Raw genomic sequence first — 125,698 nt, forward strand, 5'->3', positions numbered from 1 at the left:
ACTATTAATTATTTCCCTCTCTTCTATGCATCTTTATGTAACTTAGGGGTTTTCCTGTCGTTTATTTGGGTACATTCTTTCCTTTTCCTGTTTGTTCTAATTTAATTTAGTGACCTGCTGTGACCTATGGCTAATGACCAATCTTTGTGTGCCCTATGTTGTTGGCCCACTTTTCTACCCCATTGAAGTCAAACTCTGACACCCTCTCATCCCCCTCAAACACATTCACACTCGTGTACATACAGACACACACAGCTGATTACAGCTTGGTGTGGCCGTCGCTTTCCATAACCTGAGGATCACTGGGCAGTTGGCCTTTTCTGATTCCTTTCATTGTCTCTTCCTGTAGCGTGTCTGAATTTTTAGCATCGTCAACTTGCAGCTCCAGCCAAAAAGACCATTCGACCTGATGCCTGTATATTCTGTACAGATTTACAAAGACTGCCCGGGTGCATGTATACTGTTTTTGAATCTCGTCTCATAGCATGCGGTTGCATTCTCTCCGACTGGACTCTGAACTGCAGCTGTGCAAGGGGGGATGTACTAGGGACAGTTTTGAGCCTGTTTTTGTCACTGTCCTTTCAGTATCAGTGTCCTTACAATGAAATCTTCCATTGGCTCTGAGTGTGAGCCCGCAGTGTCAGTGTTCAACAAATTCCATGTCCCAGTCTCTGTGACAAGCCTTCAGTGCTAGCAGTGAGACCCTACCATTATATATACGCATATTGCCTGTGTTAAAACCCTGTTGCCTCTTTGAAAAAATTTTCGCTATTGTTTTACACCTGCACTCACACTGATTGCCCCGAGAGGCTTGACTATGAGGAAATAAGGTGTTTATGAAGAGTCGGGGAAAGGATATTGATCGTTGACTTTGATTTGTGCTCATTGTCACGAATGGCAAATAGTTTCCTATGGCACATGTAGGCATATTTATCGAGGATCAAGATGTAGGAGATGCTTTTGTTGTAATAACAGATTCAGACATTGGTGCTGAGCCTTGGAATGTACATCCACTAGAAGACCAATCTGAACTGGTCCGTAGATGTAGGGCAACTTTCATGTGGCCGTGGGTATATTAAAGTACACAAGTGTAAAATGCTGTATCATAACCAGAAGGTGGAGCCTGTGAGCCTGTACAGCTTGCATCTGAAGCAGCCTGTTCCCCGTGTATCAGTGTTTCTGGCAAGAACTAGTGCTGTAATTAAAGTCAGCGGCAACAATTTTACATTCACAGAAGCCGAGTAAACAAGATTCAAGTCAACCCTTTGTTTTTCAATCACAACTTCAAGATCACTGCGAAATTAAATGAGATGTCTCAAACTGTATTTATCACAGCTGGAGATCAAAGAAAATGACCTGTGGATTTAAAATTTTATGCCTTAAAATCCCTTATCCATGCAAAACAAAACTGAAGTTATTTCCACTGGCCAGCATTTTTTTCCATAGGAACACTTTCTGACAGATTCCAAACTGCTACATAATGTTCCCTCAGTGTAGCTATGCTGCTGTTGCTGATGGTACCGGGAAATGTTACACATTTGACAGGTTGCTGTACATTTGGTACTCGTAGGGAAACAGATGAGTCAAGTTTCAGAATGATTTCAGGTATTTTATTTATTTGATGGATGTAAAATGTTTTGTTGCTGAGGGAACATGGCATTCACTTATGAAAAGGTCATTCTTGAGAACTGTGTTTTAATTATCAGTATTCATAATTTTTTTAATCATTCAGAATTCAGTCATTGTAGATTTAAAAAAAAAATGTTGCTAGCATATTAAGGGCAAAGTATACATCAGCTTTATGAAACAAAAACAAATTGGGATGGCAGGTATGCCATCCCGCCAAGTTACGCCTTGGCGGGGGCATGCCCCATACCTATACAGCACCGAGAGTTTGGCACTTTTCAGGGTTCCCCACAGAAATAACCACAACAGCCACAGACACTCAGCCCTTAAAAACATTAAATTCTGCACATTCTGACCCCATTTCAACAGACAGATTTCATAAACAACTTCACATGTCCACATAATAAAGCCCCAGACTAAGGGGATTTTGCATTTTCTCCTTCTTCTTCTTCTCTTTCTTCTTCTTCTCTTTCTTCTTCTTCTTCTTCTTCTTTTCTCATTCTTCTTCTTCTCACTCTTATTTTTCCTGCCGCCTATCCCACTAACAACATGTCTCCCCATTGGACATTTTACCGACACCAGCCAAATCCTCACCCTCACGACCCAATCAAAAACTCGCATACACACGCAAAATACCCATACCTTTTTACTCTGAAACATTTCCTACTTAAACAGCTAATCTGCCTGTGGCCTAGGGGGTATGGTTACAATCTTAGAAACATGGGGTTGTAGATTCAAACCCAGCTAGAGACATGTTTTTTTTTAACCTGCTTTTACCCTCACTAATAATTGTCTACTACTTCTCAATTATTGCTTTTACACCATATCTATCGGCCGTTCACCGAACGTATACACTGCATTATGACGTACCGTCTGCACGTTCCGTTATTAACCGGCTACAATATTGCAAAGCCATATGGATTCAACGGGAGCTCTTCTGTGCTTACTGGCCTGTGTTCTTCTTTAAAACCACGGACAGATTTGCTAATGATATTTCATGCATTGCATAGCTATGTCATGGTGCTGCACTAACAAAGTCACACGCTGGTAAACCTCCGGTTGAAGGATGAATCCCGCCTCGCCCTCAAGACGTTTTCTTACGCTTTTATATTTTCTTTACCAAAACTCATTCACCACCACTCATATGCATTTCATGACGGCAAATGTATTCCTTTTATTAAAACGTTACAGCAGTTCACCACTCTGCCATTTCTACTAACTATATTTCTTCACTTGACTACCGTACAAAACCTTCTTATCAGCAAATTCCACGTTTCTACGTTCATGCTACCTCGCCCTGTTCTCTATCTAGCCACATACAAACAATTACTACGTATTTACATTCTGCAACTCCCCATTAAAACATTACATTTAAATCACGACTCACTGATAAGTATAACTACTAGTACTGAACATGAGAAAAGCACAGTAGTGCAATAGATTTCACACATTACTTAACCCTCCACTTTAACAGCTAATGTTTTATACCGACTGTTACATCTCATAAAAAACACGTTTTCAACGTACAAAAATGCCAAGTTACTCAAAAGTATTGATATCAAAATGACGCCAAGTTACGGTACTACAAACAATATAGGCTATCTTGCTTCACCGAAATGACATAAGATGTATTTCAAAGCAATGCTACCCAATATTTCCTCAGTTCTTTCAAGTCACTTGGCCCTGTGTTTTGTAATCTTACCATTTTACAATGTCATGCAAACTTTGTGTCAGATCAAAGAGTCAAATATTTCGAATTGCCTCATGGAACACATTGAAATTAATGTACAAAACTTCTGCTGAGTAACTACAGGAAGCATATTTCTCCAGAAAACATGTTTATACTTGCTTCTGAACTGAATTTGAGTACATGTGCAAGTTATTGTATATTTGCTACGTACACTAAATACTGCATGTAAAATACATATTGTACATACATACATAGACAACTTCTTTATCCCCATGGGGACATTTCCCTCGCAGCATGTTACATTCACATTTACGAACACACACTTATACCAAGAAACATTATGTCATTCACGCAACAGAAAGGCTGGGCAGCAAAATACATACATACCAATACAAATTGGACATATACACGCCTATTCAATCAATCTTGACTGTGAGAGAGCCATCCACACATATGTTTGGCCTGTCCATGTAGTGCATGCTTATACACACAGGGCCAAGTGACTTGAAAGAATTAAGGAAATATTGGGTAGCATTGCTTTGAAATACATCTTATGTCATTTCGGTGAGGCAAGATAGCCTATATTGTTTGTAGTACCGTAACTTGGCGTCATTTTGATATCAATACTTTTGAGTAACTTGGCATTTTTGTACGTTGAAAACGTGTTTTTTATGAGATTTGAGTACACGCCACGGCAGTTTTATGTGGTGATTATTGCAAACAGGACTTGTAGCTTCTGTCTGCATTGGAATGGAAACGGTCAGATGGGTGTGTAACTGCAATTAATTCCAGGGAACTACGCTTTCCAGAAGAGGGTAGAGGGTTTCCTTGGTAAACCAGCGACATGTACTTACGTGTGTGATTGTTTGCAGGTGATGACAGATGTTGTTCCCAAGACTGTAACCATACCCACTAGGCCAGAGGCAGATTAGCTGTTTAAGTAGGAAATGTTTCAGAGTAAAAAGGTATGGGTATTTTGCGTGTGTATGCGTGTTTTTGATTGGGTCGTGAGGGTGAGGATTTGGCTGGTGTCGGTAAAATGTCCAATGGGGAGACATGTTGTTAGTGGGATAGGCGGCAGGAAAAATAAGAATGAGAAGAAGAAGAATGAGAAGAAGAAGAATAAGAAGAAGAAGAAAGAGAAGAAGAAGAAGGAGAAAACGCAAAATCCCCTTAGTTTGGGGCTTTATTATGTGGACATGTGAAGTTGTTTATGAAATCTGTCTGTTGAAATGGGGTCAGAATGTACAGAATTTAATGTTTTTAAGGGCTGAGTGTCTGTGGCTGTTGTGATTATTTCTGTGGGGAACCCTGAAAAGTGCCAAACTCTCGGTGCTGTATAGGTATGGGGCATGCCCCCGCCAAGGCGTAACTTGGCGGGATGGCATACCTGCCATCCCAATATTCTCAGCTGTTATTAAAGGATATTTTTATGTTTTAGTTTCATATAGAAATGTTGTATCCTTTTTATACATAACCTCCCATTTTCCTGGCACCATAACTTTGGGACATATTAATGTTATTAAAATTAAAGTACTCATATTTTCTTACTTTGTGGCATATCCTTGGCATGCAATAACTGCAAGGTCTGTGACCCATAGACATTACCAGGTACTGAGTATCTTCTCTGTTGATGCTCTGCCAGGCCTGTACTGCAGACATCTTCAGATCCTGCTGGTTCTGGGTGCTAGTTGCCTTAAGTTCTCTTCAGTATATGAAATGCATGTTTAATTGGATTAAAATCGGGTGAAATATTCCACTTTTTGGCTTTGAAAAACTCCTTTGTTGCTGTTGCATTATGTTTGGGATCATTGTCCTGCTGCAGGATGAAGTGCTGTCCAATAATTTTGGAGGCATTTGGTTGAACTTGAACCGATAATATGCTTCTGTACACTTCAGAATGAATTCTGCTGCTGCTATTACATCATCAATGAAGACAAATGTGCCAGTACTTTTAGCAGCCATACGTGCCCAAACCATGCTTTGGATCTTGGCCAGCTCCTTTTGGCCTCAATATTGTGTGCTTGCCATGACTTTGATACAAGTAAATCTTAGTCTCATCTGTCCACAAGACCTTTTTCCAGAACTCTGACAGAACTCTGCAGGCTCATTTAGGTACTTCTTATCAAACGTTGAGGAATAATTCAGTTATACACAGAGACTTCACTCAAGGTTAAGCTTTAATACATGATATCATATAGAGAAATATAGAGTCTACAATTGTCTGAGAATACAGTTTATTCAGCACGCTTTATACCTCCAAGACAGGCAGAGAAAATTGCTGTCCTTAAAAAAGATAAGAAACAACAATAAATCTTTCTCTAAGCGAACTAATTAAAAATGGGAGGTTACATATTTGGCAACATGCTCAGACTATACCTCTAGTAACTTGTAATAATTGCGGAAGTCGTCTGCGATCTTAATCCTGTGCGCATCTGCCATGTCCGTAATTTGTAAAGTAAAAATTCCACCGCAAATTACCATATTTTGCCAAACATAGAGGTCATGTGATAATATTAGTCCCGTGCGAATTGGCATCTCGGTGATTTGGGGTCGTATTTTACTGTTACGCAGAGCAGAGCCATGACATTTTCAATCATATCCGGGGGGATAATGTCAGTAAATTGGAGTAAAATACAGATGAATGCGCCACACGAAACACAGACGTGGGGGGGGGGGGGATTTCTCAATCACACGAGGTCCCCAGGTAATACTAGTCCCAAGCAAATAGGGCTTAAGGCACTAAACGTAAAGATATACACTTGTATTATATATATTATACTTGTATAATATTTCATCTTTCTAATTTTCCACAAACGAAAAGCCGTTCTGTCAAATTCACTGTTGTTTAACAATGTAGCTCAACTGAAAATTCTATTCTATTGCAGTGACATTGCATTGGAAATGCCAGAGATTGCGCAGCCAGTTAGATAGGGGATGATTAGGTGAGGAAATATGAGCTAAGTTTGACAATGAGAATGAGAATGACAGGACTTTCAGGGAATATCTTAGATAAGAGAACAAGATGTTTACTAATCATTCCATTGCGTTCCAATGATTTATTTAGAATTTTATGTCAAGAAATCATACAAATATTACATTAAAATAGTTTTCTAATATCTACATCATGATGTTTTATTTATTTTTAAATGATACACTTTAGTATGGTATTGATACTATAATAGTATCTATGTGGGTGCAACATAGACAGAACATTTTTCTTTCTTTAGAATCTTTTATTCAGTAAACATACCATTGCATTTGTGCCAATCCACTTCCCCCAAAAGTCAAATCCAACCGGGATGAAAATACCAATGCTCTAAAGTATGAAAACCAAACTTGCTTGCACCTACAGTAAGTTGACTTTTGTCAAAATATGAACTGGGAATTGAATTGAAAATAAGGACAAATTCAAACAAACTCAGTAATGAAGACACTAGCTCCTCATGCCAATGGTGATTCATAGACACAAAAACCTAGAGCATGACTTAACCATTAAAAAAACCTTTAAAGCAGTATCACCATGTATGACACTGGCCTCATTATTTACAAAGACAATGACAGAAAAAAGTAATATCACATAATGCAAATACACTGGGAAATGCTATGAGGAAAGGAGGTATATCCAGGGCATAGAAATATTTTAAAAGGTACTTTAATGAAAAGTCCTTTTGCAAAGCAATTAAATTACATTTGTACCCTTTACAAAATCACATTTTATAAAGTCATACTGAACAAGACACCTTGTAAATAAATGTTTGCAAATGTTTTCAAAACCTTACACAGTAATACCATGTCACATGCAGGTGTGACACCCCTGAGAGGGAAATGCAGCAGTTCCAGGAGTCAACCGTTGTTTGCCGCATGGAGAGCGAGAGAGCGTACCCACACCAACACAAAATGAAATATACAAACACCTTCACCCTTCCCCTTCATGCGTTCCAGGCGAAAACAACAAACTAAAATGAAGACTAAATAAAGTAAAACCCAGCGACAGCTTTTCAGCTCATCACTAGTCTCAGCTGGCCAACTTTTCAGCTGACCAGTTTCTTTCTCCGTCTACTGGTGCTCTGACAAACGAAACTGTCAGGAGTGGGTACGGGATGGACCCAAAAGCAGAGTAAAAACAGAGGGTCCAAAAATGGGGAAAACAAGACTTTAGTTAACAGAGAACAGGGAACAAAGGGACTCGCAGGGCGAAACTTACAAACAAACGAAAATCTTCAAAAATTCACAAGAAAAAACAAAAAACACAAAAACCCAAAAACGAGGGAAAACAGGGCAGGCAGGGCACAGGCAGACAAGCAACAGGTGAACAGGAATCAGGCAGGAACAGGTACAAACAGGTAGCTAGCTAGCAAGCAAACAAAACAAACCAAACCAAAGCACAGCAAAAGATTCCTGCGCCTGAGTCGGGGAGAGGGAGACTTAAATAGAAAGACGCAGACGAGACACAGGAGGGCACGATGAACAATCAAGCCACAGAGAGGGAGGGGAACACGAGACAAGACGCAACTAATAATTAGGTAACGCGAACCAATAAAACAATTAACAGGACACAAAACCGAGGTGCCGCCATCTGGCGGCCCAACAGAGAAACAACACAGGGGGAAGACACAGAACCCTGACAGAAACTCAAAAACTGGCATACAGAAAAAAACTCCCCAGAATAATTACATATTCATTTAGCAGACACTCTTATCCTGAGTGACTTACACGCCAGAAGAAACATAAGTGTATTCACCTTATTCATATGAGCAATAGTGTAAACAACATCACTAAGTGGCTATGTCATGGCTAGCTAACAGAGAAGCAGCAGACATCTGAGAGAGTCATCGTTATTGTGATGCGTAAGTCCACAAGATACCACGATCGGTAATCTGCTTTAACATAGAAAATTGTACATCTTTCAAAAACATACCATTTTCTCATGCTGACATTACATTAGATTGTGATGCTGTTTTCCACCCCTGCAGGGTACAAGTACTCATAGGGGAAGTCTTTGAAGGCAGACCTCTTCTTGATCGCCTCTCCAATTTTATTCAGGTTCCTTTGGAAGTTTAAGATGGGCTCTCTCATGTGTTTTTCAGAGGCAACGTCCTCAGGGTACTGTCCAAGTCGCACCTGTGGGGAAAGTGATCAGGACTGAGGGCCAGAGCTTGAAAGGGGAAGGCTTGTCTATATCCAAAATCTCAAAACCCATACAAAAGCTATTTGAGGGCCACAGTAGTGACAGGGGGATGCCATGTTTTTGTCTTGGTGTTTGCTTGAGTTCATGATCCCACTTAGCACAAGAACCCCAAGACATGTAGATGCAAAATAACTCCATAACATCAAAGATCAAACACCATATTTCACTGTAGGCATGACATCTGTTTCAAGATGAACACCAAACCACTGATGTGTGTGGCCACAATTCTCAATTTCGGTATATATAGCTATAACAACCCTCTCTAAGTCCCAATGATAAAAATAATTTCCAGTCATTTGTATTATTTCTGAGGGAAAATATGGTTTTGCCTTCCAAAATACTTACAAAGTCATTTGGACCCTGGCTGAGGAAATGAAGCACATTCATAGCCTCCAGTGTTGTGTCAATGTCTGGGAGAGTGTCCATTATGTCTTTCTCAGTCACCGCCTTGTCCTTGGGTGCAGGCTTCCTCATTGTCGTTGGTCCATTTGGCATCCATGCATAGATATCATACTGTTTAATGACAAGGGTAAGCAATAAATCTTCTCGCTGGCTTGAGAATTGCACAGCGATTGTGCTGCTGCAATTCTTGCAGTGATCTCAGGCCCTATATTCTAAATGTTGACAGAACACATGTATTAAGGACACATTTTCAGTGGTCTATCTGGACAAAATCAATTTAATCAATACACATTGCAAATTAATTGCAAAAGTAGATCTGTCACAAAGGACATTTGTGTAAAAATAAAGCTGAAATCCACCTTGTACTGTGAAATGTATATGAAAATTTCTAGTGCTCATGACAAAATCTGTATTACAATCCGCATAATTACAAGGAGAGAGGTACAGCATTTAATGGCATTTAAAAGCATTACAACAGACAATAAACCTATCATCTGATCTACACAGTCTTTCTCTTTGGGCCATCTATGAATGTTTCTGAATGAAGGGTACTGTACCTGCCCATGGCTCACAGCGGCATGTTGGGCTGAGCAGGTGAACATTATCATGGTGATGTATTTAATGGCTTCTTCTCTTGTCTTCAGGCTTGAGGGGCAATCTAATGATCAACACACATCCAAAGTAAAAAAAAAAATCGCGTTTACCATTGAATTTAAACAGGTTGCCATTTGTTAGTGTGGACAGAGCTTTTAAGTTATTATGAATGAGGTTACCTGACTTCTGCAGAAATCCATAGCTGTATATGGAAAACACCATGTCTTGCAGCTCTAGGTCATTGCATATCTCTTCATCATCTTTGTAACATTCAGTCACCACTTCACGAACAAACCTGGATATGTTAAATAAGTAATTAAATTAAATAAACAAGTTAGCATTCATGGTAACTGGAATTGTGAAAAGATTACCACAGAAAAGGCATGCACCCTTCATGCAATAGTTATTTACTCTTGTATTGACCTCCAGATGGCCATGGCGTCATCTCTGTAGTGAAAGTTCTTCAAATGTTCAATGTCACGGTGCTTCACATTATCAGGCAGGCAGAGGCTCTCGTAGGTAATCTCCTGAGTTGCCCTCGTTAAGACCTCCCAAAGTCCACCGCTCCCAATGCCTGTGTACTGTGTGGGTGAAAATATGTAATAAAGTATTGTTTTCTGGGTAGCAAAAAATTTTAACACATGAAAAAACTGTAAGCAGTACTCACACAAGGGGACACAATTGGTTCAATAAAGTCACCATAATAGTCCCATATTAACACTAGAGAGGGCCACCCTTTCTTACTACCTTAACGCCACCAAGCCTGACACCCAGTGGCATCAGGCTCATCCAGCATTACAGCATCGATTTCAGCATCCACAACCGCCTAATTTCATAAAGACTGTGAAAGAGTATGTTGCAAATATTCTTGAAATAAGGGACATTACATTACATTACATTACTGTATCAATTTATCCTTTTTTATTTCCAATTTATATTGGTTTTGTTATACAGGGAAGGGAAATTGCTCCAAGACGTAATACAGGCACATTGAGAAAAGCACAAAAATGTGCAAAACAAGCTAAACACAAAATGGAGAATGTAATTAAAGAAATACAAAATGCAAAATTTAAAAAAGTAATTCAAGTCATAAAAAATGGCACATTTCTCCCTTCCCTTGCTCCTGCAATTTTGGTTGAGTTTTTACATATGTACTGTCTCTCTCCTCTTACTTATCAATTATGCAGGAAATGCACAGCTCTGGTTGTTTGTGTGAGCAGGGACCACAAACAAATTGGTTGCACTTCATGCAGTGGTTTTTAGCACTATACTGACTGCATTTACTGTCCTAACTCAGCATTTTCTTCCCAGGAATTATAGGTTTGCAAATTGCAAGGTGATGCTGCAACCGTGGCTGCTTTGAATTAATGTAATTTTCATGCAGCTCGAATGCCAGGTTCATGATGAAGTCATTCATCCGTGATTCCAGTGGTTCTTCTGGTCCCATTCGCTTGCATGTTTTTGCCATCCTGTAGTCTATTCAGAGTCAATCCGAAGTTGCTGTTTCAGTGAAAAACTGAAAGTGTGTCGGAGGTGTTATCTCCACAAAGTTATAAACCCATCATTTCTATGACTGTAATGCCCACAACTATTGATTCCCACACTGAAGTCAATAATCAGAGAAAATAATCTTCATCAAAGGATTGCTGTGAACTAATTTTGTGTGATTATATATAGCGAAATTAGTTTCGATGACCCAGCAATTCATATCACAGCGTTGGCCATTCAGTTGCTGAATAGTGTACCAGAGGAGAGAGCAACCCATTCACACCTGGGTATCAGGACCTGTTACCTATTGTCTGGCAGGGGGGTTTTGTGAGGAAAATGGCACAAAAATGCCTGTATTTCTTTAATGAGAATTTTTTAGAATTCTAACAACAGTTATTTTAAACCCAGCTATTTGGAAAAAGTCACGGAAGGTGGAGAGTATTGCATTCGTGGGGTGGGAATAATTAAAGTCCAAATGCCCAATGGTGTTCTTGTGTTAAGCAATAATTGAGAAACGGCAAAGAAATGTTATCTTGGGTATTCAATGATAAAAGTTTATACTGACCTTTATGAAGAATCCATCTTTATTGATGAGGGTGTTTCTAGCAGTAATGTTGATAGGTAAAGTGTACCGACCAGTTGCACGAAGAATCTGTTAACATATAAATGCATCAGTTATACTGTTGTTAGAGCAAAATACACAAAACAATATGCAAATACACTGCATAAAATGTATCAGTTAACAAATAAAATGTGTATGCAACCTAAAGAAGACTCTTGAACACTCAACAGACCCAGCTGACACAATGGGCCTCATTCACCAACAGTTCTTAAGAAGAATTTTCTTCTTAAAACCCACTTACTCAGTTTTCACGAAGATTCTGACATTCACCAATGTTTTCTTATTTGGGATTTGTTCTTAGGTTATTTGTTCTAAGAACAGAATCTACGCACACTCAAGAGCGCACGTACGCACATTTGAGTGCTGACACGTTTGTGCAAAATAATTGGTTATTGTGTTTTCTTCAATTCTACAGTTGTATAATATTATAGGATTTAAATTACAATAATATTTCTATCATTTATAATAATTTTTAATAATTATTTTCATTATTTTACAAAGCATTAAGGTGCCAGGTTCCGCCTCAGAGGGTGGTTGCCTCAGTGGAAGTTCATCTGTAAATAAATTATAAAAATCAAACCTTTTTGATTTTATGCAATGTTTGGTCTATACTACAAAAGCAAATGTTTAAATTTTGAATACAAACTAAGCACTTAGGTAACACTTTTTAAACACATGGACATGCTGAAGAAGAGAACTTATTCAGGGTCGTCACTAAGGGGGTGACACCAAAATGACTGGCAATACATTTTTTGTGCAGTGTTTTGTGCAGCGACGGGTTTACTCCGATGCAATTTACTGCCGGTTGATTTAATTAGCGGTATTAATATGACAAGAAGCGCTTTGTCGTTTTAATGCATAACACGCAATTCCTTGTGCCCATGCCCACCAGCATTTTTTTATTTTTGTCTCATAGATTTGACATCAACCCATTTTTTTTTACTTCATCAGTTGTGCGCCCTTCTCCAGATACAGCGTTCACTGAACGAGTAATAGCATCCCATGCATCTTTTTTTGTGTTTTTTTTATATCCACTACTGATGCTACTAAATATGACAGATTGTTTGCTGTTCACTTCCCACAGCAGTATCTCCACTTCAGAACTACAAACGTTTTTCTTACATTTGGAGTCCGGTGCTCCACCGTCTTTAGATTTTTGTTTGGGCATTATTGACTTCTTTCGCTCTCAACTTTTCTTTTCGATTTCTGTGTGTGCACACAGCCCTGCAGTCTCATGCCCTTTTATGGAGATTGGCGGGGCGTTTACCTATGCTAATTAGGAACAACTGGCATGCGCTTTACATTTAGGAGGACAATGGGATTCATCATTTTATGAACACATGTGCAAACAATTCTGCGGTTTAAGAACACGCCGTGAATCTGACATAGACTTTTCTTAAGATCTTTCTTAAGAACAAATTTACGAAAAAACTTAGGAAGATATTGGCGAATGAGGCCCAATGTTCTCAGAAGTGAGAAAATCTAACATAATATTACAGCTTTCCAGTACAAGAGCAGTAGAAGAGCATTAACCTTGAGACAATTGTCCACTTGGTTTTTTACTGGCGCCATAGTGGCTCAAAAAGCCACTTCAGAATTACACCTACTCATGTCTCTTGCCCTGTCCAATGACATCGGCAGGAAAACATGTCTTCAGTCACATATGATAGATGAATGTGCATTGGTCCTGATAAATACATTTCATAAATAAACTTAATTAACACAAAATAAAACAAATTAAATTAGAACTTTCCCAGTCTTTGTGGTGAGCGTAGTGATGGTGAGGAAAGTAGCCATAATGACATTTCAGGTTTGTGTTTCTCCAATGATCAAAATTACATAAGCACTTTCATGGCATATACTGTAGCTAGCTCTCTGTCACCATATCTCACTCCCATTTGTGTAGATAGTTACACATTTATTGTTTGTGGTAGATTAATTACCAATGTGAAATATTATAAATGATTTATAATGTTTTTCAAAATTGAATAATAAATTATAAGTAATTACAGAGGCTGTGTTTTTATGCACTTAATCTCACAGGTGACCTTTGCCATGGCAGAACAAGTATAAAGTTAGGGCAAGATTTCGTTCCAAGTTGCCCAAACTGGCAAACTAACAAAACTGCAACACTGAACCATGTTTCTTTAAAGTTAGCAATATTTATAAGTTAACAAGCTATTTAACTAGCGATGTAAAAAACAATGGCGGGAGTTTCTATTTCAGAGACCATTTTGAATGGCAATGTTAATCTAAATTATATCAACTTGACTATGCCTTTTTTATTCATTCACAAGTTATATGATTGACAGCTTGTTGCTTGATAACATTAGCTCACTTTCTACTTTTTTCTGTTTATGGAAGATAAAAAAAGGCAAATGTATAATACAGATTATACAGTAGCTAGCATTTTGTTGCACACAACTGTGTGGTTACACAAATTCCATGACAAAGCAGCTGCTGCAGGAACAGCCTTTAGTCCATTATCCAATGCTATCCAATGCTATCCAATACCATGTGCCTGACTTGCCATTTTACAAGCCCATTCTTTGCCTTCATTGGACTGTAAAAAAATGATCAATGATCTCCCTTGGTCTGCTGAAGGATCAGGACAATTATCAGAGTTTGAAGATTTAGCCCTGCTCTTAGTCCCCTTTAAGATATAACAAACAAAATCTAAAAGCACCTACAAGACCTCATGACCATGAAATGGGGTTTCTGTGTATTGCATACCCTTGATAGTGGATGTCCATCAGCCAAACGGTAGCTAGAAATTAAGAATATTTCCCCCATCAGATGTGTCCTGAGAAGATGAGAAACCAACTCATGGATGTAGAAGTCAGAGTTCCGGACCCAGATCTTGGCTAAGAGCCAGGCTTCTGGCTTGTCTTGAGGGGTGAAAACTGGATTATCCTCCCCAGGCTTCTGATTCAACTATGAGAAAAAAAATATTTATTTCTTTTTGTCAAATATAATTACTTGTATAGATTGCTCAATGAACAGAACAAACAATTTTGGCACAGCCTAGTACAACATGCAAGAATTAACAAAGAGCTCATGGAAATACAATTTTGTTGAAGGTATTACTGGAAATGCATTGATTGTCCCAACTCCCCAATGTTTGAATTAATTTGTTTGAAATACAGTAATTCTCATGCCATGACACGGAAGATTTACCTGTATGGCAATAGGCTTTAACTCCTCACCAGTCTGTTGTAGCAGCACAATGGGTGCAGCCACGAACGTACTGACTGTACCTGCTATGCCATCCAGTAGCTCATAGTCCACCACATAGATGCTTCCATTCTGGTAGAAAAGGATAAAGCATAAATCTGTTCAGTGTTTTGTAGAGAGGTGATGAAGATGATGGAACTCAAAATCACAAACTCTGGTTCAGGAACTCATCTCCCATCAGAGACATATGTGAAATATACAGACGGGTGACAAATTAACATCTTAGTAAGGTGCTGGGCCACCACAAGCCACCAGAACAGCTTTAATGCACCGTGGCATAGATTCTAATAGTTTCTGGAACTAGATCTGATGACTGTGAGGACCATAGAATATGATTGACATCATTTTCGTACTCATGCCCTGTGGATGGAGCATTGTCATCCTGGAGTAGACCACTCCCATCAGAATAGAAATGTTTCATCATAGAATACAGGTGATATCTCAGAATAACTTTGTACAAGTGGACCAAAACCGAAACCATGGCAGGGAAATGCCCCCTACAGCATAACAAAGCCACTGGACTCCCTCACAGTAGGGGTCAAGCATTCAGGCCTGCACCATTCTCTTGGTGTACACCACACATGCACTTTTTCTTACCCTATCTAGTGATCTTTCCCATAGACCTATATGAAGATGTCACTTCAGTCACTGTTCCTATTGAAACAAGAGCCAGTTGAGCAGTCTTTGGGACAGATGCTCCTGCCATCCGTGCCCCAGTAATGAACCCTCATCAGAGTCACTTAGATCAAGGTCAACTGGGCCTGCTCGTCCCCTTTATACATGTCACAGATCATGATAGGATGTTAATTGCTTAATTGTATCAGGCAGTACACCTGTACAGAAGCATCTGCATTTGTTATGTTTCTCCATTCATTTATCCAGGTTTTTCCTTTAATTTGTTACCCATCTGTACAAAATTTAGCAAGTAGTGCTAAGCCCATTAATCAGATAAAATAACTTTATGATAGTCCAGTGTAGCATTAAATTGGTACGTCCTCCAGGAAAGCCTAGCCAGTAGTTGAGAAATCTTTTACTGAAATAGTTTTTCAGGACAATCCAAGCACTGAAGATAGTTACAACTATAACAATGTGGCTGTTACTTAATGTTATTGTACATAGATAACTCAAATTCAGACTAAACTTTGTTGCCTGTTTTACAAACAAAATATGTTACTGTCAATAACATTTGCTGCCAGATACTTTGAGGGCCAGAATTTTTTAAGAGGTTATAAAACAAAACAGTTTATTAAAATGATAATTAATACATTTTATTGGCAGATGCTTTTATCCAAAGTGATGTACAGTCATGCCAAATATTTTTCTTTATTCGTTGATGTATAAACCTGAAATCATTTGAAAAGAGTTTGCATCAATAAATTCTGTTTAATACACATACTAATATTTGGAGCAATTGGCTATTTACAACACACTTTGCTGATGACATTTTTATAAAGTATTACCCAGCTACGCCATATCAACTCACTTGGATGTTTTCCTTGAAATCAGGGTACACCTTTTCCAAAGTCTCCGTTGGAATTTTCTGCTGATCTTCCGCGTACCGCTTGATCATTATTGGGTTACAACCATTGAGGAACAGGCTGCCAAAAAAGGCATCTTCCTTCCAGTGTCGTGAGATATATTCTAAGATAGAGAAATGTGTTACCAAAATGGAACATTACTACATGCTCCCCAGATTCAGACTTATTAAGAATGTCATAGAGTATACATTACGGCTTCTCGTTCCTTTTATCTGAAGAGATTCACTCAGATGTGATTATGACTAAGATATATTGTAACTCTGAAAATGTGTCAAGATTGAACGAGATCCAATTCTTTAACTATACAATTTCAGTATTACAACAGACATGCAAATAAATTATGACTATCTTGAGAAACATTCTTTGTTGATTATTAAATAAGTGTCAAAATATTTGTCAAATATGTGATTTAAAACTTGACAGGCTGAGTACTGAATAGTATGATTTGATTTAAATTTTTATAATTCAAGCACTGAAAAGAAATTCCAATAAATGCTCAAGAATTGCATGGTTTTTATGTAAAACTTGAGTAAGTTTATCATCTCAGAGCTGAAGTACACTAACCTGCTTTTTTGCTTGGAAACCAAAACACATTTCTGATGTCATCAATTTTCTTCCACTTGCGGCAAAAGTTCCAAAGTCTTCGGAAAATATTCTGTGCCTTACTTCAAAAGATACATGTACATTACAATACAAAAGACTGCAATTGTGATCAAAAACAGACAGTCTTGAGACTGCAATTGTAATGATTGATTAGCCATATTCAAATTCCTCTTAATTGTATGAACTGTAATTTTGTGGGACAATTTGTCTAACAAATGTGATCATTTTTGGTTATTAATTCATACTCAAGGGTAGTGTGTTTTTAAACAACTTCATCTTATTTAATCTGGTCAGTACTCAGTCATATATATATATATATATATATATATTTACAAATGATAAAAGAAAACAAATGATACCAGCATTTTTATGTCAGTACATTTTGGAAAATATCTGAATTTAAACACATTTAGGGAAATGAATGGGATTAGATTCAAGCATACTCACTTAAGCTCATCTTGAATTAAGAGGCATTTTAAGGATTATCAGAGTTTATAGTCATTGAAAATGTTGTGTTTGATCAGAATTTCATTGCTGTAGAAATATGAGTAGGTCTGCTGTTCAGCAAAGAGGAGAAAAAGATTGGATTTCCACTTACGTCTTCACAACATTGTAAATCAATGTGACTATCTTGCGAGTCTCAAACCACTGCTCTTTTGGCAAATCAAAGAAGTTCTCTCCTTTCACGAAACCTGGGAGGCCAGGTTTGTGAGTGAAACTGTAGAAAAATGTTTAAAACATGAAATGTTAATTAAAAACTGAATTGAATCGAATACACTTGACAATATTGACACAATACCTCTTCTTAGTCCAGAAAACAATATCAGCTAGGTCTATCAGTAAACCTATGCCTTAGCCATGCCCTGAAGATCTCGAGTATAATAATATTTTCCAAAAATTGACGAAACTGAACGATAATGTTTTGCTGAGTACAATGTCTTTTACTGCTACCACAGAGTGAATACGTAAGGCGGCGATGATGAGAAAATTGTTTTGGTTACACTGGGCTATAAAACACTATTGCAAAATTAAAATAGACATGTTATAAATTGTTAGAAAGCTTATACTGTCACCTACTGGATAAAATCATATATGTGGTTGCTATGATGGAAAACAAATTTTAGTGGTGAAAGAAAATTTTTATGAATGCCAAGTTGCAGATGAGACTGCAGAGAGGGGGTGCTTGGTAAATGGCTAACAGGCGCGACAATGGTGGTACTTAGAAACTCTGTCTTTGGCATAGTTGTCTTGTATCGTCTACTAAAACTCATAGTTTCATTGCAGGAACACTGAAATTCTGAGTTGAACAATCTCAGGACACAGACGTTATGGCCTCTAGGGGGATTGCACGAAGGAGCTACACATGTTTCGAAGTTACACGTGAATTCTAAGCAGGTATTCAGACGCGCCTTGTGCACATGCTTAACTTAGACATTGGGAGTCACTTCCTTGCACCCATTAAAAAATCTGCTTTGGTGTCCATGAGTGAACAAAAATACTGTCACTCCTGCATTTCTAGTTTCTCTGACTCCTATAAACACTGGTGAGAATTTAATTATTAAATCTATGAACTTCAAACACTCGTAAAATCATAAATGAGTTTTTACACAATTGTGGTGAAATATCCCCATTAGCCATCACCTAATGTGTGATGAGTGGGACCTCACCTCACCCACTACCAATGTGTAGCACCCACCTGGGTAATGCACAGCACCCATTTTGCACCAGAACACTCACCACACATTAGCTAAGTTGGAGAGGGAGATAAAATTTATTTAGCCAGTTAAATCAGGGGATGATTAGGTGGCAAGTTTGAGAGAGCCAGGTTGGGAATTTAGCCAGGACACCAGGGAACCCCCTACTCTTTGAGACAGGTGTCATGGGGTCTTTAATGACCACAGTGAGTCAGGACCTCAGTTTAACATCTCATTTGGAAGATGGCATCTCCAACATCACAGTGTCCCCCTCATTGCACTGGGGCCCCTGTTGGCCCACCAACACTACTTCCAGCAGCAACTTGGTTTTCCCAGGTGGTCTCCCATCCAAGTACTAACTAAGCACACACTTGCTTAGCTTCAGCCATTCGGCAGAAGCAGTGTGCATGATGGTATGGCTGCTGACCGTATGGTCATGACTGTTGTGAGCCAGTCCGCATCCCTTTAAGGCAGCCACCTCTTCCTACCCCCGCCCCCCAATCCTCAATCCTTTCAGTCAGGATCCTCCCTCAACTTCAAAAACTATCTCAGGTGTCGCTCAAGTGTTGCCCCCTGTGGTCACTGTTATTAACTTTTAGCCAGTTTATGTATGTGGACGATCCCCAGAACCCATCCCCACTATTATCAGAAACAGGAAAGTGTATTATCCATCCAAAACAGTGTTACAGCCATACCGCTCCACCTCCCTCCCTATTTGTTTGCCTAGAATGAATCTCAACTCAGATTTTTCCATCCTGGTACTTCTTGATCAGTGCAGCATTTTACACTGTTCACCATGACACCCTTCTTGACAGGCTGGGAATTTGGTGGGCCTCTTGGGTTCTGTGCTATGTTGGTTTCTGACATACGTTTTTAGTGAGTACTCCTCAAAAAGAGTTGGTATCTCATGTGGTGTACCTCAAGGGTCAAGCCTCGGCCCTTTACTTTTTAGTCTTTACATGCTTCCATTTGCAAACACAATATCAATTTTCACTTCTATGCAGACAACACCTAATTATATATATGAGCCATACCAGATGAACTTCAGCCAGTAGACTCCCATCTAAATTGTATTTCTGCAATCAATTTGGATGGGGCATAAATTTCTCCAACTGAACAAGGATAACAGATTTTGGTCATCTGTGGCAAAAAATGTTAACCTTAAAATGCTATCTCTAAACATTAAGCCCCAGGCAAGAAACCTCAGTGTAGACTGCAACCAAAATTTTCAGCAACACATAAATAACATAACTAAAACTGCATTCTGTCATTTTAATACAGCAAAACTCTGACCTCTTGTTTCTCCTCATGACACTAAACTGAAAAAACTTAAACATGCTTTTATAAAAATAAAAAAACTTTTACAAAGGCTTTATAGACCTTAGGCATTCTTTTACAATACACTGCGCTCTGGCCTTCCAAGAAAGGTAATAGCATAACTGCAGGATGTTAAAAATGCAGCTTATAACTGAAACTAAAAAGAGAGAGAATATCACACCAGTTTTTAGGTCCCTTCATTGGCTGCCAGTTAAATTCAGAAATGATAAATTCTAAATCTGCTCCTTGTTTTCACATCTGTCAATTGTTTATCCCCTGAGTACATCGGTGATATGCTGTCAAAAACAAAATCAAAAACATATGAAGATGCTGCTTTCAGCTCCTATAGGCCCAGGCTCTGTAACAGTCCCCCAGTGGACTTCAGAACAGCCACATCAGTTGAGGTTTTCAAATGTATGCTAAAAAACACACATTTTCAGTTTGACCAATACATATAACCTAGTGTGATCTTAATTAGTCTCCATTTTATACTGATGCTATGCGTGTGTCTCTGTGTGTGCATGTCCGCATGACCTCAGTATATTTGTTTTTATATCTGTATTTAACTCTGTATTTAATTATTCTATTCTAATTTCTTTTCCTGTTTTGCTTTTTGACATTGCTATGCACATCGAACTCCATACGCTGAATGAAATGCGCTCGATAAATAGTTTCATTGATTGATAGTGCAGGTATCCAGAAGACTGGGGACAATAGTTCATCTGAAAGGCAGGTCCATGAATGTTTGTGTTAGAGGAAAACCAAATTCTCAATATCTAACAGCAAAGAAAATACAAAGAGGGAGTTGGACTCAACCACTGGTCTTGTGGCAATTTGAGAAGGTCCTTTTGCTACTATAGAGAAGAGAAGAACCAAATGCATGATGCTGATGTTGATGATGATGATCTCTACAATTCTGCTCAAACACATTTCCATCATTGAAAGTTTATAAAATGAATTGCCAATGGTTAGAAAATCCATTCTGTAACCACAGTTGTATTCTGTTCATTATTTTTAAAAATCTGCTGCATTGGCCTCTATATATATAAAAATACAAAAAGAAATTAAGATTATGAATCTTTAATACTTACTGCAACTGCTCAGGAAAAATACTGATGATGCCCCTACAAAGCAAAGAATACATTCTGTCATAATACTGTTTCTGACGTTATATAAGATTGAGATGACTGAAAGCCAAACATTGGAGTGTATCTGCCTCTGGAGGAAAGGGGAACTTTAGCAGATGGAAATGCAGTCATACTGACATCAGTAATTTGATAGTACATTTCATTTCTCACACACATCCAGGAATGTTTGTACTTACAGGAAAAAACTGAGAATCAAGGGTTTGCCGGTGGAACGTTCTTGAGAAGCTTCTTCAGTGACTTCCGGGTTTACCCAAAACATAGAAAGATTACATACTTTCCCATCAAGATTAACCCTTTGTGAAATGCAAGAAAAAATATGCAAATTGCTCTAGTGTCCAGCATTATTTTAGTGCCATTCACATAAAAGTCCTACGCTCTTAAGTGATTGTTGCGATGAGGTGTTTCTGTCATATCTGAATAGCTGAAATGAATAAAAAATATTCCTGAAAGCCATGTATATCATTGATATATTAGAAATTTACAACTTTCAATAGCATCTAAGACGTATTATTGGCACTGTAAACTCCAGCCTTCCTATCTTACAAAATACATTCGCTTCATGGACTTCCTGGTTACAGGGTGGGTAACCCTGCTCAAAGAGTAAAAAGACTGCCATGTATTTTCTCCCCCCATGCACTAACCAGCTGATTACAATAATTAAGTCTCCGATCATGCTGAAGAGTTATGCTAATTAGAGTCAGCTGGTTTAGTGCATGGTGGTGGAGCAAATACATGGTCAGTCTTTTTACTCTTTGAAGCCGGGTTACCCACCTCTGCTGGTTAAATAGGGGCTAAATACATTTTCTATAAGGAGGTTATCTTCACCACCCAGCAGTAGTCAGTTATAAAGTAAACAGTGACTTTCGGATAAATTTGAAATAAGTTCCTGAGTTTGAATTGGAATTTAGACAAGAATTTATAATGAAATGAAATATATTTAAATGAAACACATGAAATTCCAGTGCCCATGCATTTACTTTATCGGTATGATAATTTTGATTGATAAATCAATGACTGTGCATGGATTATTTAAATGACATGAAAAAACATTTTGTTTTTTTTCCCAGTTAAAACTACTTCTAAAAGAAAGTATTTGTAACTACTTTTTCAAAAGAATTATTTGAAATTGTATTTGCTCTGTTTGTAGTGCAGTTATGGAAGCTGGTGGTGGCATATTTGTCCAAATAAATGAGGTTTTTGTGTTCTGCAATGAATATCATTTCTTTGAATGTCACTAAATTTGTTATGTTCCTGCCGTCATTTCACTTTTTAGTTGGTTATCTGTTTTTCTCCAGCATGATCTTTGTTTCAGTTTGTAGTATGGGCGTGGTTTCCTCTAACTCTATCTCCCCTGAGCTGATCACTCACACCTGTTCTGGTTGCATTCTCACACTCTGTTCAATTATCTCTCATTTTGTAGTAGTGTTTCTGTATAAAACTCATTCACCCTATTCCCCACATGATGTAATCCACTTTCTCACATTATTTGTGGTTTCATCACGTCTCATTCAAAATCAGGGGAGAAAATTCAAACGGGAATTTATGAATTGTGCATATATTTTATAAATCCAGTATATAATATCTGCAATAAAGCAGGAAAATCCTGCCGATATATTTAGGATGAAAATTGGTTTTCATTAATAGCTTAATTGTACAGTTGAAATTATAAATGTGAGTGCAGTTCTTTAGGCTGCACAGGCCATTTCCAAGTAAATCAGTTTGTGTGTAAGTGTACTGGCTGCTTTTGTGAAATGCAAGAAAAATTATGCAAATTGCTCTAGTGTCCAGCATTATTTTAGTGCCTTCAAAATAAAGTCTTTACCTGTAAATTCTTGTGTCCTCATGATGACTTCCGTAGAAAAATCTTGAAGAGAAAAAATAGTAGAAAATAAGTCACTTATCTCTAATGATGATGTGACTACTGACTAAATAGTTGCAGGATGAATTCTGAAGCATACAGAATCATTATCTGCTCAGATCCAACTGAATACCTAAAAACTCACTGGTCGGTGCTTCACATACAAACATACTGCTAAAGCAACCAAAGGGGTTTTCAGGACCAAAAAGTGGAATGCTCTTGACCGGCTAAGTCAATCACCCATCCTGAATGGTAAAGGTGATGTTATTTTAATAACATAAAGGTGATGTTATTTTGTCCCCTAAAATGGGGGGACTACGTATAAAAAGGGCTGTCATTCCTACAGGGTTCACCCAATATATGCAAATACCCTCAAAGTAAGTTTTACAGTCTTCACTTTAATCTCAAATTCATGGTTTAAGTTCAAATCCAGTGTGCTGGTGTACAGACCCAAAACAACAAAAATCTTTTCACTGTCCAAACATTTACCATCACAATGCATTATGTGTAATTTGGTATCTTTGACAGTGAAAATCCCTGGTTTTCTGGCAGCCCATTCAGCATAAATGTCAAAACAGCACAGCTTCCTCAGTAATTGTCCAATCTCCATGTATGATACATTTGAAGCTCTGCTTTTCAGCTTGCATATGCTATAAAAAACCTCAAAATAAACTTTCCTGCACTTAAGCCTGGTTTTCTGGCTCCTGTCACATATCCTCACAGGTGACGCCAGCATGTAGCCTAATAATCAGTCTCATAATAATTGTACAAACTATAAATTAGCCATTCAAATTAATAATTAAATTATTAAAATCACACATTATAGTCAATCTTAACCAAACCATAATATCATTCAGCTAATACTAAATTAATATAAATGATTTAGCAAAGGGGGTGAAGGTATTGATTAAGTTCTTTGGATTAGCAGCGGCTGACTCAATTCAACATAAGAGTAATATAAATACAGACGACCGTGTACATATAATAAAGTGTATTCAGCAAAGCACCGAAAAGGGCAAAGCACAATTCACTACTATGATGTGATAAACTATGTGAGTGCACGTGTGGGTAGGTGTTCTGTGTGCGTCTGTGTAGGTCGGTGTTGTGTGTGCCTGCAAGTATGTGAGTGAGGAATGTTGGACATTCTCCTAGGTGGGGGCTGTGTACAGCGGACACGTGTTGGGGTGGAGTATGAATGGAGGGATTTTTGAATGTAGACAAAGCTAGAGAAAAACAATGGCGCACGAAGCATACCAAACAGATAAGTTATAAAGGATATATGGATATGGGTGTATGTTTATAGAGATCAACATGCCGTGTTAGCACCGGTTAGTAGATCACATGCAAGATATGTTCTGTGCGTGACATATTATAACTAACGCAGCGCGGTGGATGGCTTATTAGAGCCAACCGAACAAACAGAATGTTTATGTCAACCATTAAACACAATAACCGTCACAGTTACATACATCCAATTATAAATGTGGCTACATTCAGTCCGTCGCTAATTATACTAAGCCCAGAGTTACAGCCTTACTTGAGTGTCCTTTGCTTTAAGTTGGTTGTTTAAAATGTTTCCTGATTTCCAGTGCGAAGTCCGAGGAGGTTGTGGTAGAATGGGGAAGCTGGTCGCTCATTTCTGTTCCAAAACAGGCAACCGGATCCTCTGCTAGTGGCTTGCTTCTTGGGACTCGCTCTGCAGGATGCGTCGGTCGTGCGCGGTTCTCCTAGTTCTTCGACCACCTCTAAAAATAGCGCTTCGTAGCGCCTCGTTCCGCCAACAGCCACCGAGGTTATTCGGACATGGCTCCGCTGCAGGCCTTGCGAACTGTTCCTGGGGTGTTGACTCACGCGGGAGATTGACGGGAGATGGGTGGCGAGTCCAGGGAGAGAACAATGGAAGCGAGAGCGGAAGAATGTGGAGAAGAGAAGAGAACGACAGCGGAACAACGCCAACCTCCGTTTTTATTGAAGGCAGCGCGTTTCCGAATTTACAGTAAGCCAATACTGTTACAGGAAAGCTGTAGTAGGGGGCGTGGTTACGTGAGTCACTCTGAGGTAGACATATGGGCTTTGTAGTTCACTGTCTTTTGTAGACCATGGTGCCTACAATATCATTGACACAACATCAACATTTCCTGTTTATTGTTGTGGTGTTGTGGTTTATATATGGTAGTAAGAAGTAAGAAGTGAAGCATGTGTACACACTTTATCTAGAATCTTGCGATTTTTGAGTATAGATTTCCATCTCTCCAGAGGGGACACATCATAGTCATCGCAGTCCTACAACAACAAGTGTATCGATGGTAAGATTATCAATGGTAAAAGAAACAAACAACCTATAAGAATAAGGGCTCTTCATTGGAATAGAACTATTCACTGCTACCCCTAAGGGTAAAATGTCATTTAAGAGCAATAAAGGCCAAATTGGTGCACATCAGAATGTAGAAGCACCTAAAAAAAAAATTAAAAAAAACTGCATTGATATGATGGTGTAATAGCATGGTGTATGGAGGTTAGTGACATAACTGGGCATCAGGGAACCTGTAAAATATTTAGCAATTTAGTATGCTAGAGAAAGATTGTACAGATTACAAGACCACTTACAAAACATATCTTGAAAAGGTCTGTTTGTTCATCTCCAAGGACGATTGGAAGGCCACGGAGAACAACTGTGCGCTTCGCCTTGATGTCTGTGTTCTGAAAAATAATTACAATAGAGAATAGCACCCCCAGAGGGTCAGATTATCACCGAAATCATTAAGTGGACAATGCAGTTACAGTATTATCTTCCCTACATTCAATTAACTACAGTAAAATGTAATGGTTACCTGGGATGTGATTTGGTCGAGAAACTTCTGTCCAATGGTTCCACCCTTTGAATGGAAAATTTCCAGGAAACGAGGGGTGTGTCTATCAAGGGCAGTGAAGAATTCTTGTTTCAGATTTTTGCTTGTGATACGATTGAACTCTGCGAGAACCTAAGAAAAGGAAATAAAAAAGACAAGTCAATATAATTTTAGATAGCATGTTTGTCCTATATTGAGTGGCCATGTTGGGACTTTTCTAACAAGTGTTATTATAAATCTGTAATTCTTAGCCCACATTTTTACATTGAAGCCGATTCTGTTAACATGTTAAGTTAAATAACACGACAAATTTTCATGAAAAAAAGGCATCTGAACATGTTCTCTAAAACTCACTAGATAAAAGGTGATGCAATTCTGACTTACCTGACTCTCTGTGAAGAGTGCTGGCCACCTTCCTAATGTCTCCTTCACGGGAGGCTCCGAGTGTACCAACTCCTTTCTTCTCAAGGCAAAAGTAGTGTCCATGTTGTTGGATATCAAAGTAGCACTTGGGTGGTGTTTTTTCAACTCCTCCACAAGCTCCTTCCGTTTAGACTCAGTGCTGATCTCATCTTCCCCAATGGGAAAATTGGGTAGAAAATTGATTTCAAATCGTTTAGGTCTGTTGACGCTCCTCAAGATCTCTTGACTCCCCCTTTTCCCTGTATGTATGGCCACATCTGTGCATCCAGCTCTGCGCAGTGTGGTGCGGTAATTACCCATTTTAAACTTGAGGCTATTTTTCCAGCCGTTCAATCCATTAGAAGAGCCTGGTTCAGTAAGGCATGGGTGCTTTTTGAACAGGGTAGATGCAAAATCACTGAACTCTTCATCATGGGGATATGCTTTGAAGCTATACATCGTTTCAGCAAGTTTCTCTAGAATCTTGTGCTTCATGTCGTGGGGCACTTGTAGATGTGTCTCATCTCTCGTGTATATTAGGTTGCCTTGACGTAATCTGTACTCAACATCCACGGCAAAGTTAGGAATTTCAAAGGTGGCTGGCCATGGAGACTGGCGAGAAAGAGGTGATTGTTCTCCAGATGACGTAGAGAGAATCTCTGCGTCAGCTGTGCTTAGTGTAGGTGTTGCTGCCAGGGAGATTATCTTTAAAGTCGGCATCTCAGGCAAGTCGGAAATGTCAGTGAGGTTGACAAGGGCATTGTTAAAATCGGGGTCCTCGTACTGAAGGGTAAACTTGTGCGGAATCCCCAGCTTGTCCTCAAGTTGTTGTACCAGTGCGTCCAATGAATGTGGTTTCCCAGGGATTTTCATTTTCCAGATGTCGTTTTCATTTACAATTACCCTTAGGATAGTGGTGTCCATTGTGCTCTGTGTATCTAAAGAAAGGATCAGAAGAGTTACCTTATGGCACTTGACACTACAATCTGCATATCCCATTTAACACAAGATGTAATGTCTAAGAGTAACAAATGTCCTTCCCCTAATTCTGTAGGCCGCCAGAGGGAATGGGTCATCCAGATCAGAGGGCTTGGTGACTGACATTGTTGCCACGTGACTGCAAAGTTCATAAGAACGCAGATGTTCTATGTACCAAGATGTCTGGACTTTGCATACAAACAAAATGTCACTGTTAATTACAATGATTTTATCTATTTGCCTAAAATCAGGTAGACATGAACAAGTGCCAACAGACAAAACCATGTCTGGACTGTATTTGATGCCATCAATGCACACAAGGATGTAACAAGAGCAGTGTTCTGGACAGAATATCTCTGTTTCAGATGCTGCTGAACACTCTCAGAAAATGAAGAAACCAAACTAGTCGTTGCCTTGTTAATTTCGATGGATGGCTTAAAAAATGAGGAGGAGTCCACATGATATGCCATCATTCTTTGATGCCGTTCAGCCAGAGTTAGTGGCACATTTTTAAAGCTTATTGTGTCACGAAACACTTGCTTGAAAAACTTGTGCTTTCCTTCAAAGTGCATTGTCCACACATCTCTGAGCGGCCTATACCTCCTTATTAGCTGTGAATGGTGCTCAATGTAGTGGTGCTTGGGGCATAATTTGAAATGAGGAAATACTTGTAAAAGTAAACTCCTGTGCTCAGAGATCTTAGCAGCAAGAAAATCAAGAGAATCTTCTGTGAATCTGACGGACACGGCCAGTTCTAGGATGTCTTTCAAAAGCATTAAAATTTCCCATGTTTGATCATTCTCTGGAATTTCAAACCCAATCATGAGAGGGAGAAGTCAAATTAGTGCCAAGTTTTCGTGAGCATTACCGCCAATGGTACCTCTGGAGGCAAATGTAGCAGGGATCATCTGGGGTTTCTCAGTTTTTTCAGTGAATTTGTAAGCAAACCGTTTGATGGTTTTGTTCAAGGACTCAAGGGAGATGTACTTTCTGGAGATCAAATCACTAAGGCACAAGGACATTTCAATGGGGATGACACCCTCCAAGAGGTCATGCATTATGCCAGGCGGAAAACCACTGACTGTGTGGAAATGTTCCAACTCATCACTTCAGACACAGCTAGCTTTCACCCCATATTCTTTCACCAATGTTGGATCTTTTAAAACTTCAGGAACTTGCCTGTCATGATGCTGCTTAGTTCTGGGTTCAAATTCTCCTGGCCGTACTTCTTTGTGCTGGATGTCCTTCCTTGCTCCCATGCAGAACCGGCAAGGATGCTCCACGTTTCTTGGAATCCTGCCATGGAATGAGCACCGAGGTTGTCAGCTAACACATATAGCACAGTTCCTTTAACACTTTCTCCCAACTGCTCAACAAAGACACCATGTTTCTCAAGTGTCACCAAGTCTTTAACAAGTGGGTGAAACACTTTTGCGTAGCCATGTTGCTTGACTGCACTAGCCCTGCAAAAAACTGCTAGCTGAATAGATTGAAGAGAAGACCGATGTTTTGATGTAAGATTGGCAAGAACCCAATACACACTGCACAATTTGTGCTTCTTTTTTGAGGCGCCCAGAGGGTTGGAAATCTCAAAATCATCAATGTAAAGGCCAAGTAGAATCCTGAATTTCTCGGTCATCAAAAAATCATTCTCTCGGTAGTGAGTGCCATCCCTGTAAGTGTTAAATCCAGAAGCAATGACATCAGATGTGAGGACCTTCTCAAGAACATCTGCTCTGTTTAAAATTTGCTGCAACATTTTCAGAATAGGCACATACGTCATCGAGTTTGAGTCCTTGTCCAGCTTGTATTCAATTGGCATTACTATGGAAAAATATTTTTGAAAGTATGATGCTCTTTTACTGATTGTAGAGAGAGACTCACCAGCATCAGCCAATTTCAAGAACAGGTTATTCTCTGTGAAGGCAGTCACAATGTCTCTAACAACAGACTAATTGTCACTGACAATTCATTTAGAATACGACTAATATCTACAAGAAAAAGGGGCTTTGACAGAAGAAATATTTGATTTATTTGTTGGATTACCTCCTGTACTGCTGAGTCAGAGATATGTAGAATGGCCCGCATTTTAAGAAAAATTGAGGCTAAATTATGCTCAAGTTGATTCCGCAAACTATCCAAATTTTCTATTTGGTCCTTTTCCTCATTTTCGTCTACGGTTAAATCTGTAGGATCTGTAGAATGGTGGGAAACCTTGTCTTGTGGCACATCTAAATTATGTGGTTCAATGTGCACAGCAATGTCTGGCATCAACTGCCTCTGGCTGAGAAGCCTGTGTTCTTTATATTTATGAGCATTAAATGTTGAGTAGACCTGGCTCTCAAAATTGCAGTCTTTGTATGGGCACTTAACTCTTTCGTGGTTTTTTGGATGCTGACGCAAATGGGAGAAAAATACTGATTCTGTGCAGAGTTCTTTAAAATGACAATGAGGACAATCAAATGTGACAGGGATTTGATCGGCTCCTCTTGTCTGTCCAGCATCCACTTGACTGGAGTGACTTCTTGTTAAATGCACCTTAAGAGCATTAAATGACTTGAAGGAACACAGACAGTCTGTATGAAGGCATGGAATTGGAGTCGTTCTGGCGTAGCTTCCATGTTTTAAGCAGTAATGCTTAAATAGTTGAGCTCTCTTTCCAGAAGAAAAAACACAGTACTTACACTTCCACAGCATTCCAGTTTCACGCTCCAAAGATCCAAATCTACAAATGAATTTACACAAAAAAGCCACATTATCATCAGTCGTTCATGAGATGCATTTACTTGTTAAATCATAGCAATCCTAACCCCACTTTCCTATTTTGTGAAATTCTTAATCTTCATCACCCTATTGTTCTGTAAATATTTGAGTGATTATATGTGTAAATTAGTTTCACTAGACTAGAGGATTGGCCCGCTCACTTTATCAATGGAAGAAATGGCACGGCCATTCAAGTGCTGAATAGCACTCTGGAGAGGAAAGAAATTTGCACCTGGTACCAATGCCAAGTAGTGAAGTGCTATGGACAATTGTTTTCTTGAAACACTGCTAAAACTGTCTATTTACTTTCCAGGGCGATTTTTTTTATTCTAAAAACACAGGTCTTTAAAACCTAAATATTTAGGAAAAGTCACGGAGGGACAAAACCACTGCATTTATGTGTTCGAGAAATTTAAATAAAAAATCTCAACACCAATTGCCGTTGGCCTTTGTATTAACAGCCCTGATCACACAGCGCTTTTTGCAGGTTGCAAAAAAATTTTATAAAAATTTTTATAAAAACTAAGTCTATGCCTATTGGCTCATTGACAGTATTTACTCAGTGGGTTTTTAAAAATTTTCCTGCCAGTCCTTTTTTAGTTCACACCATGCTGCACAAGAAGCCATCAAACATTAATTTCAAAAGAGGTAAGCCCAGAACAATATACAATGCAAAACAGCTCAGACCTGGTCAGGTAATATTATTTATTTATTTTATTTATTTGGTTATTCCCCTCACTTAACTTAATATCAACTTTTGGGTGTTCAAAATTTGTCATCATCTTTCTTAGACACACACGCACACACGCACACACACACACATAATGTGCATAACTTAAGTTAACTACTTGGGAACATTCATTTTTATGTTGATTGTGTGTGTACATAGATCTAATCTACATGTCAATGTTAATATCTTGTGCCTGTATTAACTGTATTTCATTGGCGTCAGAAGCGGTATTCACCTTTCAGGGAGTTAGACATTACTCTCTGTTCCTATTGGTGGAAAACCTGGTGCCACATGATTCCAACCTCTTGACTACCTCATTATTTGACTTTGCACTTAGTGTTTATATTATTCACCCTCCCACCCCCTGAATTTTACCACAGCTGTTTAAATCATAAGATGTGCAAATGACCATTAATATTGATTTGAAATTGGTGATTATGTCCTAGTGGACTGAAGATAGGGTGGGGTTCCAGTTTTGCATATTTGCTTTCGCAATCCGACCAGGTGCTTAAAAACATTTAATAAATGATTGTATTGCTTGGCCCAGCTCTTGTTGTAAGTATTTGTATTAATCCAGTGTCTTTATTTCAAAATTGTCTTCAATGTGTATAGCTTCAGCTAATTGGTTGTGATTTTAGTGTTAATCTTCTATGGCCTACCAGGTTGTTATTGCTTCCTAACAATGTAAAAAACCATAAATTTGGTTTTGACACATCCAATGTTTTGGTTATTTGGTTATGTGTCTGATGGATTTTAACCCCATACCCATTGTTTAATTTCAAATCCAATGCACTGGAGTATAGAGTCAAAACAACGGAAGTTATGTCACTATCCAAATACTTATGCACTACACTGTATATATATCTTTGTTGCCATACAAGGAAAAGAAAACAGAATATAAAATGAAACAATAAAGACATGAACTCAGCATACTCCATACCCTAGGAACATGTTAAATTAGTATCAAATTTACACTTCTTCTCCAAGCATTTACAGTGTCCTTTCGTTATAGTATCACAATGTGTGGAGCAGTAAGTTGAATGCAGCTCTGTATAGTGCTGCTGGCAATGGTATTAGAAAATGAATACTGAAAATTTGAACATCAGAAAAACGTCTTGTTCATTGCAATACATGTCTAATAATTTATATATTAACAGCAATATAAGTTTTGTCATTTTGAATGGGTCAAAACACAATATGTGCTCATAATAATATGGTCCTTTTCAATACTCGGATCAGATGATACAAGTATCTAGTCTTTTCATTCTACATTGAAAAGCTCAGGCGCTAAATGAAGGCCATGGTGCATGTCCTACCTCGTGAAACAGTTTCTGAAACTGAAAAAAGATCCGTTTTATAGAACCCCTGATTGATCTTAAATTATTTTTCGCTGATAGGCGTTGAAGAGAGTGCAATTCGATTTAGTTTCACTGGCGCTATAATAACATTATCCAGGATCTCCCTGCCAACACATTTCTTGGGGCATTTCACTATGATTCTAAGGGGTAATTTGACGACGCTCCCTCCTAAACCCCTTTTCATTTGATCCTGTCTCCAGCAGCGCCCGCGCCTGCGCCGCTGCCTCAGCCGCACTAAGCTTCACCAGACCCGGCTCCATCCTCTAGACTCAGCGCCTTCCGAGCCACCAGCCATCCATCTACCCGTATGCTAACACCCAGGGGGTAGTGTGAGAGAATCACAGTCTGGAACCGTGAGGAAGTTCAGAACTAGAGCGCCGGACAGAGACTATATTATTATTTCTGTTGCAACAGCCTCGAGACTGGAGACTGCATTGCAGCCATGGAAAGAAAGGTAGGAGTTTTGCGGCGACATCGCATTCTTAGCGTCTACAGCCTTTTCCCCGTAAATATAATTTTCGTCTGTAATGCAAATTCTTCTGTCCACCATTAGAAGTCCATGCTGCGCTGCCCAGCCCAGCCCACCTTGGCATCGTTAGGCTGACTGCCAACCAGAATAGTAGGAAGGGGAGTTTTGCACCCGGGTCTAGTTTATTCGTGCAGTAGGCGAAAGAACGAATGATAAGTTACATTTCGGGTAAATTATTGCACTTGCAAATTTAGAGCATACATTTAAAATTTAACTCGATAAAAAAAGTAAAAAATTGAATATTCAATGTTTAACGGTTATGATAACTATTGGAATATTTTATAACTCATACGGGTTTTATTGGGGTTTGCTGCATAAGTACACATTTTACTGTAACGTTACTGCCATGACCCACCTCTTTCCTCTTAACCCTCAGACGCCCCCTTCTCCCCTCCCTCTCTCCGCCCTCCCTGTCTTCTGTGTAACGCTGCAGACACGGGGGGCTTGTTAACCTTGACTAGTGAGAAACAGACACTTGAAGAGTAATGGGAGGAATATACTGTAGACAGCATCTCACTGCCCCAGGCCCTTCTGACTCTCCCCACCACCCCCACCCTCCACCCCACACCACCACTAGGAACGAAACTAACGAATGACTGAGTCTGCATTTCTCATATGTTCATTTCTATTCCCCAAAATACATCTATTAATCTGGACATTTTCTTTGTTGCTGTAACATTATGCTGTTTTAAATTCTGCCTCCCTTTTTCATTACACTGCACAGATTCAAGATTTAGTTTTTATTACTCATTCTCCACACAAGCTGACAGAACTATTACTGTCTGTACAGTGAGTCTTATCATTTTGATAAATTGTCGTATTGTTTGTGTGTGTGTGTGTGTGTGTGTGCGTGAGAGAGACATGCATGTCTTTTGATTAATGGGAGATTAAATTATTTTGGTCTTGCAAAGGCTGCTACATAAATCAGTGTGTAAAATGGAAAAATAATAAACTAGACTGATGGCACCGGCTAAAATGAGCAGCGCACACAGAATGCACAAAGCAAGTTCTGTCAGGAAACTCTGAATTGCAGCCGACCAGTCGGTTGGCCCCATTAACGGCATACTCACGCGTTTCCACAATCATCCAATTGCATGCATGCAACACTCTTCTCTTACCCATCCAATCACAGGCACACATCACCAATGGAGCGCCTTTTTAAACCAACAAGCTGCTTTGCATGCTTCACGGCTGCTGCTCAGGTTTGTGCTCACCCTCAACCACCCCAGCACCCCCTATTGTTTGGATCTGCTTCTAGGCACTGGGGTTTTTTTCTGGTTTTCTTCCTGTTTAGTAGGGGAGATGTATAGTACTCCCTGTTAGATAGGGTTGCGGTCACTGATGCGTGCACTAGTACCTGAAGTAGATCCATTCATCGACAAACCAAAAAAATGTATTTACATATTAATTCATGTTAATATTTTAATATGTTACTGAAGTATATTTTTGTTTTGAGAAGAAGAATAAAGTATGTGGTTTAGTTTTAAATGTTGCAGGTGTGGTTTACGTAAAGTGGTCTGCTTGTTTAATTAGAATGCATTTGCTGTTGTTACTTGTGTTCATAACGCACAATTTAATTAATTATTTTGTTTATTCTATTTCTTATCTAAATATCAGAACCTGAATAAGAGGCAATATCTGTGTTAGCTCAGACATTTCCTGTGCAATTCTGACTTCACACAAATTTGATTGGTAATTCTCTGTAGTCTTTTTTACTCAGAACTGGCTTAGCTAACATAACGTCCTGTTTCTCAAGGAGGTGAGAGTTTCTGAGATTGGTCAGAACATAAAAATGATTTTGCAAATACATATTTGAGTTTTAATGCTCACATATGGGTTTTATGCCAATATATGCATTAAAATTCCATTAATTACCGTTACTGCTTTTTCTCTAAGGCTGTGGACAGACAGCCAATTATGGAAGTTACTTTTAAAAGATGGACTTACGAGAAATACATTTACAGATGTACAAATATACAGTGTAAGATAAATGTCTGGACATTTCTCGCAATTACAAATTTCAACGTAGATAATATAGACCTGCTTGATGTATATAGCCATCTATACACAGAAATGTGGAAATACAATAATGTTTTAGTTGAAATTTGTTTCCACGGCTGATACTTTATTGTGAATCGAAAGTAAAAAGACAGGCATTAGTTGTCAACTCGAAATGCAGTAGACCTCAACAGACATCACAAAAGAATCACTGGCATCAGTATACCACAATACTTGAACAGGGATCCACACCATGATATGCAAAAACAAGGCAAATATGCTACAATCTGCATGTATTTGGTCTGTGGGAGGAAACCAGAGTACCTGAAACCCATACAATAACAGGGAGAATGTGCTAACTTCACTCAGAAATCCCACAAAGGATTCAAACCAGGAATCTTCTTGCTGTGAGGTGACAGAGCTATCCACTGCACCACAGTTCAGAAGAGTAACAGTAACAAGAAAGTAGTCTTTCATAATTCAGACCTACTTTAATTACATTACAAATTACAGTATAGTATAATTACGAATTATACTACTTTGCAAAAAAGTGACTGAACAGGCTACTTACCTGATTGTGACAATGAGAGATCTCTCCAATAGTGTGGAAATATGGATATGTTGGTTTTTATGTGAAATTATGAACTTTCCTTTCAACAATTTTTCAAAGATCAATGTTGAAAATTATCCAAATATGGTAAAGTTAGCGTAGCCTTGTGTGGCTGGGAAACTTTGGCAGTCAAATAGGCCTATTACTGTATTAAGATTTACAGCAAAAATATATTTGCTGTAAATTTCATCTGCCATGAAATTTGGACCAGGATGCTTTGCAGATCTACAGATACGTTCTGTATGCAGTAAGGATTTGTTCATTATATTGTAATATTGCCGTGAAATCTACAAAAATCATTACCAAAGACACAGTACCAAAGACCTTACATTATTTACTAATCTGTGGTACTCTATACAAAAACCATTTCCTACTGAAGTAATTAGTGATTGGCCCTCCACAACAGCACCCAGTGGTAACAGGGCTTTGTGAAGGCTTACAGATGGAGTGCAGCACTGTGGTGTTTACAGAAGCAGGGATGTCTGGAATGCACAGCAGCCTTGCCTTCTGCACAGACGCGTAACTGCTTGTATAAGGGTACACTTATTTGCACAATGGCTTGGCTCTGTAAGCCTGTTGATTGAACTTGACATTGGCAAATAAATGTCAGTTCCACTGCAACTCAGTATGTTTGCATTTAAGTGTTGTGATTATTTAAACATGCATGTAGTACTCATGATAGTCATTTCAAGAGTTTTCAGTTTCGGTGGACTTTTAGCTGTGTTTTAAATCTTATGTAAGAATCTCAGGCAGCCATTTAGAAAAGTTTAAAATGGTTCTCTAAATATAGAAAAAACTATCTCTCAGATTATGTAATAATGAGAGAAACAGCTGAAAGGATAGCGAATAGAAACAACTATGTTGCAGAGGTTTGTAATCTAAAGTGCTAAGTTTCCATTCAGACAAAAGAAAAACATTAAATTTCCATGCAATAACACTCCTGGAATGTGTTGGCTACTGCAATGTCATATATACAGAGACAAAATATACAACATTCATGAGGTTTAGTTAGATGATTACTTACTAAACATTTTAGTAACTTTTTTGTTATGAAAGCTTTATTTGCCTCTTACTTCTGTGGGACATTTTATAGTAAACATTGGATCCTGTGTAGTAAACATTGTCCATGTTTATTGATAGTCTAACATAGGCTTGTATGTATTCTGAAATTAAATTAGAAAATAATGTAAAATCTCCCTTTTATGTCTATTCCAGCACATATATATTCCTTTATAGTTATATAAATTCCAGCGCATATATATTCCTTATAGTCCTTTATATATATATGTTGTCTGTGCCATTTAAGCTCAGCTCAAGGTTAGCATCAACAAATTCAAACTGCACTCACATTTTAAACTTACTAGCATAGGGTAGGCAGTGCCATTACAGTCTGGGTCAATATTATTATTATAATAATAATAATAATAATAATAATAATAATAATTATTATTATTAATCATTATATTGCAGACCAGAACCTATCATTGCAAGTACATTAGTTTGCATACATGTCGGGGAGTCAAACATTTGTAATGGCACTGCTCTAGGTTCTGTTTTCATTCAGCAGAGGCCAATGGCACTGCCTACCCTATGCTATTAAGTGCAAAAGGTATGTGCAGTTTGAATTTGTTGCTGCTAACCTTGAGCTCAGTTTAATGGCCAAGGGACAGATTAGTCAGAAAGGGATATATAGGATTCCTCACTGTAGGTTTTGTTAGACTGTTCTCCTTCTGGGAAGATTACTGGCCAAGGCTGAAGGGCTCACCTGATCTCAGTTCTTAGCAGATAGCTAAGGCATCATTAGTGTGCCAGTAGGCCTGTACAATTCACCTCTGAGTAGTAATTCCTGCAGTGTCCCTGCCTGAGGGGGCGGGGTGGGGCGGGGGAGGGGGGGGGGTGTGGGACATGTACATACACCACAGGGCCTGGCACGTTTCACCTCCCCGGGGGCCAAATCTACTAATTTCTTTGGACGTCTGCCCGAGACCTCAGGGCTCTCCGTGTCCATGTGTTGACTCTGCAGGAGTTCTGCAGGAGTTCTGGCAGTAGAGAGGCGGTGTGCTGGCAGCAGAGATACAGGACACAGGAGCTCTATTCATGACTAGCTAGCCAGCACCCAGCACCATGACAAGCTACCCCACACCAAGGAAGAGAGTACAAGCAAGCTAGCAGTATGATGCATGCACAGACACACATCACGCTATCCCCATAAAATTGACAAAGATCATCTTTTCTCACACTTTTTTCCACTTTTGTTTTGCCTTCTTTGTTTCATGCCTTGATTCTTGATTTTCCATTTTTAATGACAATTTTTGATATGCCATTGGTACCCTTTGTCCTTGTTCTCATATGGTTTATGTCTGATTGTTTGACAACTTAGGTGTATGTTTTTCTTGTTCTTTCATTGATTTTTCCGTATGAATAGAAATAAAAATGCACATTTGAACATATAAATGCAAACAAAAAATGTATACATGTTGCAAGTAAACATGAATAGAATCTGTAGCCAGAATGTTTATCTGAGAATGCTTATGCTACTGATGGAAAAATATTGGTTTTATGATCCCTTGTTGGAAAATGATCTTATCAAGAGATCTTATAACAATCATGCATTTTAACAGATCATGATTTGATGGCTGACAACAATATCAATGCAACCTTATTATGAAGATCCCAGTTGTATTTGGGTAATTTCTATAAATCTGTAAGTCTGTCATTTACAGATGATGAGGAGGATGAGGCGATATTAGTAAAACGTCTCTTCGCACTTCTTGTGCTGGCCTTTCCCTTTGCGTTGCTAAGCCCTCTGGTGCACAGTTTCACTGTGGGCTGTCAGGATAGGACCATGGCTCTGTTGCATTAGTATTAAAAAACCTGATTTGCTCCCCGTCAAACCTTGAAAGCTGTGGTGAGTAGTAGTTCTTTTACTGCTGGCTTTAAGCTCTATCGCATGTGCCAGATGCGTGTGAAGCGCAAAGACACTATTCTCCCTCCATCCCTCCCTCCCTCCCTCCCTCCCTCCCACCACTCCACTGTATGGAACATCTTTTATCAAACCCCCCTGGGCAGAGACATGACAGATAACCTCTCTGAACAGCAGTGAGAGGACCTCCAAAGGGCAAGTCAGGTCAGACAGGAAGAGGAAGAGGAAATGGGAGGATTTTCCAGAATACCAACCAGTACGAAGTTAAAGTAGTGAAAAAGGGAAAAATGTGTTAAGGAATACTAACGTCAAAGAAAGTACTAAGACGCATGACAGTATATGTATACTGCCAATTACAACAGTGGGAATACTGCTGTAATTATGTTTATACTGATGGAAGTCACTTGCGTGCATTGCTATGGTCAGAATTCACTTATGGTGTACATCACTGCATTGCAAATCTGCATGCAGTATCTAAAAGCATCCATGTCCTTTGATGTTTTTGTTTCTATTAATAATAGTTTAGGTATAATAATGTATCTATAAAATGTTAAAAATAAGAAAGCTCCTCGGCAATTGCTGTGGCAACACACAGAATAACCTGCTTGCCCTTGTAATGTTTAAATATTTATTGATTACAACTATGAAAAATAAGTGACAGTTTACTTGCAGACACTTCATGATATAAAAACAACTCACAGAGACTCCTAGCATATTTAATTACACCATTTGTTTCTTTTATTTGCTGTGTACCTGTATAATTGTTTATGAAAGAAAAAACGAAAAACAAAAGGTAATTAATTGTGCTGAAAAGTGAGAATGAGCAAATTGTATGATCAAACATGACTGCAATATTTAACACTTTTGTACTTGCCCATCAGCCTCAGCATTGTGGTAATTTTTTAAAATCTGTTAAAAGAATGTCAAATCTGCAATGAATTAGATTTGATGAATAAATGGTAGTTCTATCATTTATTTTTTTCATGAGTGATGCTTTCGTATGAGTAATATAATAGTTTACTGTGTGCTAATGAGCAGCAGAGAGTTTGCAATGGGTGAATGCGGCGTCACAAGTTATAGACAAATAGAGGTTCATGGCATGTACGTTTTGTGTGGCTGAATTCTTTCATTATGTGTCTGAGTCAATGAGCATCACCGGCGGTTGGAAAATACATTAGATGGAGAGGCTGAGAGCTGGCTGAACTTTTATTCTTTCTCTTGTCATAGGGCCAGTTACATAACAATCCGCAATGATGTAATCTCCTCAATTGAGTAAGTATGAGATCTCAAAAGGCCATCTGGTGTGTGGGTGAATCAGTGGGGTTGCTTTTCTCAAAGGCTGAAGTAAGGTGATACACAGAGATGCTCACATTAAACAGACCAGCGCTATAGCAGTTCAGAGATATGTTTCTGGATTGCTCTTATGCATGGCTGGTGTTCTTTTTGAACAGACTGATACGGAATCTTCTGGTCTCAATGCATTTCTCAATGCATTTCTGAAGTCAGTCTTGGAGTGGCATGGTGAGGGATGTATAGTATGATAGTGATGGTTATTCATTTGTTATTGCCAATACGTTTATGGTCAGTAGGACTGACACTCCTTTTTAAGAGTTCTAGAAATTAATATAAAATTTGGTTTTATTACATGGTATACAAGGTTCTTTGGCTCCCTTGGGGAACCCTATTTGGTTCTTTATTGAACCCTGTATGGTAGGTGTGAAAAGTGAGACCTTCCAGATTGAATAATTTTGCCAGAGAAATAACTCTTGAACTAGATAAGGTTCCCTCCTGGAGAGGCAGATGAGTCTTTAGGATCCATTTCTTCTGAGAATGTGTTACAGATATTCACATCAGACACATCGGATTGGAATGTTTTGCCTTCAATGGTACAGAGATAGAACTTGCTGTTTGGTGGTCTAATGGCAAAAACGAAAGGACTCACTTTGTTCTGGTGACTTCCTATGTCTCAGCGATTTTTTGTAAGAACTCAGTTTGAATGGAGGTTTTTGGCAGAGACGTTTTTTTTTTTTTTTTACACAGCTTTGCTCAAACAGAACATGAGATAAATGCGTTTCCATAACTCATAGAAATGACACATCATCTAATACCTTGCTTTAACCTCTATGATAATAAGCAGAAAAGGGAATGTCATTAAAATTCATTAGGCTCTAGCACTGTGTACATTGAATGTGAAAATTAGAACCGTTGGGAAAGTAGTGCCAAGAGGGTGAAGAGAGAGTTTTATAGACTATACTCTTCACTTAGCCTTATGAACTATATTTTTATCAAAGCTTGTTTGGAACTAGTTACATGGGTGCACAGAGACAGGTATAATTACATCTCATTGTTAAGTGCCAGTCTAGTGTGGCTTCAGAAAGAAAAGTGAATACAGAATTAGGTTTTCTGAATGCATTTCTGCCCTTTAAATGTAATATTTTAATTTGTTTATATGTGTTTTCAACAGACTTTCTGTTGGTTTCAGAAATGTAGGGGAGTTTTGGTATCGAAAGTGTAGTGGATGATTCTGGCATTTCTGTATGGAGCATCGGTATGAAAGGCAGCTGACGAAGGAGAGTTTAAGCCTGTTTACGTGAAGCCTGCAGAATACTCATAACTCAGCGAGGAAGTGCCAGTGTAGCTGTAGTGTTCCTGTCGCACCCTGAAGCAGGAATTGCCTGTCGTGGTTCAGCCGTTGTGGCAAAGGGGCCAGGAGATGGGGGCAAGCCTGAGCCTAATAGCTCCTAATGTACTGTGCTGCTGCTGCTGCTGCTACTGTAGAATAAGCACTGAAGCAAACATTTTCAGGAATTGCTCATGTTAACGGAAAATATTTTTAAATGGAAAGACTTCAGAAAACATCCTTCAAAACTTTTTGAGTGATAGATTTATTGCCTATATCTACATATGAAGATCATTTTGTGGGATATCGTAAAAAAAATTATAGATTGAAAATATATTGTGTCAAGTCTGTTAAAATGTGGCTAATAGTCTATTTGAAGGGAAGAGGCAGTAGTCTTTTTTTTTTGGCTGAGTGCATTTCATTTCATTTTTATCTTGCAGAAAATTAAATTGTCCTGTGTTCACAGTGGTGTGTCTTTTAGGAAATTGCTGGCCTTCTCTGCACTTCTGCCTGTACGAGCCAGGCCTCAGTGTTCAGAAGCAGACTGTCTGCGCTCATAGCGACTGACCTATTTAAAGGCTAATGCCCAGTATCAAGCTGTGGGCCTCAAGCAGCTCCCAGGAGTTTGTCCTTCAGCCAGTAATTCATTTTCACTGTGATGTGGGTGGCCCGTCCACTCCAGACAGCAAGAAAATGCCTGCATGGACCAAGCAGGTTATATGGTGACTATGGTGAAATGATTTCAATAAATAACCTCACAGTGGGCAACAGATCACTTGTGTAATAACCGTAAGGACAGTTTTTGATGTATTATAGTTTAGCACATGTTCATGTTAGATAAACTGTTCAGTTTAGATAAATTGATCGTGCTCAGATTTTACCTCCTAAGCAGATTCAGTGTTCTTACAAAGTGCTTATGTAACCTGCAGTATGTCTCACAGATTTGCTCTGCTTGAGCTCGCTGTCACATCTTTGTCTTTCTGCACTGTGTATTTGTTGAAGATTTGTCAAGCTGATGAGGCTGCTCTGGCCATAGAAGGACACCCAAACAAAGCACTTCCAGTTGCATATGCCAGCTTTGTTCCTGCACTGTGTGTGCAATTAACAACAAAATAACACGTACCGGCATCTGTCTGTACTCTCTCTCTCTCTCTCTCTCTCTCTCTCTCTCTCTCTCTCTCTCTCTGTCTCTCTCTATGTCTGTCAGGATTAGTCACATTTAAGATCTCATCCACTTCTGCCTCCATTTACTATGAAGTAGGACTAAAAATATCCCATCTGTGGTAGTAATCACCTGTGTTGCCAAAAACATGATTGATTTCCCCCCACCCCCTGTCACTTCAGGGCACCATAATGTTTGGGACAAATGGCTTCATCGGAATTTTTCGATTACTCAGTTTTCTGATAAGGCAGGCTTATGATTGCCTTTGGAATGTATTATTGCTGTTTGTCAACAGGAGGATAAGAGTTGTGCCAATGAAAGTCAAGGAAGCCATTACGAAGCTGAGAAATAAGAAAGAAACAGTCAGACATAGACTTAGACTTAGAAAAATCAATCTTTTGGAACATCATTAGGAAGAAAGTGAACACCGATGAGCTCAGTAATCACAAAGGGCCTGGTAGCCCAAGGAAGACCTATACAGTTAATAACCGAAGAATTCTTACAAGAATAAAGAAAAAACCCCAAACACCTGTCTGACAGATCAGGTACAGGAGTCAGACGTGGCTGTGTCAGTGACTAGTGTCTGCAGAAGACTTCGCAAATAGAAATACAGAGGCTACACTGCAAGATGCAAACCACTAGTTTCCTGCAAAAAAACAGGATGGTCAGGTTATAGCTTTTTAAGAAGCACCTAAAAGAGCCTAGAGAGTTCTGGAAATGGTCTTGTGGACAGATAAGGCCAAGAGTCACTTGGTTCAGAGTGATGGGGGGAAAAGCACCCCTCTCATCTGTGAAACATGGTGGAGGGGATGTTATGGTTTAGGCATGTATGGCTACTGAGAGCAGCAGAATTAATTCTGAAGTGTACAGAAGCATCTTATCTGATGAAGTTGAATGCCTCCAAACTCATTGGACAGTCCTTCATCCTACAGCAAGACAATCATAATAAACATACTGCTAAAGCATAAAGAAGTTTTTCAAAAACAAAAACCTGAAATTCTTGACTGGCCAAGTCATTCAACTGATATAAATCCAACTGAATATGTGTTTCATATGCTGAAGATTAAACTTAAGGCAACTAACCCCCCAAAACAGCAAGAGCTGAAGATGCAGTACAGGCCTGGCAGAGCATTACCAGAAAAGATATTCAGTGCCTGGTGATGTCTGTGGTCACTTTAAGCAGTAATTGTATGCAAAGAATATGCCACAACGTACTAAACATGTTTATTTACATTACTTTAATATGTCCCAAGCATTATCATACCCTGAAATGGAGGGCTATGCACAAAAAGTGCTGTTATTTCTATATTGTGAAACCAAATATATAAAAATACTGTTAAATAAAAGCTGAGAATGTGCACTTTAACCACATGTGAAATCTAAAATTGCGGAGTACTGAGCCAAATCAAGAAAAAAATCTGTCTTTGTCCCAAACATTACTGAGGTCACTGTAAATGCTGTGGGCATCATACTTCTCTGTATTTGAATGTGCCCATTCCTAATGCAAAAGCAGTCACCAATACAATAATGAAAACATGAATAACTGATAGCTTTTGCCTCCAACTAGATAATCATTAGTTTCTGTAAATATTTTGTAAGAATATGAGGTAATTCAGCTGCAGTCTGCACTGTCTTTGTCCTATATGAAAACAGTATGATAGATTGATCTCTAACAGTGTGTTGACACATAGGTATGACTGTCAGCACTGGTCCCATTGGCAGCAGCATCTGTGGTGCAATCCACCTGAGCTGTGGAGCTTGCTTTAGACAGTGAGGATTAGATTCATGCTCCCATTTTCACGTCTGTTGGCAAAGCACTGACTTTAAAAAAATTCTGGTGAGCATGCAGTAGCTAACAGTACCTCCTTTCAGGGACAGGGAGCTCAGCTTGAGGGAAGGCTGCTCGCTGATAGACCCAATTAGGTGCCAGGAACAACAAAATATAAAAACAAGTTTCCCAAGAAATCGAATTTAAGAAACGGACTTGTCGGAGAAAATATTGTCATTCCTGTAACAAAGAAAATCTTAGTGTAAGTCCATTCTAGCCTTCACCCAAGCTGTAGTCAGGTAGGGCACACTGTCAGCTTAGCTGCCTTACCTGGAATGTGAAATCATCACCGTCAGATTCGGATGCTCACTGTCCTTTACCACTGCTGCCGAACACGCCCCCCAGTTCTGGCGTTATAAAGTGACCATTGCAGGAATAGTGTCAGCACCCTACCAGAAAAAACGCGAATCCTTTCTCTCTAGCACGCCCGCCCTCCGTGTGTCCCCCTGTCCCCTCGTCCCCTGATGACTGAATGCAGCTGAAAGATTATGGGCTGATTGGTGAAACAGTGAATGGCTGGGAGGCTCTGGGGTTTTGTTCAGTGGTCCGCTTGGGCCTCCTGACTGCAGATGGGCAGACCAGGCATTAATGTCAGCGCTCTCTCTTTTTTTTTTTAAAGGAACACGCTTGAGCGCTTCCGTGTATTTACATTGACGGCCTTTCTGTGGGTCTGCACTTTGTGGTCACAAATGTCACGGAAAATCAATGCCCCGGCTGTCAAAAAGGGAAAAGAGCACGAGGCGATTTTAGGTCATGCTGTTTGGATTCCACTTGGCGACAAAGCCATTTAGGTGAGATGTAATTAGTTTAAGAATCAACTTTGAAAAATGCATAAATTGAACGTGCAGGGGAGAAGACAAGTAAGTGCTGAAAACAGTAATCTGGACCTGATCTTGTGGTTTTGTTTGCAATAGCATCTGAAATGGTAAATAGGAGCCAGCTTAGTTAATCAATAACTGACAATCAGTTGAATTGAGTGTGGCTCACCCCACTGTACTGTAAATCATATTGCAGTAGCCGGCTTATTTTTTCAGTTTAATTCAGTCATCAATATCCATGTTGGCCAACATAAGTCTCCAACATATGATAAAGCACATTTAATGAAACTTATTAATTTTCAAACCTATATGTACTGTATAAACAAGTGCAGTGGCATTCAGTCAATAATATCTGAGGCAATAATACACACAAAGGATTGGGGTTTCATGTAGTTTTTGGTGACATTATACAAAGTAAATTAATTATTTCTGGCAAGTGAAATGTATTTAAAAAAATACTATTTAGACACTATACAGAAACTAAATTACTAAATGTGATGCAACACTAGACACAGGTACAGATTTTATCTCTCACAAATTGCAAAATAACAAATATAACAATTCATAGTATCATTTGCAAGTTTAATTTGCCTATATAGATTTCAAATAAATCCTGATTCGTAGGGTAGTTAACAATCTGTGGGACAGTAACTATGGGGCTACAATTGAAATCAACAGATGCATTGTTTCACTTTGTCCTGACAAGTAGGAATTTGTCAAATTTGGGGTATGACAGCTCTGTATCCAGCTAAAGCCTCCATTCATAATTCCTTGTTACAGGCTACCCCTCTGAAAAATAATCAGTTACATTAACCATGTAATGCTTAGAATTTTGATGGTTGAATGGAGTTTCTATTGGATTTAGTGGCCAAATTAGAAATATAATAGAAGCTAATGCAGTCCATTGACTTACATGCATTTTATAACTCAAAAACTACATATTTCCTTGTTATGACATCTGGGACTGTATCTTTGAAAGACATGCAATACTGAACATTTTGACACTTAAGTGGAGTTTTTACTGTATTCAGTGACTGAGATATAAAGAAAATGGATGACATGCAGGTAGGTTAATTGAAGACTCTAAATTGCCCATAGGTATGTATAGGAGTGTGTGTGAGTCAATGGTGGGTGAATGGTGTGTGTGCCCTGCGATAGATTGGCGACCCGTCCAGGGTATATTCCTGCCTCTCGCCCAATGCACACTGGGATAGGTTCCAGCACCCCCCACAACCCTGCCCAGGATAAGCAGGTATAGATAATAGATGGATGGATGGATGGACTAGGTTATCTAAGGCTTTTTCTTAAAAAGCTGAGCTATGTTTTCAAAAGCAGAGCTAAGCACCATGACATTATTTTCAAAAGGTTCATTTTTATGCTTTTTTTGAAGGAAAATACCTCTTATAAAAACAGACAAATTAATCCTGCTTTTGAAAATCAAGCAATATTTTGTTACATTACATTTATTTGGCAGACGCTTTTATCCAAAGCGATGTACATAAAGTGCATTTCATGGTCATAGACAACTGCTTAACACAGGTTCAGAAAGGTACAATACTTATTTTGTACAGCTATTTCTAGCCAAGAACACAGTTTAGTTCACACAGTGAACACTATTCAAACCTAACCTCTGCAAAGCCAACTAGGCAGAAGAATAAGCTACAGTATCAGGACAAATACAAATTACCAAAAAGTGCTGGGATGGGGCAACATGTAACAAGTGTCATGAAAAAAAAGGGGGGGGGGGGGAGATTTAGAGTGAAATATACAGCGTGGTGGTGGTTAGTCTAGGTATAGTCTGAAGAGATGAGTCTTCAGGCCACGGCGGAAGATGGGTAGTGAGGGGGAGGTTCGGAGAGGGACGGGGATTTTGTGAACTGTACTTGTTAAGTGCACCCAGTATTGATATCCTCTTTCTTAGGATATCAATGTTTCTTAGGAACATTGCTTATGTGTGCCATGGCCAATAGCACATGGACCTTGGATTTCTTTCTGGTGTAGCCTATAAAATAAATTCCAAACTTATATGTCTTAACAACTGTTGTTTATACTGTAGGGAAATTAAGATGCTTACTTTATATTTTCAAATATTTATAATAATATATTTATATTTAAAAAATGAACACCACATATTTCTATTTTATTACATGCTCAGGGCATTCAAACTAGGGAACTCCAAATGACATCAGAACTAACTAGTTGTTTGTATATATAAGGACAATGGCTAAAAAATTCCCTTCGATATTTGTGGAGGTGAGAGAGAGAAACAAATGCAAGGTGGTGATCCCAATGTCATGTGCAATAAGTAAAAACTAGGTGTCTAATCGCTTGACACCTAACCTACTTTTCCAGGTGTGTGAAGGCCACTGTCACCCTTTGGTAGTCTTCATTCAGCCGTAGACAAGTCAGAATCACAGAAATTGCTCACTATCTCAATATACAGATGACAAAAATCAGTCAAATGATACAAACCCGATGTTTGTCTGTTGAACCCAGTTCTGTTTGGATTGGGATTTCTCTAGGCTGCAATGGAAAGCCATGATATAACACAACAGAGCTCAGTCAATATATATATCTTAGTCAGCCTGTTTGTGACGGCCTTATGCATACATATCTGAAATTCAGGATAACACATTTCCCCTGCTTCCCTTGCAGTGATCACACGGCTTTAGGCCGTACGGTTGTCCACAAATGGGAAATGAAAGAAACTGGTTGCTATAGCTACAGCAAACAGGAAATGCCTTGTAGGTTCTCCCCTGAAACATTCCTGTCTCAAAAGCTGGAAAGCTGGCGGGAAACTTAACTCATTGTGAGGCTGCTGCCACCTCAACAATGCCCCCTTTCACAAGTGGAGGGATAAACTTAGGGATCGTCCAAGAAGCGCAATCATAAAAGCTCTGGTTAAAGATACTTTGCTCGCATATTCTGAGGAGCACAAGTTGTATTCCAGAAGTGTCTTATGTCCTTAAACTTTCTGGAATATGGAATGTAATTAATTATCCTTTGTTTGAGGTTTAAACTACATAAACTACCCATAGCCCTCATATTGAATATCCTATGTAACTCTTAGACATTAAAATATTGTTTCTCATCAACCTTTTTATAAAGAGCGAAAAATCAGTCCGAAATATAATCATTTTAGATGATGTAAATTGAAGAATTACATTGGAATTTTTGCTAAGCTGTACACCACATGAATATGGAATGTTTGCACAATGTTAATTTCAATACATATTTAATCTTGGTTTACGGTATACTGTGCTTCAGTGTACTGTTCATCCATCCATCCATTGTCTATTCCGGCTTATCCTGGTCAGAGTGTTCAGGTGTGAAAAAAGTATTCAAGTGTTTTACTTCACTGTTCACGTGTTTTGCAGTGTTTGGTACTCAGTCTTTCTCGCTCCTCCTGCACAATGTGTATAAGACTCTTGCAGTGTCTCAGCACCCTGCTTTGCGGGACTGTACCCTCTGAGGAACACTTTGCCTTGTTTGCCACTATGATGAAATTGCCCGTAGAGCTGAGTCGGCTGTGTCAGTAACTGAGAGAGATTTGTTAGCGGCTATCTGAGTAAATAAACGAGAGGGGCCTCATGTACTAGAAGGGAGTTCAGGGTTTAGTTCTGTATGCCTTTTCCTGCACAATCCCCCCCCCCTCCCCTTCCCAACTGCGTATGTTTCCTGTTAGGCTTCTCACAATAGAGAGCAAGCAAAGAATCACTGTCTGAATGGCAGCTCTCATCAGACTCCAGTTTGGAGGTGCAGATTGATAATTAATCTTTTTCTTTTTCTCCTTATCTATTTCTCACTTTCTCCCATCACCTCTCTCTCTCCCATTCCCCACTTCTCATGTCTCTCTCTCTCTCTCTCTCTCTCTCTCTGCCTGGATCACTGCACAGCACACAGCAGGTTGAGAAATGAGTGTCGTAGTTCAGCCATTTTAGCCAACTTTTGACTGCTTACACTGAGAGGTCTATTCAATGATCTCACTCAGTTCGCTAAATTGCCTCAGGTCTCACTCTATAGTTTTCATTCCCAGTACCCGTTCCTGCTCTTAAAGTAGCCATTTTCTTTGCCGTTGATTTATTTTTTAAATTAATTTTTAAAATGGGAAATTTATGGCACTTTATCAATAGCTATATTGATAGATGTATTGAGATGTATTACTTTTAATAATTTATTGTAATCAGCACTTTGTTGTTATTGATCTACTGCTATTAAAAAAGAAACTAGCAGTTCCTGGGCATCTATGGTACAGTACATTAGTATGCGTGTGCTTTTTTGCATCACCTCGCTCATGAATCTCATTACAATAGACCCTGAGAGGGCCACACTGTACAGTATATAAAGCTAATCTGATATTTCTGTTATTACTGGGTCACAATATGCAGGCAAAATGAATATATGAGTTGGTGTCCTTTCAATGTTAAAGATGCTGGTGGAGTCCAAGCTGTACAAGGCTCTGTGCAGATGTGGTTCACAGACATTTGTATATGTGCTACTTGCAGAGAGTATACACCAGGATAAAATGACCACCCCAGAAGCTAGTATTTTAATTAGTCCTGGACCCATTTAATGGCAAGACACTCCTTTCGAGTATCGTTGTTCTCTTGGCAACAGTTTCCTGCTGAGGTACAGGACGGGGTGTTCTTCTCCTCTTAGCTCTTGTGAAACGACTGCACCTGGCCCCACTTCCGAAGCATCCGTCTGAAGTACCGTCTCCTTTGTGAAGTCCAGGGTCATCAGGACAATTCCCCCTTTAGGTCATTGAAGGCTCCTTCCACCTCAATGGTCCACATCACAAAGTTTGGCTGCAAGTACTCTGTGAGCTCTGTAAAGGAATGCTAGGGAGGCAAAGAATAACTTGTAAAGATGAATGTGAATATAACTTGACCCAGAATGGATCACATAACAGAATGTCAGTTCTTTAGGAGATACGTAATATTGATTTTTGCATCCTGTCAATGAAAGCCAAACACAATTTTTTTAAAAGGCTGATTTGTTTAAAACATTTTGGTTAAAAACATTTCTAATTTAGGTGGTATGATACAGGCCAGGGGGTCTCCACTGTCATTCTGGAGAACCTGTGTATTGTCTGGCTTTCATCACAACTTCAATTTCAATTGCTATGACAACACTGAAAAGCAATGTAACCTTTGAAGCCTCAGTGTATGTTAGTGCATGTTTAGACCAAATCTGTCTCTATGATGCAATGACTGTAACAGAAATATGGGTACCTTTCAGTTGAGGAATTGTTCATCACAACAGCCAAAAGCACTTTAACACAATTAAGTAATGCTGAACAGTTCATCATCTGATGAAAACTACTTATCCATGACTGCAGTCTCTTCTCTCCCGCTAACCTTAAACACACAATCACCTGTATTCAGGGGTGCTTATCTGGCTTTGCTCTGTACTTTCGCCCACACATCTCCCCTCTGTGTGTGTGTGTGTGTGTGTGTGAGAGAGAGAGAATCATCCTGGTTGAGAAGAGGGAAGAGGGTGTGGGAAGGAGGGTGAGAGGGAAAGAGACAGAGGGGGAGGGATGGATATACAGGGAGGAAGAGTGAGTGAGGGAGAGTAAATATCTTACATATCTCCTAAAGAATTGACATGAGGAAATGTTATGTGATCCATTTTGGATCAAATTATATTCACATTCATATGTACAAGTTATTGTATGAGTATGCAAATACGGTGGAAAAGGAAGTTGCTTAACAAAGAAAGTGCTTGTAGGAAACCTCTTGGGAAATTTCTTTACTTCTGGCACCACACATCTACTCTCCTATCAGTGTGCAGCTACCACATGACCACTGCAAACTTCCAAATGCAAAGGCCCAGAGGCTAATTTTCTGCCTATTATATATACTTTTTAAATAATTCCATATTGAATCCTCAAAAAAACGAACAAATAAAAAACACAGTTTTATCTCTCAGCAATCTTTTCTTACCTAAAAAAAGAACATGACGTATGTGACATCAAAACCAAACTGCTAATGATGATTACCATTTAAGATAACTCCTGCGAGCACTGTGCAAATGTACAGTACAGGCTGAGTGACAACACAAATAAACAGTTCTGTTATGTCACAACTGGCCTGCTCTGTCCAGTCCTTGGCTGTTTCGGTGTTAGATTGAAATCCAAACTGTATTATATTATATGCATTTTTTGCGTGACTTTGAAGCTAGAAATCAGATTGCAGCTGTATACTTGCTGTGTACTTTGACCAGATTGTGAAATGTGATCATGAATGCCTGGGGCTGTGTGCTGTTGGTGGCACAACCCGCATGTTTAGAGAAATGCTATTTACTCATGACAGCTGTTGTAGGCGTCTGTACTATTTGTAAAACATAAAATTTAACTGCCAACAGGAATAATACTGTCAAAGGTTGATGCATGACAGTTTGGTGGGTTATGTGTTTTTACACTCTTGGGCTGTAGGCCTATGTGCTAGTTAATTTCATGGGAACTCTTTGACGCTACTGTAGGTGCCAACCAATGTAACAAATGCAACACTGTGAGATTACGCATGTGAACACAACAGTGTGGGTTCCCTTTGAATGTTAAGTGCTTTAGTGCTTTGCTTTGGAATGTGATCCTGCACTCTGTGCAGGGGAGACATGTGGCAGTCCTCTGGGCTACTAAGCAGCCAAATATTGGTTGTCAGCTCAATGTTTGGTAGCCATATACAAATACCAGGGTTCGAGAATATGTCTATAAAATAAAGATGGCTGCAGTATAGGCCTGACAGAGCACCACCAGAGTAGATACCTAGCATCTGGAGATGTCTATAGGTCACAGACTTCAGGCAGTCATTGAATACAGATGATTTGCAAGCAAGTACTAAATATGATAGCTTTATGTCAGATTATGTTAATTTGTGCAATTACTTTTAGTCCCCTGAAATGGGGGAACTATGTAGCTATAAGAAGAGCTACAATTCCTATGTGGATCACCTGATGTAAATACCCTCAAATTGATGCTGATAAGCTGCACTTTAACCATATATTTATTGTTTCAGTTCAAAAATGATGTGCTGGAGTACAGAACCTAGACAACAAAAATTGTGTCACTGTCCAAATACATATGGACGTCACTGTGTGTGTGTGTTTGAGACAAAGCCATGTTTTTTTCTTGATTTGGCTCCGTCGTCCATAATTTTAGATTTGCAATCAAACAATTCATGTATGGTTAAATTGCAGATTCTGTGCGGCTTTTACTAAAGGGTATTTTAATACATGCTGGTTTCACCATGTGGAAATAACAGCACTTTTTATATATAGGGCCCCCATTGTTAATGTTTAGGACAAATTAATTCACAGATGTTTCTGATTCGCCAGGTGTGTTCAATTGCTTCTTTACTGCAAGTACAAGAGAGCTTTCAGTATCTTGTCTTGGTTATAGGCTTTTGATTGGCTTTGGAGTCTTTTGACCAGAGTTGTGCCAATGAAAGTCATTATGAAATATGAAAAAATCAGTCAAAGACTTTGGCCAAACCTTAGGCTTACCAAAATCAACTGGTTGGAACATTTTAAAAAAGAAAGAGTGCACTGGTGAGGTCAGTAACTGCAAAGGGCCTGGTAGGCCAAGGAAGACCTCTTCAGTTGATGACCAAATAATTCTCACCATAATGAAGAAAATCCCCCAAACACCTGTTGTATTCATTCTGCTGCTGCTGCTGCTGCTATCAGTAGTTACATCATCTGTGAGGCCAAGTGAGCCAGTACATGCCCAAATGGCCACCATATTTTACAGATGAGGGGGAATGGTTTGGATATTGTGCAGTTCCTTTTGTCCAAAACACTTCACTCTTGTCGTCACTCTGTTACTAGTGAATCTTGGTCTCATCTGTCCACAAGACCTTTTTCCAGAACTCTGAGGCTCTTTTAGGTGCTTCTTAGCAAACTGTAACCTGGCCATCCTATTTTTCAATCTAACTAGGGGTTTGTATCTTGTATTGTAGTTTTCTGTAGTTCTGTTCATTAAGTCTTCTGCAGACAGTCGTCAGTGAGTCAGGTGTTTATATTTTAAGGTAAATGTTTTTCAGTCATAAACCGTAGAGTTATTCCTTAGCTTACCTGGCCCTTTGCAATTACTGAGCTCACCAGTGCTCTCTTTCTTCTTAATATTCTTAGGCTTACCCAAATATGGTTTATTTTGGTAAGCCTAAGGTTTGGCCTATGTCTCTGACTTGTCTTTTTATATTTCTCAATACATCAAGAGAACGGTGCAAGTCTGAATGCTTGACCCCAACAGTGAGGGATCCGATGGCTCTATTATGCTGTGGGGGGCATTTTCCTGTCATGGTTTGAGTCCACTTGTCCCCTTAGAGGGAAGGGTCACTGCAAATCAATATAAAGTTATCACCTTTATCCTATGATGAATCATTTATATCCTGGTGGGAGTGGTCTCTTTCAGGATAACAATGCTCCCATCCACAGGGCATGAATGTTTAGATGAGTATGAAAATTATTAGAGCCCGACCGATGCCAGATTTTTGGGACCGATGCCAATCCAGATTTTGGAGAGTCCTAGCCCACCGATTACCGATGTTTTGACCGATATTTTGTCAAAAAGTGCAACGTTTTCAAATCAATTTGAAAAACTTATATTTTATCAAAGTTTCTATATTTGGGAACATTTAACTTATAAGCAAACAAATAAATAAAAATAAACACACAAAGAACTTTTTGACAGATAAAAAAATGTAAAAGATGATATTAAATTAAATATATATATTAACTCCATCTTCAAGTGGTGTGAATTCAAAATAACTCCACACGTTGCTTTTACTCCTTTCTTTTCCAGCCATCTATAAAAAAATTAATTTAAAAAAATCAGTTTTCCAGTTTCAAACATGTATTTTTATGAATATTATTATTATTGTTGTTGTTATTAATTTGTTATGATTATTTCTTAGTATATATTCTCAGTAAATGAATTATATTTTCTTATTTTATTCCTACTACATGATCTCAAAGAGTAAGACTTTATCTAACGAGTTTCCCTGTCAATAAGAATTCGGTGGTGAAAAAAACTACAATGCGCTCTGACGCGTGACTAGATGACACACACTCACTTGCAATGACGCATTAGCTGTTGACATAGCCTCATTATTTATTATTATTTATTCTCAGCAAGTTAAATGAATTATATTTTCTTATTTTATTCCTACTACATGATCTCAAAGAGTAAGACTTTATCTAGCGGAGCTAATGAGTGAATCAAGTGTAACGTTAGATGAAACTAAATTGACTGGATGAAATACCTAACGTGAGGCTTGTCCATAAGAATTCGGTGGTGAAAAAAACTGCAATGCGCTTTCGTGCAGGTTACCCGCGCTAAGTGTTGGTTGATTCACTTCTCCAACAGCAATCCTTCTCTCGTTATCACGACAAAGCTAGATAACATGGCTTAAAATGATCCACGTTAGAAGTGTTTTATCTGCGTTTTTACAGTCTGGTTAGCTTGCTACGATGACGCGTGACTAGATGACACACTCGCTTGCAATAACGCGTTGGCTATTGACACAGCATCATATAGTAGCTAATATCATTATCTCAAATAAAAAAACAAATGTGTGATGCATTCAATCATCATTTTATTTTGGTTGGTTGTTTATTTGAGAATACAGCGATGTCCTCTGGAAATGTAGATCCTACGCTGCTTATGTGCTCACTGCCACTTCATAAAGGCTTGCTAGCCAGCTAGCTTGTTAAAGTGAACCAAATATGTTAGCTAGTTCGCTCGCTTGATAATGAGGACTGATAAACGTAGTGGTCGTATAAACGCATTTAATTAAAAACTTTCACTAAATATACATACCTTTATTGCGGCAATCGAATCTGTGCAGACAAGTCTTGCAGTGGAGAATACTGGAAGAGGCACGAGTGACAAACGTCTTACTACAGAAGTAGCGCGTCAGCTGCTGCAATTCACACTTGTATTAGAGCTCCCTCTACTGGATAATTCTAGTAAATAGCAATTACAACGTTCGAACAGACAAGTACAGATAAATAATCAATGTTTTTTTGTTTTGTTTATTATACTTATTTAAAAATCGGGACACATCGGCTCCATAACTGCCGATCCCGATGTCGCCAAAAAAGTCAAATAATGGCCGATATAACGGCCAAACCAATATATCGGCCGGGCTCTAAAAATTATGTGAATCATATACTATGGCCTTTGTAGTCACCAGATCTCAACCCAGTTGAACACTTGTGGGAGATTTTGTCTGTGCTGTCCACCAACATCGTCAAAACACTAAATAAGGGAGTATGTTTTGGAAGAATGGTGTTCCATCCCTCTAGTAGAATCTATGCCAATGCACATTGAAGCTGTTAAGGTGGCTTGTGGTGGCCCAGCACCTTACTATAACACTTCATGTTGGTTTTTTCTTTAATTTGTCACCCATCTCTGTATTTTTATGTGTGGCAAAGGGATGTGCAATAAAATGACAACCAAAAATTAGGAAATAAACAAAATACTTTAACTTTTATTTTGAAAGCCAGATAGGGGTTTCTTGGTTTCTTGGTTTCAGAGTTCAGAAAAGAATACACAAAAACAGCTCTTCCAGGAAGCCTTCCTGTATTGGAAATTCCCTCTTAAAACTAGCCAGCTAATGTCATTCCCAATACAGAAAAGGCACAAAGCAAATACGTGGTCAAAAACACAAATACAGATTCCAGCTGTAATCAGTTCCTCATCTAAAAAAATAAATCCGTACAGAAGTACATTAGACCACAATAAAACAGCACAATATGGGCACACAGGCACAAGAACATTCATCTGCTGCTGTTACTATGCAGCTGTTTAAAATGTCAGATTGTGTAAATGATTGATGCTATTTAACTAATTAAGAGTGGAAGTTGGTCAATAATCCAGAAACAAATTTGGCCCTTCTTGCCTACCCCTGTCTTAAAGGGTATCCCACCTCAATGCTGCCCTCTGTGGATTCAAGGGCTCTATTACAGTGAAATACGCATTTTGCATGACAGTAATTTTTTATTGACATTTTGCACTCTAAATTACTTTTTATTCAAATTTTGAAAAAACGAAAAAAATATCTATACCTCTTTTCCATTTTCATTTAATTTTTTTTTCTTTTTTGTTCATTTGAAAACAAATGATATGCATTTTTCAAATGTACATTAACATACACATGAATGCATGCGAGCACTCACACACATGCATGTTACATATTATATTTTACATTAATTTTCACTCATTCATTTTATTCAAAGTCTGTATTTGTACTCAACAAACTACAATGTGTCCATGGATGAACGTGTGTTGTAGTGTCACTCAACGATGCCAGACAAGTGCTTTTGTCAGGTCTAATGTAGTGTAATGTAATCTATTGATCTGGGGCCACTACGCTCATGTGTTTATAGACCACAGTATTTGTCTTACTTCACACGTTATTTTACGGTTTAAGGAAATGTGGTTTAAGGTTTAAGGAAAGCAGGAAATGCTGTGGTACTGGGACATTTAAATGGCCTCCCTTTCTCTCTGTATCATGCTTTAATGGAATCAAGGAGACACCCAGTGCAGTGCTGTGAAAGAGGAGTCTTCAGTGAGGCTTGGGCATGAGCAGACTGCCTGTGAATACAATGAATATGAATATAATATTTATGCTTTTGTTAGCATTGCTAATGTGGTGAAAGCCCCTGCCTCATGCTATAATGTCTGCTCACAGTGTTTGGTTGTATAACCTACCTCCTTTTGCTCTTATTTAAAGCTACGTTTTCTTGTGGCTAGGATATATTAATGAATTGGTTTTCTTTCCAATGCTAGAGCGGATGCGGTCCTGCCATGAAAAGGAAAGTGTTTTATTGGGGCTGTTTTAACTGTCACTGCTGAGTGCAACAGAATGTGAAAAGGAACTGAACCCTGTACCAGACTGAGCAGGTGAAACCTTGTTGGTAAGCTGCACTGACCAGCGTGTACAGAGGTCTGCCACTATCCAGTTCATATCCTTCTGGCAATCCATGACAGAAGCTTTAATCCTAATCTAAGACAAATGGTGCCGCATGGCTAATCTTGTTGCTGTGTATTAGGGACAGGTTGCCCGTGCAGAGTAACTAACATTGTTCAGCAATATAATCTTTTTTAACTGCTTGAGAGAACAGATTGTTGTCTCTAGCAATTAGACATAATAACATAATTAGCATAAGAAAATGGCTAATTGATAAGCAAATCACAAGAAAGTAATTAGATGCAAGGCACTGAAAAGGGTGTATTCCACAAAATACGCACAAATGCACACTCAGACACACACACACACACAGACACTTACAAACACGCATGCATACTCACACACACAGTACCTGCACAGACCCAGGACCCCCTCCTGCTGGGCAGGAATGCATACCCAAGGCCCAGGCTCTGCTTTCCCCACGGGGTTCAGGACTGATTACTCTTCCCTTTGACCACTTGTCCCTTTGAAGTCCCGCTTTCCCCCCTTTACTCCCACTGAATGGGACATTACCATTTGGTATAGTTGGTTTTGTACAGTGAGGGAGACAGGGGGGTCCGACAGGGGGGACTCCGACAATGTGTATGCTCCTCCTTATTGCAAGAGCCCTTTTTCTGGCTATTGTCTCCCATGTGGAGTTGAGACTGTGAGATGGGGCTTGTTCCTTTTTACCCTCTGAATGATTGTTGAGGCACTGAATGTTAATCTTCATTTGGCAGTTGTCAGTTGGTTAAAATGGATCCCAGTGAAGTGTTTAAAAAGCTGAAGTGAAAATCCTTCTGATTGCAGTTTATTCTCAGTTTCTCCCATGTTCACTAAGAGGTCATCTCAATGCCGAAAATGGATATGAATTGATTGTCAGATTTTTTTTAAATCCTATCCATTTTATCCATTTCAGGCAGGAAAACAGAGCCCTGTTATAAGGGTTTCAAATCAGTACACACTGATCACCCATTTGAAAATAACATTGTCATACAGTGCAACACACACAAAACACAAATGTTTATACAAAATAGTATGATATATAGTATGATATCACATAATAATAATAATAACTTTATACAGCACCGTTCATACAGAGTATGTAGCTCAAAGTGCTTTGACAGATCAACACAGTCATACAATATCAGAATAAAACCATACCACCAAATCACAACGAACCATATCACAACAATGAATACAACAAAAAATAAAAAATAAAATGAATAAATAAATAAAATAAAATAAATAAATAATATAAAGGAGTAGAAAAGGGTATCGTTAATTGTGTGCCAGGTTAAAAAGATTCAATAGCTAAAGTAACATTCATTATATTATCTCATATGTTTTTTTTATTATTTTACATAACATATGACAATATATTGCACAGCATTGTCCTACATTCAATACTGTGTAAATGATAAAATATAAAAAAAATATTAAAAACTTCACAAAAATGGCCATAAAGCTTCCTAAGAGAATATTTTAAAACTTTTTATGACTTATTATGTATATTTACTCTGATTTTCTTTTGAAACTCACAAATATTTTCTTTGTAACTACCTTCTTGCAGAAGCTAACAGTGATATTTGGTAAAACTTATTATTCATATATATTTCAGAGTTAAATACAATTAACTTTGATCAGTAATCAGGACACAATAGTATGTCTGTTGGAGTTGGGGAATAAACAGGTCTGCTCTGCTCATGCCTGTGTTCTACCCTGTGGGGCTAGTGCTCTTTCTGTCCTTCAAATCCAGCATTGTGTTGAAAATAATTTGGGCAAAAAGACAAAATTAAATGGACTTCATTGTAACCCTAACCATTAAATTTGGAATTGTCTTGTGCATATTTATTATTGTTTCCTGATTAACAATTTTTGCATTTTTTGTAAAGATAACCAAAAAGCAGCATATTCCTTTCATACAATTAATTGTGTCTATGAATAAAAATAATTTAACTTGAAACTTGAAATCTCCAAATTCCAAAACTCAAATATGGCTGCAGAGCATATACATACAGGTCAGGTAAAGTTCAAAGGATGAGTATGGGCTATTGGGCATGAGGAGTGTCAGGAGACACGAGTTGTATGTCGTGTTGAAGGCTTTAGTTTTATTTCCTGGGCCAGAAAGTACAGAATGTGAAAGCGACTCAGACTAAACAAAATTAGACTCCACTGCCTTCATGGTGACAGTGTACTGTGCATATCATGTAGAGATATAGGGTGATGTCACTGATGAAGTACTGCCTGCCTCACACACCAGCTCAGATGACTTTTAAGAGTATGTACAGTCTCCTATGGGATTCACATTCGAGAAAGGACAAATACAGGCTTGATATCCTTACAGTCTATATGCCTGAAAGGAGATACTTAGGACCATGATTTCTCTTCCCCTGTTTAAGCTGGGATCTTGATTGAGGTCATCCAGCACAATAGGGGGTAATGGAATGTGCAGCATCCAGACTTTATTCCCTACTTGTACTTGCTGAAGGCTGATTGTAAGAAGTGTGTGTTCATTATCACATTTCATTTTTTCATATGATGGTGCTGTGGGAATTTAATTGGAATTCAGCAAGTTTGTGATTTCATAGCTGTGAATTATCCCTCAGTTCGACAGATTATTAGAAATTAGGCAAGAAGAAGCCTTCATTCTTAAAAAATACATTTTTCAGAAAGGAGGCTTTACAAGATGTAGTTCTGCCCATATGCACTACAACATTCTGAAATGGAGATATGCATATAAAAATGTTTGGTGCTGGCTGGAGGCATATCTGTTCAAAATTGATAAAATATTCTTCTTGCATGTTATGGTTCCATGTATGTTGGAAGTTGTGTTATAAATAGAAATGAGCTGTAGGTTCACATTAATTTATTTAAACAAGTGGCAAATGAAGTGCAACTTGGAGCAATATACCATGTTCACGTAAGCATTAAAATTTGTATAAGGGTGTAGACTATTATAAGGATTTAGGGGTAATGTTAGGAACGTCACATCTGTAGACAGCATCATTTTTTGACAAGACTGCAGTGTAGTCCAGATCTGCCTTTCTGAATTCACACCCATCCCATTAAAAAAGGTTATGGACATGTGGATTACTACTGAAGACCTCTGGTGGTGACTGAGTGGGCATGCTGACAAATGCCAAATGTCATTGTTTCTCCAAAGTTGATATTTCCATGTCTCACCAGCAGGCGGCACCATTTTGCCAGAAATGCGTCTAGTTCTAGGGGGATATTTCACAAAGAAGGGTTACTGTGTTAGCTGGATAACTGCACTGCATAAAACTCGGAACAGCTCTTTTTACCTCGGTCCATGTTCCTGATTTTGGGAGGGTTCCGGGTTTTACTCTGTGCTGTTATCCAGCTGACTCAGGTATCCTGCTTTGTGAAAAAGGCCCTGAGCTGTAAGGGTAATGAGACCAGCTCTGAATAGTCTGTTACCAGTCATTGGGGATATACAGCTTTGAGATGACACACGTGAACACATCAGTGGAGCTGCTCTTTGAATGGCATCATCATTTCCATCAACAAGATGAAAGAGATTTTAATCAGGTTGTCTGGTATTAGCATGAAGGCAAAGCGCTTTCCGTGATTAAATGTTCAGTGGTGATTAATAGGCACATTGGATAGCTAACTAATCACAGTGATTTAAGAGGCAAGAGTCTGCCTTCAGCGCTTTGCTTTGGAATGTGATCATGCCACCCTGTGCAGGGGAGAACAGAATCCATGTGCGGTCCTGTGGATTACCAAGCAGCCAGATCTGGTTGCCAGCCCAGTTTGCTAGCCATTTAACCAAATAATGCCTTGAGGTCTGTTAGCGCAATGGTATTCGGTGTGATATCGTCTCCATTCACACAAATCTGGGATAAAAAAAGAAAGTACTTCAAATGTAGGACGGAGTGTAGCACTGTGGGTAAGGAACTGGGCTTGTAACCGAAAGGTCGCAGGTTCGATTCCCGGGTAAGGACACTGCCGTTGTACCCTTGAGCAAGGTACTTTACCTGCATTGCTTCAGTATATATCCAGCTGTATAAATGGATACAATGTAAAACGCTATGTAAAAAGTTGTGTAAGTCGCTCTGGATAAGAGCGTCTGCTAAATGCCTCTAATGTAAATGTAATGTAAATGGAACTCTACAGCAGAATACCAACATTGGTTTTTCTTGTGGCTAGGTCTGCCACTATCCACTTGATATCATTCTGGCAATTCATTCAAATGGTTAATCTTGTTGCTGTGTATTAGGGACAGGTTGCCTGTACAGTGTAGCTAACATTATTCAGTAATATGATCTTTTTTGAGCTGCCTGAATGAACAGAATATTCTCTCAAGCAATTAAACTTAATTGGATAACTAGCATAAAACAATGGCTAATTGATAAGCAAATTAAGCAATGCTCTGAAAATGTGTTGTCCCTAAAAGCACACACACACACACACACACACACACACACAAAATATAATACACAATTCCCCTGTCTGTAATACACAGTGCCATATGGAAAAGGTGCGTACAAATGAAATAAATGTAATGTGTCATGTAGAAAAAGTATAGTATGAATATATGGTATTAATCTCACATACAATATGTACATTAAATCTATAGAAGGTTTAACATATGTGTGTTGGACCTAGAATTAGGGTCATTGAGTTTTATATGTGCACAGTAAAATGTGTCCAGTGTTAATTCAACACTTAACAGACAGTGTACTAGGATGCTTGTGTGGGAAACTGCTCCAGGATAATTTGCAAGCCTTAAACATTGAAATGAATGTGACATAGACCGTTCTGGTTTCTTTCAAAGCAGATACATTCCAAATAAAATTATAGCAGCAAGCTATGAATCAAAAAAACACCATAGACATTTCTGCATTTCCATAGTGTAAACCAGGGGTGGCCAACCCTGGTCCTGGGGAGCCGCAGGGTCTGCTGGTTGTACTTGCTGAAGGCTGATTGTAAGAAGTGTGTGTTCATTATCACATTTCATTTTTTAATATGATGGTGGTGTGGGAAAGTAAATGTAGAGTTCAGAACGTTTGTGATTGCATAGCTGCGAATTATCCCTCGGTTCAATGGATCATTGGAAATAAGGCAAGTAGAAGACATAATAAAAATATTGAATTCACATGCAGAACTACAAGATGTAGTTCTGCACGTTTGCTCTGTAATATTCTGAAATGGAGATCTGCATAAACATAAACATGATGCCGGTGTTGGCTAGAGACATATCTGTTCAAAATATTCTTTGTGCATGTTTCTGTAATAGTATGGTGTCAACTGTCTTAAAGACAGAAATGAGCTATAGGTTCGCGTGAATTTGTCATTTAATCCAGAGGCACATGTAGTGCAACTTGCAGCAATATACCATGTTCACATAAACATTGAAGTTAGTGTAAGGGTGTAGATTAGGATAAGGATTTAATGGTAAGTTTGGGAATGTCACATTCGTGCACAGATCATTTTTGACAAAACTGCCTTATTGGACAGTTCTGCCTGTCTGTAGTCACACCCATCCCTTTAAAAATGTCAGTGTACATGTAGATGTCTACTGGCGACCTCTGGTGGTGCCTGAGTGCACGTCCCAACTAGGATCACATCTCTCAAGTTGATGTTTCCATGTCTCACCAGCAGGTGGCACAGTTTAGCCAGAAATACATCTACTAGTTGTGAGCCATAAGGGTAACAACACCGGCTCTGATTTGTCTCCTACCGCTAATTGGGTGAGTCATGAGGGCAGAGATCAGAACTGCATCAATACTTCAATTCATAGCATGAACTTTTTTTGTTTAAAGCAAACAAGTAGAACCTGTTATCCAAATCAGCATTATCCTTTCTTGGAAACAGACTTTCATTAGTCAGTTACATTAGTCAGTTCCATTATTAATTAATTATTTACAGATGTACAAGACTATAAATCTACTGAAGGCTTGGGTGCAGCTTTTTGCTGTCATAGAAATTAATTAGTGGTGAATTAGGTGGGAATATTTTCACCTAATCTGTTGCGCTGCATTGGGCCTTCTCTGCTAGCACAGAACGACCTTGCGTTATCATGGGCAGTCACAACACCATGATACTCCCCCTCTCAGACCACTGAGTAGTCTCAGTGCTCTTGCAGGGTAATATCTCAAAGGCCACAAAACTCTGGGATTTCCCAACCATCCTCTAATGCCAGTGAGTGGGCAGAACATTCTGAGTGTGCCCGCATGCGTCACACCCAGCCTTGCATAAATCGCACATGCTCATTTGCCTAGTATTGTTGACAAAGCTCTGCTACTTTGACTCCTGCCATGCCCATGTGTGTTTTATTGTGACTTTTCTGTGCTGTTTAAAAGTGTGTGTGTACATAGAATGGGATAGTTTTGTGTGAAAAATGTAACATTTTGAATAGGAAATCTCTGTTCTTTCACAAATCACTCCGGAAATGCTTAATGTCATAATTATCCCACGACGGAAAGCTCCAAACTTTCCCATATTGGAAGGCTTGGCAGAGGTACAACAAACAGTCCCAATGCACCACTTAATAATGTAGGGATTTGTCTAGTGATGTCTCTGGGTGAGTGAGTAAAGTCCAACACATAAGAACATGCGGGTATGTTCGCAGTTCACTCATCCTAAATCTACCACCCATTTAACAAGTTCTGCATTACAACAACCAATATAATTATAACTGTTGTTTTTATTGATTGAAAGTCAGCCATTGTAGATAATACTATAGAATTACAAAATAATTTTAAATAGTATAATTGCTGGCGTCTTGCAACTACAGGGCAAGCAAAGAAAAAAAACATACACATTCTTCATTAGGGTTTGGAGGAGAATGTCACATGAGTCATATTTAAATTGAAATTCTTTTCACGTGGGAGTTTAAACAGTATTCTGTATCTCTATTGCCTGTACCAGGAAAACAATTTTTGTGACATGACCAAGCATACACGTTTTGCATACATGAATGCAATAACATTGACATGAGTAATATCTATATTATCCACTGATGTACATTAGAGACCCAGCAGAACAAAATTAAGTATTTTGGATTTTTACATAATACAAGTTCCTTGGATGACAAAAACTTTTTGCAGTGAACATGTTCTCAAAAAATATTTTATTCAATTTTTATTGAATGCCCCTTGTAGTGTAGGTTTCAGCATAGTATAATATAGGTTCTTGATATTAATGCCAGGGATTCATGTCACCTACAGAGGACAAAAATGAATGGCCAACTCTTAGGCGGATATATTCTCAGACTTTACATGACCTTCTAAACCGTCTAAACAGGCATGCATTGTTTTAGGACCCGTTTTTATCTAGTGGAGTTTATTGAGAACTCGGACGTGGCTCGCTCTCCATGAATAGACTTCGCGTGGGGCAATTTATGGGGAGAGAGTGTATCCATTCAGCAAGTTAGGGGGCAGACCCTAACGCCACTTGTGCTAAGATCACTGTCTCGTTGAGGGTCAGACGGTCCTCCTGAACAAAGCCTGTATGCTTATAAGGACGTCTCTGCTGCTGCTGCATCAATGAAACCCAGTCGTCACTCAACTGTAGGCCCGACTGTGCAAGTGGGGATACTGCTAGATTCTGTGTGCAAGTTGCCCCCCTCCCTGCCCTCACACGCACACGCACACACACACACACACACACACACATACACCCCCTCTCCTCCCTTGTACAGTGGCCGTACAAAAAATCCCCAGCTGAACGCTTAACACTGCCCTGGTCGTCAAACACTCTGACCCGTTAAATTGAGTTTCTGGGAGTGTGTCCGTCTGTTGCTGTTAATTCTCCTCCTTAAGATCGTCGCTGGCAGTCAGCGGCAACGCGCTCAGCCAGAAACAAGGAGATGGCCCACATCCACGTGCCAGTCAAGAGGCCGTCATGTTTGATCTAGCATCACTTTCGAGCCCTTTGTCTTTCAAATCAATGCGCCCATTAATATTTCAGCTTCCAATTCAGTATGAGGGGGGATATGTTTTACCTTTCTTTATCCTTCTCTTCTGAATGGGGTCAGGCTGTGTGATTCGGGGGGATGGGTGGGGGGGGTGTTGTGGGCAATGATCAGTGCAGATCCAGACCAGAACCATACAACTGATTAGTCAACCTAATCCCACTGTGAGACATCCTCTGGCTCTCAGTCACTCTGGTGCAGCACAGTTGGAAAGTACTAGAAAATGAATGGTGAAGCAGCACTCAGATTAGGTAGTGAGTAAACTGTGAATTATGCCCCTTAGCCATAGTAGAATTGCTTCTGGCCTTGATGGATTAGTTCTGACGGCACTACCCCAGAAATGTAAATAGAGGAAGTGGAGGGTATCACAAAGAGGGTCCCCGTCCAGTCTCCCACCAGGAACCTCCGCACTCTCCCCCGCCCCCCTTGCCCGCATGTCAAGAGGGGAGGGGTGTGAAAAACCCTCCAGGAGTTGAAAGGAGTTAATCCTGTGTTTAGAAACACAGGATACTGCTCATTTAGGGAATGTAGTGTTGCCCCAAAAAGGAAGCCTGGCTAATATGTAACATTCTCACAGGGTGAGAATTTCTCGCAACATTTTCACAATGTTGCCACAATGTCGTGTTGATGCGGAAAGTAAATATGGGAAGCAAATGAAGGTGAAATCAGAGGATACTAAGCATTTATAAGGCAATACTGTTTTACTGTTGTTATTTATATTTATTTGTAAATAACAGTATCTGCATGCCATTGACATTATTTGTCTCTTCTTTTATTTCATGTGTATGCGATGAAATTGCTTGGTAAAGTGGACATCCTGCTTTAGGCAATTAATGATGATCTACTGTTATTGCTTCCTTTTGAACTCCCTTTTGAAATGTGAAATGAATTTTATTTGTGTATCAATTTTTTTAATCTGCTTCAAACTCTGATTTTTATTGTTTTCTCAGGTTATTAGTTCTGTGGTTTCCAAATGCCTAGAATTTTCTACAATTTAAATTATTTGGCGGCAGTCGCAGAACGTAAAGATTTTCATAATAATCCCAAGTGATTAAAAACGCATGGCCCCTTTAAGTCATAGTACCCCTTTTTGAGAATGAACAGCCTCTGTTGGACTGGCTTGTAGCCCCAGTGCATTTCCCAGTGCTGACTGCCAAAGAGAATGGATAACTATAAAGCAAACTTCTCCAGCCGACGCACAAATAGCAGGGAGTAGCAGCCAGTCAGACCGCTTGCCCTTATCAACCAATGGAATGCAACAGCTGCGTGGGGGGCCTCCAGGGTGGGCCGGCCAGAACCCCCCTGTCAGACCCCCGCCCTCCCCTCCACGGGGCTTGTGAAAGGCAGCTCAACTAAAAAGTGTGAGAGCCAGAGAGAGGGACTTGGCTGCGCTGCACATGAAAACCGGAGAAGGAGAGAGAGAGGGAGAGAGAGAGAGGGCAAGAGAGAGACAGAGAGAGAGGGAGAGAGAGGGGGGAACCGAAAGAGAGGGAGAGTAAGGGACAGTGCTCTGAAAGGCAGACATAAAGAGAAGGAAAGTGGAATAGGGGAGGGGAGTTGAAAGCAGGGTGAGGGGAAGAAAGACTGGGAAAAGAGAGAAAACAAAAGAAAGAGCCAGACGGAGAAGGGGGGGAAGGGGGCTTTTGAATGGCTACGGAGGAGACAGCCGGGGGAGCCCGCAAGGCTACCAAGAGCAAACTGTTTGAGTTCCTGGTCCATGGAGTGGTGAGTGCCATAGATGCTGACGGTTGACGGGGGAGCTGGGCTCTCGTGTTTGTGTGTGCGTCTGCGATGTGTGTGCGTGTGTGTGCCTGCGTGTGAGAGAGAGAGCGAGCGCGAGCGCCGCGACAGCCTGCGTGTGCGAGATAGCTGGGAACGCTGCGTGAAGGTTATTTCCAGCCCCCTGAATCCCACACCGTTTCTTTTTAAAGAAGGGAGCGACGGCTGAGGGGAGGGGAGGGGAGGGGAGGGAGCGAGCAGAGGGCACGTTTGGGAGGTGGGATTTTTGTAATAACAAATAAAAGCGGGGGGGGGGGGGGGGGGGAGAGCGAAGAAAGGGTCGGCTGCAGCCGGCTCCTTGGCTGTCTAAACAGACCGGAGTGTGTGCTGGGAACCATATGTAGAGTGGATAGTCAGACCAGCCCTGCATTGTGTACCTGGAGAACAGCCTGTGAAAGGAAGCAGTGCCTTTGTAGCTTTGTAGTGGTCCTCATTTGTAAGTAAAGTGCTGGTATTTCGCAGCTGGGATGACGATCTGTGCCGTCCTGTCAATGCCCGGACACAGCGTAGTGAAGTTAAAGCACGGCGCAGGGGGCGGGGGCTCTGGAACCATAGAAGTAGAAATGACTAGAATGGCTCTACCCCATTGAAAGCAACTGTCAGACATATGCAGGGGCAGCACAATATTGAAGTAATTCAGGTTCTGTGTTAAAGGAAAATGTCAGACAAAAACACTTTGACATTGTTAGAATTTTCATATTGGTGATGTAAAACGCACCCCTGGTCCTATTTTCCTGTTTTGTGTTGTATTTAACTTTTCCACAGCTAAACTCGAGCTCTGTAGATGAAGTGACATCATGCAGTGATATTGCCACCATAGGCACAGTTTCAACCCCTTAGGGACAACAGGTCAGGAGTTTTGCTTTGAGTCCCTGCTAATCAACCTTTTGCAATACTCCTACTGAGAGAAATCAATCATTTATCCGGAAGACATACCAATTTCTGCCATGCTAGCAGCCTCAATAGCCCAGAATGCAACAGTGTGGCTTCGCAGGGGATTGGGGGCATTCCTTCTCCCACTTTAGCTATAACTTTTGTCTCTTGGTTTGCTCCCTGTCACAAACAGGAGTGGACGGGAGGCACCAGCTAAAGTCAATCAAGCTGGCTTTGTATGCCATGCCCCTTCTCTCAACGGGAGGAGGTGAAAGTAGTTCTGGGTAATGTCGGAAACTATCACATGTGAGTGAATCTAGAATAAGCCTGACAGGATAGCAGTGAAAAATAGCCAATAGCGATGAAGTATATTACACAAATCAGATAATAAATCCTGCAATGAACTGTGCATCGCTGCTACACATTTGCTAACAATGTAAGTGTTCTAGCCTGGAATTTGCCTTTAAATTTATACATGTGTGCAAAAAAGCCAGTCCCTTTGAACGTTTAATTAGATAGCCTTTTTTTCATAATGGTTCCTGACAAATCGAACAGAACTTTCCACAGATTAAGTAGTTTAGCATCTACAAATGCGAGGACATGCACACGTCCGGCACGGGTTTCACAGTACGTTTGGAATGAAATAGGACGGGGCTTGCATATGGCTGCTGTGAAGGGTTTCCTTATTAATGTTACCACTCACTGAATGAAAACAATGAATATATACTGTAGGTCTGTGGTCAAGGAGCATCCATTCACTCCGAATCCATTCATTCTGAAGCCTAATGTTCGCTCTCACACACCCTTGCGTGATAGATTGTAAATTCTCATCAGACTGCGCTGGCTTTATCTGCTCAGCACTCCAGAGCTTCTTCTTATCCAAGGTGTTAGCCTGATAACACAGTTTCCCACATTCCGGAGCGGAGGAGATTTTCTCCAAAGGGCTTTAGAACTTCCCTACGGGGAGCCTGGCCCTTCGCTAGATGAGTAAACCGTGCGTGTCTGAAATTGCACTGCGCTCACAGGGACGCGTGTCAGTCACTCACGGTGTTCAAAGTCCATCGAAAGCGACAAGGGCTGCGTGCAGATTTCCTGTCTAAAGTCTACAGTGAGAATTTCCACTCGCCGAGGCATGACCGTCAAACCCGGAGCAGTCGGGCGATGTTGGATAAACAGCATATCGGGCGTTGCGTATTCGCCGTGCCAAGATATCCGGCCGAGGCGAAGTGCTACTTACACAGCACAGTGGGTCTATTAGAAATGATGAGTGCGGGTGATTGATGGGCGGAACGATCGCGCCGCCCCGACGCACCAATTAACCTTGACGGGGCTCTCGTTACTTCCAGCCCCGCGTTTCTCCCCACTAGTTATTTTGGCTCCGACCTCCCTCTCTCCGGCGAGCCCTTGGCCGGCGCCGCTCGGCGGGCTATTCGGCGCGGCGTCCGCCGAGAACCCGCCGTCGTCTGAGTCCCCGATTTGCATTTCAATTAAGTAGCGGGGGGGGGGGGGGGGGGGGGACCTTTCCATGCCGTGATGCCCTACGCAGGTTGTGGAAGGATGGTTTGTTTGGAACGGGGTGGAGATGTCCCCTCGCGGGATGTCCCGCCTGGCTGTAAATCTTCGGACGGGGAGAGGTGCTCTCTTGCCTCTGCCTAATGGCTCCTGTCCTCTTTTATTGCAAATAAGATGCCAACAACGGGTGGGGTAAGCATCCGTTAATGGATTGCTCAGTGTTGTTTTTTATTGCAGTGTAATGAAGGAGATAAATAAAGGTGACCCCTGACCTCTTCTGGTCCTGAATGGGACAAAGACATTCTCTTGCAGAATACCTGTAAACCAGAGCTAAGTCTCTTAATGTTTGGCTATCCGTTAAGTAAAAATATAAAAGCAGACTTGTTATTTGTATGGTGTATATTGGAGCCAGCTGTAAATACCTCACACAGAACAGAGGGGCACGAGTGTGGATGGTGTAAAAATGTGAATGCGCAAGACCAAGGTTATGGCAGATACTGTATGTTTTCGTTAAGCCAAGGTGAGACATCGATTCACTCAGAAACTGGTAAAGGTGACCGCTAATAGACTGAGCAAAAAAAATAAGGAGACCCCACATCTAAGTTCACCTACAATCTCAATAGTGGAATACCACCTTAAATGTTTTGGAGATGCAAGAGAAATGGTGTCTGTTGATTAAGCATTCTGTCCTCCCCTGGTGACTTGTGGGGAAACAAAACTGCCTTCAGCCAATTAAATGACTGTAAATTCTAAAATACTAACTTCAATATCTCTGTCAGCCAGCAATGCCTCACAGCCTGATTGAGTCCACTGTCAAGACCCAGACATATTATGTATTAAACCTTGGGATTCACCTATGTATGAGTGAATGTGGCTGAGAGAATATGTCTCTCTGTGTGAAGGAAAGCATAAATACACTGTCTGTTCAGGGAGGTTTCAGAATTGTTGGCAAACAGAGAACACACGCTGGGCTGGAGTGGGTGGGTGGGTGGAGGGGGATTATTTCGGTGTCTCATTGGGACTTTATGACTGGGACTGGGCAATGGAAGTTCCCGGTCTTGCTCGGCCTCCTTTTTGAACCTCATCTTCTGTAACCTTGTGCGAGAGCGAGGTCCGTGCGGCGCTGGGAGACGGATAGCCTCTCTCACCCGGAGCCTGCCGCGACCACATGTTCCGAGCTGGGACCTGCCGTCCTCCCGGGCCAGAGATCGGCCCCGCTGCCAGGCACCCTGGGGCCTGGCCTACTTCTGCGGGGTCGCGGGGTCGCGTCGCGGTAGGTTAGCGGCGTGACATGTTGACGGTGTCCGGCTGCACTTCCTCAGTGTCACCACGACTTTGCCAGGGTTTGTACTTTGTAGTTTGTTGTTTCTCCCCTCCCCCCTCCCCCCTCCCCCCAAAAATCTATTCCCTGTTCGTGTTCCAAGTGATGCATAATGTTCCTGCAATTTTATCAGCAGTACTCCAGCAGTATATTGTCAGATTTTTTAAAGTATGTTTTCATTTCAATGTTAACTGACAGCATGTAGTATGGATTCACTAGGTTCTGTTTGCTTTACATGACTGAAAATGAATGGCCCCTCAATGTTTGCAAAATACAGTAAAAGACTGCATAGAGTTGTTCCCTGAAAGGTTATCACCACTTATTTAACACTTGGAACAAGAACTTTATTTTTTCTGTAGAAAAATCTGATATGTATGTGTCCGATATAGATGTGATAATGAATAAAACGATGAAATGTATAATAGGCGCCAATAGGCACTACAAACACACTAGGTCCACAGTCCATGTTGTACAAGGTTTACTTATGAATGTTTTGAAGTCCAACCCTTTTTATGGGTCCTGTTTTCTCATACAACCTGAGTAGTGTTTTGAGTCCCGTCACAAGCCACACAGAAGAACCATTATGCGTGTTAGTTTTATAAAACTGGTGTTTTAATGAAAAAACAAAAAAGCCGTGGTTCTCTGTGGTTTTCTTAAGAGTCATGAAGCATGGCTCTCTTTCCAGTGTGTGGCGTGCAGATGTCGCAAAGCAATAACAGATCAGCAGCAGCTCCTCATCCAACTCCCCCGGCTCTGGGGACACAGAGACGCCACTAACCGCGGCGGCGAAGACGAGCGGCGTTCTCGCCGAGGCGACAGGAGCGCTGACGCGGAGCCCTGATATCGCGTTGGGGGGGCGGGGGGGCGACTCGCAGACTTCGAGGCTGTAATGATGTGCGAGTCCGCGGCTGGGTGCCGCGTAGTGGCAGAGCGTCTCTCTAATCGCCCGCCGTTTAGGAGGGCTGTGGGTGGCAGCCCCCGCCGAGCTCTCGCTGCATGTAAACGTCTGGGTGCCGAGATCACAGAGGTCCCTTGTCAGCCAGCAGACAGATGCAGAGTGGCGGAGTCAGATGCGGGCCACCCACATATGTTTGTGTAGCCCGCATGAGGTGGGAGGGGCGTGGCAGAGGAGTGACACGTGCGAGTGCGCCCGGGCGATTTCCCACGAGCCACTGGGTTTTACAGGGAAATCTACGCAATCCACCCCACCATTTTGTTCCAGGGCGCTGATTTATTTCTTCAGTAATGACCAGCTAAAAATGGCTGAGAGTGTGGATCAGAAAAAGTTCCATGTTTGTTTTAAATAGGGCCTCTACATGCTTAGTGGGCTGGAGTTTTTCTTTTATTTTATTGAATTTTTTTGTCTGTTTGGCTTTTGTACTACCATTATTTTAAGTATTTACATGGTACTATTACGTATCATCGTCTATTGCCCTGTTACTCTAATCATGACCCTTGAGGTCCAAGAATTGCTGGTTTTCCACCCTCTCCGGAGTCAGGTGTGAATACAGTCTGGCCAATCGGTGGCACTAATTGTTCAGTTAACCACCTGGGGGATAAGAAAACCAGGGATGGATTTGGATTTGAAGTCCAGATTTGAGAATCTATGGTCAATAGCAGTGATTTTACCTCCTGGTCCTGCAGGGTCTGCTGGTTTTTGTTTTCACCTCAATATCAGCAACCAATTCAGACCATAAAAACCAGGTGCGGTGAGTGAACTGTGCAATTGGCTGCTTTAATTGATTTATTAAGTGTTGAATAACAGCAAAACAGCAAACTGTGCAGCCTGCCAGGTCCAGGAATGAGGAGCACTGGTCTATAGTGAAATTTAGATCCTGGAGCTCAACACTGTGCTGATTTTTGGTGTGTTCCCACACTTAAGTGCCTGATTTATGGAATTTATTGGCTAAAGATTCCACTTGCCTTGTTTCCAAAGCCTAAATTGACTGCTGATTGAAAGGAAACCTCAGAAACATGGAGGTACTGCAGTGCACTTGGACTGGAGTCTGGGACACCTGGTTTATAGGGAGTTGTGTAAATGAACAGGATGGCTAACATGGCATTGGGTTGAAGGTGTATATATATTATGAATATGTACTGTGCATTGCCTCTTGCCCCTCTCTATAGTATAATCGGTGGTCCCTGAATAACCTCTGTCAATCTTAGGGAACTTTCTGCCACTATGCAAATCACTTGTTCCAGATATCAATTTTAGAACAGTAATTTATAACACTTGTTTTATAACAAGTAACAGCAAATGCCTACCAGTGATTCCAATTGAGCAATTTACCGAAGAGCCAATCACAGACCTTGATGTGTTCCATCAGTCTTACTCCCCCACTGTCGGTCTGCCTTGCGGAGTAGGGGGGTGAAATGAGGCGGGGTCTAGGTGCAGCTGCCATGGCAGCATATGTGCGGGACAGATACCAGGTAGTGGTGCCGTGGCAGAATACCAAAATGATGTACTGCTTTCTCCAACTCCCCCCTCCATTATTGGCACAATGTTACACCATCACTTGGTGTTCTTCCCCATTACGTGGCCCATTTAAATTCCGGAAATTAAGTCATTTTGGATATTTCTAAGCAGACTTCATTTATCTGAGCAGCTGCACTGCGTTCAAGAGGAGCAGAACTGTTGGGCTGCATTTTATTGAGGTAATGTGTATTTTTACAAAGTAAGTTATTTAGGTCAGATGTCCTAAGCGTTTTAAATGAATTCCTTTAAATCCAGGATTCATGAGACATGCGTCTAAATAAGGTGCTAGTGCCCAAACCATATATAATTGGGAACTGTGGCTTTGAAGAGAAACCTCTGTAGTTACAGTACATTGATAAAGCAGTTTGCACATGGTATTTGCACAAGCACATTCCCTTGTTATGGGAGACAGATACACAAACATTTTCTCAGTGGCCACCTCTCAGTTAGTAACCAGCAGCAGTTACACTAACGTTTCCTCAGTGGCCACCTCTCTATGAAGTTGGTTTTTTACATTTAGATACATTTAATAACAGTTTATTATCTGTTTTTTTACAGGACATACATTTTAATAGGTAACGATGTTGCTGGGAAAGCGGAGACGTATACAGACGTATTACAGTGACGTAATGACGTGACTCTCTAGCCCGTGGAAAAGCAAACCGGTTCTTAGAAGGTTCACAAGTTGAACCAACTGCGAACCGGCACTAGCACCAGCCCAGAACCAGAACTAGCTTTGCGTTGGTGGAAAAGAGGTATAAGTTAGTAACCAGCTGCAGTCTTGGCTCTGCTTCTTTGTCGGCTTCACCGAGGCTTTTGATTGGTGGACGTGTTCTGTCGCACCACCCAGGCCGGGGCGAGTTGTTCTGCGCTGATAGGGAGGTGAAACTGGGTTAAACGCCAGGATCTTTTCAAGGTAACCGGAGTTTCGCCACCTTCTGTGCCTCTGTCAGGGCTGCGGAGAACTGGCCGTCGGGCAGCTGAGCTGCAGCTGTTCCCGCCAGGCGGCGGAGCCACAGAGTGACAGCGTAGCCTGTGCCCTGCCCCTCCCCCTGACCCCACCCCCTTCCCAGCCGTCTCCCGTGTATATAACCTTACATGCTGGTACACAGGGCCATTGTTAGCCAAGGTGGTGATTTTAGTTGTAGTTTTTGACATGCACGATATGCATTTGTTCTGCTCATTATTGTCATTCTTGTGAATCGAGTACTTTGGGATTTCTGCTATTTCTGCAGTGGGTTTAGTTTTAACCATTTAAGGCTTTTCTGTTTTGCACTCTTACCTACTGATAGGTGTGTGACATGTTTGCCGCTGGTCTAAAGAGCATGTTTGGCTAGGGCTTCATGAACTCCATGACATGAACAGGAAGACTATTTTCCCGCCAGGTCTCTCAGTTAAAAAAACTTGCACTTGCTGGGTATCATGATTCATTTAACTATTTAATGGGCTCCCATTTCACAGCACTTTGAATATTCATTAGTGTTGGTAAGATCATGTGACTCTGGTGTGTTTGTCTGCCTGTGTCTGTGTGTCTGTATGTCTTTGTTTTTTGTTTGCATTTGCAGAATGGGATTTTGTAATATCACATCGTTTTTGACTTAGTTTGTTTTGATTTCACAATAGCTGAGAGTCCAGTTTGAAACATGAACCGTTTCTACATGTGAATCTTCTCTACTGCGAGAAAGCGGCTCCTCTCCTTCTCTACAGCTTTTGTGGCGATAAGATGTATTCTAGTAGGTTTTCACGACTACCTTCCACTAGAGCTACTACTCTTTTGAATCTCTGTTCACTCTAGCCTCCAGCCCAGCATGGGGGCACATTTCACAGCAATTTAAGCTCCCCAGGACAACTTCCTGGATGTTGAGCTGAATGAATGGTGCCATTTGCCTGTGAAACAGGGTCTGGCAGAAGCAGTGGTGTCTTTTGCCATGTGGGGGTGCAAATGCTCACAGCCGTCTGCTTTGATGAAATCATCACTTGCACCCACATATTTCAAATCAAAAACCTTTTGCAGGTGGGGGTGTATGGTTTGTTGTTATTTGCATCATATAAGGTCATTGCAAGTAGTACTATATCTGCCATTTGTCATTGCCAGTTAGCTATGAGTTATCCAGGAATGGGGTACACAAAATTATCATAATAAGAATTTTAAACAGATCAGTTGATGAAAAGACTACTAATGAAGAATTAGGAGTGTGTGAATGTATGCTACTTGTGTAGCATCAGTGCGCTAACCATTATGGCAATTGGGTGGCATGTCCTGCTGCGGCACTCATTCACAGTGCTGTGACGCACCGCACTGACTCGCTTAATCACCTGGAGCTTCCCCCAGGGATTGAGGGTTGCAATCAACAGGGTATTCCCTACCGCTGTTCAATCGCCTCATTGATCGCAAGAGCATCTTTTCCTTTTGATATGTGTGTGCTCTGCTTGCGTCAGCTGCTTGACTGCAGAGTGAAAAGGAGCAGAAGCTGGCTGCATGTTCTTCAACGGATCTGTGCGATCTGTTCCCCCCCCCCAATTGGTGGAAGGTGTTACACCAATGTGACAGACTTACTAATTTCGCTGTGAATTCCAGATTGGGAGTTCAAGTTGCTGAAGTAAATTATTCGAGTACTGTTTAATCATTTGAGAATGTAAGCAATGCAAGTTGACCCTGAATTAAAAAAAACATAACCTGCTCTGAAAACCTATTGATGTTTTTTTTATTCATTTTATTTTCAGTTGTCAAATGTTAGGTGCAGTTAAATTTAAGAAAGTGGCATTTATGTCATTAAGTCAGTTCACATTACAACAACCTTCATCGGTTGTTGGGAATACTCTCCCCTGGAGTAACATCCAGAGATGATTCGAGTCTCTGCACAGCCTTGACATCTATCTCTCCTTGTACAATGATTGTTATGCCAATGTGCATCTGCCTGTCACTCCTTCTACAATGTGAATGATGGGCTCTCTCAGCCAGTCTGGGTAGTGAGATTTACTGTCAGAATTTTGATTCAACCAAATCCCGGCCCAGAGATGCGGGCATGGCCCAGCAGAGTAGCGGCTCTTCCCGGTCGCGCGTATGGCCCGTTCGGTCACGAGGACTGCGCAGAAGGCCCCCCGTGACCGTTCCACTCCCACAGTGCCACAGTGTCCTCCGCGCCTGCCTCGGGAACGGGCGTTCTGGCAGCTGTTGCTAATGGAGTGGCGGACGCAGGTGTGAGCTTCGCCAGCTGTTCTTCAGACATCGGTGGGGGGCGGGGTGGGGGGGCGGTGGGTCTCACACAGTGCCATGTGGCAGAGAGGCTGACAGGCTGCCCGTTTGACAGCGTCCGCTGGTATTTACCAGCTCTCACTCTGATTTACCGGTGTAGAAGTGGTAGTTCACAGCTTTGGGTCAGGTCTATTGATTTCAGCAGGGCTGTATCTTCCAGACCACAGTGTGGCTGCATCACGGTGCAAAAACAGCTGAGCTCGCATTCAATTACTTTTCTCGTCTCGTGCCGCCTTGTTGCACCACGAACAGCACCCCACATACTGTATAATGCTAAATGCTATGTATTTAATGTGTGGTATGGTTTTATCATACATTAATGATAGTCTGTGATTTTCATATTTTGCTTATCTGAATGCATCCCTTGAAAATAACAAGGGATGACTCATGGACAGTGTATCCAACCATAGCACAAGCTGATAATGAAATCCTGACTGTGCTCACTGTGACCACCAGTCCCTTTCATGCAGCGTATTAAAGCATCAGTGTTGCCCGTGGAGGTCGGGTGTCAATCATCAGGCTATGCCACGCCTCATCGCACAGTAACGACCCCTCTGGTCAGTCGGGTCCCTGCGGTGTGCGTGCGCTCGCTGCCTAAGCCGTGCAGTCTGCTGGGAGTGCAGCTGCACTGCTCAATCTGATGAAAGGCGCAGTCAGAAGGAGTGGAGATTTGTTAGCATGTGTCTCGGAGGTCATGCTCGTCAGTGTGTGCCTTCCCGCATTGACACAGGACGTGTAAATGAGGGGACGGGCCCTCAGTCGTGATCGGACATTCCGATTTTGGAGAGAATAATAATGAGAATTCAAATTTGCTAAAAAATAATTACAGATTTTAACCTTCACAAAATTTTATGAGCTACTAACAAAATATCATACCACTTTAAAGAATTAAAATCTGCTGCTGGCCTCAGTGAATTAGTGGATTAGTGCCTTATTTAAAATGGTGATCAATGTGTCATGTGACCTGTCCTCCTCTTACCCAGACTCCTTTCTGCTTCTCTTTCCTCCACAGCGCCCAGGAATGCCCTCGGGAGCACGGATGCCCCACCAGGGAGCTCCCATGGGCCCCCCAGGCCCCCCGTACGGGGGGAGCCCCTCCGTGCGTCCGGGCATGCCCAACCCGGTGATGGAGCCCAGCCGCAAGCGCCCTGCCGCCACCCAGCAGGTCCAGCAGCAGCAAGCCGTCCAGAACCGGTCCAGAAAGTGAGTCCTCCCAGCCTGGCCAGCCCGTGGTCCCCGCAATCCCCCGCACTCCGCCTCCGCCTTCCTTTGACTCCGCCTTCACCCACGGATCTGTGTCTGTCCGTCAGTCCGTCCTTCTGTGCACGCAGGGACTCCTTACTCTCCCGGTGCAAGCTCTCTGTTCATTCAGCCGTCCTTTCTCTTTGTTTTACACCGCAGTGCGGTCCTGTCCTGTCCACAGTCAGGGCTTGGACAGGGTGTCTCCACTGAGCTGACCGTGTACGTGGATGTGTCGCATTATACGGACACGTCGTTCACTTTGCGTGGTCACGTGTTATCCACTTTGTCTTCTGTCTGTCTGCATAAATATGGACTTTCCAGTCATTCGCTGTGTATGGTCACATGCTTTCCACCTTCAGACTCTGAATCCTCCCTAGTCTTTCACAGAGCTTTTATTTGAGTAGAAGACGGCCACACCTGTTATTGGGTCACTTCCTTCTTGGTATCTTTAAACCCTTCCGCCAGGAGTACGGCAGGGGTGCAGACGCGCACGCCAGACCTCTGGGGCTCTCGGCGGCTCGCGCCTCTCTCCGGCCCTCGTTGAAGCGCAGAGAGACCGGCAAATCATTAGCGAGGCAATCGATCCGCTCACCCGCGAGACCCCGTCCCCCAGTACAGCGCATCGCCATTGATCCGTGAACAATTACCCGGCCTTGTTGAACAGGCGGGGGCGAGATGTTAACCGGCGCCTTCGCTCACCTCCCCCCCCCACCCCCAACCCCCCCAACGAGGGCCTTGGCTCGGACGGAAACACGGATCGATGTCAGCATACCCCCTTCAGAGTATGAGCATGCTCATCAGCAGATTATGTGTAGACCTTAAACCCCCAGCCACCCCCTAGTCAGTAGAAGAAACCTACCACTGCTCTGCCATTGATAGCACATATGCAGACCAGACATGGGCATCTTGCAGATAGATGTAGACATTGGCTCAGCCACAAGCCAAAAATTCGAGATTTGCATATTTTAAATGAACTGATGATATAAATGATATATGATAAAAAGCTCGGATGATACTTTGATCTCCAGCACAAAACTTGAGGGCATTAAAGTAAAAAAAAAAAACCCTGATATAAGAAACATGGTGAAAATTTAATTAAGAGAACAGATTTAGCCCCTCCAAGCCTGTCGTTTTGCATACATCATATTGCTTCAAAATACCATGTGCTTCTTTGAGCCTTTATTTTGACCCACACGATTAACATTGCTGTGATCTCATTGCCTATCTCTTCTCTTGTGTTGTTATAACCTCTGTTCCATGTGTCCAGCAATATGCATATAATGCTTCCTTACATTTCCTCTTTCTTGCTAACGTCATGAAGGCTCACCTTTTTAAGGCACAGTCTGTTGGAATCCGGATGCCTACGATTGCAAGCTTTTAAATGACTTTATTCATCCCCTATGTTCCTTTATCTCTCAAGTGAGAATCCCCTCTCTCAGTTTTGAGTCTGCACCACCACTGCAGCATTCTCTGTGAACTCAGGAGGGCTCAGACTAATAAGCGTTCCTTCAGCCACATTTTATTCTTGAGCCGCAGGATGTCCGTTTGGCCAGTGGAGTCGCTGTTGTACAGCGAGGTGGGGGCCCCCTATCGATCCAAAGCTTTCCTCCCTGGAATACACTGTGGCAAATTTCACATTGCCTCATGAGACCCCTATCCAGTATGCACTGGCACTGGCAGGATTTTATTTGAGACCGCGAGGTGCTTCACTGCATCAGGAACCAGTGCTAAAACAGGATACTCCCCTTCTGTCTGTCTCACCTGTGGTTGCCAGTTTGTATTCTTTATTTGTGTTTCCTCACCATTATCCTGTCTCTGCTGTCGATGGCAATGGACTATACAGTATGCGTATACGCACTCTAATCCCCCAGTTCTCAACAATGTTGAGTGCCTATTTGTTTCATTGTGACTGTATGTCTGTCTGTTTGTCTGGCTTTATGCCATGTTAACTAATGCAGGTATGCATGATGCACACGAGAGAACCTTCCCCAAATTGGCAGATCAGTAAAGTGCCCCCATCCGTACTCCCGTTACATATCCCTACACACACACAAGCACACACAAGCAAAGCACACACGCACGCGCGCGCACACATACACACACACACACACACACAAACACGCACACACACATTCATTGCAAGAGCCACATGGACCCCCCTGCTTCCCGACGCCGATTCACATCAACCACTAATCGGAGAACCTTGAAATCCCATCAATCCTTAGGAAACCAGTTGGATTCCCTGGAGCCAATGAGATTGCAGCAAGACAGATGGACATGCGAGATGCCCAATCAGATCCCACGCTTGGATCAAAGTAGGAGTTTATTCTGATGCATGTTAGTTTGATCGCGTGTTTTTAATTTCCCTCACCCATGCCCCCAACCCTGACCCCAGCACTCCCCCCTAGCTCTGCCCACCGTCCTGTTTCCACCGTATGTTTATAAACCACAGGCATGCGTCTCCTTCTCTCAAAGGACTGTTTTCGAGATCTCACGTTACAAATGGAACCCCGAACACAGAAAGATCTTTATTCAGTCCTCGTATGCAAAAATATGTTTTAATGCTGTGTACAGGATGTATTGAACTGTTACGCAAATACCTAAACCACAATTTATTCCAGCAACGAAATATGGTAAATTGGAGTGAAATATTGTGGTCATTAAGTAAAGGAGTAAACATCATGTTTATAATTGCATGCCGTTTTCTGTCACATAAGAAATGCAGCATTTGTAGTGAAATGTATAAATCTCTTTGAAATGTTGTGGTCTAGCAAGTAGAAGTATTTTAAAACATCTCTCGTTAGCATTTATGTTGGGTCAATTTTAATATAAAACACATCAAAATGGGTTAAACTTAAATGTGCTGGTGCATGTTATTCAAGCATGGCATGTTGAGAAAAATGAAAATGGAACCATTTGCTGTAATCCGGTTATTGGATATCGGGCAGTACTTCTCATTTCACATTGATGAAGGAGACCATGTTAGTTAGTCATATGATATCAAAGGTGCAAGATTCTTCTTCTTTTGTTAAGCCGGTCAATATTACAGATTTTACAGATTGTTTCAGTCTGAAGATAAACACTCCCAGTGCTAGCGGGAAGAGAATTTTGAACCTTAACCACCAGTTCTCAAAGCAGACTACTCCTAGAGGTACCTCTTCAAATTTACCAAATGCATTTTGGAGACACCTGTCTTCCTGTTAAGATAGTATGTGATGGCCTGCAGGTGTCTGACAGCTGAGGTGTAATGTGGAGGTGCCATTATTTGGTGATAAAGGTACTGAAATTGTGTGCATTCTAAAATACATCAGCACCTCAGCCAAGATAGATGTGCGAAAAGAATCACTGTTGGGGTCCTCCAATCAATTTGAAGCAACGAAAGGCAATGATTACCTTCAGCGGCGCATTGGAAATTGTCATTTTGGGGGGGGGCTGGGAATCATCACAAGTGATGCCTATGATATGCTTTTGTGTTTGAAACACTTGAGAACTGTGTCCCCCACAACATGCTTGCGTTTCCAGCAATGTTATTGTCACAATTTGAGATGCGGCCTCCTCGGTTTGGGCCGTCTTCAGTCCCCTGCCCTGGTTCTGTCCCATAAACCGGGTGGTTTTAGTAGGCTAAGTCACCTAAATTATGATAAATGATGCAGGCCGTTTCGCAGCATGTCACAGAGGACCTATGTGTTGCATCAGACTGTTGCTTACCTGCTGTGAATGCACATCTTCTGCTCTTCTATTTGCTCGAAAGACGATTGTACAACAAATGTGTAGGCATAGCTTGTAGGTTGCCTCTTCTATTTTCCCTTGTGCGCATGTCCCGCTGTGATGCAAGGCGAATAAGTGACAGGTATTGAGGCCGCGCGGACATCGCAGGGTTTCATCTCCCGTGGAATCTGAGCTGCAGTTTTTGTAACAGACCTGCTTCTGGCAAACATTTATATTGTGCTATAAATTGCTGCACCGTCGTCAACACAGGTAATTTGCTAATTTAGCTAACAACATGTACTGAAACTCGCAACTGGACACCCCCATATGCTTAAAATGTTTTCATTTAGCTGGGGTTTTTCTTATAGCTCTGAAACACATTTTGCTGCAACGTTTGCTGATGCAAAAAAAAAAAAATATATACATATACAGTTTCCCCAGTTTTACAGACCAAAGCACTTAGGCGTATTCTCATGTATAAGAATATATAATTTGCTTCTGAAATCAAAACATCAGTGCATTGCAGCATTCAGACTTTCAATGGCAAGGGTGCACTTTGCTGTATTAGAAACCTTAAATGAAAGAAGGGGCCAGATGGCTCATTGTTGCATGGGGAGATCCAGCCGATTTTGCCTGCGGTTACTCTTAAACGAAACCATTTAGAGAGGAGAATGCGGACCGTAGGTGTTAGTGCTGATTTTCGAATAATGAAGCATTCATCAACCTCAGCATGAGTCCAAGGCCTTTAAAGGAAGTGAAGGTTTTATTTGAACTTGGGTCTTTCTTAAACAATACAGAGCGAGGGCTAATTTGATCTTATGCAGCTGCGACAGAGCCTCCCCCCAGAGGTAGACCCTGGCTGAGATGTGAAGAATTTCACATACCTCCTCTATAGCCACATCAACCCCAAAGCTTTGACACCTCTGTTCTGCTTGATGCAAGGAGAATTTATGGGGTTCCGAAGTGATGGTTCATTGTGATTATCATATAGCCCCCCCACGTTTGTTGGAACAGGCGCTTCTGTTCTTGAGGTATTTTTTGGAGGACCCAAATGTGTGGGTCTTTATTTTCCTGATTTATGAGGAGCATGTGGGTACCTGTTACTTACATTGGTACTTGTAATGTACACAAAGAGGAAACAGTATAACAACATGAAACCGTAGCAGAGCTATTGCAAAGCCAGTGGTTGGCAAACTGCTGTAGGGAGAGCTCGGTGTCATTCAGGTGAGAATTACAGCCCACTCAGACCTTTGTTTATGTCAGAAACATAAGAACATGCAGGTAGTGCGTCCAGAAGTCCAGGGGTCAGAAAGAAAACGTCCCGCCATGTGTTTCTTCCACCCGTGAACTCAGCCAGCTGATTTCACTAATTAGTCCTACCTCCTGGCTAGAGAACTGTGCTAATTAGCAAATTCAGGTGATTGGAACAAATTATTGGGGAGGACTTTTACTTTCTGAATCAGAATTTTCCACCTCTGGTTTTGTGCTGAAGGGGCAATGTTTAGCTGGACTCCTTCACACTCAGGAACCCTTTTCTTTGCTATTCCTTCGTATCCAAAAGAAACAGATACAGCTGCAGCTGGTGAATATAAGTGACGAAAAATGCACACATGCATAGAATATGCATGCGTGTCCAGATGTTCCTTTCCAGGCTTTTTCCATGTGCTTTAGAACCCTGGGGCGAAACTTTCCGCAGCCCTCTGAGCGGTGTGTGATATAACGCTGGTCGACCAGAGCTTCTCCATGTATTATTCAATGCAGCCTTGGAGGCCATTACCGACACATGGATGGCCATCAAACAGAGGATATGGAGCCATGCCTGTCCCTTCCCTAGTTATTACTGCTATAACATTATCACACCTGTTTAGCATGAACACTACATTGTGTAGGGCTAATGCAGAACCTCTGATCCCATCTCTCCAGTCCACATGGGGAAAGGGGACTTTTATTTGGGGGGGGGGGGTTATATTATGCTTTAGCAGGGTTTATTTATTCAGTGTCATCCACTGGTCCATCACTATGTTCTGTGTCATCGTTATTGTGGTAAAATTATTGCACTCCACCACCAAGAAGCTGTCATTAATAGTTTCACAGCTGTGACTGAATAAGGGTCTGAGTGTTAGTGTCACATTAGTTAGTGACACGTCACATTCATGTAGTGTCACATTAATGGCCACAGAAACTAAAGAGGTTTATGAAACTAAAAGCCCTTACTGCACTGAACAGGAGAGAACAAGAACAAGAGAACAAAAGCAGAAAGTAAATATTTTATGCTTATTTAACAGCTGAAAAAGTAATGTCCCTCAGACAATAGATAGCCAGGATTGCATAATCTATTTCTGTTCAGGAATGGGAAATGCAATGAAATGCCTGCATAAGAAGAATGGGAAAGCCTCATGGTAAATGAGCGTGAGCATGCACCAATAAAAAACAGCCAGAGCTGAAAAGAAAAGGAAAGAGGGCAGCCAGAGTTTGGATAATGCTACAGAAACCCCTGCAATGCAAAACGGAAGATCTGCCAGAAAATGGGATATGGAGGGACGGGGGGTTTGGGTGGGGGGGGTGGGCACTGGGGGGGGGGGCAGGGGGGCACCAACTTCAGCTCACACAAAAATCCATCAAAACCGAGAAAGCCTCGAGCCGAAGTGAAAATAAATTGGCTGTGCTCCGGTCTCGGCCGGCCGCGCGGCTTCGCGGCTCCGCGGCGTGACGGTGCGGCTCCCGCCGAGTCCCTCCTCTCTCCTCGAATACGCGCCGCGCGCCCCGCCTCCACTGGTTACTCACAAACAGCTGGGAACACTGTCTGGATGTGTCCCAGTAATTTAGCAGATGGCCTGTGTACTCTGCTATCTGTCACCATAGTAACATGCTCTCTTTTTTATTTCTTTCTGTCTGTCCACCCCCCCCCCCTCCATAGTGCCAAGAGAAGGAAAATGGCAGACAAGATTCTCCCTCAGAGGGTGAGCTGCTTCATTTCTTTTTGTGGTTTCTCTTTGTTAGTCTGTTTGCCTGTTTGTTTGTGTGTCCATTTCTTATTTTTACGGAGAACTGTTTTTTTTTTGGTAGCAGGTGTTTTTCGTTGCGGTGGGAGGGATGTCAGAGGAGTATGAGGAAGAGCAGGATTGTGGGTTTAAATCAGTGAAGGTGGTGTATTTAAAAGCTGTCTGGGATGGGAAGGGGGGGGTTCTAACATCTAACATTGGGGAGATGATTCCTGAGGGCTCTTCATGGGGTGAGTACTGGACTAATTTATACCAGATTACAGTCAGACCTGTAATTTAGGTTCATGGGAGACCCATCGCTGTTGGTATACAGTAGACATAGCCTGTTTCCCTCCAGCTGGAGCTGAAGCCGCAGTTCAGCATATTGCAGCCCTGTTATTATTGCGATGTCCTGTGATATAAAAGTTTTTGCCTGGCTGTGCATTCATGATTTATTTATTTATTTATTTTTGTTATTTTTTTTTGGCGGGGCGAGCGACGGCGCTCGTGCCGGCTGTCGGCGACGCCGGAGCTCCCGTGCCTGCTTCACCATGGGCGTTTCCATGCTTATGCGCCTCTCATCCTGAACCGAGACCTGGAGATTGCATGTGTTACAGGCGCCAGACAGATTACTTGAAGAGGGGCTTTTTTTTTTTCCTCTCTGAGTTGTCTGTCTATTCCTGCTCTGTGGTGTTGAAAGAGAATGATAAGAGAGAAAGGGAGGGAGGGTGAGAGAGGAAAAGGAAGGGATTTTTTTCTTTTGGTGGGGGGGGGGGGGGAGGCTGTGCCGGGTGCAGTGTGAGAATCTCTGGGTCAGAGCCCAAATGGCAGCTCAGCCGCAGCACGGCGCAGACTCCTCTGCTCCGGGGCTGCGCACGCTAATGCGGCGCCCGGGGCCGCATGGCTGCGCATGGCTGGGCTGCCTCGTCCGCCACTCGCCTGCGCAGGAAGCGGGTGAGCTCCTGAAGCGCAGGCAAAGCTGAGGGTCCGGCGACCTCAGGCGTGCGCGGTCCACAACGGACGGCGGTTGAGATTAGCGATCTTGAGCTGACGTGAGCTGTGGACCGCGTCAGACCGAAGGAGCCGAGTACCGAAACAACCGTCATGTTCAGAGCACTAGCGCCGCGCTCACTGCCTCGGTGCTTTTTACATTATTCAAACGGCACTGGAATGTGTGTGGCTGCCCAGATTTGTGCAGAGGACACCCCATAGGAAAATAATCAAAGCATCTTATAAGTCACTAAGACACCAACGTTTGGACTCCTGAGTGATGCCAGATCTGCACTTTTGTCTTTGTGCTCAGTGATACGAATCAGTAGTTGCCCTGTGACCGGGTAGAACATATTTAGCAAGAGCATGGGCAGGTGAGAGCTGGTTTCATTCATTCACTGAGATTCTTGAGCCCAGGAGGTACGATATATCAAATGGCAGATACGAAAGAGAAGCCTAGATTTCAAGAGTAAAATAGATTCACTTTTGAGCAATCCATTGAGAGCTCTCAGTATATGCATTTTGAATGTTTGCATTTAATTGTCTCCTTTTGAGACATTTATTTCTGATCTACTTTTTATCTGACATTGCTTGCTTGGCCCCTACCCTTAGTCAAGTTAACATAGCTTAAATCTGAACATCTGAACATCTAAATGGTTGCTGAAGCAATTCAGGCAAATTACCCTGCTCAAGGACACAATAGCACTGTCACACCTAGAATTCAAACCTGCAGCCTTTTGGTCGCAGGACCGCAGAGTAAGTTTGTCACACTTCTTTGTAAGACTGGCACCATACTGTCAGAGGATGTATCAGGTATTTGTTGTCAAACTGAAGTCTACTGCATGTCCCCGACGGAGAGCTATTGTGTCTTTAATCGGCTCCATCGTGTCATCAGAGGTATTGCGATGCTGTTTTTCCCATTCATTTTATATCCATTTTATAACCCATTCATGGGTTACTACAGAATGGCAAGAGTCCATAAAATTATTTGTTTTTGCATTTCAATCAATCAATCAATCAATCAAATTTTATTTATATAGCGTATTTTACAACAGTTGTCACAATACGCTTTACAGACAGCCCTAGCCTAAACCCCCACAGGAGCAAGCCTAAGGCAACAGTGGCAAGGAAAAACTCCCTGTGGCAGATGGGGAGAAACCTTGGAAGGAACCAGGCTCAAGGGGGAAACCCATCCTCCTCTGGTCGGCTCAGGGTGCCGACTGGTGACCAGCATGTCAGCCAGTTTAGTTTATAAACCCAGGTGAAAACACTATGGATGTCACGATGTGGAGATTGCAGCATTAGCACAGTTGTATACAGTCGGGCATTCCAAACTGGGGAGAAAAATGGGTGGAAAAGCATTTTTGAAAGTTTTGTGTCGCATCCCTAATGTGTCAGTCTCTATATGGCTGTTGGTTGGCTACAACAGATGAGAAACATTATAACATATGCAGGTGATACAGTTAAAGCAATTGCTCTGTGTTACAGCTGGTTCCTGTTTGTGTATTTATCTAATCAGATTCGTGAATTGGTCCCAGAGTCTCAAGCCTACATGGACCTCTTGGCATTTGAGCGCAAGCTGGACCAAACCATCATGCGGAAACGCGTGGACATTCAAGAGGCTCTGAAGAGACCGATGAAGGTACCCGTAATTGCGTCTCCCTACGTCACCTTTGCTTTAGTGGCGTAAAGGTACTGACAGAAAAAACGAGGCACATAGAAAATCATTTGAGAAAAAAGGCTTCCTACCCCAAGGGAGATCTTCATTTTCATATGCATTGTGGTTTCCATGGCTTAAACTGGTAAATCCACCTGGGAGGTTTGATAACCCACAGGTAGCAAATAGATAGTAGTTCAAAATCAAAATTGAGAGAGCTATCTTGAAAGATTGGAGAAATTATGGACTAGTTTTGACTTCACATTAGAAACTAGTTCAAATTAGTATCACGGATTAGGATAGTTAATAGGTAAAAAAAAAAAAAACTATAATTGGATTCAGTCTCAAAGAACTTGATCAGTTTGCCCTTCTTTAACATATTGGCTAACAGTTAAATTCGTATTAATTATACTACTTGTTGGAAACACAAGATACCAGAACGATTAGCAGCTAGGAGGTTGACAGTAAAGACAGCGTCGGATGTATGATCAGACTGTTTGCCTGCATCTGCCTGTATCCGCAGCAAAAACGCAAACTTAGGCTGTACATCTCTAACACCTTCAACCCTGCCAAGCCGGATGCAGAAGACTCTGATGGCAGCATTGCATCATGGGAGCTGCGAGTAGAGGGAAAGCTCCTAGATGATGTGAGTCTTTTTTTCTATCAACTGACAGTCTGCTCACAGTCAAGTTTGTTCAAGCATCCATTCTGAACCCTTTTCACATCATATGAAGTGTTTTTTCCACTCGGGACTGTGTAAGCCCTGGAAATGAAGGGAGCTAAAGCTCTGGTATTATAGACAGCAACTCTGAGTTCATTGACACAGTGTTTCCTCATTTTGACTTATTTCCCTTGATGAGGCACTGGTTACTGGCCAGCAGTCCCAAACTTACTGTAAAGATCACAACTGAGCTGTACAGAGTTTTCTTGAACTATATAAACCGACCAAATGTATCAACTGAGGGTGAAGTGCATGGATTTAAGTATTTTAATTTTGTTCTGAAGGTTTGTGAGTTCACCAATGTTTAAACAACTAATGCCTTTACAGCAGATTTTATCATTTTGTCAGACAACTGTGCAGTTAGCTGTGGATGAGCTTGTTACAGACCAGAGAAAGGGTTAGCTATCTTGCCAGATAAGTAAGCAGTGGATATTAATAGATATCTTACATGCATGCAGGAATGCAGACCAGGTCAGGTGTTAAAATTTTTTTGTTGCCTTAATTGACTTAATGCCTGTTGTTCCTGGTTTATTCTTGGGGATAAATAGGGGAACAGGGCTTAAAATCCTAACATAACATCACTCATAGCCCTACTAAGTCCTGAAAAGTATAGTGGAAAAGGTAGGTAGACTTTAAGTTCAGACATGGTCTGATGGTGAGAAAGGGTTTATTTTAGTCTGTAAAGCATAGGCTTAGGAAAGGTTGAATTTTCTTATATTGCAATACATACTAGAATTTCTCCCAGTATTTGGAGGGTGGGCACTTTTCACACCAGTGTTGCCAGATTCTCACAATTGTCCTAATCTGGATTTGGTGTACTATGCAGCTTGTGTGGAGATTGATGAAAAGTTTCATACATATATGCCATCCTTTTTATCATTCTCCATCTGGAGCAGGACAGTTTAGCTGAAAATCTTGGGGTTAAAATTAGACTTTGCAAAAATATTTGTGGCTCCTGCTCTTGGAAACTGAGAGACTCTGCAGTAAAAGCTGAGGTCATGTTTAGTCTTTGAAGGAAATATGAAAATTGGTAGCTGTTTGATGGTGTAGCTGTTCGGTGGTATTCGCTTGACCGCAGTGATTTTTAAGTTTGCAGCGTGATTGTTTGTTTGGTTGGAATCTTGCTGCCCAAGACCTCGGGATTCCTGAATGTGGAAAAGGGGCAGAATGACCATGAATTGTTTTTACATTACATGCCAGACTTTAAATGTTTAGTGGAGACAGGAGGCTCTGATTGCACTGTAGTGTCATGGATTGTTACTTCTGGCAAGTGCTATCATTGTGTGGGGATGACAGCTGAAATGTTTCCCTCCTATTATCTCACTTTATCTGTTCTGGTGGGACAATTATGTAATTGGTTTTCAAATTCCGAGCTTCAAGTTTGACAACGACAGTGAGTTGCTTATGATTAATTGCTGCATATCTGAGCTGTGACTGTACGTGTTAAAATGTTCATAATCAGTTGCTAGAGTTCCTCAGGTGTTCATCTGAATCAGGAAGTAGGATGCCACCCGCATTTTTGTTGCCTAAATTCCCCATATGTCAGGAAACCTGGTTCTAGAGGCTCCACATATTACCTGTTGTTCTTTAAGTGATTTTGGTTTTTGTTTTACAAGGTGGTCAAATGACCATCCCACAACATCTCTTCTGACAGCACTTAGGTTCCATCAACACTCAACCTTCTTTCTTAGCATGATCTTTGCTGTTTATTTAATAGATATGTTGCCAAGTTACTATATAATGAATTTGCTGAAATTGTTGAATTTTCTGAAGGCTTTATTTTGCAAATATTTTGAACTGTTTGACTAATTGAATGTGTTGCATACTTCTATCACCATGATCATTGCTTTTTGTATCTTCTGTGAGAACAAGTATGGATTTATGTATGTATGCCTATTAAAAGTCATTATGGTTTAGTCCATTCTTACTGTGAGCTTGGAATATGACAAAATATGTAAGTCCATGCAGTGGATAAAGTACGCAATCACTTTCCAAGTTTTAGTGAGTTAAAGGAGTACCATGGTGATTTTCACACTTTCTCGGTTTTATGTGCTATTTGCACAAGAGGCATTGAAGAAACACAATGAGCAAAGTATTAAATATGTCCGTTCTGTATTTTTTGAGAAATATGCGTTTTAAATTCATCGTCCTATTTTCAACCGGTTGAGAATTTTCTACGTCACGAATACAGTAACCACTCCCATTTCCACGCCCCGTAAAGAAATCTGACAGGACACACCGTCCTGCTGTTTAGACAATGCAAATATTTGACTAACGTTAGGTTCACTTATATTAGAGTGCCTTTAGATTATTTCTGGTTATATTCATTTAGCTAGCTAGCTAACGTTAGCTAGCTAGGAGGTTTGCTTTCATGAGGCAATGTTATCGATAACGTTAGCTTGCTAGTTTGCTTTTATGAAGACGTTATAGTTGTGCTTTTATCTTAACTTGGCTAGCTAGATAGCAAAAATTATAATTGGATATATGTCAACGTCCTTACCTTAGCTATCTATCGATACTTGATATACTACTAAGCTAGCTAGCTTGTGAAAATTCAGTCTCCCAAAGAGAGAGCGTATCATGGGGGTAGCTATGGTAACGGGGCACGGTCTGTCAATCATAGCTAACTGACGGTTCTCATTACCACGCCCAGACGGTTCGGGTGAATTTTTATAGTGGGAAATTTAGGCTTAGAAAAATACGTTTTAAAGTACATTGAAATGACTGAAGAATAAAAAAATTATGCACATTTGTTTTGTTGTTGCCTGAAGACAACTAAGAAGTGTCACGTTCAACCACCATGGTACTCCTTTAAGGTTTACTTACAATTGCAAAAGCAAAACGTCATGGTTCTGTGGTCTGTTTCCTTTTCCGTTTTTGGGCCGTCAGATAGCGGCACTTCAGTTTTTTGTTCTGTCCCTGTACCCCGTCTAATTGTATTATTGTTTTCAATTATTCTATTATTGTTTTTAGGTTGTCTCGTTTTCCCTTCCCTCTCTGTGGCCTGATTGTTCATTGTGCCCTCCTGTGTCTCGTCAGTGTCGTATCTATTTAAGTTCCCTTCTCCTTAACTCAGGTGCTGAATCCTTGTTTGTTTTTTGTCTGCGTATTGGATTGTGTTTCGGTTTGTGCTCCTTCTTGTGACTCAGTGTTTTGCCGTGAGTGTCTTCTTCCCTGCCCGTGTTGTGTTTTTGCATTGGTTTTTTTTTTTTTCCATTGGTTTTTTTTTTTCCTGCATTTTCTCCGTTTTTGCGCAGTAAGAACCTTTGTCCTTTTTTGACTTGCTCTGCGCGGCTTCGTTTTTGTTCCATTTTTTGGGTTTTAATTTAAAAGCAACAGTCCTGGTTTTGCTTTTACTCTGTGGATTTTTAGTGTTTTGACGCGTTTGGGTCCATTTGGGTCCGCGTTAGCCCACCCTGACACAAGCTAAAAAGCTTCTTTGAACTCGTCTATGCGAAACGTCTTGGTGCAATTAGTCATTCATATCTGCAATAGTAGGCAACACTAGAAAACAAAAGATGCTTTATTTTGAGATGAGAAAAGTAATGCCATTCAAATGTTCTCTTAAAACATATGTGGTTAACACAAGTTTACATGTAATGTTAAAGGAGTACCATGGTGATTTTCACACTTTCTCGGTTTTATGTGCTATTTGCACAAGAGGCATTGAAGAAACACAATGAGCAAAGTATTAAATATGTCCGTTCTGTATTTTTGGAGAAATATGCGTTTTAAATTCATCGTCCTATTTTCAACCGGTTGAGAAAGTTGTCATTTTGCTACGTCACTAATACAGTAACTACTCCCATTTCCACGCCCCGTAAAGAAATCTGACAGCACACACCGTCCTGCTGTTCAGACAATGCAAATATTTGACTAACGTTAGGTTCACTTAAATTAGAGTGCCTTTAGATTATTTCTGGTTATATTCATTTAGCTAGCTAGCTAACGTTAGCTAGCTAGGAGGTTTGCTTTCATAAGACAATGTTATCGATAACGTTAGCTTGCTAGTTTGCTTTTATGAGGACGTTATAGTTGTGCTTTTATCTTAACTTGGCTAGCTAGATATCAAAAATTATAATTGGATATAAGTCAACGTCCTTACCTTAGCTATCTACCGATACTTGATATACTAGCCCTACTAAGCTAGCTAGCTTGTGAAAATTCAGTCTCCCAAAGAGAGCGCGTATCATGGGGGTAGCTATGGAAACGGGGCACGGTCTGTCAATCATAGCTAACTGACAGTTATCATTACCACGCCCAGACGGTTCGGGTGAATTTTTATCGTGGGAAATTTAGGCTTAGAAAAATACGTTTTAAAGTGTATTAAAATGACTGAAGAATTAAAAAATTATGCACATTTGTTTTGTTGTTGCCTGAAGACAACTGGGAAGTGTCACGTTCAACCACCATGGTACTCCTTTAACATTAATCAGGAAGTATAGTGCCCAGCATTCCTTTTTAATGTTCGTTGTTAATGATTGACAAACTTTACCATTTATAATGAGTTAACCCAACTCGTTTGTCTATTGTGTGCAGCTTTTCCATCAGTTGTAAGCTACAGAGGGAATTCTCGCATGAGGCTACATGTCTGTGGCATTGTACCGCTGAGAGTGGCATATGGCTGGACTCGTGTTGAGTCAACAGTGGTGTGTGTGGGTGTTGTGAAATCTTACTCCCATCTCTGTCCATCCAACTCAAGCCCGGCAAGCAGAAGAGAAAGTTCTCCTCTTTCTTCAAGAGTCTGGTGATTGAGCTGGACAAAGATCTGTATGGCCCGGACAATCACCTGGTGGAGGTGAGGATCAGATCTCTTGCTTTCCCAGGTGTTTCTTTGATTCTGTCTCAGTCTGTACCCCCTCTGTATTCAAATACTGTTTATATATTCTTTTTTTCTCAGGTTTTCACCATACATCCTATGAATGTGTTAATTTCTCTTTTCTTTTCTTATGAGGGGTATTGCAATTAATAGCAAATGCAATCTTTTTGAGGGGGCACGCTGGTTTTTTGAAATAGGTATTCTCTCCGGTTGGTTGTGTCCCAGTTTTAGTGATTAATATGTATTGCCTGCTGTATATAGATATATTAGAGTGCATGTTTTTGGGTAATTTTCCACAATAAATCATGTGAACACCAATGCGTACCATTGCAAAGATGCTTTTTATCTTTTCTCAGGTTAATGCCCTAATGTATCTTCCTCAAGATTGAGGAGAATGTGCCATACTGTAATCATATTGGGAGTTACAAACTATTTGCATGCTATCAGCCCACTGTGGTCTCTGATGGAAATGGCAGAACCACACTGTGGCAAACACGCCTGCCACAGGCCACCGAAGTGGCTTTCCTTGGGGCCCTCCAGCACAGAGACACAGGGAGATGATGTTCCAACAGTCCAGATTTATTGACGAGGGTTTGGCAAGATGTTACAGCCAAGTGAGCAGATGTAAAACCCTGTCATGACAGAGAGCTCTCCTGTGTGGGTGGGGATGGCAGATTTAACCTGTGCGCAGTGATTACCTCACTACGCACAGGTGCAGCCACTCCTGTTCCTCGGTCTAATTAGCCTGGCCAATTATCTAATTCTTAACCAATTATCCAATTGGCCAGGTCTAATTAGCTTGACCCAGGGCAGGTGTGGCTGCTTAAACCAGCCATCCCCACACCTCACACACCCTTTGCTTTGTTGCTGCCATGCATAGGGTGGGCAGCATAGTAGCCCAACATGCATAAGGCTTGACTGAAACTAGGAAGCAACACTGTCACATTGTTATGTCACAAGAATGTTATCGTGGTAGAGAACAGAATGCTCTCAGTACTAACGCATGCAAGCCATAATGGTCTTCTCCACAGTACAGTTATGTAAGCAAACCTAATTTCTCAGCTGCTTTGTTATAGTATCTTGACGCAACAATTGCTAAAGACTATCAGACCACAAGAGCCCTGCCAAACCCTGATTAGATGCCATTGCTAATTGAAATGGGTTAAACAGCAAATTTACTTTCTCTTTCTAATTTATTAGTTTACCTCATTTTATTAATATCATATCCTTGTGGATCACATTATGGGTTTTTTATGTCAGCATGCTATGTGCCTCTTAAAATGTGTAGCACATCAATCACACAAATAATAATATTTTGGTTAGAGTCCTTGTCTAAAGAATGAGAGATGACATGCGATTGCACAAATGCAGGCATTTCAAGTAATGAGGGAATGACTGTACGTGTGCATGTGAGTGTTTATGCTTGTACGTGGCTATTGGAGAGTGCTGATTGAGCATCTGTGGTAGACTGCTATAGTTTTGGGGGTGTTTATTTGAGTATTATGAGCACACCCTAGGCTGTGGGTGTTAGTTACTGTGCAATTGCGTTCCCGGCAGTGGCACCGCACTCCCACCACCCAGGAGACAGATGGCTTCCAGGTGAAGAGGCCGGGCGACGTCAGCGTGCGGTGCACGTTGCTGTTGATGCTGGACTACCAGGTGAGGGCGCCAAAGAGCTGGTTTAGTTTTGTTTTTTTTGATTGTGGGGAGAGAGAGGTACAGTATATCTGCAGCAAAGGCTGTGCTTGTTTGGCAACCTTGATTGCTTTCCACATTAGACACTGGGGCAGTTGCTTTCAAGGTGATCCATCAGCTTTACTAAAAATGTTGAGTAGTGTCTAGCACTGTACTTTGAAGGTATTTAGAAGATTAAAATGATAGTTTCAAAGAAATTCAATCTGGAATTAAAAGTTCTTAATACACAATGCCGTTGAGGAGTCCATTTGTGCATTAACCTTTTTTTTTTTACTTTATAGCACAGAAATGGGACACTCAATTATTCAGAACCTAATGTGTTAAAGATGACCTACAGTTCATGTTTTATTTAAAATGGAGGTTACCAGAATATCCATTAATTTTACGAGGCAGTTTGATTCTAGTTTATTGCCCTCCAATGTTCTGCATCATGCTGTAGGTGCAGTGGATGATTCAGAACGGAATTACGCCCGTGAGCGGTTGGCTTTGAGATTCTGTTGAAAAATGATACTGAAAAAATGAAGTCTGTGTGCCAGCGCAATTACCCTGAGTCATGTTAATAATGCTGCATAAGCAGTGAAAAATGTTGGGACCTGTAACCAAGTTCAGTGGGGTACAAGTACAAAAAGTATTTTAAATGCAGAAACATTTTTTTTGATTGATTATATGTAGATTCTCAGAAGTAAGTTGCCAGCTACGATAAAGAGTATGGACTACTTCCTGCCAAGGATGTTTGCTTCATAAATTGTTGACAAGTCTACCTTTTTGGGAGATGGGTAGAATCTGAATGCTCTCCATCCACTTGAATTCACATTAAGCCACATTGACCCGAAACAGAGTTTGAATTATGGTGTGCTATATCTAATCCAGTCTATTAAAAAGCACTCAAACACTACTGTAGGCCAAGTTATATTTTAGTCTGCTATTAAATCAATTCACTTTGCTACATTGGAGCAATTTGAAAAAAAAACATGCATTGTTATTTGCATAAATTGTAATTATAGCAGCATTAATTAAATCCCCCATTCCATCTCTTTAGCCCCCCCAGTTCAAGCTGGACCCACGTTTGGCCCGTCTTCTGGGCATCCACACCCAGACCCGCTCAGCCATCATACAGGCCCTCTGGCAGTATGTCAAGACCAACAAGCTACAGGACGCCCATGACAAAGAGTACATCAACTGTGACAAATACTTCCAGCAGGTATAGTCAACCTGAAGTCCTTCACTTTTCTACTTCTAAATGTACCTCAACAACTAGCATCCACCAGTGCCGTCTTCATAATCACCACCATGAATCACTGTGATCTGGAAATGCAGGTATGTGGGGGGGAGGTGCCAGATGAAGAGAGGTAGCAGAATGGAGGGGTTTGGTAGGTTTGTAGGGTCTGATGATCTTTTGAAAATATAGTATAGAGTCGGCACCAAGATTTTGAATTTGATGCAAGTTGATAAGCTAGTTGATGTAGGTAGCCAGGAGGGAAATGAGAAGGGGAGTGACATGGCTTAGTCTGGGGAGGTAGTAGGTCAGACGAGCAGCAGCATTCTGGATGAGCCGCAGAGGTCTGATGGTGGGGGGAGGGAGGCAAGGAGGGAGTGGCAATAGTCCAGTCTGGAGATGATCAAGTTCAGGAGTTGGTGAGAAAGGGGCAGGTTGTCCTAATGATGTACAAAAAAAATCTTTACCACGTTAATCGGCATTAATACGATTGTCATCTCCAATATCCTCATCGTCACCAACATTAACACTACACTCTTCATCTAACACTGAAATAAGGCAAATAACTGGTTACTGTTTTGTATAAAATTATGTATTTATATAAAGTATATATATATAAGGTCTGTAATCAGTACTAGTAACATATATTTGGCATACCCTTAAATGATAAATATTTTTATTTAAAGTTAAAGCCTTCTTCTGAGCTATTTTTTCTGGTGAAAGACAGCAGCCAGTGAAGAGTGGATGTGTAGTTGGATGCTCAGTGTTCAGTGCTAGAGAGCAGAATTAGCCCTTTGTGTCCCTGCTCTGCTGCTGCTGCAAAGTGACCAAGTCCATCCCTGCGACTTCCCTTTTAGATCTTTGACTGCCCACGACTCAAATTCTCTGAGATCCCACAGCGTCTCACAAGCCTGTTGTTGCCTCCCGACCCCATCGTCATCAACCATGTCATCAGGTGAGCCAAATCCTAGGGCTTAATTCCTAAGTTCATTGTTACCATATAACCCTAATTATTGCAGTTGTAGCATTATTTTATTGTTTAATTTTATCTAAGATATAATAGAAAATTTAGAGGTGTAATTTCGGAGAAATGCAATTGAATTGGAGGAAATGTTGAAGGGCAAGCTCTTAACATTTTTCACAGGTGAAGGTGTGGCAGAAAGATGGAAATCACCAGAACAAATATAAATGATTGCATAATCAAGGCCTACAAAACCTTTTTAAAGCATATTTAGACACAAATCAGGTCAATGAAGATTGGAGTCATATTTACAATAACAGGCTGGCAATAGTCAAAATAGCTATTTAGGAAGCACGGGGGTGGTTGGGGGAGGGGGTTAAAAAGAAAGGGGGGGGGGGGTATAAAAGAGATAATGCAAAGTAACAAGGACAAACAGAAAAACAACAGACAGTACTCCAGTATCCATATTACAGTTTTTTTTGAGCAACTGTCTGTGAGTCTGCTACCATAGTTACCTACCAAGCTACATTTTATGAATTATATTGCAAGTATCAAATTATAGTTATAGTATCTTGTTATATTGTTATAGTATCTACTCCGTGCATGGAATAATTTGGCTTTTTTCCTTTTATGTCATAACTGCATGTTTTTCTCTACATTTTTGATTGAACGTCACTGGCTTTCCACATTTTCCCTGCTGTATTAGATCATATTAATATGGTGAATAATCACAGTATCATTCTCACACATTGCTGATTACAAAAACTTTTTTTTAAAACTCCATGTGGGCACACAGACATTACTAATGACAGTTAGCTTACACCATTATTATTATTATTTTGTGTTATGTTGACAGTGTGGACCCCAATGACCAAAAGAAGACTGCCTGCTATGACATCGATGTAGAAGTGGAGGACCCCCTGAAGAGTCAGATGAGCAGCTTCCTCCTGTCTACGGCAAATCAGCAAGAAATCGCCTCCCTGGATAACAAGGTAGGTTGACTCTATACCTAGTAATGTTAGAACAATGTTTTAAAGCCACTGCACCCGAGAATACTGGCATGCTTTGGTTGAGACTTTACTCAGTGGATATGCACAGTTGCTGAACTTCGGTAGGAAGTCATTTTTGATGAAATCATGCACAAGAAGGTCTGTGAATGTTCACGAGTAACTGTGTCATTATGTTTGAAATTAAATGTTGCTGTTTTTCAAGTGTAAACTTTTGGTTCATTACCAATTGTTTAAAACATAGAAGTCTGTTGTATCAGGGTGAGCTGCTGCAGATATTTAGAAAACTCATCAGATCACAGCAAAACTCTGGATGGTTAGCACTCCAGGCAAGTGTAAACAGAGCTTACTTTCATTTTTCAGTGAACTGCCCCTTCAAGTGTCAGTTATTTTTACTGTTACATATCATTTGAAATTTAATACATGTATATACTAGGATATTGTATTACAACACATTCATTTCACAGCACTGCTCTCCATGACACCTTAAATCCTGTCACCTAATTTACATTGTGCCAGACCTGACCAACAACATTCCCAGACCGGCAAGTATGTATGCAAAAACAAATTCTGTATATACAGTAGATGCACAGATTATAACCCCTAACAAGCCAACTGAAGAAAAACATTAAACCACAACAATACCCTAAGCAAAAACCATTAAAATATCATAACCTGAATTAGTGCATAAAGACAGGTATCATGAATAAATGCTAAATCATGTATCGCTGACAAGGAATGTGCTGGAGGGTCCTTGTTACAGTTAAAGCTCTGACCTCATACACTCATCACTGATACTTAATCTTTCCTTTAGATCCATGAGACCATAGAGTCTATCAATCAGCTGAAAATCCAGAGGGACTTCATGCTTAGTTTCTCCAAAGATCCAAAAGGCTACATCCAGGACTGGCTCAAGTCCCAGAGCAGGGATCTTAAGGTAAGACAGTTACAGACAACTACATTTCTCCAGCCACAGAGTTCTCTGGTTTACTGTAAGCTATGCACTTCATGGCATCTCAAGAAGACCCAAGATTGTCAAGATTGCCACATTGACCCCCTCTTGCCTGGTTTTCATGTGTTGTTCAAGTGGTATGATGGATATTAATCATCTCCAGCTCCTCAGGCTTTTTTTAGTAATATGCTGAAACACGCTCAACCCTAACTGCCAATTTGGTTGTGCTATTTCCTGGTGCAGTTTCATGTGGTGATTATTGCAAACAGGACTTGCAGCTTCTGTCTGCATTGTAATGGAAAAGGTCAGATGGGTGTGTAACTGCAATTAATTCCAGGGAACTATGCTTTCCAGAAGAGGGTAGAGGGTTTTCATGGTAAACCAGTGACATGTACTTAGGTCTGTGATTGTTTGCAGGTGATGACAGATGTTGTTGGGAATCCTGAGGAGGAAAGGAGGGCAGAGTTTTACCATGAGCCCTGGTCCCAGGAGGCTGTTAGTCGATACTTCTATTGCAAGGTGTGTGAACCTGGCCATCACTTGAAATTCTGAAGGGTTTTTTTTTTTGAAAAGTAAAATAGTTTATTCATCTTAAGGTTTGTCACAGAGAACACATTGATGGTGGAAAATGACTATTAATTATTTCCCTCTCTTCTATGCATCTATATGTAAATTAGGGGTTTTCCTGTCATTTATTTGGGTACATTCTTTCCTTGTTCAATTCTTCTGAAATGATTAGATTTTAATCTTAGTTTCACTGGAGTTTAATTTCACAATGATTTCCTTTTCTTCTGGAAACCACAGATCCAACAGCGGAGGCAAGAGCTGGAGCAGGCCCTGGCGGTGCGCAACACTTAAACTCTTCCCCAGTCACATGCCCGTTTGCGACTTTCCGCCTTCTTAATTTAGTTCCTGACAGACACACACCCTTCTTGTTTTCTTATCAGATATTTTTGTTTGTTCTAATTGAATTTAGTGACCTGCTGTGACCTATGGCTCATGACCAATCTTTGTGTGCCCTATGTTGTCGGCCTACTTTTCTACCCCATTGAAGTCAAACTCTGACACCCTCTCATCCCCCTCAAACACATTCACACTCGCGTACATACAGACACACACAGCTGATTACAGCTTGGTGTGGCCGTCGCTTTCCATAACCTGAGGATCACTGGCCAGTTGGCCTTTTCTGATTCCTTTCATCGTCTCTTCCTGTAGCGTGTCTGAATTTTTAGCATCGTCAACTTGCAGCTCCAGCCAAAAAGACCATTCGACCTGATGCCTGTATATTCTGTACAAATTTACAAAGACTGCCCGGGTGCATGTATACTGTTTTTGAATCTCGTCTCATAGCATGCGGTTGCATTCTCTCCGACTGGACTCTGAACTGCAGCTGTGCAAGGGGGGATGTACTAGGGACAGTTTTGAGCCTGTTTTTGTCACTGTCCTTTCAGTATCAGTGTCCTTACAATGAAATCTTCCATTGGCTCTGAGTGTGAGCCCACAGTGTCAGTGTTCAACAAATTCCATGTCCCAGTCTCTGTGACAAGCCTTCAGTGCTAGCAGTGAGACCCTACCGTTATATATACGCATATTGCCTGTGTTAAAACCCTGTTGCGTCTTTGAAAGAATTTTCGCTATTGTTTTACACCTGCACTCACACTGATTGCCCCGAGAGGCTTGACTATGAGGTGTTTATGAAGAGTCGGGGAAAGGGTATTGATCGTTGACTTTGATTTGTGCTCATTGTCACGAATGGCAAATAGTTTCCTATGGCGCATGTGGGCATATTTATCGAGGATCAAGAAGTAGGAGATGCTTTTGTTGTCATAACAGATTCAGACATTGGTGCTGAGCCTTGGAATGTACATCCACTAGAATGAACTGAACTGGTCCGTAGGTGTAGGGCAACTTTCATGTGGCCGTGGGTATATTGAAGTACAGCAAATGTAAAATGCTGTATCTGTTCATAACCAGAAAGTGGAGCCTGTGAGCCTGTACAGCTTGCTTCTGAAGCAGCCTGTTCCCCGTATATCAGTGTTTCTGGCAAGAACTAGTGCTGTAATAAAAGTCAGCGCCAACAATTTTACATTCACAGAAGCCGAGTAAACAAGATTCAAGTCAACCCTTTGTTTTTCAATCACAACTTCAAGAACACTGCAAAATTAAATGAGATGTCTCAAACTGTATTTATCACAGCTGGAGATCAAAGAAAATGACCTGTGGATTTAAAATTGTATGCCTTAAAATCCCTTATCCATGCAAACCAAAACTGAAGTTCCACCGGCCAGCATTTATTTCCATAGGAACACTTGCTGACAGATTCCAAACTGCTACATAATGTTCCCTCAGTGTAGCTATGCTGCTGTTGCTGATGGTACCGGGAAATGTTACACATTTGACGGGTTGCTGTACATTTGGTACTCGTAGGGAAACAGATGAGTCAAGTTTCAGAATGATTTCAGGTATTATATTTATTTGATGGATGTAAAATGTTTTGTTGCTGAGGGAACATGGCATTCACTTATGAAAAGGTCATTCTTGAGAACTGTGTTTTAATTATCAGTATTCATAATTTGTTTAATAATTCAGAATTCAGTCATTGTAGATTTTAAAAAAAATGTTGCTAGCATATTAAGGGCAAAGTATACATCAGCTTTATGAAACAAAAACAAATTCAAAATGACTGTAAAGAAAGGGCCATGTTTTTCATAGTGTTATGATTGTTAACCTGTTGTTGACTTTTAAGATACATTTGCAGTGTTTATAAGGATGGTGTTTAATTTAGGTTGTTATGAAGGAAAAAAGGTAATTGTGGCTGTAGGCATGTCCACAATAATTGTTGCCTTAGCAACACAACAGAAGGACATGGGCACTGTACAGTGGAACCTGTACTGCCACATCAAACGTGCATATGATGTAAACCATCTGGGTATAGGAGTAAGAATGTTTTCATAAGTAATGCAAATTAAGTTGTGCCCTTCTTGGTGGTTTGAGAAGGAGGATGGTTCTGCAGTGTGTTTGGGTGTGCTTGAAATGTTTTCACTTGTCTCCAGGGCAGGGCAGTGTATTGCTTCAGTAGGACTTTTGTAATGGGAATGCAGATTAATTGGTGCTGCTGTTTATGTTGAAACACTGAACTAGGTGTGAACATTACCCAGAAGGTAACAGAAACTCAGCAGCTTGGGCTGAGGATGGGCCAGAGCAAAATGAGTGACGGTGCAAAGAACCGGCCCTGTAGCATATCTGCTTCTTGACAACCATTGCACAAAATTACATTCCTCCAGAGCACCCAGATGGGCATGACAGCTCTGCATGGTCCTGATACTGGACTCTATAGAAACTGGACTCACAGGCAGTGTGCTGAAGCAAAACACTACCCCCCACAGCTCCCAGCTGGTTCTTATATATATATTATTTAAATGTAACTGAACACCCCTTCCTTAACAATTTACATTGTAAAGGATTTTTAATTCCCTCAGCACTCTCCCATCCAACAAACTAAGAATCAGTTACGAAGTACGATGAATTTAAAAAATAAAGACAACGATGCGTTTGTTTCCAACATTGGGGAATGTGTTTATTTTCTCCTGAAACATTGTCTCCTGGTCACCATAGGTGTAGGCCCACATTTGCCTTTTGCTTTAGTTTAGTGTGGCTTATACTTGTGCCCTGAAATGTAAGAGAGGAGGTGCCTTGACTGGAGCTGGTGCCTGTTTGGATAATATAGCTGTCTCTGTGCTGTTTTCATGTCATGGCACCATGTAAGTGTATTTGGTTTTTTAAGACTTTTAAAATGCCTGAGAAGTGTAGAATTTTTAAGAATTCCACTGCCGCAAACAGGACAAGGGATTAAAAAGACACCTATGCATGCAGCATGGACACATTTTATACTTTTTGAAACTAAATTATCTTTTAACCATGAGGAAATAGTAATGAAGAACATTTGATTGCACTGAGCACCCATTGTGAAGTAGTCTGCCTGTCTCTGCAAGTTGAAGCAAGCTGGGAGGGTTAGTGGATTGGCTTATTCATAAACTATGCCACATACATAACACTAAAATAACTGTTTTTAAATTATCTTGCTGATGTACAGATCAAGTTCGCTAAATATTTTTATTAACAATCAACCAGTGGCTAGAAGTATCTGCCTGGCAATGTGGTCTATGTTGCACTGACAAGGGGCCTCTTGCTGTACACCACTGTGTTCACAGGGGTCCTGTGGGGAACTAAATCATAAGGGAACCTTAATTTCAGCCCCAGTCCATAATAACCCTGGGGTCAGGTGATTCCCTCCTCCCCTGCCACACATACACCTTTTAATCGAGATACAGAACTTTGCCCTGTATAGCAATATCTCTTGTATGTTGGCAGGGGGGACACTCCAGATCTTCCCCGGCATTATACTGCTAGTGTTGTTGCAAACCACTGCCAGCGCCTTGACTTCTAGTCAGTAATTAAAAACGAACTCCCCCCACTTGGGACAAGAGGAAGAACTGCTGTGACTTTCAGAGACAGTGCGGATGTAAGTAAAGGGAGCGTTTGCCAAAGTTTGTACTTAGTCCCAGGGCCGTGCCCTTTTGTCAGGGTAATAAAAATTTCAGATGTCAGTCAAGCATTTGAAGCAGTTTATGTGGCTGTTATGTGGCTCCTGTTTCTGACATGTGCCTGGTTATACAATGGTGTGTTTAAAAGCCTAGTCTAATTGTTTGTTTGTTTTTTGTTTTTACCAAAAAAGACCTTATTTGACAGGATGGCTTCTGTTGTTGTCTACCGACTGGTGTACATTTGAATCAGTGTTACTTTTTGTTCAGTCACAGATTCAGTTGTCCTCTTTGGCTTCACCTATGCTCCCTCAAGGATATGGATCCAGGGAGGTACCAAATAAATTAAAAATAAGCATGCATGTATGGTTAAATAATGTTCATTTGCTTCTAAAGCAAATACAGATAAATCACTGTTTTGACAGTGGAATTGGCTATATTGCCAGTTTTGTCATGTGAGGTGGGGAGAGGCGCAAGCCTGGAACCTGTGGCAGGAGGGGGTCACATAAAGAAGAAAACCTGAACTGTGACACCACCAGGGAACACATACAATTCCCAAAAATTGAGGAATCAGCCAGAACCAGGATTAGGCTATGGAAAGACATATTACCAGTTGACCAAAATAGACAACCATCTTTCTGATCCAAAGGGCTCAATGTCCTTATATTGAGGGCCCAGGAATGATTTGTTCTGTCTGCATGACAGGAAAAAGCTGTTCAATAACTGAACATGCATAACATTGTTTTACCTATGTTGACATGGTAAGACAGTACTGCATGTTGTACTCCTCTTTGTGTGGTAGATTAACTGTAGCTCTGCTGGAAATGAGGGCATTGGATAAAACATATGCAGTTTATTGTTTTAGTCCCACAGCAAAGTCAACAGCGGCCGATGAAGACTGAAATTTGAACAGAAGCCTTTGCAGTATTAGAAACAATAGTTTGCATTGTTCTAGTAGGGGAAACATTCTTTTCCATTTATTTGTTCAGTTCTGTTTTGACTCGATTGGAGGTGTACTGCCAATGTCCTGCTGGTTGTAAAAAAACATTCAATAAAACATTTGTAGTGACACCATGTCTGGGTCTAGTTTGGGTGCTGTCTCACTAATTTACAAGACCAAGAAAGCCTGAGGTAAACATACAAGACAAAGGAAGTCTGACAAACAACAGGAGTTTGAGATCAACTTAAAGGAGACTCAGTCTTGGATAACCTTAAACAACAGTGGGAATCAGATGTAGTCTAACAGACAGACTAACTAAATAGACAGAAATGATTTTACATGTCAGGCACAGTCTGAAATAATCTCTAAATGTGTCAGTCTGATATAATGCGATGCCTCTGAAAATGACAGGCCTTTAGTAACATGGCCTGAAACAAGAAGTATTTTGGATGTTAGATCTGAATGCAGACAAACATACCCCCACAGCGCCAGGAAAACATCAGTTAGAATCACATTAGATGAGTTTTTAGTTCAATTTTAGCTTTACCTTGGTGCAGCAATGTTAATAATTATCCTATTTCATCTAGATCCCATAAACCATACTGCTGTTCATGATTGTAAAGGAGCTGTACAATTGACAAGCATAAAAACACACCACAAATGAAGAAATGTAAAATAAATATAAACTACATAGAAATTGATAACTAATGGTCAACCACTAAAGAAATATGTATTTTATTTTCTGAGCATATTTCTCGGAAATATGCACAGAAGTATGCATACACTAATAAAACTGTACAAACTGTACTTGCCTTCTGGCATAAAAGCTGCTGACGTCACATGACGTTGGAAACTCTGTAATGCAAATTACATATATTCAAACTGCATATTCTGCGGCATAGTTATTAGGCATAATTGCTGGTTTATTAATCCACCAAAGGCAGTAAAGGGCATTGTCTTGAGAGAGTAAGCACGCAACCACTTTGTTTTGGAAGACTCATGCCAGGTAACAGTTGGCTCTAACCCACTGGGGAAACCTATCCCTGCAGAACTACAGCCGCTCTCAGAAAGTGCTCCTTTCATGCCTCCCTTTCCAGTGGATAACTCGAGGAAGGACCTCAGGCTGAGGCCTGTTCCCTTTGAGAGAGACCCCTCGCCCTGTCTCGTCAGCTCAGGTGTGACTGAACCAGGCCACAGAATGTACTGTACCATTCAGCCCACTAAAGACCATAGCACAGAGGCTCCCCTGTTTTGCACTGGACCCAGGCCAAGAAGCAGAACTGCACTAAATTGTCTCTAGGCTAGATTTGCTGTATAATCACACTCCATGACATGTGCAGATTTCCCTCAGGGCAATCTAAAAGATCAAGTGTTACAATTTGCAGGGGCAGAAGGTTGTTAAATCATTCATGTAATGTACAGACCGTATATAATCTTATGTAATCTAAAAGAATGTACATGGTCTGTATGACACATTATACAGCTGACAGATGATGACAGGTGAGGTACTTGATGCTGATTGGTCAACCGGGCTTGCAACCTTTGACAATATTCTGAAAAAATGTTCATACCTTAATTCAGATGTCATTGCACCTTCCCCTAAAATATTCTAGATATTAAAAAATGAAATGTGGACTGTCTTGTGCTTCATCAGGCTATTGAAAGAAAAAAAAAAACAGGAACTTTTAACCAAGCGACTTTAGATTTTGACAGTATTTCATAGTCCTTTAAAAACTTTCTTAAGCTTTTCTGATCCTATAAGTATATCTGTGAATGGACCACTTCTCTGAAAGCAAACGCAATTGAACCATAGATCTTGATATATGGAAAGTATGTTCACAAACATGCTCTTTTTCCAGTTTTTGGCCGTAGAGAAAGAATGGCCAATCTGTTCATTTATACATACATATTTGTATTGATTAAAACGATATCCTTTGCATTTTATGTAAATATTTCGTAGGCATGTGTTCGAAAGATCCTGAGATGAAAGAACCTGCCACCATGGCATGTGGAGCTTTTCTAGATCAAGAAAACTGCTATGGCTGAATGTCATGTTTACATTGTCCGACAACTGAGGATTCATTAAAAATGTATTTTCTGAATCCAGCGGTTCCAATTGGCAATGCCTTTGTTAGACTATTCAGCACTCTGAATTCTGAACACAAGCGGTATTGTGTACTAGAACCCCTCACTTAACCGACATATAAAATATTTTATGTGATTTAATTAAATATAATTATTGTTGAAAATGAGAATTATCAATTAAATTGTCAAATGCATTGATAGGTCAGTCTACAGTAAACTGGTGGAATCAACCAACAAGTCAAAGCCAGCTCTATATCAGGTCTTAAGATTAAATAATTGAAAACATTTTTTTATTTAATGCAGATTCACTACTTCTAAATTACAATACAGAAGCAATTATACAGAACATTAGACAATTCATTTGGAAATACCAGAAATGACAGAGAGACGGATAGGCCAGACCATGCCAAAGTGTTATCCACTTTCAGTTGAAGCACCATAGGAAATCAACTAAAAACACTCAATCAAGGACCACCTCCAGGCAATCGGACACGGCAGTAAAAACTTCCCAAAAGCGCCTATACTTCCGGAGGAGACTTTTGGTGAAAGTTTTGGCATGTCTGCCAAAACTCACCAATTTCTACAGGTGCACCACTGAGAGCATCCTCACTGGCTGCATCACTGCCTGGTATGGCAGCTGCTCCGCTGCTGATCGCAAGGCCCTCCAGAGGGTGGTGAAGACAGCGGAGCGCATCACTGGCTGCCACCTCCCCTCCGTACAAGGCATCTACCACACACGATGCCTTAGGAAAGCACAGAAAATCATAGACTACAGCCACCCAGGCTATGGTCTGTTCTCGCTGCTGCCGTCTGGCAAACGTTACCGGAGCATCCCGGCACAGACTACCAGACTCACACTTTTTTCCCCCAGGCCATCAGGCTTCTCAACCAGCAACATTAATCTCAGTGATCACATTGATCTCCACAATGTTTGTTCTAGCCACTTTCTATGTACAACTCAATATGCATTACCAAAAATTGAATGTACATATTCATCGGCACTTTATATTTATAATTACACTCTATATTTATAATATTTAATACTCTTATTCCTATTGTCAATATTCCCCATCTTTACAGGCTTTGGTACTGCTCTATCTGCTATATACATTTTTGATATTTTTGCTATTATTTTTATATGTTTGCATTCTTGTTATATGTTTGCTTAGTACGTAGTTGTTGCTTGCCATGTCCTAAGAATTTCATTGTTCAGAATGACCCTGTGTTATACTGTGCACCTAATAAATAAAACACTTTGACTTTGACCAAAATAAAAAGAGAACTCTTTTTCTCCAAGACTCCAAAACCAACCCTTCACAACACAACTTTCCAATGGCCATCTTAAATACCTTACCCATCATGACTTGAGCATGTTTAGCTTGACTGGGTGATGATGAGTTAAGGTGTAGAAGGGAAGGGGGGTCAGCCTTATTTATGACTAGCTTGGCCTATCTGCAGTAAAAGCTGATCGTGTACAATGGATTACTTTGTGTCCAATTATCCAACTCAATTTATCCACCATGTCAACCAAGTATTCAATGGATTGCTGTTCGGATATTTATGCATAATCTGTATCTTTCTGATAATTCGGTGGTTGAGAGTAGTTATAGCACTATGGCATGACTGTCAGCTGGTATTTGTTCACACACACCACCCATCACCATGAGCAGACAGCTGAAGTGTGTGAACAAATAACAACTGACAGATATGCTATAGTCACTGTACAGCTCTTTGAAAAATGATGAATCGGTAAAGAAAAAGTGAAAAAAGAGCGCTGCCAGGATGATAAATCAGTTAGACAGCAAAATTACACGTGTTTCCAAGAAAGAAAGAAAAAACATATTGTTTGACAATCCAAGTGTGCAGACAATCCAAGTATGACATAAAAACCAACAAAAGAAAAATAAGAGACAAAACAAAATGAGATCCAGAAATCACAGAATTTTGTGGATGAGTGCAATGTCTCTAATTCATAAAACGAAAGCTGACATAATGCATAAAGGAAAGACTGACGGACGATTCTGTCATGGGTTTGGGGTGCAGTTCCGTTTTTTGGCCTCCCGGCCTGATTATTACCTTATTGGATGCACCTGTTTCCAATTATTCCTCCTTATGCCGTGATTTTGGCCACCTGCGTCAGGCAAGGCTATTTAAGACGCTGTCTGACTTTCAGTCCTTGCTTCAGTGTCAACTTACGTTTTCATTGAGCCGGTAAGCTATTTCTGAGCCTGTTTATTAAACCTCCTGTTCTCGCTTCTCAAGAAGCCTTAGAAGGTTTGTATTTCGGTCTGTGTTTCTGGGCTTCGTGCCAGCAGACTGTTAGAGCTTTACCTTTTTGTTTTCCTAAGCTGCGTCTTAGGTTCTTGGGTATCTCGGTATTCGACCCCAAGTTTTCTTTTTGTTTTGGGTCTGAGCTGCGACTCAGTTACGTTGGGTTTCCCTGGTTTCTATCCCAACTATTTTTCGTTCCTGAGTGGTGCTCAGTGTTTTTATTTCTGTTTCTTGCCCTTGTTTTTACAGGGTTGTTTTCTGTTTGGGCGGTTTTTAAGGCTTGACAGGGAGTTTGAGTTTTCACTCCTGTCAGTCTGTTTTATTTTTTCCCTTCCTCGTTTTCGCTAGCCTCAGTGGCTTATCTCCTCGTGGATAAGCTTTTAGATTCCCTGTACAGTTGCATGTGGTCCTCCGACACTCCCCCCCCCTCCCTCACAGATTCAGAATATTACACCAATAACAGGAGTGTAACTGCAGCTGTTTTGAACGTAGGTCTGTTCTGGCTTGATCTGGCTAAAGCACTTATGCTGGCAAGCACATGGTTCTGAAACTGGGTGGACTGTGAAGGCGTTCTTGAATTGTGGACTGTCCTCATGCTCCGGGTCTGCATTATTCCCCAGTTCAAAGTAGCAATATGTCATCTTGACACTAAAAAATTCTCTCAAGGGTTCAACAACATTCATTTCACTGAGCTGGGCTGAACTGACATGATGGGTATAATTATGTTGAAATACCTTGTCTTCCCTGTGTAAACATGGAAATACCCATAATATGGGGACTGCCTTGAGGTGAAAGTGAGCACAAGTTAGTGCACACAATGCCATTAAAAGCACTGCATCCCAGTCCAGAATGCTCTATTAAAACAGTGTTGCAGCTCACAATGGGGAAATATTTTTTGGGATAAATTCACCACCTTGCTGGATCAACAGTTCTTAAATTATGCGTGCACACAATTATGGCACACTGTGATTTTGACTTCCTGTAATCTAAGATAAAATAAGCTTCAGTGGCATCCAGAGAAGGAGAGGCATCATAGACCACCCGTGCACTTCTTGGAGAGAGAGGGTCTAAGTCTAGTGACATTCAGAAATGACAAAACAGTCACACTTAATATTTGCCCTGTCTGTTTAACTAGGGTCACTGCTTTTGACTTACTGTAATCTTCTCAAGATAGTAACTCAGCTTCAATGACATCCAGAAATGACAAAACATAGATAGAGCTGCAAGTAGTAATGTTGGGGCCAAGCACCAATGGTGAACCACAGAGCATTGTGTGCAATTAGTGTCTTTCTGAAATGTCTGCAAAAACATAAACGATTTGCAACAATGTTGTTGCCTTCATATCACAGTTGTGTTGCTGGTGTGCACTGCATGCTTCACTGGGAGAGGGATACAGGTTCAGTCCGTTTTTCTTCCCAGCCTGGAAAATGCACACAGTTGGTTTAAAGGTGTGGTCAAATATCTTTTGTACAATTTTTGCATATTCATATTTGATTATTTTTAAGCTGTCTGAAGGTTCTGGTGAAATTGCATACAATTTGGCATGAAACCTATGCAAATGAGTATTTTGCTAAAAGCTCCCCCTACAGGTCATATTGTACTATAACACTCTGCGAGGCTGTGTGTGCTCATCCACAATATGGCTGTCTATCATCCCCTGAAGTATTTTTGCAATTGGTGTAAAGTTGTGGCCATACCCATAATTTGGGCAAATTATGATTACTGTCCTGTGGACGCACCCTAGGTGCTAGACCCCCTAAATACTTAGAAAATATTTGCAGTATTTGATTTATTTGTTTAAATATGGTCTTATGTAATCTTTATTCTGACAGAAATAATTTTGGAATTGAACAATGACAAAATAATCCAAATTATAACTGTAACTGAAGTACAAAACAAAGTCAGTTTTTGATGCAAATATGCAAATCCATGCAGTGCCTTAAAGTATTCACCTTTTATGGATTTTTTTCAATTTGGTATTTTGAAAAGAAAACATGGTGACAAAGTAAAGGAAAACATGAATAAATGAGTGGAGAAACATGACGAATGCAGATGCTTCCATACAGGTGTACTGCATGATATAATTAGGCAATTAACATCGATCATGCTCTGTGGCATGCATAAAAATACTGAGCAAGCCCAGTTGACCTCAATTTTGGATTAAGGTGGCAAGATGAAAAGAGCTGAAAGAGGGTTCATTATTGGGGTACGAATGGCAGGAGCTTCAATCACAAAGATTGCTCAACTGGTTAGTATTTCAATAGAAACAGTGACTAAAAAGTAACATCTTCATTTAGATCAATGGGAAAGACATCAGTAAATAGGGCCAGAAGTTATGGTTGAAAGTACACATTCGAAGACTGATGCTCATGCATTAATGTGATATGTAAGAAAAAACAGAAGGGTCACTGCAAATCAATACAAAGTTATTCTGAGTGATCACCTTTATCCTAGGATGAAACATTTCTATCCTGATGGGAGCGGTCTCTTCCAAGGTGACAATGCCCCCATCCGCAGGGGACAAGGGGTCACTGCGTGGTATGCTGAGTATGAAAATGATGTGAATCATGTGCTATAGCCATCGCAGTCACCAGATCTCAACCCAATTGAACACCTAAGAGAAATATTTGGACCAACATGTTAGAAAGTGCTCTCCATCACCATCATCAGAACACCAAATGTGGGAATATCTTTTGGAAGAATGGTGTTCCATCACTCCAGTAGAGTTCCAGAGACTTGTAGAATCTATGACAAGAAGCATTGAAGCTATTCTGGTGGCTCATGGTGGCCCAACACCTTACTAAGACACTTTATGTTGGTTTTTCTTTTAATTTGTCACCCATCTATATCTATATAGTAATTTGCCCTTTCAACATAACAGGTTGCCATACAGGCCAAATGTATTAGGCCAATGGTGGTTTAAAAAAAAGCTTTAGGTAGAGAAGAATTAAGTTAATATATGCACATTAATTAAATAACTGTGTATTTCATAAATAAAAAGTATATATTTTTTATTCCTACCTACAATAACACAAATAAAAAGAGTTTTACTTAAAAAATGATCTTAGAAACAACTTTCCCTGCCTGGGAATTTTGCTCAGGCAATCAATAGAGACATTTTCTGGTTCTCCTCATTCTTTTCTTTTTGAGATATAGATAAGTGTTGTTTAACTGCAACTGTGAAACACTGCAATAATCCTTAATTGTGTTTCGCAGACTTTGTGTTTTATTAACTTTAACACAATGCAGAGGTCTGGCTTTTAGCCATTTGCTGTCAGTAAAATCAATTTTACATAGATGGTTTTAGGTAGGTCTCTTCACACTGAAAACAGAATGTCACCTGTCAGGTTGTAAGTGAATCCATTAAAAACTGAACCTCTTTCAATTAGAATTAGTTGCCATATAATACATACAACACAGTAAATGAAAGCATAAGTTGGTATGACCAATTTAAATTCCTGAGACGTGAACATTTATTTTTTGAGGCGTCAGTTTATAATTACTCTTACTCACCTATAAAGCACTAAATGGATTAGCATGCTCCTAACTCACAGACCTACTGCATTCTTGTGTTCCCTCACGTTTGCTTCATTCATCAGCACTAACTTCTTGTCTTTCTTTTGGCAGGTATAATCAATTGTGTAGTGGTTTCTGAAGAAAAGGGCATTTGCGTTGATGACAGACATATGATTTTTATTATAATTATTTCAACTCAGTGTACAATAATCTAATTTCACCAAGATTACTACCAAACTAGCTATAAAATAATTGGTGCGTGTAGATTGCATTTCCAAGCCTCAATGACGCACATTTGCTGCACCACAACATCATATTTCTTTTTTGACTTGACTCGACATTCCATTACAAGACAACTGTGTAGCAACGGAGGATGTGAGACACTAGCAAACCTGTGAATAGCCCTGGGGTGGCCAGTTGTGATCCTGGAGGGTCAGTGTTCACTCGTAGATTAGATAACAGTAAAATGTTTCATATAAGAGTCCTGTGCTCTAATTGGCTCTAATTTATATTTTCAAGCAGTTCAAAGCTGTGTGTCGTGACTGAAAAAATCATCACATGCGAGACTCTTACCAGGAAACAGCAGGTGTTCTGTGCTCAGCCCCAGATTAATTCAAGATAAACATACATAGCGATTATGGAACAGGTTTTCACAAAGAAAAAAAACCCAACCTTCCCTATAAGGAAATATAGCTACAATAATTCCGTGCTACCATCAAAACCTATGCCGCCTTCTCACAGCTATAAAATAACATTCAGGACAAACGCCAAAACAAACAATTCAGGGGGGGGCACGTGTATCGACCACCCTAACCGCTGGTGTATTAACTTCGTATTTATTAGGGAGAACTGGACATCGTTACCTATTAAAATTTCAGTCCTGTAAAAATACACATAATAAACTGTAAAAAACAAACAAAAAACAACTTCATACATATACATTTAGTAATATTAATACAGCCTTATTTAGGCTACAATATATCAACTTTAAGATAAGCAACACGATCGGAATTATCTCATCGCGACGCATTAAATGCAATGGCGCAGAGGTTGCTTCATAATTTCAAACTGCTTTCCTAACGGCTATTTTGCGTCCTGTTACTTGGGTCACAACAGTGAATATGTATGGCTTCATAGACGTGCTGATAGCGACCACCCTTTCTCATATTAACCTCAGATACGCAAGATAAGACACTAGTATGCTAGCAAATGTAAGTTCCATTCATTTATATGGGATGGTCGATACACGTCCTCTTAGCAACCAAAAGCTAGTGCTGGACCACCTCTGACTTATTTGCCGGCACAGAAAAAAATCGCGAAAGTACTGAAAAAATAACCACAGGATAATAACAAGGACATTTTCTCCTACATAACTAGGTACAGGTTGTTACCGATATTTCGCCTATTTAATGTATAGTTGCAAATCTGTTTACGTTTTCTTGTCTCTCGAACTAAGGTGATCGCTAATAGGTGTTCTCACTCTAGCATTAGCGATAGACGCACATCAACCGATTAACGGTTACGTTAATTATTTTTTCGCCACCTCAGGTGGCCCACCTGTTGCTAGGCAGAATTCGTAGGGGCAGAAACACTTCTGCCCCTCCGCCCAACATAATTTGCGGGAGGTTTTCCCTGCTTACGCAGATCACGTTCACGTTGTTCTCCTAGCAACGATGGGGCAGAGTGCTCCGCTGCCCCACAGCAAGAGAGGACAAGGGAGCGCAGTCCGCAGCGCGAGCGCACACATACACACAAAGGAAATTACTCCAAAACAGCACTATAAGGATTGTGAGTCACGTACATTATATTTATACACGTACATTATATTATACACGCCAATTTCACCACTGAATCACTATTTTGTATTAAATATAAAATGCATTATGCCACAACGTTCAAATGTTACGATAATCTTGCACCACAGCGCCATCTTTGATGGGGCACCGCCCCACATGCCCCTAATGTAAAAACGCCCCTGATCTAGACTGTTCCTGTGAAAACACTCCTCAAGCTAGAGTTCCACCCCACTGACCATTCACCACAAAAATGTTCACTGGGAAAAACTACAAATTGTGGTTCACTGGGGCTAAGAAACTTCTCCTAAAGTAGAAAATGCAGACTAAGTGGGCCTAATTCACCAGCAGAGCATTTACAGAATAGCCTACATACACTCACCGGCCACTTTATTAGGTACACCTATCTAGGACTTGGTACGACCCCCTTTTTGCCTTCAGAATTGCCCGTTCCACCTGATCCCAAAAGTGCCGTCCAGTTTTGGTAATTGTGTGCCTAATGTCACGTTCTCTCTGTCTACCTAGCTGCCAAAAAAACTTACTGTGCATAAATAACTGTTTCTTGGTAATTCTCTGATTTACAGTAACTAGATTGGAATTTCCTGCCAATTCTCTGATGTAACTAGATTGGAATTGTCTTCGAAGGCGGGAGGTTCAAGCATGCATATTAGCTCACAGAAGCGTTTTAGCCACAGTTAGATGAGACACAGATCAGAGCACACAACTTCGCCTGAAAGATGCCCGAGTCACTGTCATCCGCGTCTTCAACATCGAGTGATTTCTCAGGCGCATGCAGCATTCATGGAAATGCTGTGGTCGTCTACTGCAGAGACTGTGAAGTGATGGTCTGTGACACCTGCCTGACCGACCGCAGTCATCACAAGCATGACTTTGTTACGCTGAAGAGCGGCTTTGAATTACAGATCGTAAGTATTTCGCCTTTTACATTCTTTGTACTAGCCTGTTCATATACTAGCCTATATGAATGCACACAAACACATCTAAAAACGTTTTTGAAAACGCGTTGATTAACTCGTTTTAAGGTAATGTTACTTTTTGTTGTTTGATATTTGCTGATGACGGTTATATTTTCCGTCATAAATGGTATCTGTGTTGATCATATATGAAGGCTATTTCTTTGCAATTATGAGTTTTATATGACTTTCAGGAAGACATAAACCTACAGCTGGTTACAGAAGGTGAAAAACGCACAGTTAAATGATATAAAACGGAATATGCAATGTCCTGTGTATTTATAGGAGGCAGCGACAAAAAGAGTGAAGAAGCTTAAGACCAGCCTGATGATGCAAACTGCTATCAAATCTCAGGTGACTAAAGCGAAGAATGACCTTGAGGTAAGAAAAAAAAAAGCCATTCAGACATTCCTATTTACTGTTCTTCTCAGATGCTTATTTCAATTTCAAGAGCTTTAGCCTTACATCTGAAAAATATAATTTCTTTTATCAGAAAATTTTTACTCCTAAGAATTTTTCAAATTGCCAGATAGACATATTTAACACGTTATGTAAGTTATGTGAAAGTGCTGATAGTTAGGCCTAATGGAAGCAAATACCTTTTCTTGATCTTCTACTGCCTGAGATGGTAAATGAAGAATGCCCACGACGATCTCCTCACTTAAAATACTTTTTTATTATAATAGATCATATTGTAGCCAGGTCTCACAGCTACCTCATACATGAGTTTGTGCGAGTAAATGACCATGTACATTACTGAGAATGTAAAAGAAGGAAACATAGCAGATAAAGATACCATGCATTCTGACATCCTCAGAACCCAGACAATTCCACTCTGGCCTTTTTCCCACGGTGCGCAGGCAGGACTGCCGCCGTGGGCTATGCATGGAAAATTGTACTCACTCACTCACAGACGTTTAGTCGGACGCATGCGCAGAGGTGGTGCCAGCTAAAATGTGTCTGCGGAAGTGAGTTGCCCTGTGGGTCTGGACGGTTCCGTGCTTGTTTCAATTAGAGCCGGTCTACAGTGTACCGATTATGTTTTAAAGGAGCAGTGACATGAAAATGACTGTTGCAAATTCGTGACTTTGGACCTTCTGACTGACTGTGCATCTTATTGTTTGCTGCAGGAGATGTTCACCGTGGCAAAAGAAAATGTAGCAGAGCAGTACCGGGAGATACGGGAACTGATGGATCAGAATATGCAGCAGGCGTTCCTGCTGATACAGGCCCTGAACCAGAGCATGATTCAGGACATGGATCAACTTGTTCGATTTGGGGAAGAATACGAGGAGAAGAAGAAATCCGTTCAGCAGGCTGTGAAACAGCTCCAAAGAACGCAGGACACAGATGATGCTACCATAATCATGGTGAGGCTTTTCCCTTTTTCACATGCAACCAATTCTTCTATGTAGATCACTTATCTCTCATCTCACAAGATACAGGGGTGATACCCTTTTCTGAATCAAAGTGTTTGTTTACTGTGCCGTGTGCCATATTCCTCAGCAAATAGCCTGTTTGCAACATAAGTAATGGACAAATTAATGCAAAGGAACTAACAAAATGTAGTTTTCTGTCCAAAATATTTCTGTAAAGATGTGTGGTCACATTTACATGTAAATGAGCCAAAAGCTCCTGACCCCTCAGGCTTAACTAAAAGTCTACATGTAAACTACATTTACTGTATGGAATTGCCTAATTATTTAAGCCTCACTTTTACTGTCACAGAATATAAACGTGATTTTTTCAGCTCTTAGCTAAAATTCTTTTTTTTCTAATTTCACAGAAGATTGATGAAGTGGAAACAGGGTAAGTCTTAATGTAATCAATATCATCATGCATCCTTTCTTGTTTTTTATTGTAGCTTGAGCCAAGCTTTGGTATAATGTTCTGACAACATATCTATGACATTGTATAATTATGGTAGAATTCTTCAAACACTCATGTTCAGTTGTTACTGTTACATTTCATTCATGGAATGAACCTAATATTGATGCAAATTCTAGAAACAAACTTTATAATACATTTTGGCTGAATTCTGTCTGTAAAAGCTAGCATGTTAATTCAAATATAATAAGTCAAAGCCAATTATATATCATATTTTATAAGAAGAATCTTTTGTTCAAGCATTTTCAAAGAATAATAAATGCATTGAATAGATCTCTGGTTGAATAAATGGTGCACATAAATAATTTGATTTAATGTTATCACAGTTGAAAGGAAAACCAAAATTAATGTTGGTTTTTCTTTCATTCATACTAAATAAATAAAATCATTTTTTGCCATGTTTCCTCATCAATCTCCCATGTTTCTGAATTCTGTTTTTCCAATAGAATTGAAGAAATAGAAGATTATCACAGAAACTTTTTGGATGTAATAACGTTTGACAACAGAAGACTGAAGGCTCTTGAAGATTCCATTTCAAAGATTGTGCAAATGAACAAGGATCTGCTGCCCCGGCCATGGGAATGTAAGGGACACTTACCACCCGCCTCTTTCTGTAGTCATATGTCATTCCACCAGACTAGATGGTGTGCATTTGCCTCACAGTATAATTCGAAATAATTCAGTCATTAAAAGGTTTCGGGATTTAGCATGAGACATTGGTGTTGGTATTGAACAAGAATGCGATTTGTTTCTCCTTTGTGCTTACAGTTGGAGAGAATATCACTTTTGATGATAGTGAAACTCATGAACACCTGAGGATTTCTGGAGACAAGACCAAGGTGCAATACGGCGTATCGCTTTACCCCAACAAAAGGCAAAAAAGGAAGCAAAAAGAGACTGTGGCCAATGTTCTGGCTTCCCAGTCCTTTACTGAGGGGAGTCACTACTGGGAAGTGAATGTAAGGAACACAGGGCGCTGGACTGTAGGTGTGGTAGATCAGGGCTGGTTGAAGAAGGGTGTCCAGGCTCTGGGCCAAGACAGGCTGTCATGGGCTCTGCAGATGGATGGGGACTCGCTGGCAGCCCTGCACAATGATGACACCATCATGATCAGAGAGTCAGTGATAGAACGGCTGGGAGTCTTCCTTGACTTCAAAAAGGGAAGACTGCAGTTCTTTAATGTTCTCAGCGGAACTGTCCTGCACACGTTTGCGGGTAAGTTCAAGAATCCCCTTTCCCCTGCCTTCAGCATTGAATCTCAAGAAGGCAGCACAGCTGTGATGAGGCTTTGTGCCCTCATGCCGAAGGATTTGGAGAGAAGTTATAGCAGAGAGGACCGGAGAATGTCATCAGATTCAGGCCTTGAGAGAGCTATGAACTGATGCTTTTGAACGAAGCATGGGCGAGTTTAGAGAGGACGGTCAGTCCATTACATCTACAAGCGACGATCCCTCACAGGCCTCAGATCAGTCGTCTGACCATGACCACATACGCTGACCTTAATGCTAAATAGAAAATTTGGCTGTTTTCAATAGTATACCAGGCATTTTAATTTTAAATGGGAACGCAGTAAGATTGAGTCCAATTCATGTTTTCTTCTTATCTTATCTGTAAATCTATAGTATATGCTGACATGAAGTTTACTGTGAGTGTGATCACATGTGACCCACCACACAAAAAAAGCCATAATTTAGCATCCATTAAGTTTAAAAGTTGAATAATTGTTACATAGAAACAAAGTGATGGTTAACTTTATTGTTCAAACTGGAGAACTGGACTGTATTATGTGTCATTTAAGTCCGTAGAGCTTTTGAGGAAGCTTACAGCTTTTATATTTTGTGACTTTAAGCCTCTCTTACAGAAAGTTTATATTTATATTTATTTAGCACATTTATTAAAGGGCATTTCATATAATTTGTGTGTTAAATTCACTGTATCAAACATAATTAATTTAATTTATATTTATTGATTCATATTTGTTCTTTATTTGATTTTTATTACAGATATTAATAAAATATTCACAAAGGAATGTATACAATCAGATTAATATAACAACTCTTAAAATGAGGGTTGAGAATAATCAGTGTTTTAATATTTGATGCTCATATATTTGATTTGAGATCTAACTACTGAATAAATCTGTAAATGTATTATGAATGTCATCTAAAATTAATCACGTTGAAATAAATTTTACTTGAAATAAATGTTATGACGTGCTTGACATCAGAGTTTCTTATAATGACTACTAACTAATAAAATGTTTAATCCACAATTCCATTTGTATTAATGTTTTTACAATAACCGTTTTATGTAGTATACTTTGGCCAAGGCCATTTTCATTATAGTGTTGCCAGAACTAGGTTGGGTACTAAAGTAAATCCTCAGTGGGATTTTCACATTCAATTTAATAATATCAAACAGAAACACTACAAAAACAAATAAGTGGGGCAACATATTTCTTTGTCTTTGACTGTGCTGCAATGAGAGGGTGGCACATTGCTGTTTGGGTAGGTGGTGGCACATTGCTGTTTGGGTAGGTGGTAGCACATGCTGGTGGGAACAATATGGTAATTAAATTGGGGAGGAAAATAGGGAAAATTGTTTTACTTTTGGAAATGTAGTGTATATATGTATGTGGACACCTGAACATCACACCCGTATGTGCTTGTTGAACATCGCATTCCAAACCAATGGCCTTTTGCTGCTGTAATAGCTTTCAGTCTTCTGGGAAGGCTTTCCTGTAGATTCTGGAACATGGCTGTGGGGATTCACTTCTATTCAGCCACAAGAGCATTGGTTGGTCACTTGGGCACTGATGTTGGTCATAAGACCTGCTTTGCAGTCGCCATTCCAATTCATCCCAAAGATATTTTATGGGGTAGAGGTCAGGGCTCTGTGTAGGCCAGTCAAGTTCTTCCCCACCAACCTCAGCAAACCATGTCTTTACGGACCTTGCTTTGTGCACAAGGGTATTGTCATGCTGAAACAGGAAAAGGTCTTCCCCAAACTATGGCCACAAAGTTGGAAGCACAGAATTCTCTAGAATGTCATTGTATGCTGTAGCATTAAGATTTCCCTTCACTGGAACTAATGGGCCTAACCCAAACCAGGAAAAACAGCCCCAGACCATTATTCCTCCTCCACCAAAATTTACAGTTGGCCATTGCACCTTTCCTCTTATAAATTCAAAGATAAAACCAAGTCATCAAATGAAGACAACAATACCAAAACAGTACATTAATGATCCTGCCTGACTGGGTTAACGTTTGTATCTGGCTAGGAGTTGACTCATAGGTATCAAGATTTTTTCAGCACCCCACCACCAAAGACACCAACTTATTGCCCATGACATCGGCTTTCCATCAATGCAAAACATGATTATGGAGAACATAAGTTTTAAATAACGCCGATCCAGAAGGATGTTTTGTAACTGAACACTTTCATCAGACCCTGCTGACTCCATGTCAACACAGCAAACAGTGTGTTTTTCTTTGGGTTTTTCTTCTGTAAACTGCCCTTCAGTAGCATAATTAGACACAGACTCTCAGTAATGCTTATTGCTGCTTCATCATAACAAGAAGTCACGTTTTGGAGCTGAGCTCTGATAACAGAACCAAATTCATTGGGGCAGAGCTAGCACTCAGGAAACCATCAGTGAATGGAACCCCTTAAGATAGATATTTAACCCCCAAGTGGCTCAGACCATGGAGGGGTATGAGAACTCTTAATCAGATCTAAGATTTTGAACGAGGAGAACCTTTAGACACTACTTTGTGAAGCAGACAAATTCATTTCAGCATATCACTACACCCTTAAGCAACCCAAATCACCAAATCACCTTACCCCAAATAATTTTCTGCTACTGAGGACTGCCACCTGGACTTTTCCATGAGAAGGATCGCCACACCCTCAGAAGCAGATCTGGTATATGGCTGACCTCTTTGGAAACGTTGGGCAAGGGTGTATTTACCTGAGCTCCAGAAATAGCAGAAGTGGTCACGTGTCGTGTAACTTTGTGTCTGGAGACATTGTTTTGATTGTGGATGACTGAATAAGAAACTCTTGGGTCATAGACTAGATCATCCAACCAGATGAACATGGACTCGGTTGCCATTAAAGACTAAGACCACTGAACTAGATAGACCCATCACTGTTTTCTCCAAGAGATTGTACAAGGCATTGGTAAAGACTGCACTCCAGCAGTGTGTCATGTACCACTGACCTCTGACACCAAAAAAAGAATTTATATAGTTTTATATGACCCGTATAAAGACTTCAATTATTTATTGGCTCCTTGATTTATGTAAAGTTCGCTGGTAATTCAACTACATTCAAATTTGTGCAGTGGTTATAGTAGTTATTTACTTGTCATTTTGAGATGTAGTTAACTACAGGTACTACAAACTACTTTTAGCCTGAAATTTTTTTCCAAACCCCGTTGACCATATATTACCTCCTCTTGCTCTCCTTTCCCTCTAATTCTTGTTATTGAGAAGCACTTTGCTGCACTACTGCTGTCAATGGTCAACGGGAATTGCCACACACTACTGGTTCTCTCTGTGTGCAAAAAGAAGGCATTGTCAAACTCATGTCATGAAAAAGATTTTTTTTTTTTTTTTTTAAATAGTTTCAACTACATTTCAGTACTTGTAGTGCCGCAAGCTACATTTTTCTTTTGGTAACTTTGCTGTATTTCAACTACTTTCAGTGTAAAGTAGTTTGTACAACAACGCTTTCAGAGTAGTTTCCTCAACACTGATTATTTCTAAGTGCATAAAAAAATTATGGACCAGACTGTGTGATTGTATATAACGCTTTATTCATGGTAAACTGCAGAGTTCATAGTTGTGCCGCACTATTTAATCCCTTTGTACAAGCCCCCTAGTTGCCAGGATGTCAGTGTCCTGAGATTACTCAACTCTAACATTCAGTGCAATGTTAACGAATGAGTGAAAACAACAAACTGGCATTCTAGCTTTATTAGTAGAGGATATTGTAGGGGAATCAAGATGTTCCCAAAAACAGGTAAAATGACCGTTAGCCCAGGAAGAAGCAGATCAAAAGTTTGTAGTAAAAACAGGAAGATTTATTACGCAGCCGGCTACGGGAACAACTCAGCAAGGAAGTTCAAAAAGTATTGTTGGGTGATTAGATTTATACAGTGGAATTCTATTGTTGAAAGGGATCACTGCCTCTGATTGGTGATGAGGCTGTGCTTCCTTCTGATTGGACCATTCAAATTCAAACCAATCCTACCTATTCAAACAGGTACCATTCACATTGAAATTGAATTACAACAGGGGGGCTCGTCCCCTTCCCCCCTGGGGCCCAGCGGAAACTTCCCAAATGCAGAATACACAAAACTGTCTGTTTCCCAACAGTCCCTCCTTTTTGACCCAACATAAAGCATATGGCGAGGTCAACTTAGTTGGCTTACAGGAAATCAGAACAGTATTGTCACTTGGTCAGTTACACCTCCCACATATAGAACCCAGGCCTAAAATCCCCTTGTGGCACGCCTATGGCAACCGTGGCAAGGAAAAACTTCAAGATTTTAATATGAAGAAACCTTGAGCAGAACCCGGCTCACAAAGGGGAAGCCCATCTGCTGCTGGCCGGCACTGGGCAGACAGTAAGAGAGGTTGACCAATATTCTAAAAGTGTAGTAAGCATGATATATGAGAACCCACTGATATGGGTAAGGCCGGCTAAATAATGTAAGAGTTAAAGAAAACAAAGGAAAGAATTCTACAAGCGTCGTGTACAAGGCCTATTACCAGGTACAGGCACCTCTACTTACAATGTGACAATACACACAAATACTACCTTCTAGCCACTGGGCCACATTTGCTGCCTTTTAGCTGCATTTGTTATCAGGGTTTAACACCCAGCTATGAAGTGCTGGAGCAGAGGTGTTTACTGGTGACATCAGGAGTGATTAGAATAGAGATAGTGGTAGAGGTGTCAGTTGGATTAGTGCAGTAGGAAATGTTAGGCATTGAGTAGTTTGGTTAGAAAGTAGTCCTCCTTTTGTCACCATTATTGTGCCATTCGCTATTGACCCAGTGGCTACCTTTCACTATATACTATACAACATTTCAACAAAACACCAAAAATGTACAACATTAAAACAGGACACCAAAAATGTACAACATTAAAAATGTCTTTTGTGGGGCCATCATCCAGGTTCAACTTCCGCCTGCCGTGTTGGTGCACATCTTGTCCTGGAAATATGTGTCTGAATGGAGAGATAGATAGCCCCCAGGGGCTATAAGGGTAGACGGGGATTATTGTGCCCCATGTTGGGTCTCACCCTTGTATTTTCCTAACTATGTGATGTAGGACCACACCAGAGTTCCAGTCACTGGAAGCAGCTGATGGAATCATGAGCCTGTGTGGTCCAGACCAAATTTGGATAAAATGTCGTCCAATTATGTTTTTCACGAGGATCCAGGTTCAACCAGGAATGTTGCTTTGTCCTCAGCTGGGTCAGGTCCAGTTCTGTGATCCTGTGAAAGACACTTGGGACACAAGCCTGCAAGATTCACTCAAAACAAACTGATTAGTCAGTTTGAATTGATTAGTTGGTTTCTTGTACCAATCCCCCATTTTGTATTGGGGGTTCCTGCAGTAGTCAGGAATCTCCTATTCACCCACAAGCTCAAATATCACCAGTCATTTAAAATCCTTCCTCAATTCTCCACATACGAGTACTTTCGAACACGTCTCCGCCAAATCCCTACTTGCAATTTCCCTGTAAATCTCACTGGCTTTCCAGTGCCTAACTTCCTGCCATGTTTGAGCAAGGTCCTCAGCGTCTCCCACAGTACTGCAGTAAAGGCAGTATACTACCTTGCACCAAAACCCTTCTCTTCTGTTCAATACTTCCGTATTTTATTTCCATCTTTTACACGTACTCAAACCTTCCAATGCTACATTCTAGTTCCTCCATCTCTGGTGTATTTACACGGCCTCGGTTGCCCTTGGTAACCCCACAGATCACCCACAGTTACATTTTAATATTGTATAATATTTATAACTATATGTAGGGCTGATACCCTTATAGGATGATATCTTATTTATTTATTTATAGCTACTCCCTTATCTTGGGCTCATAAATTAAGAATATTTAGGGGCTTATGGTGTCCACATCCTTATATGCAGCCCATGCCCAATATATCACTACAGTCTCTCAAAGCGTAACCAATTCCTCCACAATGCTTTGTTTCTAAAAATGGGAAGACTACCATCAATTACCATGGTCAGGAAATCACCACTGCCTCTACTCAATTCATTCCCTGAATTACCATAAGATAGCAGCGTATCTCTAAAGGCCCGTTCTCACCTTTTTCCCTAGCAGAGAACACATAGCAGCCTTCCTAACCTTCTTCACTCAACCTGTCTTTCACCATTTTTAGTCCCCACAATTGAAAAACTCTTCAGAGATCTGTAGATTAGTCATTATTAACCTTACTCCATTATTTCAGGCTTATATAGGGTCCGCAGTCCTTAGGCTATTAGACCGGAACCTCAATCAGTTTATAATACTATCTATGATTCTATTATATTACTTAGGTAATATAATCTGTCAACTATATTGTGTACACTTCATATCAGTCTGTATCTAGATATAATAATATATAATTATAAATGCGCGTTACTGGCCAACACTTAACAAACTATCAAGAACAATACGAACACGAAACAATAAAGACTCAGAACAATGTCAAACAACAATAATGACTCAAAACGATATCGAACACAACGGAACAAGATCAAACAACAATACTGACCCAAGACGGTACGGACAACGGAACAATGACGTGATTTACGTCGGACACGAGTAAGCTTCTTAGGAAAAGCAGCTATAATAGCCTGCTCCCCTAATACTCCAGGTACGGTTCAGATCTTCGTCCCCTGGACTGAGGGCCAAAAACTCAGCCTGCCTCAGCACAAACTCACAAAAACCTAAGTGAGAGACCACTCCCTTGTCTCCCACTCTAGGCCGAGGCGCAAATACTCAACTCTCCTCGGGACATAAAAACACAGACAAGAGTACGCTTCGTAGGTATTTCTAAACCTACTACCCAAGACATGAAAATAGTTTGTCACCTTGGACTGCGGGTTGAAATGTCAACGTGCCGCGGTAACGTACTCACAGATACTCAAGTTAGAGACACTCCTTTGTCTTTAACTCTGAGCCGGGGCGCAAATACTCAACTCTCCCCGGGACATGAAAACACAGACAAGAGTACGCTTCGTAAGTATTTCTAAACCTACTACCCAAGATATGAAAATAGTTTGTCACCTTGGACTGCGGGTTGAAATGTCAACGTGCCGCGGTAACGTACTCACAGATACTCAAGTTAGAGACACTCCCTTGTCTTTAACTCTGAGCCGGGGCGCAAATACTCAACTCTCCCCGGGACATGAAAACACAGACACGATATACGCTTCATCGGTCCACATGACCGAATAACCAGACGTGAAAATAATTAGTCACTCTGGGCCGCGGGCCAAAAACTCAGCCTGCCGCAGCTACGCAACCACGTATTCACCTTTTTGGCGTGAAAACTCACTCTCCTCAGGTTAGGATGAACCTCACCCTGTCACCATATAGCTATATCCCAAAACATAAACAGCGCTGGTACATTCAAAACATTACCTGATCAGTTAAAACATAACATATGTTTTAAAAACAACACAATAGACACAAAAAGACGCAGTTTTTAACTACAAACAATTAATTGCTTCCACACCGGTCAAGTTACAGTATAGGTTACATACCACTGGGTGGAGCGTTCCAGACCTCCGCAAGTTTGCCTTCCAATCGCCTATCTATATGGTGGTAGAACAAAGTACTCACTCCTCTTGCATCGGTCGGGGAACCCACGGAGGTCAGGAATCAAATCCACCCTGCTCGCAGCGCCAATTTGTAGGGGAATCAAGATGTTCCCAAAAACAGGTAAAATGACCGTTAGCCCAGGAAGAAGCAGATCAAAAGTTTGTAGTAAAAACAGGAAGATTTATTACGCAGCCGGCTACGGGAACAACTCAGCAAGGAAGTTCAAAAAGTATTGTTGGGTGATTAGATTTATACAGTGGAATTCTATTGTTGAAAGGGATCACTGCCTCTGATTGGTGATGAGGCTGTGCTTCCTTCTGATTGGACCATTCAAATTCAAACCAATCCTACCTATTCAAACAGGTACCATTCACATTGAAATTGAATTACAACAGGGGGGCTCGTCCCCTTCCCCCCTGGGGCCCAGCGGAAACTTCCCAAATGCAGAATACACAAAACTGTCTGTTTCCCAACAATATACAACAACTAAGCCAAATACAGAGGTTATGTGCCATCATTGTTGTGTAGTTCATCCATTTAACAAGCACCACCTTCCCTGTCCATCTGCAACTTGTGACACATTGGGCAATAGCATCTACCTGGGGTTTCATAAAAATATTCTTTCACCCCCAAAAATTTGCATTCTGTTACAGAAACATGATAAAAGCCAACAATAGCCCAAAGGTATGCCAATATAGTGGTGAAAAACTGTTCACTGAATAGTGAAATAAACAAGGCATTTGTGTAATTATATCACGTCATTCTACTATCAATATCGGTGACTAAATATGTAATAAATATACAATTTTACCATTTGTTTTACATGTAAAAATGTCCCTTTCAAGATTCAGTGGTCATTTAATGGGTTGAACAATGTGTTTGAGAAACATCAGCCACATCTCGCTTTTTACCCAGTTGTAACTCTTTTCAGTTCATTCTGGTTTCATTCTGGCAATGAACGTTTTTATCATCCACAAAAATGGAGCATCGCGTAGTTCTGGCAGGCCACGAGAGTCAAGTGCTCCGGCTGAATCAGCTGATGGCTCAGCTGAGTGATGTTCGCCTATCACAGTACATTCACAAACAGGGCGGTCTACTTAAACAGGCTCCCTCTACTCATTTGGCTGCTCCTCCTGTATGCAAGCTGCTGCACGTTTTCGTAAATCCCCTCCACCACCCCATCCCTATGCGTCAAGAATTTGCATTTC

At 40.6% G+C, this 125,698-nt stretch overlaps 4 protein-coding genes across 7 annotated transcripts; 2 read left to right on the forward strand and 2 right to left on the reverse strand.

Annotated features, from left to right (window-relative positions):
- Positions 1 to 6,430: 6,430 nt before the first annotated feature.
- LOC118225212 (polyunsaturated fatty acid 5-lipoxygenase-like) lies at positions 6,431 to 21,382 on the reverse strand. The gene is made up of 13 exons (XM_035413305.1): positions 21,324 to 21,382; positions 21,091 to 21,123; positions 17,587 to 17,706; positions 16,950 to 17,050; positions 16,331 to 16,488; positions 14,791 to 14,919; positions 14,347 to 14,547; positions 11,557 to 11,643; positions 9,915 to 10,084; positions 9,683 to 9,798; positions 9,467 to 9,567; positions 8,853 to 9,020; positions 6,431 to 8,440 (listed from the first exon to the last, which is right to left on the reverse strand). Exons 5-13 carry the CDS (start codon positions 16,415 to 16,417, stop codon positions 8,261 to 8,263), a joined length of 1,239 nt encoding a protein of 412 aa, XP_035269196.1. The 5' UTR covers positions 16,418 to 16,488; positions 16,950 to 17,050; positions 17,587 to 17,706; positions 21,091 to 21,123; positions 21,324 to 21,382; the 3' UTR covers positions 6,431 to 8,260.
- A 3,066-nt stretch (positions 21,383 to 24,448) lies between these two features.
- LOC118226062 lies at positions 24,449 to 27,179 on the reverse strand. The gene is made up of 4 exons (XM_035415305.1): positions 26,239 to 27,179; positions 25,837 to 25,986; positions 25,613 to 25,705; positions 24,449 to 25,288 (listed from the first exon to the last, which is right to left on the reverse strand). Exons 1-4 carry the CDS (start codon positions 27,127 to 27,129, stop codon positions 25,169 to 25,171), a joined length of 1,254 nt encoding a protein of 417 aa, XP_035271196.1. The 5' UTR covers positions 27,130 to 27,179; the 3' UTR covers positions 24,449 to 25,168.
- Positions 27,180 to 32,281: 5,102 nt separating this feature from the next.
- On the forward strand, positions 32,282 to 103,253 carry LOC118226061 (SWI/SNF-related matrix-associated actin-dependent regulator of chromatin subfamily D member 3). 3 transcript variants are annotated; one of them, XM_035415303.1, is made up of 14 exons: positions 32,282 to 32,539; positions 76,702 to 76,892; positions 79,157 to 79,246; positions 83,557 to 83,599; positions 86,130 to 86,252; positions 86,791 to 86,913; positions 91,691 to 91,786; positions 93,365 to 93,466; positions 94,542 to 94,703; positions 95,576 to 95,673; positions 96,536 to 96,671; positions 97,501 to 97,623; positions 98,056 to 98,157; positions 98,443 to 103,253. In XM_035415303.1, exons 1-14 carry the CDS (start codon positions 32,528 to 32,530, stop codon positions 98,494 to 98,496), a joined length of 1,455 nt encoding a protein of 484 aa, XP_035271194.1. In that variant the 5' UTR covers positions 32,282 to 32,527; the 3' UTR covers positions 98,497 to 103,253. The 3 variants fall into 3 exon arrangements, with proteins under 3 accessions (XP_035271194.1, XP_035271192.1, XP_035271195.1); XM_035415301.1 differs by lacking the exon at positions 32,282 to 32,539 and adding an exon at positions 65,690 to 66,197; XM_035415304.1 differs by lacking the exons at positions 32,282 to 32,539; positions 79,157 to 79,246 and adding an exon at positions 65,694 to 66,197.
- Positions 103,254 to 112,828: 9,575 nt separating this feature from the next.
- LOC118226422 (nuclear factor 7, brain-like) lies at positions 112,829 to 117,096 on the forward strand. 2 transcript variants are annotated; one of them, XM_035416023.1, is made up of 6 exons: positions 112,829 to 113,710; positions 114,044 to 114,139; positions 114,889 to 115,128; positions 115,545 to 115,567; positions 116,092 to 116,228; positions 116,414 to 117,096. In XM_035416023.1, the coding sequence occupies exons 1-6, from the start codon at positions 113,522 to 113,524 to the stop codon at positions 117,025 to 117,027; spliced, it is 1,299 nt and encodes a 432-aa protein (XP_035271914.1). In that variant the 5' UTR covers positions 112,829 to 113,521; the 3' UTR covers positions 117,028 to 117,096. The 2 variants fall into 2 exon arrangements, with proteins under 2 accessions (XP_035271914.1, XP_035271915.1); XM_035416024.1 differs by having other exon boundaries at positions 115,548 to 115,567.
- The last annotated feature ends 8,602 nt before the right edge of the window (positions 117,097 to 125,698 follow it).

The sequence above is a fragment of the Anguilla anguilla genome, chromosome 4, assembly GCF_013347855.1.
Source record: "Anguilla anguilla isolate fAngAng1 chromosome 4, fAngAng1.pri, whole genome shotgun sequence".
NCBI classification, from domain to species: domain Eukaryota; kingdom Metazoa; phylum Chordata; class Actinopteri; order Anguilliformes; family Anguillidae; genus Anguilla; species Anguilla anguilla.

Coding starts and splice junctions, on each gene's coding strand:
- LOC118225212 (XM_035413305.1), bottom strand. CDS start 16,417: ATGATCAAGCGGTACGCGGAAGATCAGCAGAAAATTCCAACGGAGACT. Junction 10,085..11,556: donor AAGATGGATTCTTCATAAAG/GTCAGTATAAAC, acceptor TCACCCACACAG/TACACAGGCATTGGGAGCGG. Junction 9,021..9,466: donor CCGCTGTGAGCCATGGGCAG/GTACAGTACCCT, acceptor GTCATTAAACAG/TATGATATCTATGCATGGAT.
- LOC118226062 (XM_035415305.1), bottom strand. CDS start 27,129: ATGAAAATCCCTGGGAAACCACATTCATTGGACGCACTGGTACAACAA. Junction 25,706..25,836: donor TCGACCAAATCACATCCCAG/GTAACCATTACA, acceptor ATTATTTTTCAG/AACACAGACATCAAGGCGAA. Junction 25,289..25,612: donor ACCTTTTCAAGATATGTTTT/GTAAGTGGTCTT, acceptor TTGTTGTTGTAG/GACTGCGATGACTATGATGT.
- LOC118226422 (XM_035416023.1), top strand. CDS start 113,522: ATGCCCGAGTCACTGTCATCCGCGTCTTCAACATCGAGTGATTTCTCA. Junction 114,140..114,888: donor AAGCGAAGAATGACCTTGAG/GTAAGAAAAAAA, acceptor TGTTTGCTGCAG/GAGATGTTCACCGTGGCAAA. Junction 115,568..116,091: donor ATTGATGAAGTGGAAACAGG/GTAAGTCTTAAT, acceptor TTTTTCCAATAG/AATTGAAGAAATAGAAGATT.
- LOC118226061 (XM_035415301.1), top strand. CDS start 66,120: ATGGCTACGGAGGAGACAGCCGGGGGAGCCCGCAAGGCTACCAAGAGC. Junction 91,787..93,364: donor CGGACAATCACCTGGTGGAG/GTGAGGATCAGA, acceptor CGTTCCCGGCAG/TGGCACCGCACTCCCACCAC. Junction 94,704..95,575: donor GTGACAAATACTTCCAGCAG/GTATAGTCAACC, acceptor CTTCCCTTTTAG/ATCTTTGACTGCCCACGACT.